The following is a 144179-nucleotide window of genomic DNA, read 5'->3' on the forward strand; positions in this document are numbered from 1 at the left end:
ATAAGTTTCATTCACATATGGATTCCATGTAATATCATGATGTTGAGTTTACACAGAAAAAAAATATAGGCAGATCAATAAATATTCAGTCAAACCTTGATTCCATGTGATATTGTAGAGCTTAGTCTTGTACTGGGCATACGAAGAACGTTCGGTGTACATTCCTGCACAGATCTGTTCTATTCAACAGTTATTTTAAAAACATACCAGTCAACTTCATGTGCCTTTTTTTCTTTTTATTATATTGGTTTTACTTTATTGGTTCTACATTCGTATCAAAAGAAATTGGTTGTCGATAAAAATGTATGACAAGCATCCATGAGCTTTTCTTTTGTCGTCATATCCACAAAATACTAACAAATGGTTGAGACAAAGTCCACCACAATTTAAACACTTTTAAGTATCTCACAAAACCTGTCCAAAAAAATAGTACATGGTTACACTCCCATGGATAATGCTGGGTTGTGTCCTTGTTCGTCTTTACAACAATTACATTAAAAGTTATTTGAAAGCACGTCCATTTTCATCAGACATAGAATTTCAGTGTCACAAGAACACGAATTTTCATCTGGAACCATTTTAATTTTATCTCTTGGGTCTTTCTCGTATTCAAAAATTGTTCTTTCATCCGAGCTTATTTTCAAAGTAGTGTTCCAGATTTTGACAGGCATCTGGTTGTGCTGTTTTTCCGATTGTTATATCATAAAAGAAATGTGTTCCCTTCGCAGCTTGTACCGTGATACTATAAACTTTATTATTATTCGCTCCAATTTGACTGTTTGTTTTAATGCAACGTCATTTTCTCTTGAGAAGCTTTCGATGGAGTTTACACAACCAAAGAGACATATTAAACAACAAAGAAGCAAGTTAGCCTTCAATAACTGTTCCTGTCGGACAGTGCAGTGAGGGGACATCAGCCATACCCGGAAGCTGAGTGCCTGTGTCTGTTTGGGAAGAGCAGTTACTGTCCTTGGTTGTCGTTTGGTATCACACCGCTGAACGACTACCAACCACGCATACCACACAGGCCCATGCATCATCCACACTTTGTCGATATTATATACTGACTGTTGATCTTCCGAACATCACCGATAATGACACACACTAAAATCTATACATGTTCACGTATTCGACTTCCAAATGTTAATGAGAAAGATGTATTACAGAATATAATTCATACTATAGACATCTATCAATATGAAATAAATATTCAATCTGTTATTAATAACAATATTATTATCAACACCATCATCATCATTTTTATCATTATCATATAAAGCTAATATCATCATCATCATCATCAAAATATCATTTAAAAACCTGCACACACAAAATAATACACACACCACAAAACAACAAAAACGCATCAAAATCAACACATTGCCTTCATCAAGTTTCTTTCATCATCATCCCACACATACAAAGCAAACATTCAATTAGATATTAGTCTTACTCTCCAGTGATGTCATAAAACTCCTGGAAAGCCTACAAATCTAGCAAGTTCTTCAGGATCGCGGTCGTCGGGCGGGTTACTCACCGAAAACCTCCTTCACTAGTTTCTTCTTCATCATCATCATCTTCTTCTTCTTCTGCGTTCGTGGGCTGTAACCCCCACGTTACACGAGTGGGCTTTTACGAGTATGACCGTTTTTACCCAGCCATATAGGCAGCCATACTCCGCTTTCAGGGGTGTGTGCATGCTGGGTGTGTTTTTGTTTCCATAACCCACCGAACGCTGACATGAATTACAGGATCTTTAACGTGCGCATTTGATCTTCTGCTTGCGTATACAAACGAAGGGGGTGCAGGCACTAGCAGGTCTGCACATATGTTGACCTGGGAGATCGGAAAAATCTCCACCCTTTACCTACCAGGCGCCGTCACCGAGATTCGAACCCGGGACCTTGACTAGTTTCAGTTTCACGAGCACCAACTCCACCAAGTCGTGGTGATACCCCCGAACAGTTCGAGTCTCGCCTTGCCCTCAATGATGCACACCAGCACGGCCACCGCCACAAGAGAAGGAGGAAACAGCCATCCGCCCACCGAAAGCTATGGCCCAGAACATCCGGTCCACGCCCCACTAGAACTAACTGCCGGTCTTGTTCTGCAACCTGCTGATAGTCTTGGCTTGGTGGGCAAAATTCATCCTGTAGTATACCAGTTCATGGTAGTCCTGGTGGGCAAAAGTCATCCTGTAGTATACCAGTTCATGGTAGTCCTGGTGGGCAAAAGTCATCCTGTAGTATACCAGTTCATGGTAGTCCTGGTGGGCAAAAGTCATCCTGTAGTACCAGTTCATGGTAGTCCTGGTGGGCAAAAGTCATCCTGTAGCACCAGTTCACGGTAGTTGTAGCACCAGTTCATGGTAGTTGTAGTACCAGTTCATGGTAGTTGAAGTACCAGTTCATGGCAGTCTTGGTTGCCAAAAGTCATCCTGTAGCACCAGTTCACGGTAGTTGTAGCACCAGTTCATGGTAGTTGTAGTACCAGTTCATGGTAGTCTTGGTTGCCAAAAGTCATCCTGTAGCACCAGTTCACGGTAGTTGTAGCACCAGTTCATGGTAGTTGTAGTACCAGTTCATGGTAGCTGTAGTACCAGTTCATGGGTGTTTGGATGGCCCCGGCCCTCGTACTTCGTGAAAACTGTGTCCTTTCAATATCTTGGTCCGGATGGGGTTGAGGGTGTCTTCAGACGGGAGGGAGGGTTCTCCAAGGAGGATGTTATCAACGAAACAAGCCAGGGACTCCACATCTCCAGTGTCCATGTCGGTCACCTGGCTGGCCATAGCCAGAGTGTCGTTAGTGTCTTCTTGCCTGCTGCACCTCTTGGGACAGATCCTCGGGGTAAGGACAGATCACCCACGACAGACCCTCGTCGTTGTGACAGTCCTCAAACGTCGTCATCCCCTCCGCCCCGTTCCTCTCTCGCCTCTCCCCCACAGGTTGCTGTCAACTGCTGACAATCTGATTCCTCGCCATTGTGTTTGGAGGGAAAGAAAAATCCACAAACTGCTTCTACTTTTAATTAAAACCGACGCCAAAGTCCAGCGAACCAAGTTTGTGTCAGTATTTTGGCGTCCTTACGCGCTTCGCTCGTTTTCCACGTGTGTGGACTGCTGACAAGGCTGGTGGTACATATGTAAGTGTCTGCAAACCAATCATCATTCGACTTCTCAATTTCACTCATGCAATGCACTGCAGCGCACTAGTTCGAATCGCATCGTCGCCAGTATTTTTTCACCTTCCACAAGACCTTGAGTGGTGGCCGGTCTGGACGCCAGTCATTCGGGTGAACCCACGGCAAGAACCCACGGCAACAAAGGGGTTGTCCCTGGCAAAATTCTGTAGAAAAATCCAGCTCGATAGGAAAACAAATAAAATTGCTGGGTTTTTTTTGTTGTTGTTGTTGTTTTGTTGTTGTTTTTTTAAGTGGGTGGCGCTCTCAGCGTAGCGACGCTCTCCATGGGGAGAGCTGTTGTGACGAAAAAGAGTAATACAATACAACATTCACCTGATAGCAGTCTTGAACAAAAAGCTCATTTGTTTTTGCACATTTCGTCTATCATTGCTGCTGTGTGCACATGTCGAACGATTGGTAAAAGGACAGGCCCGGAGCTTCTTTTTTGAGGGCATGTCTGGGTTTGTTCCACTGTTCCTTACGCTGGCTGAACTGGTAGCATAAGCAACATTGACTTGAAGTTGTGTACCTTGTACATGGCGAGTTACCACTTAAATCATTTATTGTTTATTCTCTAAGCCTAGGTTGTTGTTTTTTTTAATTTCTGGTCACATACACTAGTCAACCATGTGTTTGTTCTGCATTGTCTGTATATTCTGCGTAGCATATTAAGGATTAAAAGGCTGTGCCAGTCTTAAATAAAAAGCTATTTATTTCGTCTTTGCACATTTCTTCATTCATTGCTGCTGCGTGCATATGCCAAATGATTGGTACAAGGACAGGCCCGAAGGTTGCATTTTTCGAGGAAGTGTCTGGGTTTGCTCCAATGTGCCTTTTTATGTACCTGTGTGTGCTTGCTAAATTGGCAGCAAAAGCAGCATCGAGTCGGAAGTTGTTCATGGAGAGTTACCGCTCTTTATCGTTTGTATGGCCATAGTTATTGATTGTGAGAACACTGCCAAACATTTTTCATTATTTTGTATGACACGAAATATGTAACTCTTACATGAACCCACACAGGTTTTTCTTAACTAATTACTATTGCCTAGAAACACAACTTTTTTTGTGAACACTTACAACTCCCTCGGGGTGGGGCTTTTGTTTCCGAACCTCATCACCTCACGCTCTTGTCAGCTTGTGACGATTTATATGGGTGCTAGTAACAGTCTGATGACATACAATGGCCTTTGTTGATGCGTACGTGTGAGGCCACGGGGAGGGGGGGGGGGGGCACCAGGTGGAGAAAGGGGGACGGGAGCTGCTGAGTGTGTTCTGTGGATTGAAGCATGATGGTGGGAGTGGTCAAATATTTTTTTAAGAATTTTATTTTTTGTTGAGATCAGTCGTTTTTGTGTACAACTGGGTTTGCGAGCTCGAACACACACACATATTACATCCTATCTAGGCGATCAACAAGCTGGAAGCTTCCACTGTGCTCAAAATTACATGTTGGCAACCACAGATGCTAGAGATAAAATAGTTGTTTTGTTGGCGTACTCATCAACTGTACACCTAACCTTTTTTTCTTTCTTTTTTGTCTTCTTCTTGCTTTGTGTGTGTTGTGTGTGTGCCTATCAAGTTCTGCTTCCTCTCAGTTATCTTTATGTATGTGTGCGTGCACACATGCGCATTCACAACGCAACTCCTGGGTCAACATACATGTATGTGCAGACCAGCCAGAACCTGAATCCCCATTGGGCTTTGTGAATATGCATGCAAAAGATAAACCATGGATGTTAACACTTAGTGTTCAATGGGTTTTCGAAACAAGAACATACTCAGCAACCACACCGCCAAAAATGAGTACAGCTGCCTGCATTGCAGGTAAAATGGTCTTTCACATAAATGCTAACTTGTAAAATGATGGATCAGTCCGTACATTTTGACACCACCTTGAAATTCATAGTGATCTGTATTTCAACTGTTCCTGTGTTTCAATTCATATTCACTATATTCTGTTACAGAAGTCCATGTTGTCTTCATGAATCTTAAAGTGGATATTTACATGAATTACCAACTGCCTCCAATAATTCAACATTTTAACTTGAAGCTGGAGTCCCTAATGTTGAAATGGCCATCTATTTGCTTTTGTTGCAATGCCAGACCAGTCAATCAAGACTTTTATAATCTGAGACTTGTTTTTATTACCAAATGAGAAATTTTCACACATAATACAAAATACATTACACACACACACACACACACACACACACACACACACAATCAGAAGCACCCAAACAATTGGGTTTTTTTTTCATTTCAGGTGTTTCATTTGTGTCATATAGTCAACAAACACAAAAGGCAATTGTCTCTTTTCCATATAATTATATATATATATCTCTCTCTCCTCAAGCAAGTCAGAGTTAAGCCATTATTTCAAATTTTCCTTCAATACTGTGGAAACAAGCGAGGGATGCAAAACCAATTTCTTCCTTAACCATGGATATAATCCTCATATATGGTTTGTGATTCTATTAGAGCACAATAAGATTGAATTGAACTGAACTGTTGCTTATGGTCCAGCTGACCGCACAAGGCCATATCAGGTCTGTCAAACCAAGCAATGCTCAACCACATCAACACTGAACTGTAACATACACACACAAAACATATATCAAGATAAACCTACAAAACTGAGTTCATGACACAATATCCTAACCTATCCTAACCATTCAGCTCCTTAGGGGAAATAAGATCAGGCCATGCTGGGGACGTCAGCCATTCCACGTAATTTATCATCCCCAGATTACAAAAAAATCGTAAAAAAGGAAATAACATTACTTAAATAAAACAAAACGAAAAATACACAAAAAAGGCCAGACAGACAAATAACACTGCAGAATGGACAGCTAGTGCCCATCCCAGTGTTTACATCTCACTACTTAATTGCCAGAGCAAAACAGCACAGACACTACATCACAGACTGCGAAAAGAGAAAAAAGTGTCAAGGCTTGCTCAAAAAAAGAAAGGGGAATGGACTGGGAAGGCAGAAAAAGGAGACAACAGTGAAGGAAGAAAACCAGCAGAAATAGAATGACAGTAAAGAGGGGAAATTTCTAGCACAGAATTTCCTGAGGGCAAGGATGCTAAGCACAATAAATTTATAACAGGGATTGACGTAAGGAATCTGGAATCATGGTGCTTTCGCTTGTTGCAAGCTTCTCATTTCCCACCTCCAGTGTGACAGATCAAAAGCTAGTGACAATGTGAAGCACCAGGCCACCTACTTTGTTTCACACACACACACCCCTCCCCCAACCCAGCCCAAAAAAACTTTTTTTTAAACAATGGTTTAAGCAATGGCAGAGAATTTAGTTACAGGCCAAAAGAGATCTAAGTTAAAGACAAGTTAAGCAGGATAATATGTACTTCTGATTCTAAAGGATCAAGAACAAACAAAAAGTTTCTTCTCTTTTTTTCTTTTCTTTTTTTTTTCTTCTTTTTTGAAGCATCTTTCCACAGCAATTCCAGAATCTGAAAATGAAGGGAAGTGGAATGACATAACATCCTGAAGGGAAGCTAAAAACATTTTCACATCATCTTACTTCCAACTTCCTGGGTAGCCACAGAACTTTCAAACATCTCTGTCATCAATTCATTGATTTTCAACTTCAGGCATTTGTGTCATGAAGGATTACTTGAAGAATACCCCCCACACACACCCCCACCCCCCCAAAAAAAACCCATCAAATCAAAGACCAAAGACTACAGTTTCAAAGACATAAAGAGTCTCTTATTTTAGTCTGCTGCTCAATCTTTCACCAAGGTGGAAGAGATTTTATGTCACCACTTTGGAGAGGGGGAAGGGATGGGATGTTCAATGCAGGAAGTGGGAAATCTGAACACATCACCAAAATAAAAAACACAACAAAAACCACCTCTGTTCATGAAGTCTGTAATCATAAAACATTTATTAATCCCAATTCAAATTTATGCATACAAAGTATATCAGGCAACACCATGGACCAATGATGAATGACAAAAAATGGTATGACTGATACAATTTTCCAACACAAATGTACATCAGTTTAAAAAAAAAAAAAAAAAAAAAAAAAAAAAGTTCAAAGCAATATAAACTAACTGAGCCCAAGCATTGCTCTGGCATGAAAATTTGTCTTGATAAACTGGCTTTCATGTTCCTACACAAGTGTATAAGCCACAAAGAAAGGGAGGTAACTTCTGCAATATTTCTGGATGGGCCCACATGCAATTTGTAGGAAAACAGTATAATTTGTTTTTTCCGCATAAATATGACAAGGAAGCCTGCAAAGACTGCGAACTCCTCATGGCTGAATGGGTTAACCCAATGTTTATGATTCTACTGCGACATGGTGGAGGTCTCCAACCTGGGGGAGACATTCACTCAGTCTAGCTCCACAACTAAGCCTTTATTGTCATCAGTAGTAGGTTTAGTAGGTGTCCTATGTACATTAAATCAGAACAGCACTACTAAACACAACCAGTCAAAGTGAAAAGATGTTAAATCAAAGAAAGAACCACCAAAGTGACTCCACAGCAGTGTATGTGCTCTGGTGTGTGGCCTCCAAGTGACATAATTCCTTGTGGACTGCCGTTGCAGCAACTGCGACAAATGAACCCAGTGTGGTTGTGTATGGAGGACTCAAAATGACTAACATAAAACAGTGCAGCAGATGATGGGAAAGCAAAAAAAACCCCGCCTATTAGCTAAATAATATCATATTTTAATATATTTCAACAAAACTAACAACAAAAAAACTCATCAGTTCAACAACCTAAATCCTTCAGGTCAATGCAACATTTTGTACGGTGCGTGTATATGTGCGACTGGTCACCACAAGAGGAAATTCAGCACATCAAGTGTGTAAACCGAAACAAATATTTTGAATCATAAATAATAAGCCTATCCACGGCAATAACCATATAAGTAAATGTAACGTTCATGTTCAGTTTATCCACAGCAACAATCTGTATATCAAGATTAAAGTTCTGTTACTTATCATTCAACTAAATCACTTGATTGCAGACCATTCCTTTCCATCATCTGATTTCACTATTGCTACTGGTTTCATCTGAAAAGATCAACTTCAAATTTCCAAATTCAAAGATTGGTTAAAACATCTTAACAGAATGTGGAAGTGCTCTGTAAGATCCAAACACTGTTATCCACATTTAACAAAATAATTTTCTGATTCCAAATCATTCCCTTCCACCATCTTATGTTGCCATCATTACTTTGCCTACTGAAAAGAGCAACTTCAAGTTTCCAAAATCAAACACCAATCAAAACATCAAAACAGACCACATTTGGCAGTGGCCCTATGCTTTCTGCATCCCCTCTTCCAAGAAAAACACAACCAACTCTGGCCAACTGGAAAACCGAAAAGAGACAAAACTGATGTCTTTAGTAATATTTTACATAATGCTTTCTGAGCATCAATATAATCACACATTGAAAATCACACTGCCAAAGCAATGAAAAGTCCAAAACCAAATCACGTATTTACACTTCTCAACATGTCCAACACACTCAGACCACTGATAAAACAGTTTCTTCCTCCACAACGTAAGTCCGTCACTTCCCATAGCCACGCCTTCACTTTTTCTTCTTTCTCTGCTGATCCTCATCGTAGGTTGGGGTGGCTGGGCTGTAGCTAGGAGTGGATGGGCTGTAGGTTGGACTGGTTGGGGAGTAGCGAGGACTGGTAGGAGTGTAGGTTGGACTGGTGGGGCTGTAGTTCGGACTGCTGGGCGAGTAGCTTGGACTGGCTGGGGAATACTTTGACGGCGACGATGGCGAGTAGGAGGGGGATGCCGGGGAATACTGGGGTGAGCTGGGGCTGTACTGGGGTGAGCTGGGGCTGTACTGTGGAGAGCTGGGGCTGTACTCTGGAGAAGCCGGGCTGTACCGCGGTGAAGCCGGGCTGTACGTGGGCGAGGTTGGAGAGTATTTGGGGCTGCTTGGGGAGTAGCTGGGGCTGGCTGGGGAGTACTTGGGGGAGGACGGGCTGTACTGGGGAGAGCTGGGAGAATAGGATGGGCTGGTCGGGCTGTAGTTGGGGCTGGAAGGAGAATATTTGGGACTGCTCGGGGAATAGCTGGGGCTGCTGGGAGAATAGCTGGGGCTGGCAGGGGAGTAACTAGGAGAGCTGGGGCTGTAGGACGGCGAGGCTGGGCTGTAACTGGGGCTTGTGGGGCTGTAGCTGGGGCTGGTGGGAGAGTAGGAGGGGGAAGAGGGAGAGTAGTTTGGCGAGCTTGGCGAGTAGCTCGGACTGGTCGGGGAGTAGCTTGGGCTGGTTGGGGAGTAGCTGGGACTGGTCGGAGAGTAGCTTGGGCTGGTCGGGGAGTAGCTTGGGCTGGTCGGGGAGTAGCTCGGGCTGGTGGGTGAGTAGCTCGGGCTGGTGGGTGAGTAAGAAGGTGATGTGGGACTGTAACTCGGACTGGTAGGCGAGTAAGAAGGAGATGTTGGGGAATAGCTTGGGCTGGTAGGGGAGTAGCTTGGACTCGTTGGCGAGTAGCTGGGGCTGGTGGGTGAATAGCTGGGGCTGGTGGGGGAGTAGCTGGGGCTTGTTGGCGAGTAGCTTGGTGAGGTGGGAGAGTAGCTGGGGGATGTGGGGGAGTACTTGGGGGAAGTGGGGGAATAGCCAGGACTGGATGGTGAGTAGGACGGGGAAGTGGGAGAGTAGCCAGGGCTCTGAGGCGTCACAGCTGGCGAGCTCGGCATGTAGGATGGCGATGCTGGCGAGTAGCTTGGTGACATTGCTCCGTGTGGGGACGGAATGTATGGAGATGATGGAGAGCTGGGAGAGCCAGGCTGGGGGGACCAGGCAGGGGAGTAGCCAGGGGAGTAGCCACTTTCACTAGCAGCGGATGGAGAGAACCCAGCAGCTCCTGGAGTCATTCCACTGCCCACACCTGGCGACCATGCGGCGGCATAGCCAGGGGTGGCTCCCGTGGTCCACGGCGTCATCTGAGGAGACAAGGCACTTGTCGGACTGCTACCTGTCCCAAAGAACATTCCTGTGCCTGCACCTGCCATGATGCCCGGGCCAGTTGGAATCTCCATACCATACTTGCATTTTTCTGCGTCAAGCAGAAGATCGAAACAACCTGTGCCGATCTTTGCAAGCTGTCCCAGCATGATATTTTCCGACACACCTTTCATTGGGTCAATTTCAGCATGTGAAGATGCCTCCATGAGAATGTCTACAGTCTCTTCAAAGGAACATCTTGCCAGGGCACCTGTTTCCTGTCTGTTGATGCCGTGACGTGTGATGGCCATGAGATGGCCCTTGGCTGTCATCACATCACAAAGCAGAGCCAGATGACGGTAGTTGACATAGGAGCCATCAAAGGAGATCACATGAACCATCTCGCGCTCAATAGCTTTACGTACTGCTTCAATACCCAAGGTGGCAAACACCTCCACAATGTCATTAGTGTAGGTCCTGACAGGATCCACATCCCTCTCACTCAGAACTTTCATCAAACTGGATCCATCTGTCTCCAGGATCCATTCAGCAATGGCCTTGAACTCTCCCTCGTCAGTAATGTGAATTCTCTTCTTGTCATCTGTGGTTGGCAGATGCATGTAGACCTTTGCGATGGCTTCAATTCCCTGCAGAGTCATGTCAGACAAGAGATTTGACTCAATGCAACGCAGGAAAACATCATCTTCCATCTTGTCCACAATCTCTTCGTCGTCTTGCATCTTGTTTTCATCAGAGTTCATGATACGTATGCGCAGAACAAGCTTCTCTGCATTGTCGTCATTGAAGATGCAGTTGAGGTCATCACCAAATCCAGCTGTGATTTTTTCCGAGATCTGCTCCATAGTTAGCTTTTTATCAGTCATGCGTTTACGGTCAAGCTCAATGCGGAGCAGCCATGGTGAAATGCGTGAAGCATCAAAATCTGGCATCTCATAGTAGATCGAAACCCACTCTTGGTCTTCAATGATCACAGTGTTCATTGGATCTGGGTCATAGTAGATGGCTGTGTTGGCTGTTACTTTCCGCAGTGTGGTGTGTTCAAGTCGACACAACACATCCTTGGCCTTCTCTGCATCTCTGGCTGCTTGCCCTGTGAGATAGACTGTCAGGGAAGGTGTCTTCGGCTTTTTGGAGATGTTGATGATCTCTTTCAACCTGGGAACACCCAGTGTAACGTTCTTGGCAGACACACCAGCATAATGGAAAGTGTTCAGTGTCATCTGAGTGGCAGGTTCTCCCAGAGACTGAGCGGCAAGAGCTCCCACCATTTCTCCTGGATGCGCCTGAGCTTGCTGGAAGCGAGTTTCAATTTCACCCAGGAGCCAGTTGAAAGCATCCTCAGACAAACGATGCTCTTCAGCCACTCGCTTTGCACACAACGTGGAACGAATTAGACACTTCATGAGCAAAGTAGCATTTTCGTTGGCTTGCTTACTGATCATGTCCTCTCCCTCCACAATAGTCAGGCGATGACACAGGTCACGAACACCAGTCACAACATTGATTGGATCAAGGTCTGTTGGTTTGCGTTTGTCAATGCGGAAAATCTTCTGAGCGTTCCAGATCATGCGCTGCAAATTGCAGGGAAGCACAATGCGAGCATCACCTGTGGAAAACACTTGTCTGGCACTGTCGCGATCTGCACAAAGCTGCACCCACTCAGCCTCCAGTTCTTCAATAAGCTGGTGTTCTCCTCTCAAGTTTTTGATGACTTCTTCTTTGAGACAACGCTTCATCATCCTCTCATCAGTGGGGTCAAACCTGAACTGTCGCTCAAAAGCTCGTGTAGAGGGCTTCAGTGTGGGAAGCCCCTGGAACTCCACATGGCAGGCATCAAGCCCATCTTCACCATAACGAAGCTGGACAAGCTGTTCAACCTGGTTACGGACTGTCCCATCATACTTCACCATCACGCTCTCCATAGCTTTGATGAGACGACGCTGGATGTATCCAGTTTCAGCTGTCTTGACAGCAGTATCAATGAGACCCTCACGACCTCCCATGGCATGAAAGTAGAACTCTGAAGGGGTCAGACCAGCAAGGTAAGAGTTCTCCACAAACCCTCTGGATTCAGGACCATAGTCATCCTTGATGAAGTGAGGCAGGGTCCGATAGCGGAAGCCAAATGGGATACGTTTACCTTCCACGTTCTGTTGACCCACACAGGCAATAACCTGTGAAATGTTGATTTTCGACCCCTTGGAGCCTGCCACCACCATAGCCTTGAAGTTGTTGAATTCTGACAATGATTTCTGAGCCTTGCTTCCAGTTTTGTCACGAGCATCGTTCAAGATGCGATTCACCTGGTTCTCAAACGTCTGACGCAAAGTGTTACCAGGGGTTGGCTCAAGTTCATCGTTGTGAGCTTTCTCTATGACCTCAATCACGTCAGCTTTGGCTTTTCGGATGGTTTCCTGGATCTCATGGTACGTCTGCTGGTCGGCAATAGTGTCCCCAATGCCAATACTGTGACCCTCAATCAGAAGCCAGTTGTTGACCACCGTCTGAATGTTGCCATACAGCTCTCCAGCTACCTCAAAGCCCATCTCCATGAAGACAATGTGCACAAGGGAGCCTGCTGAAGTTCCCAGCGTCTTCTTGCACAAGATGCCACTGATCAGCTCTCCATCCTCAATCAGCACCTTGGTGTCCCCGGGAGAAATCCATTTGTAGGGACCAGCATCCTCACGATCTGGATGAGTGCTGTGAGTACGAATCACATTGACTCGACCAGGAATGACAAGGGAGAAGAGCTGCTTGCCCGTCCACATGGGTTCTGGTTTCAGAATGGCTGGCTGAGGCATGCGTCCATCCCACGTGGGCAGAAACATCAGCAGGTGCATCATCTGAGCCTGTAAACGACCAAAACCATGATTCTTTTCAATATAGGGAGAAGTGCGGGGAGATAGCAGACAACCAAGTGTATTGTGGTGTTTACACTGACTCACAGTAATTAATGAGAGAAAAAGAAAATAAATAAAAGCAGGAAGTCCACCAACAACATGCAAAAAAAAGACCAACAAATTATTCTCACAAAATTTACCACACACACACACAATAAATAAGAGGCAAAAGCACCCGGTAAAAACTCAAAGAGCCGTGACATCGATGATCGAGCGCCCACCAGCACCCACAGCAGCAACTGTTGGGGCCGCCATGTTTACCACAGGAACTCACATTTAGTGAGAATGTGATTTCAGTTTTGATTTCTGTCATTTCTACTTCCAGCTGGAAAAAAAGTGCCTGTCAAAAAACTTGTTCAGAAAATATAATAAACGTTTAAAGTGAAGCAGCATTCTAAAAATGACCAGCCTCAATTTTTGGCGTCCTATTGTACAAGGGAGTGCTGGAGAAAAATGAGATCTTGAGGGATACACTGCACAAGACTTTGAATGAGCAGCCAAATAAGGCTGAGAGTGATCTGGATATTGACTTGGACGAAGCTGTTTGTTGAAAAAAGGTATGTCGCCCGGAAATTGGGAAGATGATTTCTAGCAGCAACCTGATCAAGCATGGTCAGTTGTTTTCAACATCAGAATTGCTTTTTTGTGAAGAACTAGGATTTAAACCCAACAGCCAGTTGAGTGTGAATCTATCCACTAACACTAAAAACCATAAGTTGATTTTTTTCTTTTTTTTCCCCATTTTTCCTATTCCTTTTTTTTTTTTTCAATGGAATTTTTTTTACAGTTTAATTCTTGCATTTCTCCCCCTCCCCCTGTTTTCTTTTTTCTTTTTAATTTTGGCAAAAGACTATAAAGTACATGTAATTTGCCTAATACTGTAAGATGTAAATATTTGGTCCAGGCAATGGTGCATCATACAGAACACTGCCATTCATATTTTATCTTCTTTTTTTGTAAAAATCAGTTTCAGAAAAGCATGCGAACAAAAACAAGCAAGCAATGCAAAGGTTGAAAATCACACCATAACTTTTTTTTTTTTTTTAATGGTCAAAAGAAGCTACTTCAAACTTGTCCTATCAGTAGGTAGCGGCAGCCCCCATGGCCGATGCCGGGTAACCTATGAACACCTAAAAAATTGACTAATTCTGAAGTGCATTTTCTCAAATTTGATTTCATTTTGTGAAAAACTATCCAACTGAAATAATTATTTATCATCCATATTTTTAATTTTTATTGTGTTTGCTTTATGCAATGCGTGAATGAGTTCGCGGATGGAAGAAAAAGAAGTGTACTGTAACGCGAAATAGCGATCCTTGTTCAATGACGGCCGGCGTCTTTCTGAGCGCGACACAGTTAGTTTCAACCACATAGTGGTAAAAATCGCATCCGTTGTTTTCCATTGTTCGAAAAACTGGGAGCCGTGAAAGGTGAAAGTTCAAGGAGAACTTTCGTGTTTTTTTCCAAACCTTGGGCGAAGTAGGGTAGTTAGATCTGAGCGCAAACTTACGGGAATTTTTCGGCTATCTTTCAACGCCTCGCGCAGTTCGAAAAAGAAATCTGACCCTACGTGATACTGTATGACCGGTAAAGAGCATTTTCTGCTGATTTCAATGGTATCCGAAACTAAGATTTTTAATCCATGCACAATTTGCTCAAGCGATTCAAAAACAGGTACCCCTCTTCGTCAGTTGCGTCGGCCCAATCAACATTCGACACAGGAGAGCGGCACTTCATCTAACACAAAAATGGCATTGTTTCTCCAGAAAATATTAAGTTTCATCGGTAAGTTTTATATTATTTTTGAAAACGAATGTCTTTAGCACTTTCATGCACAATATTGAGCTGAAATTCTTTGAATCAGGATTTTGATCGATGTCAGTAACTGAGCAGCTTGGATCGATTTCATCAGTGTTTTCGTAACGTGACACCGTGTTTCAATCGGAACATGATTTATTTTTTTCTGAGTAAAACACACAAAAACTATTGATACAGAATGAAAAATGGACATGTTAAAACGGAGCCCATGGATTCCAATTACTAATATTTGATTGATTTTTGCTTTAGTAAGCAAAATATTACCTGGGTCTAAAACCGGAAGTGCTCGGGACAGCATTAGCGTCGTCTGCTACAGACTCGGTGAGTGTTAAAAAAGTGAGTAAAAAATTGTAATGTGGTTTCTTTTTCCATAAAATGAGCATTTCATTCAACATCACACTAAAGTCTGATATTCTAGTTGCATTCTGCTTCCATAGCTGTGAAACTTTATATTAATGTATAGACAGATAGATACTATGCTCTCACATTCCCAAAAGAACAAGAACACCAATTAATACTAACCCCCCCTCGCCCCCCACCCCCACCCCCACAGCCCCCTCTCTCCTCTGCAAACTTCACTTTAATAATTTGCTGAGAGTTGTATAATCATTCCCCTCACTTGTCTCTGAGTGTCTCCCACCAATGGTAAGGAGAGGGGAGGGGGTTGTCAATGGTTGTGGCAAACTTGGCACTGAGCCAAATCACTGACCACATGCTCCAGCTTAGAATCCCTGACTGCTGACAGTGATATAACCCACCACCTCACCTCCTCCCTCCAGTCATCCCCCCTTCCCCATTTCTTTCCTGTCAGAGTAGGTGTGTGTGTGTGTGTGTGTGTGTGTGTGTGTGTGTGAGTGAGAGAGAGAGAGAGCAAGTTTGCATTTGCACATGTATACTTGTGAGTATGTGTATGTATGTCTGAGTATGAAAAAAGTGTAATGTGAAGAGATATATGATTCATTTGAACAATGCAGTCAACATCCTGTTTCTTAAAAAAATTAAAACCAATTTAAAAAAACAACTAAAATTAGTAAAAAGAAAATCAGTACAATAATACCCATAGCCTAATCTGCACATCAGGTTCAGTCAAACTATATAAGACTATCTGGGATCCAGCAATTAAGAGTATAGTGTGTGTGTGTGTGTGTGTGTGTGTGTGTGTGTGTGTGTGTGTGTGTGTGTGTGTGTGTGTGCATGTGTGTGTGTGTTCATGTAACCCATGATATGCTGTGCATCTCGACTGCATGAAACAGGAAACAAAGGGATAATTCATGAAATGATAAAATGCAAAATACCATGCACATATTGTGAATGAAATATTCACTTTGATATATATATATATATATATATATATATATATATATATATATATATATATAAGACATGCATTCTCACATACACACATAAATAAAGGTGAGTACACAAAATATATATCAAAGAATAAGATACTAAGTATGATGTGCATATTAACAATAAAATATTCAATATTTAGTAATCATATATATATCTAAGACATTTAGTAATACATTCATCTCAATCATGAAATGTAGTACCCTGAAGTGGAAATATTTGAGTAAATAAGCGCATGCAACAAAGACACATAAGTTGAATAGTTCATGTAGATGGCAAAGCAGCAACTGGAAAGGACAGACCCCCAAAACTTCAGCCTCAGTTGTCAAAGCGTAATTTGTTGCTGCAATATGAGTGATTGTGTGAAAGGTAAATGCAGCCAAATAGTTCAGTGCAGTGAATTTTGTGTTGCTGTTGAATGAATACTTACCTGTTAGAATGCCATTTTATAATTCTGTTATCACAGTGTTTTCCTCCCACTCAAAACACATCGAAATTGACAAAATCCTAAACATATATTAAACTGAGAGCTCTGTTTTTGGTTGTATGTTTTAAACTGAATAAAACTTTTGTTCTTTCTTATACCTTTAGCGACATGCACAATAGAAAACTGACTGACAGACTAATAACAATTTTGACCGACGTAAGACACCCACTACATGATGACATTAATAGCAGAAGGTCAGACATAAGTGGTAGGTTTAGAGCTCCACGCGCAAGAACATCTCAATACATTAATTCATTTATTCCTACAGCCATTCGCGCACACAATCAAAACATCCAATACACTAAGTGAACCCTCCCACCCCCCAAGCCCCCTCGCCACAGCAACACCTGAACTTCACCAGCAGACGAGTGTATGGGAGCAGACATTATGCGTGCATGTGGGACTGAGCGGGTGAGCACGGGCAAGCAAGCATTTTTGTGTGTGTGTGATCGGAAGTGATTTTTAAATATTTTCTTATTTTACTTGGATTTCATGTATCTTAATGTTAATGTTCTAATCTTATTGGCGTGACATATGTTATGTGCATGCATACGTTGTTTGTGTGTGTGTGTGTGTGTGTGTGTGTGTGTGTGCATTTTACTTATATATACGATTTATTCCCTTGATGTTTTTATTTATGTATTGTTGTACAATACCTTATGGTCTTAACGTGTGTGTGTGTGTGTGTGTGCATGTGTGTGTGCGTGTGTGCGCGCATGTCATTTTTAGTAATCTTATACCCTTTTTTTGTTGGATGTTTTCATTTGTTAATATTGTTGTGCAATACCCTATTGTCTTAACATGAGTATGTGTGTGTGGGGGTTGGGGGGGTTAGTATATCGTCAGCTATTGGGAATTCTTATTTGACTAGTTTTAATCTCTTCTTATGTTGCGCATGATTTTATGCCAGTGTTTACAATGAGCCTGTGATTGCACAACTTAATTTCCATGTGGATTAATAAAGTGTTTTTGATTTTTGATTTGATTGATTGATTTGATTTGAGCTGATCTGTGTATCTAACATGTTGCAGAAAGGGCTGCTCATGGCAAGGGCATGCAAAAACTATTCAATGATCCAAAAAGGCCAGTATGAACAACTCAGGTAGCGAGCAGCATGTTATTGCTGATGCCAGGAAACCTGTGACTGCCAAAAAAAAGATTTTTTGGAGTGCATTTTCTCTCTTGTGAATCGAATGCCATTTTGTGAAGAAATAAAGATGCATCATCCACCTTTTATTTCTTATCTATTGTGGTTCTTCTACAATGAAATGCATGACTGGGTTCATGGATGAAAGAAAAAGCTAGAGAGCTGAAAGAAAACAGATTCATATATCTGTCATTTTTGCTAGCAAGTAATATTTGCTCCCTCCTGGGAACCTTTGTTGTGGAATGCCCCATCAACTTACCCATTCTGTATAATGCTCTCAAGTTGCATTTGTTTAAAAATTTGCAGTAATTTTGCAGAAGCTGATCAGCCAAGACCACTGGTAACTTATTGTGGCTGTAACTTCAATATTTTTTCAAAAACAAAAATTTTGAAGAAGTCTCATCCACAACGTGCACCCTTATTTATGAGAAAATCAGGTATCATTCCTTTTCTGCCAACTATAGATGGAAGTTTTAAGGTTGATTTTTTAATTTATTTTGAAAGCTGACATTTCACTTAATACACACACAAAATTTCATGGTCCTACTTGTGACAGTTACTGAAATATTCATCTTTGCAGCATGCTACCCCTTTTTTTCTGCTGGTCAAATTGAAGATTTTTCAAAGTTTGAGACTGATACTTAAAATTCAGTTAATTATTCTGCCTGAAAAAAAATCAGTGCACTTTTTGTGATGTATTCTGCAAGATATTTTATTATGAAATGCAACTGTCAATTCTTTTCAGTGCTGTAGACCTTCAAAGTTGCTATTCTGTGCAGATTGACATGTCTTGATTTTCTATTTCCCCCTACTTTGACAGGCATATTTTCCCATTTCTTTGCTGCTGAAGTGTTATTTTTTTCTGGTGCAATATGCCATTATCATATGGTTTTTAGAAGTATATGAGTTTTTATTACAGTACCCTCATGGACAGTACAGTGTGACTGTGAAAATGTGAAAATATTAAGTACTAACAACATGTACGCATCATCACATCTTTAAAATGGAGTATCTCCAGAACCAATCAAGATATTCACTTACTCTTTTTTTTTTTTTTTTTTTTTCTTGTATTGACATGTTGTTTGCCAAAAATCACATTTCAGTCATTGTAATGAATATTTAAATTTTCACTGCCGCCACCTACATATCAGTATTAACAGAACATAATATTTCCATTTGACAGTTTCCTTTTCTCTAATTATATTTTAGATATATAACAATACTAAAATTATCAAGTTAACTCCCCTATGATCAAAAGTAAGTGTGAACAGGTGCATGCACAAGAAGGTTAAATTAAAAGTGTGTGTGTGTACTCGTGTGTGTGACGGGTGGGGACGTTGTGTAAGTACGCACATATACCACTCAAAGTGTATGTGTATGTGTGTGTGTGTGTGTGTGTGTGTGTGTGTTCAGCATTACAACTAGTTTAGTATGAAAAACATACATTGGCACATCAGGCCATGGCCCTGGGAACATCAGTATGCTCCAAAGGAACAGAAGTGATTCATTTTTTGTGTTGTTTTCAATTCAAAGCGCCGGAGCTTGATTTCATCAAAACAGACTCAGCTGGAATGGATTCTCAGCTGGATCTCAGCAACCCATAATGTTTGGCACAACAGTTGGTTCCATTAACACAGAACACACAGAACAGATAAGAAAATGGGCTTTTCATTATTGGGACAGATGAAGAGTGTGGCATGGGATTGGGGATTTTTTTTTTCCGATTTTGAATACATCGGCAATCAATAATGAAGCAACAGCTGTTGGCGACATGCCTAAGGTTCATCCTTCTCTCGCAATAATAACAAAATAAGACAACCAGAATGCACCAGAAACTAAGAGAGAGAGGGAGATAGAGACAAGGAGACAGAATGAGGGGAAGTGAGAGAAAGTGAGTCTTGAAAAGTTCTAAAAAAAATAATTTAAAAAAATTCAATGCATAAACATAAAATGATAAATTAATAAAGAAAACAGAAAAATGAAACTCACCCTGCTCAGAAAGACATCTCGCTTGGTCATTTTGCGGACAGCAGTCAACGTGTCCTGCACAATACCCATGACAGGCCGGTTGGCTTGGGGAGTGATGATCATCCTGGGCACAGCTGCCAGGTTCATGATCTCTGCACGAGTTTCCAGTGACTGGGGAAGATGGAGGTTCATTTCATCACCATCAAAGTCAGCATTGTATGGAGTGGTCACACTGAGGTTCAGTCGAAAAGTAGACCATGGCAGTACCTTGACTCTGTGACACATCATACTCATTTTGTGGAGTGTGGGTTGACGGTTGAAGATAACCACATCATTGTCCTGCATGTGGCGCTCCACCTTGTACCCAATCTGCAGGTGAAGATCACTAGCTTTGGGGTGAAAGCGAAGGTCAATGCGTTCCCCATTGTCACGGATGATGTACTTGGCCCCCGGGTACTGGTTTGCTCCTCGACGCACACGTTCCTGCATCATGTCAATGTTGAAAGGCGTCACAAGTTCAGGGAAAGTGAGGTTGTGGGCAATGGACCGAGGAACTCCCACTTGGTCGACCCGCAGATTGGGATCTGGGGTGATAACAGTACGGCCAGAGAAATCAACACGTTTCCCCATCAAGTTGCCACGCACTCGGCCTTCCTTACCCTTCAGTCTCTGCTTCACAGATTTCAGCGGTCGACCTGACTTCTGCACAGCTCTTGGAAGGCCTGGCATTTCATTATCTACCAGGGTTGAGCAATGGTACTGAAGCATCTTTGTGTCTTCAAAGATGATGTGAGCAGCAGCACCATTCTGCTCATTACGTCGCAGTTGATTGTTGGCCTTGACAATGTCTGCCAGTTTATGTGTCAAGTCATCCTGATTTCTAGCTGACCCGAACATAACAACAGCAGGTCGAACTGGCAGAGGAGGCACTGGGAATACTGTAATGATCATCCAATCAGGTCGAGCATACCTGGGATCCATGCCAAGCATCATGCTCTCCTCATCAGAGATGCGTTTAAAGATCTCAAGGACTCTCTCCGCTGAAACAATCATCTTTCGTTCCTGTGACTCTTCATTGATATTTTTCCATTCTGCGATCATCTCAAGTCCATTTCGCCTCAGCTTTGGTTGGTAACGACCACATCCACCGTGACCTTTGGGAGCATTTTCATCAGTGGGCTCTCCTGTAGTGTCGTCCTTCTTCTTGTCCATTTCGTCCCCTCCGTCGCAAGCCTTGCGACCCTTGCATAAGTCGTACACATGGGCTAACCTTTTCTGGGGATAGCCTTTGGATTTTGCAAGAATATCTTTCATTTTGGGCGATTCTGGATCCACAAGGATTTTGGAACAGAAGAAGCAGACACATCGTAGAATCTTGATAGTCTTGACAAGAAAAGCGACATGGAAGACTGGCTTGGCCAGTTCAATGTGTCCAAAGTGACCAGGGCACTCTGTCATATTCCCAGCACACGTCTGACATCTTGATGCACGATCAATCACACCCTGGCGTGGGTCCATTAGACCACCAAGTTTTGGTCGCCCTCCTTCTGTGGTCTCTGGGTACTTGATGCCACCTTCTGTCACTGACATCCGTCGCTGGAACCGAAAAGATTTGGTAAGGATTTGATAAGGCTTAATTGTCAAACTTACCATTAATATCAGTATAGTTGCCATTCAATCTCAAAATTATTTGATGTATTACCAGGTCTAATAGTTACACAGATTCAAGCTACATATTTTAAGTACACACAGATACTGAGTGATACTGCTTACAAAACAATCATCTCAGGCAGATCAAACAAAAACCTCCACTGGCTACAGATTATCTCCCACAAACTAGTACAGCAGTAGTAGGTTGGACCAGTAATTTTCAAAAGGTAATCCAACAGGAACTAAACTTTACAGGCACACAGATATTGATGAGATATCAAACCAAGCAAAATTTCAAGGCTGTAGCTTTAATAATTTATGAGATATAGCTTCTTGAAATTTTCCGGAAAAGGCGTATGTTTTCAAATCGCAAGATTTGCTATGTTTCAAAGCGCATAAAATTGAAAATACTTTTAGAACAGAGAAAAAATACTTTTTTTTAAATAATACTTGCTTTTAGCTTAATTTTTATTCATGATCTTATTAAGATATATGCATTAAAAAATGATCCATTTTGCAATTTTCAGTGGAAAAATGGGTAAAAAATGAAAATTACTGATATGATACTTCATCTGTAAAGGGTTCAAGAGGCAATATATGGTTTATCTGTTTTCTTTCCCTTTTTTTCGGGGAGGGGGGGGGGGGGGCGCCAGTCTAGAGATGGGGGCAGAGTTAGACATTTATATACACAAACTGTGACAAAGTCATTCATGCTGTCTGTTTTAACATGATGAACAAATCTTTTGTAGTCATTTATGTTGCATGATTGGTTGCATTTGTCTTGCTTTTACATTCTGTTGCATGTGTGTAATATGACTTAAGTACACAATTACTGTATTCCTGAACAAAATATTACACGACTGAAGCTGAAATGAACCATGTCTACTGTTCCAAGCCACGAATCTTATAAAGCCCATCAATGGCCGAGTTCACAACTTTGAAAACAAAACAAAAAAAACAAAAAAACCCAGCAGTGGGACCAGTCCATATTTGCAGAAGCCACAGCTGGTGTGACCTAATTTAATCAATGTTTGTGATCATGTTGTACAGCCTATCGTGCATTATTTCCCAATAAAACCATATTCAGTAGATAAACAAAACTTTAATCTGCCGGAGTCTGCACTTGTGGGTCAAGGTAAATTATGTGTAGTGAAACTGAATATTAACGAGAAATTGAAGTTATAGACAGATTATATAAGCTATTTTTTTTATTCATGTGGTTTCATAGTGAAACAGACATCGTGATATTGTAAACGAGTGAAAAATATCGACGGCAGCATTCAACAGAAACGTGGTCATGGTGGTCGCCATTTTGAATTGACAAGCCAGTGGTTTGTTCTTCCCACACGTTAGTGACTATGACAAGCAGCACTTTCTGGTTTAAAACTTGTTCTCCGCTGTATACCCTTTGCTCTTTTCATGTTTGAGGTGTACAGCAGTCAACACACACACACACACACACACACACACACACAAAAAAAAAACAGGTGCAGAAGGTTTGTCTATTCACTGAAATAGATTTTTTTTTTAGAAATATGCATCACAGGCTATGCAACATGATCACAAATACTGATGAAATTCGGTTACGTCAGCCGATATCTTCTACCTGCATATAACTTTACAAGGGCGGGACCTACCAAACTTTTTCAACATTTCAACACAAAGTGATAAACGAACTGAATAAATCAGAAGATGTTATTTCATTCATTTATTCTTAATCCATTCTTCGAAATAGCTTAATCTCCTCTATAAAGGAAATTAAACAGTAACTCACAATTTCCTCTGGACCAAGGATCCCGAACTGTATCCTTTTCACATCGCGAAGTGGCGCGTTCGAGTCACCTGTGTACGCCATTTTGGTTTGTCAAGCGTCAAGCACCCCTTTTCGCCTTTCAAAATCTGTGGAGGAAAAGAAGAAAAAAACACAATCACACAATGAATCAAAACTACCACAACTTCATAAAATATCTGCCTTGATTGTTTCAGTTTTTAAATGTTGGTGGTGCAGGCTGGTATATCTAGTTTGATGCCGAATGTTGCATAAACTGATAGAAATTGAGATCGTGTACATTTCTCAAGGCGAACGATATGCCACCGAAACATTTCTTTAAAATAACGAGTTAAAGACCTTATCATCTCATCGAGCAGACAATATCTGAACGCGGAGGACGTCAACAGTTTTCCCACTTACCTTTCTCTTGGTTAGTCCTTTTGTTTTTAGCCAACGAATACGTTATATTTGGAGGCACGAGCTTCTCCGTGTCTCCATCAACAGTGATGGCGCAGTGCCTTTGTTACACCGCAATGCATTGTGGTATAGTACTGGTGTAGGTCACGTGATGCTTCTCTCTGCCTCGTCACTGGTTTGTGTCGTGAGAGTTACGCAAACGCGGTATAAGGGGTCGCCAGAGGAAAGCGTTTAGCGCGGTACAGTACTTGTGGCTGACTGCTGCCGCGCTGATGTTGTCCTATACCTCCGTTAGTAGGTCACTGCGGCTGATGACAGATATCGTACAGAAAATAAGATAATTCTTTGGGGTAAAAAGGAAACAAAAATTTCATTATACTAAATTGGTAGAAAACGCAAATTTGATTTTATGAATGTTTTACATTTTCTTACCAGTCCTGACATTTCATAAAGAATGAAATCGGTATTATACCGACTGCAAAGGTGAATTTACGAAGGCAGCACGGGATCATTTAGTTCGTAAGAACAATCATGTTGACATTTTACGCAATGGACAACTTGGAAATACTTCATGCTCTGCTTATTAACGTGTAGTATATGAATATATCAATACCTGTTAGCCAGGTTTGTTTCAATGAACATTGTCGGAGCACTGTCCAGACAATTAATTCAGAAAGCATGGAAGGCAGATGATGGCAAAATCGACCAACATCATGTCTTGATGTAAAAAGAACGGTATGAAATATATGTTTTTCTTTGGAAATGAAGCGGTATTTGCAAATGTGACTCACGAACCCTGGCGCAGTAGACACGTCAGTTTAGCATGGGAACTTGAAGAAAATGTATCTGTCTGGAGTATGAAGGTGGCAAAATGAAGTGCATCAGATAGTCATGAAGAGCAAAGACTGCCTGGAAAATGAAAATGGGTCAGTCTCCAGAACTTTGTTGGAAATGGGGGTCTCTCTGTCTGATTCAGTATAAACATGTATTTACAATGATTATTCAAATGTTTCACATGTTATTAGGACTGCAATTCATTAGAGAAATGTCTGCAACAATTTTGTGAGAATACGGTTTCTTCTTGTGTCTTAAATGTGTTGAAAATTTATTAAAAACGTCCAAAATTTCGGCGCTATTTTGTGACATGGCAATGTGTCTGAACAAGAAGTGGTCAGAAACAAATAAGTACAAACCTGATTAAAATCCAGTACATACAGACCTGATCTATCATGATTCATTTGTTGCGATAATAAAACATTGATCATCAGTAAAAATGGTACATTAAGTTTGAAATATTATGCAAAAAACCCGCGTGACAGATGTAAACAACCCGTTCCTCTTGACGTATTTTTTATTCATTCAAAGGCAAGCACATTCATGAATACACTACACGTTCTTTACTTGCAACAGGTGGTCAACACATCTATCTTCCGCAGCACATACACTCATTTTCTGAAGAAAAAAATGTCTATTCAACTATTTAAATGCAATCGACGTCATATATTAATTTTCAGTTCTGCTTTTCTGTGTTACTTCTGTGCATGTAAACGACCTATTAAAAATATACATGTAAACAAAATTAGAACTGTTTCCACATAAATCATACGGATTCATTGTGGGAAAGCGTAAATCGGTTTGACAAACACCCGTCAATCGTGTGTGTTTGAACATATATTCAGAGAATGTGATGTTTCCGACAGCGTGTGAGATGTACATATATTACACGGAAATCTCAGATATGTTCATTCGCACCCCGTTGTTGCTATATTTTTAAAAAAAATAAAAAAAAACTGTGTATGTTGATTTTGTCGTTGTTATGGTTTGTTTGTATATTTATCTCTGATCCGATTAAGTTTAGACACAATCACGGTTTCTGACACATGGCGAGATGCGGTAATGTACGGATACTGGCGTAAGATTTCCTACCAAGTCAACGCATGTAGTTCAGTAAGACTGTTTTCAGTTGAAGACTTGTTGCATCAAAAGTTCCAAACAACAAAGTTCAAAGTAGAAAATCACCCCCTTAAATTACCTTGATTTGGGCTTTTGCTGTCTGGTGAAGTTTTATCACGAAATGATGTAGTTTATCAGTTCACAAGACAGACGAAGTGTGGAACGAAAAAAATTGTTGAATCCGAAAAATGTCAGTCCCTACACGCTTATTGTTTTGCAAAATTTGATTAGAACAGCCACATTTTACATCACACAAGTTCTGAAAAACCAAAGTATACACTGACTGTGAATGAATTTCTTAAAATTAATTAAGTTTGAAGCATTTCACGTTTGGCTGTGCTTGAGATGAAGTCAGGTGTCACATTCGGACACGGAACACATGTTCTTTGGTTCTGCCTTACACAGATAATAAAATTCCTTATTTTTAGTTGTTGTTTGTTGTTGTTGCTGTTGCTTGGTTTTGTTTTTTCTCAAAGTCTTACTTTTTCTACATTTTGTTTTCCTGCAATCCTACATATTTGTTCACTGTGAGGATAACGCTAATGAGTTTTCTGTTGATTGACCGAATAGAAATATACAAAGAATCTGGTGTTTTGATCACAATCTTCAGATAAAGAGGAAAACTCTTGTCAAGTGATATAAATAATACAATTCCCATTTCATAATAAGATGAACGGTAGTACTTTAAACAGTTAAACACTGGGGAGAATTGATGTGAAAATGGAGTGCCTGCAGTGTTTCTGAAAAATAAAATCATCCAGGGTGGGGGAATTAGTTTAGGTATTTTGGGTTCCATGTTACATATACCATAAGGTTTTAGGTAATCATTAATAAAATACATAATTTTGCACAGGCTTTGTTTGAATGCACTGCACTGGCTAAGGATCGCATGATAGATTCATTACTATCATTATTATAAATCCAGTAGTTCAAACATCTGCGTCGGGAAAGTTAGTTTAGGTAACTTGGATTCAATGTCACACGTGTTACAACAAAGTTTTACATAATCATTAATAAAACTTATGATCCATTGTTATCATTATGATTATTATTTATATCCCACGCTAAATCGACGTTTACTGCGCCAGGGTTCGTGGGTCACATTTGCAAATACCGCTTCATTTCCAAAGAAAAATATGTATTTCATACCGTTCTTTTCACATCAAGACATGATGTTCAATTTTGCCATCATCTGCCCTCTATACTTCTCCAATTTATTGTCTGGACAGAGCGCCGATAATGTTCACTGAAACCGAACAGGGTTAACACATATTTAGATATTTATATTCTACACGTTAATAAGCGGAGCATGGAGTATATCCGGTCCAAGTTGTGCATTGCGTAAAATATCAACAAAATTGTACTTACGAACTAAATGATCCCGAGCTGCCTTCGTAAATTCACCTTTGCAGTCGGAAAAAATACTAATTTCATTCTTTGTGATATGTCATGAACTGGTAGGAAACTGGAAAACATTCATAAAAGCGGATTTGTGTCTTCTACCACTTAAGTATAAGATACATGAAACTGAAAATGTTTCTTTCCTTTTGACCCCAAAGAGCTCTGTTCCTAGCTTACTGTTCAGAATCAGTTGTCTGGCGCAGTGACCTGCTCATAGATCAGAATCAGCGCGGAAGCAGTCAGTCACATGTACTGTACCGCGCTGAACGCTTTCCTCTGGCGACCCCTTATACCGCGCTTGCGTAACCTTCGCCTGTCCTTGCCTTGCGACTCTTTGTAAGGCGCTCTCACACAAGCAGAAGTAATAAAAATATTCGATTCTGGACATTAAAAATCAAAATCTACTTATGTTCCCGCACCCCTATAGTGATCAACTTTATATCAGTGTGATCACTATGATTTATTCTATTTTATCGTAAAAAGAACGGTTTTGTTGCAGACATTTTGACCTAACGCAAATTTTAATCTAAATTTCCTGGCCTATATCATATCATATCAATATCAAGGCGAGCAGGCCTGACAAGGCCTTTTGCCTGCTTGAAGTGGGGAAGAAAAAGAGAGTCCCCACATATGTCTAGTGCATTTTTCAACATTGAGTGCACAATACATGAAAAATCAATAAATATGTAAATGAGTTTTGTATTTAAAATTTTTTAAATGAATATCAAGATAATTTTTAAATGTATTCACTGTTCCTGCGGAAACAACGTCTTGTGACACATTATTCCAAACATTTGTTACTCTGTTAGGAAAGAAATGTGCAAATCTGGAAGTTTTTACTGAAACTTTTAATAGTTTGTAGGAATGGCCTCTTGTGGCACTGTTCTCATTCAATGTAAACAAAGAGTTTATAGTTCTGCTGTCATATAATCCATGTGTCATTTTATACATCTCTATTAAATCACCACGCAGTCTTCTATATTCTAAACTAGGTAACTTAAGTGCTTGCTACCTACTTTCATAGTCCATATCAACAAAGCCAATGATTCTTTTAGTAAATCTTCGTTGAACATTTTCAATACTGTCTATATGTTTCACTAAACCCGTATTCCAAACAACATTCCCATATTCTAAGACTGGCCTGACTAATGACTTAAATAATGGCACCATTATGTCTTTACTTTTACACTGTATATTTCCAACTAACATTCCAGTCAGTCTGTTGGGTTTTTTTAATGGTTTCATTAACATGATAATGAACATGAACATCAAAAGAGAGACCAGAGTCAACAATGACTCCAAGATCTCTCTCCGATGAAGTCTCCTGCAAGTCCGTACCATCCATATAATACTTATAATGTGGATTATTTCTGCCTACGTGTAAAACTTTACATTTATTGCTATTAAATTTAATTTGCCATCTATCAGTCCAGTGTACTAAATTATCAATACTAACTTGTAATTTCAATCTACCAACATCAGAATCTACTTCCTCATAGATCTTTGTATCATCTGCAAAGATTTTCACAAAACAGTCTAGTATGTCAGGCATGTCATTTATATAACATACAAAGAGTGTGGGCCCCAAGACACTGCCTTGAGGAACACCACTACTCACCTTAACAGGACACGATGACTCAGTCCCTACTGATACAGGCTGTGTTCTCTCATATAAGAAGTCTTTTATCCATTCCAACAATTTACCACAAATACCGTACCCTTGCAATTTAACAATTAACCTATTATGTGGAACTTTATCGAACGCCTTCTGTAAGTCCAGATAAATTGCATCCATTGGTTTATTGTTTTCAAGTGACTGCATCCAGTCATGTACAGTGTCCGTGTTGAAGCTCTTTGGAGCTTGTTCACAGGTCTTCTCACTAATACAACTGAAAATGCATACGTGGTGCAAGATGTCGACAGTGACTAATAATAGCAATCTGGGTCTAATTTTGCAGGGAGCTCCTTCCAGTGTGTGTCGAGCCTGTTCTTGAAAGCACTGACTGATGGGGCTGTGACCACACTGTCTGGCAGGCTGTTCCAGGCGCTTACGCGCAGAACGAAGAAACTGCTTCTGATGTCTGTGTTCAGAACAGTGTCCATTGTCATGGCCTTTCTATTTCAGTGTACTCTTGTAAAATTGAGGGTATACCATCGAGCTCAATAGTCCTATTAAACTCAGTGGCGAAAACACACACATTCTCACTCTAAAAAAAGAATAGTCAATAAGACCAAACCACCAATTTCTTTCTGTGTGTGTGTGTGTGTGTGTGTGTGTGTGTGTGTGTGTGTGTGTGTGTATCTGTCTATGTGTGTGTGTGTGTGTGTGTGTGTGTGTGTGCCGATGTGTGTGTGTATGTGTGTGTGTTGGCAACAACATTTTCCTGTCTCAGTGGATCTGACACAGCCACAGAGCGCAGAATCACAAAGAAACCAATCCAATTTCAACACACACACACACACACACACAGGCACAGGCACACTGACACGCATAAAATTATGTGTGTGTTCTGACGTCACGTGTGTATGTGTGTGTGTCAGTGTGATCTCTCATATTCTCACCGGCAACACACACACACTGACACACACACGGCACACTACACACACACACACACACACACACACACACACACACACACACACACACTCAGCAATAAAGACCGAGATTTCACACCAACACCTGTCAACATACTATACAGCCTCTTCAGCAAGATCTGAGAGAAGGAGAAGGTACCAGCCCACTGAGCAGAAAGAAGGGATCATCATCAAGCTGCCGAAGAAAGGAGACCTCAGGGACTGCAGCAACTACCGAGGAATCATCGGCTCCTGTCAACGCCAGGCAAGGTTTTCAACAGGGTTTTACTGGAAAGGATGAAAGAGGTCATCGACCCTAGCTCCGAGACCAGCAGGCAGGTTTCCGGCGGAACAAATCCTGTGCCGACCTGATCGCCAACCTGCGCATCATCGTGGAGCAGTCGCTGGAGTGGAACTCTCCCCTCTACGTCAACTTCATAGATTGTGAGAAGGCCTTCGACAATGTGGACAGAGAGTTGCTGTGGAAGCTGCTGAGGCACTACGGAGTCCCACTAAGAGAAGATCATCTCCCTCATCCGATGCACCTACCAGGACATGAGCTGCAGGATTGCCCACGCAGGCCAGCTGTCCAAAAGTTTTGAGGTGAAGACCAGAGTTCGTCAGGGGTGCCTGCTGTCACCGTTCCTCTTCCTGAGTCCTCCTGGTCATCGACTGGATCATGAAGACCACTACAACAGGCAGGAACAACGGTATACAGTGGACACTGGACACAGCTGGACGACCTCGACTTCGCTGACGACCTGGCGCTCCTGTCACACAACCACAGCCAGATGCAGGACAAGACCACTCGCCTGGAGACCATCAGTGTCAGCCAGGACAGGGCTCAAGATCGACAACAAGGAGACCGAGTTGATGAAGATCAACACCACTGCCAACACACCAGTCACAGTTAGTGGAGAGCCCATCAGGGAGTTGGAGTCTTTCGTCTACTTGGGAAGCGTTGTTGACCGTGACCGACAGGGAGGCACGGACCGAGACGTCACAGCTAGAATCGGCAAGGCAAGAACAGCTTTCATCATCCGGAATCCACCGAGGTCTCTTGGGATGTGACGCCCTCTATCACGACGGCCATCTTCCTGCACTGGAGAAAGTTTGATAACCAGGTGTGGAGGGGACCTCTAATTCCATACTCGTGCAGCTTGTGAACTGAAGGAGACGTTTGTGGGGGACAGTGTCGAATGCTTTAGAAAAGTCTAAAATGACGACATCCACTTGGTGTTTCTCAGTGCCGGGTCGAAAGAGTTCAGGAGGTCATGTGTGGTCAGAAGGAGTTGGGTCTCGCAGGAGAATCCGCTGCGGAAGCCGTGGTTGAGAGTGGTCAGGTCAGGGTGTTGTGTTTCCGATGGGTGAGGATGTCATGGCGGCAGATGATGTGTTCAAGAAGTTTGCAGGTGACAGATGTGAGAGAAATAGGTCTGTAGTTTTCTGCTGCATGCTTATCCCCCTTTTTGTATACACAGGCGACATTTGCACTCAGCCAGTCGGACGGGAGGTCTCCTGTGTTGAGGGAAAGCTGGAACATTGTTGAAATAGCAGGGGCAAGATTGCTGGCACATTCTTTCAGGATGAGGTTGGGAATTTGGTCTGGTCCGGAAGCTTTGTGGGGTTGTAGCTGTCCGAGTGAGTAGTTTGCAGACGCCTTCTGTACTGATGGTGATCGGGAGTATCATAAGTGTCTTCATTACATCTTTATTCTGATCGGAGGGATGGGAGTGTCAGAGTTTTTTGTGAAGACAGATTTGAACTGATTTAGTAGGATGCGGGCCTTGCTCTTGTTGTCACTGAAAAGCTGGCCTTTTTCTTTCAGCGGGGCGACACCGATGCTGTCCTGCCTCCTCGCCTTGATATACTGCCAGGGTTTGTTGTTGTGTTTCTGTAGGCCTACTTCGTCCTGCCTCCTCGCCTTGATATACTGCCAGAACTGGGTTTTTTGTTGTGTTTCTGTAGGCCTACTTCGTCCTGCCTCCTCGCCTTGATATAATGCCAGAACTGGGTTTTTTGTTGTGTTTCTGTAGGCCTACTTCGAGGGTGGAGTTGACATAGTTTCTTTCAGCCTTCCGCATTTGGCGTCGGCACTCTTTCTGGTGGAATTTGTTGGCTGACCGTTTTCCTGGCGCCTGTCAGTAGGCGGCTTTTTTTTTTTTTTCATGCGTTTGAGTGTGGTGTTCAGTCAAGGGAGGTGGTGGCGCTTGGTCTTCATCTTGTGTGGGATGTGTACTGTGTCAGAAGCAGAGAGTAGGGATTTTTTGAACGTGGACCAGAGATGTGTACTTGGCTTTCACATAGGCCCAGAAGTGATCTAATCCTCGTTCATTGTTTAAAAAAATATAATGATATATTATTTATTTAAAAAAAAAAAAAAAAAAAAAAGATAATAAATTGATCGTGGCTGCGTGCAACAAAATCAAGACACGTGGGCAAGTTTCTAAGAGTGAAGTCCCTTGCTACTCACCGGCGCTCAGATTGAAACAACTGTGTGGAGTGAGTTATCAAGGAATATTTTTATTTAATCTGAAAACCGACTCATTAAGATTTCTTATTGTATGGGATGCTCTTGTGCAATTATTTATAAACTATTTCGAGGTAATGTTAAACGCATTCTCATAAAAAAAACTAACAGAATTTGCCATTCAAGTAGATAGAACTAACCGAACTGCCAAAGGAGAAGCCCAGAACTTGTTACCAGCGTGGGAATAAAAACAGCAGCGAAGCTTATCGACAGTCCCATCTTTGTTGCTCAGGATAACTTAAACTTGGGTATAATTCGATCAAGGTTGCTTATAGTATTCACCATAGCTTATGAAAATAGTACTCTAACTTTTGAGGAATCGTCCATTCGATTTTTTTTTTTAAATCCATTCATAGTTGATGGCTTTAGCAGAGTAAAAGTCAGTTTCTCATCATATGTTTGTAAATAACTTTTTTCAAAGTATGTTATTGAAACAATATTTTCATGGATTAATATCTTCCATTCATCATTTTTTTGTGGAACTGTACTGAAATGAAGAAAAGGTGCGTCAGGTTTAAATGTTTGACACAACCATTATGGCATTTATTTGAAATATGTTCATCACTTAATCAGTTAATGTCTCATTGAGAACACAACATACTCTTTCTTTAACTCTCTCTCTCTCTCTCTATATATATATATATATATATATATATATATATGTGTGTGTGTGTGTGTGTGTGTAGCCTATCGGTCATGTGTCGAAGTTCTTTCACAAGCTTTGTCCCATTTTGTAGTTTGTTGCACCTTTCTCAACTGCTACACATTGCCACTTTGGAGGTATGGGCACCGTTTAGTATTTATGTGATCTTACCAAGGCTATATAGGGCATTACAAATGTGTCCTTTTTAAGGTAAGTCAATATCCTTTTGGTTGAGGCACTCATTTGGTTGGGTTTTTTTTTTTTTTTAATGCAGTTCTGGATGTGTGAGTCAAATTCAAAGGAACATTTCTATCAAAAGTTACTCTGATTATTTTCATGTTCATGCTTTTTGTTTTTGTTTTTTTAGCTGCTGTGTTTTTGTCACAGTTACATGCAAAGTATATATTTTCTTTGGATTTTTTTCTGTCAACATCAAGCATGTACCATTTTTCATTTTTTAAAAATCAGCATTGAAATTTTTACATATTTCTTAACAGATATATTATGAACCAGTTCATCCTAATGCACATTACATGGCAAGCCATATGAGTTTAGTTTTAGTTCAGTTTCTCAAGGAGGTGTCACTGCATTTGGACAAATCCACACACACACACACACACACACACACACACACACATATATATATATATATATATATATATATATATATATGCTACATAACATCTAAGCAAATGCCTGGCCAGCAGTGCCTGAAATTATATGGATATATTATCAATTGTTCTGACAACCAGTGATTTTCTGGGGGATTCTGGATGAGCAGAATGGTGATTACATGATTACATTTAATTTTTTTTAAAGGATACAGATGATGGAGCAGCAAAAAACAAAAAAAACAAAAAGTCTGCATGTAGTCTCATTGTAGGACACACACACACACAAATTTTTTTTTAAATCAAGTAATCAGAAAACCCATCGGTAAATTGCCTGTTTCTCTTTTTGTTTTCAGAAACGACAGGAAAATGTCACACTTTCAGTTTGACAAAGTGGTGAAAGATGTCACACAGATGGATGGACCTCTACAGAACGCCCCCCAGGCAAGATGGCAGAGAAAAGCACAGGAAACTTTACTGCGTGTTCGTGCATCAGACCATGGTAAATTATAAGAATTCTGTTTACAGTGTATGGTCAGATTGTTGTGGAAGAGTGGGAATTTTCAGGATGAAAAAAGAAAAAGCGAAAACAGTTTTCATTGGCTGGTATGAATAGCTATCTAAATAAAAAATATTTAAGAACAGAATATTTTTTTATCAAGTGTTCCCTTCTCCCTCACAAAATAAAGTATTAGTCGGTGTCTCTACATGCATTTCACCATTTCACATTTCCTTTTATTTATCAACATTGTCTTTTTTTGTTGTCTGTAGGTGTTTCTTCCCCTATGAAACCTGTGAACTTCACATCAAGGACTCCTGGGAAGAACTGCAAAACTCCCACCAGGGGCAAAAGTCCAGCCAGAAACCCTGTGACACCGGGTAGCCTGATGAGTGGTGTCAAAGAGATCAAGTCACCCAGAACAACTCCGGGAAAACACCTGACAGAAAGGACCAATCGAATGACACCTGGAAAGCCCGTGGGTGGAAAGACACCAAACAAGAAGTTGACCTTGACCCCTGGAAGGCAGCAAGATCGGCAAGTTGGTTTTGCTTAAAACGAGCATCTGTCTTGATCCCATAATTGTCATATATAAATGTTTACGATCCTGTGATATGTATGGCTTTGATAGAATTTTGGGCATTGCAGTACATTGCAGCACAGATGGAGAGAAATGGAGGAGAAAATGGAAATAGAATGCATTTTTCAGTTTCAGGTTGTTGTTTTTTTAATCATTAACTGGGTTCGAATCTCAGTAACGGTGCCTGGTGGGTGAAGTGTGGAGATTTTTCCTATCTCCCAGGTCAACATATCTGCAGACCTGCTTGTGCCTGAACCCCCTTCATGTGTATACGCAAGCAGAAGATCAAATACACACGTTAAAGATCCTGTAATCCATGTCAATGTTTGGTTGGTTATGGAAACAAGAACATACCCAGCATGCACACCCTCGAAAAACTGAGTATGGCTGCCTATATGGCAGGTTAAAAATGGTCATACACGTAAAAGCCCACATGTGTACATATGAATGAATGTGGGAGTTGCAACCTGTGAACAAAGAAGAAGAAAAACCACTGTTCAAGTGTAAATTTATTGAATTTGATTGAAGTTTTTAAACTACAAAAAGTAATCATTTCTTGACAATATTTCAGATTTATTCCCAACCGGATGACAACGAACCAGGACATGAGTCACTTTGCACTGATGCACCATCGTAATGATGAAGAAGAGGAAGAAGGGGACGACACGGGGCTGGGTTCAAACACCCAGTACCAACAGCAGCTGACGGAGGCCATGATGCCAAAACAGGCAACAAATGGTGCCAAGATTCTCAGCTTTAAAAATGTGTGCTCAGTCCAGTGTGAGTAGGAGTTGCACTAAATAGTGCAGGGTTTTTGTTTTGAAAAGCCTGTGTGTGTATGTGTGTGTGTACTTCACTGCTTATGTGTATGTGTGTGTGTGCTTCAGTTTGCATTCAAATATTCAAGATCTGTTCTTGGTTTTTCACTTTCTGATAATTCTCAGTGATAGGCAATCCTGCATTATAGATCACTTGATCTTTTGCTGTTTGGTACTTGGAGTATTGAGGATTATTGTCCACAAGTTTTCAAAACGTTTTCTTGAAAATGAAGATGTACCAACACAGATAGTAAGGATTGTTTCCAAGTGACTGGCGCTATAGCCAATTGGTTAAAGCACTAGACTTTCAGTCTGAGGGTCCTGGGTTCAAATCTCAGTAACAGCGCCTGGTTGGTAAAGGGTGGAGATTTTTCCGATCTCCCAGGTCAACAAATGTGCAGACCTGCTTGTGCCTGAACCCCCTTTGTGTGTATATGCAAGCAGAAGATCAAATATGCATGCTATTGGTAGCAGTCTAGAGGTGAAATTTGCTGCTGTCGTATTTATTGTTTTGTGTGTGTGTGTGTGTTTATGTGTGTGCAGCTCAGCCTAGCAACCTAAATGTGCTGTACAGCACAGGGAAGGTGCTGTCGACCAAGTCTGCCTCAGCCCGATACATACCACCCCGCCCTGAAAACGTCTTGGATGCCCCCGTTGTGTTGGATGATTACTGTTCGTGAATTTGTCTTTTGACTGTGTTTTTGTTTCTTGTGTCCATACTAGCTCCTTTCCATTTATGAATAATGTCAGTATGGTGTTGTTTGTTATGTATTCTCCATGTTATTGTCTATGTAAGGACTGAGAATATGTTTATGAATCAGATGATTGATTATCAAAGCATTTCCTACTGCAGCACAAAATTGTGGACTCGCCAAGCTGTTCACTTATCTTGCAGCATGAGGATTCAGTGACTTGTGGTTTACTACTGGTTTCACTTGTTACACCCATAATCCCAAAATCAGTTGAACATTTGAAAACAAGAAACAACATGATCATAATCTAATGATAGTAATCATTATCAAATGACCGTTTTGTCATCCTTGACACAATCGATTCACAGCATGATCTGGTGATTTTCTTGACCTCGACTCAAAATGATTGTAACCGTCATGTATTGGGTGTTTCAAGTCCTCAGCATACACTGATAATAATCTTGATCCAGTGATTGTTTTTGCTTGTGCAACAGGAAATGATTGTGATGAGATCTAACGGTCATCACATCCTCAATACAAAAGGACAAAAGGATTGTCATGTGATCTGATGATTGTCTTCACATCTCTGACTGACAAATCTCCATGCTGGAACTGTTTGGTTGCACAGATTTGCACACTCTGGACTGGTCCAGCAACAATATCATAGCAGCAGCCCTGGGAAGTGATGTCTACCTGTGGAATGCAACCACTGCCACCATCACCCTTTTGATGACTGCTGCAGAAGGGGACTACATTTCCTGTGTGTCTTGGATCACTGATGGCTCTGTGCTGGCTGTGGGGCTGTCAGATGGTGCTGTGCAGGTGTGTGTGTGTGTGTGTGTGTGTTGATTGGTCATTAATTTAACGTTTGTTCACCAAAGTGAGTTTAGGGAGAAAAACGTGTGTTTATGTGCATGTGTGTGTATGTTTTCTTCAGTTTATTGCTTTCTTCTGTAAGAAGAATGTATGTTTGAAATGACTATGTTTAAGCCTTTTTTGTTTTTGCCTATCTGTAGTTTGTGTGCCTGGTTTTATGAATGACAGAATGTGCATGGTGATGGGAGATATGGGTGTGTGTTAGCAGGCATGATTTGTTTACCATTTGTTTTATACACTTAAAGTTATTAGCGAAGCTGCAGGTCTAAATATGCTTTTTTTTCTGAAGGATAGATTGTACAAATAAGGATACACCAGGAATATCTCCTAGCTGTGTGCACACAGTTACAGTTACTTGATATTAGTGTCCAGCGTTCTCCTGTCACATTTAAATCATATAATTTTCACATCGGCAGATTATGCCAACTTAGTGGTTTGGCTATAGAAATAAAATCAAGGCTGTCCAGAATCCTTTTTATGTCTCGTGCGAGACAGTAATGGTACCTGTGCACATGCGCAGTGTATCACGTCACAGCATAGCTATACCACAGCAAGCACATCCTACACAACCCATATCCATCACATGCAACCCATACCCATCACGTACAACCTATACCCATCACATGCAACCCATATACTGGTACACACATATTCATCTCGAGCCCATGCACATGCACACGCACGCGCACACACACACGCACACACACACACACACACACTCGCTCTCACTTGCTCACTCACTCACTCACACACTCTGGTGCATGTATAAAGCAATCATTTGTTGTCAGATAAGGGAACATAAATTTTTTGTTTGAATCTTTGCTGTCAACAGCTTTGGGATGTGAACCTGACAAAGCTTTAAATCTTTTGCTGTCGACAGCTTTGGGATGTGAACCTGACAAAGCTTTAAATCTTTTGCTGTCGACAGCTTTGAGATGTGAACCTGACAAAGCTTTAAATCTTTTGCTGTCGACAGCTTTGGGATGTGAACCTGACAAAGCTTTAAATCTTCACTGTTGACAGCTTTGGGATGTGAACCTGACAAAGCTTTAAATCATCACTGTCGACAGCTTTGGGATGTGAACCTGACAAAGCTTTAAATCTTCACTGTTGACAGCTTTGGGATGTGAACCTGACAAAGCTTTAAATCTTTTGCTGTCGACAGCTTTGGGATGTGAACCTGACAAAGCTTTAAATCTTTTGCTGTCGACAGCTTTGGGATGTGAACCTGACAAAGCTTTAAATCTTTGCTGTCGACAGCTTTGGGATGTGAACCTGACAAAGCTTTAAATCTTTTGCTGTCGACAGCTTTGGAATGTGAACCTGACAAAGCTTTAAATCTTTTGCTGTCGACAGCTTTGGAATGTGAACCTGACAAAGCTTTAAATCTTCACTGTCGACAGCTTTGGGATGTGAACCTGACAAAGCTTTAAATCTTTTGCTGTCGACAGCTTTGGAATGTGAACCTGACAAAGCTTTAAATCTTTTGCTGCCAACAGCTTTGGGATGTGAACCTGACAAAGCTTTAAATCTTCACTGTCGACAGCTTTGGGATGTGAACCTGACAAAGCTTTAAATCTTTTGCTGTCGACAGCTTTGGAATGTGAACCTGACAAAGCTTTAAATCTTCACTGTCGACAGCTTTGGGATGTGAACCTGACAAAGCTTTAAATCTTTTGCTGTCGACAGCTTTGGGATGTGAACCTGACAAAGCTTTAAATCTTTTGCTGCCAACAGCTTTGAGATGTGAACCTGACAAAGCTTTAAATCTTTTGCTGCCAACAGCTTTGAGATGTGAACCTGACAAAGCTTTAAATCTTTTGCTGTCGACAGCTTTGGGATGTGAACCTGACAAAGCTTTAAATCTTTTGCTGTCGACAGCTTTGGAATGTGAACCTGACAAAGCTTTAAATCTTTTGCTGCCAACAGCTTTGGGATGTGAACCTGACAAAGCTTTAAATCTTCACTGTTGACAGCTTTGGGATGTGAACCTGACAAAGCTTTAAATCTTCACTGTTGACAGCTTTGGGATGTGAACCTGACAAAGCTTTAAATCTTCACTGTCGACAGCTTTGGGATGTGAACCTGACAAAGCTTTAAATCTTCACTGTCGACAGCTTTGGGATGTGAACCTGACAAAGCTTTAAATCTTCACTGTCGACAGCTTTGGGATGTGAACCTGACAAAGCTTTAAATCTTCACTGTCGACAGCTTTGGGATGTGAACCTGACAAAGCTTTAAATCTTCACTGTCGACAGCTTTGGGATGTGAACCTGACAAAGCTTTAAATCTTCACTGTTGACAGCTTTGGGATGTGAACCTGACAAAGCTGGTGCGTACCATGACTGGCCACTCAGCGAGGGTCGGGTGCCTGGATTGGAATTCCCACATCCTCTCCAGGTTAGTTTTGCCCATGTATTTTTACAGTCATTGCCCAGTTTCACCTCACATTGAAATGAGATAATCTCTGACCACAGTCGTGAAGTGTAATACTGGTCAAAATAAATTCTTTTAAAAAAGCGCGCGCGCGCACACACACACACACACACACACACACACATACAACAACAACAACAAACAAAAAACAAAACAAAAAAACAATAAAAGACTATTTAACCCCCCCCCCCCCCCCCCCCCCCCCCACAAAAAAAAGATCTGTGTGACATGGGTTTGTTTTGTTTTTTTTCTCCAATTTTTATTGTTGTATGCTGCCCCAGCAACAGCATAGTTTTATTGGTATTATTCCCACCCTTCCATGCACAGTCACACCCAGGCTCACATGCTGCCAGGATTCCACAGGGAACCACTGATTTTTTGGTCGCCGCTGAGTCTGGTGTTTATATAAAAGTAGTGTCTGTTCAGATTCAACATTTGCATGACACCATCTACTAAGCCCCCGACTGAAAACAGTTTAGTGGTCAATTTTGTTGCTGTCAGAGTGGCATCCACTCACACTCATTGTATTGTATTGTATTACTTTTTGTCACACCAGATTTTCTTTCCCCAGTGAGAATGAATCGCCACAGTGCAGCAATACTGATTTTTTTGCTGTTGTTCAGGGGGGTTTTTTTGTTTGTTTTTTTTATTTCATTTTTTTGTCTGGAACTCAAAGTGTATTTGTTTTACCATCACTCATTCATGCTCTCACATTGTCTCACACACACACACACATTGTTAATGCACACACACACACGCACGCACACACACACACACACGCACGCACACGCACGCACACACACACACACACACACACACACACACACACACACACACACACACACACACACACACACACACACACACACACCCCTACCTCCCTCCGTCCATACCTAGGCTTTTTTATCATCTGACCATTCAACATTCCACCCTACCCCTCCTCTCCCCACACAAAAAGCGGGTCGCGCTCGGGCGCCATCCACCACCATGACGTGCGGGTGGCGTCGCACCATGTGGGGACCCTGGACCACCACACGCAGGAGGTGTGCGGCCTGAGGTGGTCGCCAGACGGCGCCTTCCTGGCCAGCGGCGCCAACGACAACACAGTGCACATCTGGGACACCTCCCTGGGCCTGGAGGTCGCCCCCCTTCACACCTTCACCGAGCACCAGGCGGCTGTCAAGGTTCCGTCTTTTTTTGTGTCATTTTTGTATTTCTGTGTGTGTGTGTGTCTTGTCCAGCGATGCCAACTGTTTACGATTTTGCCTGTGTTTTGGTACGCTCGATGTGTGGTTTGGTGTGATGTTGTGCCAATGTCAGAATTGTTCTGAGGAGTTCATTTTCCACGACATGGCATGGTCACATGCTTTCCTGTCGTAACATTACCCAGATGCTCTAGATTTATCGATTGTGAGACCAGGGCGATCACTACTGACTTTGGTCTCGGGTGATGATGCTCAGCTAATCACATGTGTGTTCAGATTGTAACTGCATTTAGTGGACCAATCATGTTAATCGTTTGCCTGAACAAGAGAGAACCTGGCTGAATCAAGTTGCGTCTCGATCAAACAGCATCTGTGCACGTTTGCTGATGTGGCTCGGAGTCTGAGTGTTCCTACCAAATTCAAAATTTTCCTACCAAATTTCCTGATTGTTCATACAAACTTGACAAGGGTTGGCATCTCTGCTTGTCTGTGTCTATCACTCTATGATCTGTCTGTCTGTATGTCTGTCTTTCTCTGTCTACAGGTCGGTCTGTCTGTATCTGTAGTCAGTGTCTGTCTGTCTGTCTGTATGTGTGTCTTTATGTGTCTACAGGTCTGTTTGTTGTCTCTGTCTAGTATATTATCTGTCTCTGCCTATCTATCTGTTTGTATGTCTGTTTTCTGTCTGTGTGCCTCTCTTTTTATCTCTGTCTATCTGTCTGTCTCTATTTTCAAGCACCAGGCTGCGTTTACAGTATGTTGTTGTTGTTATTCTTGTCTATTGTTGTTGTTGTTTTTATAGTTGTCTTTCTACATTTACGTTATGTATTTCCCCATGCTTTAGAAAGGAAGTGATGTCTCTTGCAGAAGTTTGTGTGACTCATACATGCAGGGCCAGTAGGTGCACAGTGGAAGTTAGGTTTTTGTTATGCATTTTGCATTAAAAAGAGTCACACACAGGAATGATTTTGCTGATTTCAGGGGGAAGATCACTTTTGGTTTCAGGGAAAATTCTTGATTGGTGAAGAGTGAAAAGAAGTTTTTGAAATTACGAGGATATTGTTTCAACTAGAATGTTTATGTTAACAATGATAATTGATATTTTTGGAGAGAGAACAATTAGCGCTGTGATTGTTTTGTTGCAGGCGGTATCTTGGTGCCCGTGGCAGACCCGACTGCTGGCCACAGGAGGCGGAACTAGCGACCGCCACATCCGCTTCTGGAACACCAATTCTGGCACTTGTATCAAAGCTGTGGATACAAAATCACAGGTGGGTTGTTAACAGACTTGTTGTTAGTTTGTCAGGAGGGACATGCTTTACAGTCTGTTTGAGTACATCTGCTACTTTTGCTGTTACTACTGACAGGGGCTGTTGAATTGATCTTTAGTCTGATTTGTATTATGATGACGGGAAGGGGTTGTTTAGAGAAAGATGATAACAGACCTTGCTAAAGGTTTAACCTTTTTTCTTTCTTTCTCTTTTTTTGTTTTTGTTTTGTTATTTGTTGTTGTTTTGTTTTGTTTTTATGAGCAGATGGTGGATTTTTTTGCTTGCAGTTTTCAGTTGAAAAGAAAATTATAAGCCCTTCCCTGGGCTACTTGGTACTATAAAATAATTTCTCCAAGAATTACTATCAATTTATGGGTTTGAACTTGGTTGTTTTCTTTTTGAATGACAGTGAATGTGTTTTTGTAAAGAACGGAAAATTGATTATTTTTATTGGCACGCCCACATCCCCTTCCCCCTCCCCCTAAAACACTGTGACATAGACTCATGTTTGTGTATAAACACAGATGTTAACCCCCCAAAAAAACAACAGCAACAACAATAAGAAACAGTAAAGGAAAGGCTGGTCTAGGAAAAGCTATTTCAGAAATAGTTGCTTGAAACCCCTCCCCACCCGCCCCCCTGCTTCTCCACCCCTTACCCTCCTCACTTCCTACATTTGTTGGGGCAGGAAAAGAAAAAAAAACACCCAAAAAAAAAAAAAAAGAAGAAGAAAATGACACAACTTTGTGCTGTGTACAGGTGTGCTCAGTGCTGTGGTCAAAGGAGCACCGTGAACTGGTGTCTGGCCATGGCTACTCCATGAACCAGCTGAGTCTGTGGAAATATCCCACCATGAACAAAATCACTGACCTCGTCGGTGAGTCGGTTTAATTGTTTATGTTGGTCACTTTTTGTGTGTGTTTTTCTTTTTGTATCTTTTTGCTCATGTTTACGTTATTTGGTGCATTGATTTGACTCGTGCATGTTTTTGTTTCCAGCGTGTGTCTGTGAGAGAGAAAATGTGTGTGAGAGAGAGAGAGAGAGAGATTTTGTTTCATGAAAACACTGTTTCACAGGCATTACATAGAAGACATACTTTAAACTCTCAAACGTCAGTGTATGGGTATGGCATGTTATTTTCTTCCATAAGTTGAGGAAAACATGCCATGCGGTCCCAAGGCTGATCACAACAAAACAAAATGTTTCTTGTGGGTGGGGATTTTCTGTATAAATAGTACCCCCAAGTTCTGGAATATATGTGCTGGAAATTTGATCTTGTGTATGATTTTCTTGTTTCTGGCTGTTTGCTTCTGCCCTTCTTTTCTGGCTTGCTGGTTGATTGAGCACAATGTTTTTTTCCAGAAAGCCTTGGATATTTTTCTGTCTCTTTTTTGTGTGTGTATCTTGTCTTATTGTATTTGGTTCAGGTTTTATATATATACATACTCTGGTGAAAAGTTGACAGAATGGTCCGTGTCAGAGGCATGTTCAAGGTTTATGTGCATGAATGCTTGTGCCTGATTTTCTTTTCCAGGTGTTTTTGATATCAGTATTGACCGCGTTTTCAGCCTGGATATGGCTGACTGTGTGTGGTTGGCTGGGCTGTTGGCAGCAGTGATAGACACCTTGACCTTTTTCTTGCTTCCGTTTTCAGGTCACTCGGGACGGATTCTCAACCTGTGCATGTCCCCAGATGGTCAGATTGTGGCCAGCATTGCTGCAGATGAGACCATCCGCCTGTGGAAATGCTTTGCACAGGACAAGAAGAAGAAACCCAGTAAACCAGCCACCACGACTGGGTCCACTTCCGGCCTCAGCATGTGCATACGATAGCCGTTACTGTGTGACACTGGCTTCGCATGATTTTCCATGTCCACATTTGTATGACATTGTTGCTTGCTTGCTTGAATGATTCTCCTGGTTGTATAGCTGGGATGAGAGTGGAGTGGGGTGCGCATGTTCAGTGTTTTGATCTGGGTGTTTGTTTCATTTTAGTGCCGAGTTGATCTGGATATTTCATCATTCCTTCTTTGATCAGGTTAATCTCATTATCTGACACTGCAGAGAATGGTCTTGTTAATTGTGTGGGTTTTTTATTCTACTTGTTTAATCAAAGGTTTAGAATAAGAATTCTGATCATTATGCTTTTTTAAAATAGTGGTTTAATCTGAAAAGGTTATATAATTTATAGCTTTCATTCAATTGCTGTTGTTACAAATTTGAGTCAGATTAGCTGATATTGCTGATGTATGTCGGTTTCAGAATATGAGGTTGTTTGATAATAGCAACAATACCCCTTTTCTTACAAGCTTCTTTCATAGTAAGCTTAGTTATGCAGTTGGTTCAGTATAGTATAGACTAAAACAAGTTATGATGGTGGTTGATACAAGTTATCATGTTTTTTTTATGAATAGAATTGTTTGTAATTTCCACCATCTTAGTCAAATTCTACAAGGGATTTTTTTTCTTTTTTTAATTTGTGTAGTTTTATTCTCAGTTGGTGGTCTTCTGATCACTTCACTGTGTAACTGTCTCGTTGACTTACATTTTATATGCAAGTTTTAGCATGAATCAGACTTGAGTGTCTCATCAGTTTAGTTGAATATAGACAGGAATTTCTTGCCAAACGTGCAAATTACATATTCCTGGGGAGGTTTCTTGCTGTTGAAATGCACTGCTCACACATCCCTTTTCCCATTCAAAGGGCACCAGCAGTTATACAAACATTGGTTCTGCACATGGCTAAGACATTAGTGACGATGCTTGCAAGGGAGAAAGGATTGCACCACTATCTCCTATGCTGGTGCCTGTTTGAGACTTGGCTGGAATCAGCTGGCCTGAAATCATCACTTTATTAATCAAGTGCTGTTTGCTTAACTTTTAAAAGTTTCTATAACCCTTTTTGTAAGAACTGTTGAAATGATTTGTTTCTTTTTTTTTTCCTTTTCTTTTTCTGCAAAGGTACACTCAGTATGGAATTATCTTGACTGTAATCGTTTTTGCATGTTATACATTTATGTGCTTTTTGTACCATGCTTTTTAACTTGGTCAGAGACTTAGGGATGTATATTGTGATATGTATGTGGATTTGGAAGACTGTCAAGCCAATACAAAACCCCCACCCACCCACCCCCAAAAAAAAAACAAATCAACAGATTTTTCATTATGGAACTGAAAAATTATACCTTTGTACATAGGATTGTACCATACAGAGCTGTTCATTTTAAAAGCTGCAGGTTCTAAACGTGGGGCGTGTTTCATTGATGTTGTGAATGTGTAATTTATTGGTTGAATGCAGTGTTCTTGTTCTCCCAAGTGCTATTTGGGATGCGTCTTTAGCATATGTCACACCCTAAAGCTGTACTTATCGGCTTTTTCTTCTCAATGGCCGTCTTTTTCTAGACATTCCCCAACTTTCTGGTCATTGTTGTCATGCCAGATGACATTTGATTGAATCAGTACAAAAGTGTATGAAGTGTGGTACAAATGTCTTTGAATGACAAAAAAAAGAAAAGGACATTGTTATTGAGTTTTCTTGCAAGTGACTTGAAGTGACTCAATTGAGTTAATTGAACTTGTTTGATAACTTGTTAAGAAATAATTATGATTCCCTGTTTTGACTTTTTCATTCATGACAAATGTATAGACAAAACTGCAGTTTTCACCATGACCAGTTTCTTCTTCTTCTTCTTTGTTTTTAATACCTCAATGATTACGTATATGTATGTTTCCTTCATGTGTATGTTCTTACCATGTTGTGTTTTGTTAAAAATTGTATTGGTGGGAACTATGCAGTACAGACATTTCCTCTACTTGACAGTTGCTCAATGTATTCATCTTTAGGTAAATCATGTATTTTTGATGATCATGTATTGTTAGGATACTTCTGTGAATGAAATTCTCTGGCTGCCTGTGCAAAACATGTGTTCATCAGGTTTTTGACAGGTGAATTTTGAGTGAAACTTTTTGTTGTTGTTTTTGTGATAAACATTTTTTTGTCTCAATACTTCTTCTAATCCGATGTATTTCTCAGGGTATTCATGTTACTGAATTCACTTCACAGTTAAATGAATTCGCAGGAGTGTGTGCCCGAGGATATGTGTCTGTATGCATGCATGCTTCAGTGTGTGCAGGTGCTAATGTATTCTTATGTAAGCAAGAATGTGTGCAAGACTTCATATGTTTTTTTTTGCAGCTTTATAAACATGCAAAAATCGGCATGGAATTAAAGCTGCTGAGCTGGCATCAAAGCTGTCATTTTCAGTTGGCATTGACTGGTCTATGTATCCAGGTGTTCTATTGAATGTACTGCACTCACAGGAAATTGAGATACCTTTTCTTGATCCTGTCAGAAGCTATATGTACATGTATGCTTGCTATCAGTGCATTCTGGTGTTTTTCAGTTAGGTTTCTAAATGTCTGTTTCATATCCTCTCTGCATTAACAGAGTTGCAGATGAGTGTCGTCATGTTAGCAGGGCTGTTTCCCCAGGCCACAGGGTGATTTAAAGATATGATGATGATCTTTTTTCTTTCCTTGCTGAAATCAGAAACTGTCTCAGTTGTCATGATAGACCAGACCAGCTGTATGACTGGGTTGCAAAGAGGAGGTTAGGTTACATTTTCTAAATTAAAAGCATCAAATGTTGAAATAGTTTTTGGCTAAATGTGCCATTTCTTTTTTTTCTTTTTTTTTTTGAGGGGGTGGGGTGGAGGTCGGGGGATGAGGGGGGTTGATCAGTCGTTTTAAGTGTTCAGTGCTTTTCTAAATTCACCAAAAGCATGATACATCAAACAGGGATAAGCAAAGTGTACAGGATAATAAGTTCAAACATGGATGTGGTCATGAAAAATGTGTTTGGGCATTTTGCCTCCTTCATTGAAATGATTTCAGATCAGTCAGGTTTAGTCAGATTGTAGCATCCATCTTTGGGATTTCAGCTATTTCCAGGTATAAATTCTTTGTGTTATTTTACATGATATAAAGTTGGGTAATGTGTGTGCACACATTTGTGTTTATTTTGAACTGTTTGTGTGTAGAAGACCAGAGAGGTGACTGTTAGATCTTTTGTGTGAGAATAAATGAATGTGAATAAAATACCAAATATTTCTTTTGTGTCTTGAAAGAAGTGATCACTTTCTTTCTGGGTGAAATGTTTTTGTTTGTCTCCCACTCTTGTCTGTCTGCACTGTACTATGTTTCAACTTCTAATTTGCCTTGCATATAGCCCTCTGTAATTTTGTTTGTTCTTTTCATCTCTGTGTCTGTTTCTTCCCCGAACTCCACCCCTCATCCCCAGACCCCCAATGTTTTCTGTCTCTTTAACTCCCAACAATATATATTTGTGAAAATTAATGAAGTCACTGAATCATTTTTATGTCATGACAAACTGATGTTTGCATCACAAAACTGATTCAAGGTAGATGAGACAGTGTGGTCAAGAGGGAAGCATCACAGACTGATGTCTTAGAAGACAAGTATTTGAACAAAAGTAGATACATGTATCTGACTTTTCAGAAATCGCCTGCTTTGGGCTGACTCCAAACCACAGAGACAGTGTGGTCAAGAGGGAAGCATCACAGACTGATGTCTTAGAAGACAAGTATTTGAACAAAAGTAGATACATGTATCTGACTTTTCAGAAATCACCTGCTTTGGGCTGACTCCAAACCACAGTTGCATGTGCTGTGGGCTAAAACACAAAGGCTAGGACAACACAGCTGAGTGTTGTCTACTTCACAGATAGGTTTTGGATTCTCCATCTGAAAACATAGTTAGGGAAAAAGCATTACATTAAAGAACATATCTTTAGGAGTGTTGCTAATTTTAGGAGTGTTGCTAATTTTTTCTGACCAACACTGCAGGTCATTGTGATTCTCAGGCCTAGTTGGTATTAAAGAACATATCTTTAGGAGTGTTGCTAATTTTTTCTGACCAACACTGCAGGTCATTGCGATTCTCAGGCCTAGTTGGTATCAAGTCATACCATTAAATTCAGAACTGAGTATTGTCTTGTCACCAAATCCCAAACTTGAAACCTGAATGGCATGGAAGTATTATAAGAAAATACACCTATGATTGGTATGAACAAGGATTTTGCAAAGAAAACAACAACAGCAGCAGCAGCAAGAACAGAAAACCTGGATGGAGTCGTACTGAACCCGCTTGAAGATCTCAGGAACAAGATATTAGGGATCCGGTGGCCAAATGGTCAGAGAATTGGATTCTTGCCCAAGTTTCCTGAGTTCAATCCCCAGTTCTGAACACCTGTTGGGTGAAGGGTGATTTTTTTCCAATCTCCCAGGTCAGCATGTGTAGACCTGGTAATGCCTGAACCTCCTTTGTGTTTATTTGCGTGCAGAAGATCAGACATGTATTTTATTTAAGACCCTGTAATCCATGTCAAGCAGGAAAAGACCCATCATTCACCATCCATGACAGTCATCAGTCATCAGCAAGTTGATGGGTTTTAATGTCTTTTTGTTTTTTTTCACATGTGTGTGCATACCTTTTTTTTCTCCTCCCCCCCCCCCCCCCCCCCCCCCAGCCACCCCCTTTTTTTTTTCAATCGGCTAGGAAGCATAGTTCAATTCTCCAGATAACATTGCCTGTGTGATAGCTTAATCATGGACACACTTTTGTACGTTTTAATGTTCAGCGATTGTGATGAAGATGATGTTGGTTGTGTCATGGAAAGAAGAACATAAGTAGTCATGCTAATGTCACCTCAGCAAGGATGATCAAAAACAATGCCTTTGAATTTGTAGTTGTGGTTTCCTTTATAAACAGCCACTCCGTCCACAAAGCTAACTAAGGGGATATTTAAGTAACCAAAACTGTCTCACTATGGGCTCTCCATTGCCTTCATCTTCCCCACAGGAACTTTAAATAATGACCCTACACATTCCTCCCATATGGAGAATTTCAGGAACACCTACTCTGTCACCCCATTCTGTCAATGCCATTAAGTATTTTGATATTGTGATATAACTTCACAGATCCTACCTCCCTCTATATATGGCTTCCATCCCAGAACAGCCTTCCCTTCCCAGTTCACCCATGCCAACCGAAGTCAGGTGCCTATTCAAATTTGGATGGAGTGAGGAAAACCAGAGGAAAATACCTTACCCAGGGACACAACACCTGCTGAAATGGGACCTCCATTGTGTACAGGTGCTAATGTATTCTTAGGTAAGCAAGAATGTGTGCAAGGCTTTCTTTTTTATTTTATTTTTTTTAGCTTTATATTCATGCAAAAAGCAGCATGAAATTAAAGCTGCTCAGTTGGCATCAAAGCCGTCATTTTTAGTTGGCATTGACTATGTATCCAGGTGTTCAATTGAATGCACTGCACTCACAGGGAATTGAGATACCTTTTCTTGATCCTGTCAGAAGGTGTATGTGCATGTATGATATCAGTGCATCCTGGTGTTTTTCAGTTAGGTTTCTAAATGTCTGTTTCATATCATCTCTGGATTAACAGAGTTGCAGATGAGTGTCGTCATGTTAGCAGGGCTGTTTCCCCAGGCCACAGGGTGATTTAAAGATATGATGATGATCTTTTTTCTTTCCTTGCTGAAATTAGAAACTGTCTCAGTTGTCATGATAGACCAGACCAGCTGTATGAGTAGGTTGCAAAGAGGTTAGGTTACATTTTCTAAATTAAAAGCATCAAATGTTGAAATAGTTTTTGGCTAAATGTGCCATTTTCTTTTCTCTTTTTTTTTTTTTGAGGGGGGGGGGGGGGTGAGGTGGACGGCAGGGGGTGAGGGGGGTTGATCAGTTATTTTAAGTGTTCAGTGCTTTTCTAAATTCAACAAAAGCATGATACATCAAACAGGGATAAGCAAAGTGTACAGGATAATAAGTTCAAACATGGATGTGGTCATGAAAAATGTGTTTGGGCATTTTGCCTCCTTCATTAAAATGATTTTTTTAGTCAGATTGTAGCATCCATCTTTGGGATTTCAGCTATTTCCAGGTATAAATTCTTTGTGTTATTTTACATGATATAGAGTTGGGTAATGTGTGTGCACACATTTGTGTTTATTTTGAACTGTTTGTGTGTAGAAGACCAGAGAGGTGACTGTTAGATCTTTTGTGTGAGAATAAATGAATGTGAATAAAATACCAAATATTTCTTTTGTGTCTTGAAAGAAGTGATCACTTTCTTTCTGGGTGAAATGTTTTTGTTTGTCTCCCATTCTTGTCTCTCTGCACTGTACTATGTTTCAACTTCTAATCTGCCTTGCACATAGCCCTCTGTAATTTAGTTTGTTCTTTCCACCGCCCCCCACCCCACCCCACCCCACCCCCCTTATCCTCATGCTTTCTGTTTCTGTATCTCCCAACAATATATATTTGTGAAATGAAGTCACTGAATCATTTTTATGTCATGACTGACTGACATTTGCATCACAAAGTTGACCTGAGGTAGGTGTAACAGTGTGGTGTACTTTCGCTGATCCTACCTCCCTCTTTTTATGTTTTCCATCCCAGAACAGCCTTCCCTTCCCTGCTCACCCATGCCAGCCGAAGTCAGGTGCCTATTCAAATTTGGATGGAGTGAGGAAAACCAGAGAAAAAAAAACCTTATCCAAGGGCACGACACCTGCTGGAATGGGACCTCCATTTCTGGCACCTACTTTGATGTAGGGACTGTTGAAACAGAAAGTTGTTCTTGTGGTCCAGGTGAACAATAGAAAGTATGAACCAGAAAAGTGTGCATAACTGGACCAGAATTCAGTATAGTAAAAACTTTATTCTTTCTGTTATATACTTCTTGTCAAAGATACTCAATTGTTTACATGGATTGGTGTTCACTAGAAATTCAGAGAAAGGTGGCAAACACACATGCACACACAATTTGTTTTTTTAAAAGTTATGTCTGAGTGTGTATGTGTGCCTGCCGCTGAAATCTGATTGAATGAGACAAGAAACGAATGACAAGCGTCAAATGGCAGCCGTTGCCCTGATAGGCAACCTGATATCCAAATGACTCCGTGTTTGTAAAGCGCTTCGAGGTTGGTGTCCGTTCTTTCATTCAAGCGCCCGCGCCAAATAACGCTTCATTGAGAGTTCTCTCCCAATGAAAGCAGACGTCGCTGTGAATGCGTCATCAACATGGCAGACCGTAAGTTGGGTGGGAAGGCGAAGGTAAGTGTCAGCGTGGTTTTGCATTGCACTTTGCAGACACATTTTTTTAAACTGTCGTACATTCTTGTATTTTTCGAAATGCATATTGATAATTTTTATAGAATGCTAGACTGTCAGCTTATCAGCAAACACGAAGTGGAATTTCAAAGTAATGCATTGACAAAACATATTTTCAAGTTTTATTATTTTTAGAAGAGGTTTCACTCACTGTGCAATTATATGCGCAACATTCTACACCAATTGCAGAACTTTGTCAGATCGATAATGTTCTTGAGTTCAGTTCAAAATCAGATAGGGGAAGAATGAAAATACTAACGACACCACATGTACTTTAGCCGAGTGTTTTTGTGTGACCAGAGCATATGATTATGACCAACATCAAAGGGTCTTGATTGTGTACCGGTACAGGGTAGGTTGGGTCGAACGATCCAGTCGAAGCGACCAGCTCTTCTTCTTCTTTCCTTCGGTGCCCACGATCTTGAGGATGATCATCCGGCACATAAAGGGGGGGTGTTGTGGACACAGTCCATTTGTAATTTGTTCTGATCACTTCACTATTCTCACTGTTCGTAAACATAGCAGAAACATGCGGCATGTCTCTGAACGGCCTCCAACTTGTCTGTGCTCTTCAGTGTGTATGGATCCAATACTGATGATGCATATTCAAGAAGGGATCTCACGAATGCCTTGTACGACTTCTCCTTGATGGAAATGGAGCTGATCTTTAAATTGCGCCTGAGGAAACCCTGCGTTATCTTTGTTTACTGTCCCTTGATGTGGGTGTCCCATGTCATTTCACGATGTAGTGTGACGCCCAAGTATTTGGCTGTGTGGACGGTGTCCAGGTTGTGGTTGTGCAGGACGTAGGAGTGGTCCAGTGGGCTCCTGCTCCTGGTGACTGGCATAGACATGCACTTTGCAGGGTGGAACAGCATGTCCCAGCTCTTCTCCCAATCCGATAGGCACTGGAGGTCTTGCTGTAGCTGGTTGTGTTGTTCGCTGTTGGTTACAACCCTGTACACTGATGTGTCGTACGCAAATAATCTTACCAGTGCTGTCAGCTTGTCCGGAAGGTCGTTGATATCGGCCAGGAATAAACAAGGTCCCAACACGGAACCCTGAGGTACTCCTGACCTAACGCTGACATAGGAGGAGTGGTGACCATCAACTACGACTGCTTGGCGTCGATCCTTGAGGAAGCTGTTGATCCATGTGAGAGTGGAGCCATGTATGCCATAGCGTTGGAGTTTGTGGATCAGCAGACTGTGGTTAACACGGTCGAAGGCCTTTGCGAAGTCAGACTGTGGTTAACACGGTCGAAGGCCTTTGCGAAGCCCATAATTAGGATGTATGTCTGCTTCCCACTCTCCAAATTGTTGGTTAGCTCCTCTACAAACTCCAGGAGTTGGCTCTCACATGATCGCCCCTGTTGGAAACCATGTTATCTGTCGTTGAGAATGGATGGCGTGAGCCTCGAAATGCTGCATCACAGCACTAACGACTATGTGCTCCATGAGCTTACATGCGATGCACATCAGGGAGACTGGCCTGTAGTTAGCAGGGTTATATTGTTCTCCTTTCTTGAAGATTGGTGTAACGTATGCACTCCTCCAGTCAGTTGGAATGACGCCTGAGGATAATGATGGCTTAACGTGTGTACTGTAAGGATAGCATGTCATATGATAGGCAATCGCAGTTCTTTTGTTTTTGAAGGCTTTCTAAGAGTAAGACCGGTTGCACCAGGAAAAGTTTGCTCATTCTTTTCAACGTTTTGTTGACATTTGAAATAGCAGGGGTGCCTGAGGGTAAAAGCGAACAGGCAAGTCTAATTATGAACGATGACTTAGGGCACATGTAGACAATATAAAACAGAAGCAGGTCTTTAACTCATTACACATAGCATATTATTGGAACATTGCTCCAGATGTTGTATATTGTTGGTTTTGATCACACATGCACACAAACACACAAAGTAACATTTAAACACACACACCCCACACCACATGCAAACGCAACTTTTTGAGAATGCTTAGTAACTATGCAGCATTGTTCACAAATAGACTCACGTCAAAATATCCCATGGTTTAATTGCAAATGACACTTTTTTGCAGATTCCTGTCAAAACTGACATTTTGATCTGATACCAATATGCTTTCTTAAATTCTCCCAGCACTGGTAATGCGTATTCAACATATCCAATCAAATCAACTATTTTAAACTGTGTCAAAGTTCAAGTCCTACAACTTGCTTCCCGTGATTTTAGGATTTTGAGAGCACGTTTGTAACCTTGGTCAGCAGTGGTGCATGAAGAGAAGAAAGCGCGGAAATGGCCAGAAATAGCTGATGTTTGACTGGTTCTTGGAAATGGTTATTCATTAAGGTATTTGAAGAAGATTGAAACCAGACGTTAGATTTTGAATGCAACCATTAAGAACGCTTCGAAGTGGGGCGGTATACGAATCATTCGCAGTTATATGCTGTTCACAATTACACATACCTACCCTACATGGTAGGTTGATCCTATGACTACTGTCGCTCTTTTTTTTTTTTTAGCTGGAAAATATACAATGCATATTCGAGGACAGATTCTGTCTACTGTAGCTTCTACATTTTGTGGGAATTTATGCATGATGTTACACACACACACACACACACACACACACACACACACACACACGCATGCTATCAGATTGTTAGTTGGTCCTCAGAATTGCTCATGTCACAGTCATTAGTGTCCGTGTCACAACCATTGGTCAAAAACGCTCTGTCAGTGCATACTGCACAGGGAGCAGATTTCTTACTCGCTGCAGAGCAGATGATTACCGTTATTGCCATTCTCTTCACCAGAATTATTTTCTAATTCATTGCATAATTTTTCTCACAACTGCCATTGTCATGTGTAATTTCCTCAAGCACTGCCTGTGCTGACAAATGCTGAAAGGTGCACAATTCTCTGATTAGAAATTCTCAATTCTTTTGTGGAAAAGATTTTCACAAGGGTTGTAGGGCAAAGTGATGGTGGAAAGGATTTTGTGCACTGTTATAGAATATGGATTTCAGCATTGATTCAATTTTATTTATCAGTGTTGGAGATTGCAACATACCAGATCAGAATCAGAATTATCAAATCTAGCATATTACAGCTACAACAAGAATCAAAAGCAGCAAAACAACTTCAAATTGATGTTGGTCATGTAATGGATGTTTAGTTACTGCTGAAAGAAGACAGACGAGGTTGAGACAAATAATGTATGTGTAATTACATTTGTATGGATTAAATTGATGAGCCTTTCAGTTGAGCCCTCGTATGCCTCTTCCTTTTTTGTGGTTTTTGACTCACTTGTGTAAACAAAGTGAGTCTGTGTTTTAACCTGGTGTTCGCTTGTCTGTGTGTGTGTGCGTGCGTGTGTATGTATGTTGTGTATGTATGTCTGTGTGTCCGTGGTAAACTTTAACATTGCCATTTTCTCTGGAAATACTTTGTCTACCAATACCAAATTTGACTAACATAGTATGAAAAAAATGTTTACAGTCATACCAATAATAGGTTTTAAGTCTCCCGAATTAAGCCGTATTTCCATATCATTAATGGTTTTATTTGGTTAAGGTTCATTCCGAAATCTGAAAATTTTAAAAACCACTTATCACTGACTTGCTGGAACTTGCAAGGTAGGTTCTGTTTGGTGAGAAGACATGACCTCGTTTTTCATGTTCGCAATTAAAAGCAAAGAAATACACATTCTGGACATAACATATACAGTGACACTAACTACATTATTGACGTGTTTACTGCATATGAATATTGTAAAGTGGACACTGGATTAACTAGAATGAACAGAAAAAAGAAATTAAATGGACGGTGTCTGGCATAGTTTCTCATGAGTGGAAAGACAATGCTTGTCAAACACAGATCTCTGCAGATCTATAAAAATGGACATATATTGCAGTGTTTTTGAGGCAGTGGGAACATCTCCTTTACCTTGAACTTGAAAGAAAATTTTAAATGCCTGAGATATACCAAAGTAACATGATTTAAACCTCATTATGACTTCAGTTGCTGCTGTATATTTATTCCGCTAAAAGAACATGCTTAAATAATCATTTTTGAATGTCAACCTTGAACCCATGTTAGTGCAGTGGGTAAAACCATGCATTTTCGACCTAAACATCCATGGTTCGAATCTGCATTGAAGACTTTTTTTTCTCTTTTTTTGTTGTTGCAAAGCTGTATATAATTATAATAATGAATAGAGAACACATTTCAACAAACTGATTTTGAATGTTCATAAGTTTTTTTATTTTTATTTTTTTCTTTAAATGTGTATCACACGTGAGTCTTGAAGACCTTGCCTTTCTTGGGTTTTTTGTTTGTTTTTTCGTCTGGTTTTAACCATGTCAGTGTAAGTTTTACAGTGAACTTCTGTTTCTGCTTGTCTTCCCTTGTGAATAATTTATATTAATAATGCATATGTTTTCAGGAGCCTACCATTAAAAGTTTTGAACTTGGAGCTCCAAGAAAAGGAATGACAAAACGAGAACAAGAGGAACTGAAGAAGAAGGTTTGTTTTCACACGTAAATGGTGTGCATGTGTAAACAGAATACAGTGTGGAGGCGCTTGTACACTTGTACACATGCAACACACACATGTGTGCACACATTAGTCTTGAAGGCTGTATATCTCTTTTGTGGGTTTTTTTTTTTGTTTTTTTTTTTGTTTTTTTTTTTGTCATTGATCATTGAATAAGAAAAATTGAATATGATAAAAAAAAAATTTTTTAAACCTTCAGAAAAAGACTATGTGGAGTTGAGTGTGCTTTAGTCTCTGAACTGTTTAAGAAAGTACATAATCTTTCATGATTTTTAATTCTTGCTTTTATTTCTAAACTGTCTTTTGAAACAAAACATGTATTTGTCTGTATATATCTGGTGAAAAGAATGTTGCAATACTATGTATGATTAATGTATTGTATATAATGTGAATGTACTATATCATATGTTTCAATGTTGTTGTTTTAAGAGAGATGAGGAAGCTACAGCAGCTGTGTACGAGGAATTCCTGGCGTCGTTTGAAGATGCGCAGAAAGGAGGGTTGGCCAAAACATGGGTCAAAGGAGGAGTGGTAAACCCGGGGGACAAGTCACGTGAGTTGCCAGCCATCATTATTTTGTTCAGTCAATTTTTAGTCCATCATGGGAAGAGGAAGTGTGGAAATCTTAATCAGGATAGTGAGAACGTTTCAGCTGTCTGGAAAATAGATTGGTAATTTACTTGGTAATTTACTTGTTCTTTTGGAACTTAACACTTGTTCATGTCATCTTTCAATATGTCCTGCAGACTGGTTATTTATACTTCTCGGTTGTGAATTTTTATACTTCTTTTGCTATGTAACTGCTATGTTAATATTTGAGTGTGCTATCAAGCATTTTGAAAGCTAGAAAGCTGTGAATTTTATGTTGAAATTTGAAAAGGTATTGACAAGAAAAAAAACTTTCATTTTGGTAGCGTCTGGCAAAAACATTTTTAGAATTTCCATGTTTGTTTTTCAAAATAAAATTTCTTGAACTTGACAGTGAAAATGTTTTGCATTTTGTTTTTGTTTTATTTCTGTGTCATACTGTGTGCAGAAGAATCAGTGGCTGGCAAAGATGAAAAAAGCCGTCTTTATCGTCCGACAACAAAACTGGGAGATCCAGGCATGAGACGAGAAACCAAAGAGGAAAAGAAAGAACGCAGGGAGAGGGAGCGGGAGTCGCGATTTGAACCTCCTTCATTCGTACGTATTGATAATATTTTTGTTTGTTTGATTGTACCTGTGTGTGCAGATAGGATTATAATTTTCTAAATATATTGGGTCAACAAAACCATTTGATTTAGATTTAGGTAATGAATGTTCTACTTAGCAAAGTACTTCTGCATGCTGTCTTCTCACTGTTGGTCTTTCTGTCTCTCACTGTTTCAGAAACCAAAAGGGACTTAATTTGTGTCAGTATTGTGGAGGTGTGTGTGTCTGGACCTTTAGATTTCATAGGTAAAAGACTCAAAAGGTAGTAGTTGGATTAATGTCTGTTTATGTTGCTGTATATATCACATTAGCACTTGGGGATACAACATGTTGATTATACCCTTTTGAATGTAGCCAGTTACAGTATTTCAGGTTGTCAAAAGAATATGGTACAGTGCACAAAATGATTCTATGTGAAAGTCGTAAATGATTAAGAATAAAAGATTGATGAAGGATGGATGGGAGCAAGCATCCAAATGCGTGTTGTGAGGTTATAATCTGTTCGCAGGTGATGTTAATAATATATTTTTGTAAAGTTGAGAACAAAAAACAACTTTGAAATGATACTAACTTTTAATTTGTGTTTTGCTTTTCTTTTCTTCCCCCGCTCTTTTCTTCTTTATTTTTTTTCCTACCTACTCCTTGGTCCTTCATCGTGTATAGCCTACCACAGGGTCCTCATCAAAGAAGAAGAAGGACGAGAAAAAGAAAAGTAATCTGGAGTTGTTTAAAGAGGAACTGAAGTTGTAAGTGTTCTTTAAGAGTGTGTGTACGTGCGCGCATGTGTGTGTGTGTGCATGCGCACATGTGTGAAGAAGTGCGATCATATGTGTGCCTACAAGTGTGGGTGTGTTTTATGTGAGCATCATTAGTCGCTAATTGATTTGTATTGTCAGATTGTGTTAAAGTGGAAGTATGTGTGAGTGTTGAGTAATGTGCATAGAAGTATGGGTACATATTTTGTGTGCCTGTGATCAGCCAGTTTTGAATTGTACATTTTTAATAATGTGGGCATATCTGAAGTTGTACTCTCAGCTTGATGGCTTATTCAGTCAGTCTTTTGATACGAAATTATCAACAAAGATTTTAAAAAAAGAAGAAAAAAAGGAATTTTATCAGTTTGAAAGACAATATTTGTGATCTTGAGTTGGTGCATAATACTTGTTGCTTAGGTATGACCTTAGATTCTAAATCAGGCATGATGAAAACATTTTAAGTTTAGTATTTTCTGGGTGCCTTAGTGTTCAGTGTGGAATAAGTTTGTGGAGTTTTATGGAGACAGATGTTTGTGGTCATGTCATTATGGCAATATATACTGGTATATATGTGTGATCATGTTTAGATGGCATTCTATCAGAAAATTTGATGAAGGTTTTACATGTAGCTATAAGAACAAAACTTAACACACACACACACACACACATTTCATATTACATATAATTGTTTTTATCTTAGTTTCAAGTGTGTCATATTATATAATTATTGTAAACTTTTCTGCAGCTGAATTGATACATGTACAATAATTATGATAGCATTTTAGTTCATATTTGTGTAATAATCAGTTGTAACAACATGTCAGTGTAACTGGAGATTTTGTTACATATTTTTTAAGAGAAGAGTTACATCAGAAATGATAACAACACATTGTGAACGGGCTTTCAGAATTCAAGAGGAACGTCAAGAACGCCACAAGTTAAAGAAAGCTATTCGTGATTCTGATCCCTCTGTACCTGTGAACATTCCTGTGCCAGAACCACGCCCGGCTCGACAAGGATTTGACTTTCTGGACATGAGCATTCCTTTCTCAAAAGGATCAGGTACAGATTGATAGCAATGAATTGATAATGCATTTTCTGTTGCACTAATTGATATAGTTAGTCGAACTTGAATCGGAGCATAGTTTTTAACTCTTGTTTTGGGAAAAATAAAAAGTGAAAAATAACTTGCAAAAATTGAATGGTTAGGGTGATTTTTTTTTTTTTTTTTTTTTTTTTTTTTTTTTAAATGATGGCAGTAAAATTAGTATGGTGGATGTCTGAGGAAATCCTGATTTTACACACAGTGACATAGTGGTATGCGCATGTTCATATTGTCCACAAATTCTGCTGTCTTGTAAGCAGTTATTCCTGTACTTTGAGTGTGGTTTCATAGTTTTGGGGATGTTATTTTGATGAGGGAGAGCACAGGACTGGGGATATAGTCTTTGAAATTGAATATGCTGTCAGGTGTCAGTAGCCAGTAACTTGATTTAGTGATGATGATTAAAAATGTGATATGTTGGTGTCTGTCAAGTTACATTTTTTATTGGTGTGTTTGTTTGCAAGATCGGTCAGTTGGTAAGGACAGTTTTCACTGGTAATGATAGGTAAGTCATTAAGGAAAATTTGCTTGGAAAGTGGTTTCAGTGAAGATTATTTTTCAGTCCCAGCAGACCCAGGAGATGAGAGCACCACTAACATCTATGTTGGAAACATCAACCCCAAGGTTTGTGCTTTGCATTGGCTTGTCCATAGGATCTTGAATAAGGAATCGGACATCACTAGTCTCTTGAACAAGTGAACAGTTTGAATGCCAAGCACCAATTGATGAAGATAGTGCTGATGGGTGCAATTGCTATGTGGTCAAAACGGTAGACTTTGTGTCTGGGGGTCCTGGGTTTTGAAATCAGATTGTGGCAACTGGTGTATTTAGGGGGCATATTTCTGATCTCACAGGCCACCAGTTGTGCAGATCTGCTGATGACTTAATCCCCTACATGTGTACAGTACCTTAATCCCCTACATATATATACACACATGCAGAAAATTGTTCATTAAAAATCCAGTAAACCAGGTCAGCATTCAGTCAGTCACTGAGTGATTGAAACATGAACATGTACAGTATGCACATCCCCAAAAATGGAGTGGTTGCCAACATTGCAGAATGAAATGGTCACATACGTAAAAGTCCACTGGCACATACCAATAACAATAGGAGTTGCAATCAGTGAATGCAGACTGCTGAGTTATTTTGATTTCTGTTTGATTACAGTGGTTTGTCAACAGTGGGTTAGATTTGAATGCTTGAATATAAACAGAGATGTTCCTGTTTGGGTGGAGATGACATGGTCGGTTCCTTACAATTAGAAATATAGCTGCTGCCTGATAGCAGTAGTAAGATATATAATTTGGATATGAGGAGAAAGTGAGGTTTTCAAATTGATGTGTTAGTGCACACTTTGAAGGCAGCGTTGGCCCAGTGGTTTTGCCCTGTTTGTGATGTGCTGATGCTTGATGCTGGATACTACAGTCCTCTTTACCGTTTGACAGATGACAGAGACACAGCTGTGTGAAGTGTTTGGGAAGTACGGTCCCCTTGCTAGTGTCAAAATCATGTGGCCACGTACGGAAGAGGAAAGGTCCAGAGGCAGAAATTGCGGCTTTGTTGCGTTTATGAATCGCAAAGATGGAGAACGGGCACTGAACGCACTAAGAGGTAGGTGTCAGAGAGGAGGGAGGTTGTCATTGATGATGATGAAGATGATGATGATGATGATGATGAAAGATGTTGCAGGTTGTTGCCACCTCTTTGTTTCAGAATTTCTCCTTTTTTTTTCTTTTTTTTTTTTTTTTTCTTTTTAAAAAAAAAAGAAGATTTATTATGTCATTGGTTCCTGTTTCAGAATTTGGCAGAGTTTTGTTGTAAAAAAAACAACAACAGATTATTATGTCCTTGATTCTTTTTTCAGCATTTCATTGAATGATTGTGTTACAATGATGTTCTTGCTTCCTGTTGCAGAATTGTCACTGAAAGATTTCTCAAGTCAATATGTGGTTGATTATTGTTTCAGGATGGTTTGGGAGAGCAGGTCACACATTTGCGGAATTTGTAGAATGATTATGATAATGATGTTTCCTGTGTGTGCAGTTTGTTACTTTGTTGAATGGTTTGGACAGATAGGTATACTTTATCTTTATTACTTTGGAAGGATTTCTTTGCCTTTTAAAAGAAAAGAAAAAATCTTTTCATGAGTTGTTTGTGGTGAGGAAAATGGTGTACTGACTGCGCTTCAGGTGGCATTGAGTAATCAGCAGTGATTTGTGTATCCCTTGGAAAAAAAAAAAAGAAAGAAAAAAAAGAAAGAATCAAAAGAAATCCTTTCAAGCTAAAAGCACCTGGCGTGAATCCGTTAACTGAAAGCGGGGCTGTTTGAATGGTTTGCTGCATCAGGCAAAGACATACAGGGATTTGAAATGAAGCTTGGCTGGGGCAAGGCTGTGCCCATCCCCCCTCACCCTGTCTACATCCCTCCGGCTCTGGCGGAACTGACCCAGCCGCCGCCACCCTCTGGCCTCCCTTTCAACGCACAGCCGCAGAGAAAGAAACGAGATCGGGACAGAGACAAGGCAGACAAAACGTATGGGAGTGTTCCTCCCCCTGGGCAGGCAGACAGAGACAAAGATCGGGAGGAGAAACAGACAGACAAGAAAGAGGAGGAGCCTGAGGACATGGAGAAGGTAATATTTCCAGGTGTCTTGTGTGTGTGTGTGTGTGTGTGTGTGTCTTAAATTGTATTGAGAGTTGGTCAAGGTTTTTCAGGGAAGATCACAGTTTATTGCATCTCGGTCGTCTTCTGTTACAGAGAATTGAGGTTTCTGCTGAATTCAGAGCTTGCAGATAAGGAGAGGAGAGTGAGCTTTTAAAGAAATTATAAATTTTCTTTGGACACTCTAGTGTCTATGTGATCTTTGCTGAGTAGCTTTGAGCAGTAAAGTAATAACTGGGGAAAAAATGATATGGAAAAAAAAAAGCAGCAAAAGTTTAAACTTTTTCAATAGCAAATGGTTTCTGATGCATATTATTTTTCCATTTTGTGTGTGCTTGTGTGTTAGCCTTTGGTCTTTATTCATGGATTTGACAGGCAGTGGTAGATCTTGCACTGCTTTCTTTGATTTACATTCAGCTCCTAAAATATATATTCTGAGCAGTCCTTTCTGTCATATCTTTCATTGATGTTGGAGATGAGAATATTACCTGTGATATGCGACATTGATTAGAATGTTTGATTTGGTGATAAGCATGAGCAACAGCATCTGGTAACATGCTGTTTGGATGAATCCAAAGGTAATGATTTGGACTGGCTTGATATGTATGGGATGTTTGATGTACAGTATTATTTATTTTGAAAATAGTCTGATTTTTGTGAGCTGCTGTATCTGTTGATTTACAATGATTGTCCTAATCCAGTTGGTAGTCTCTTGATACAAAGATGTTTACCCCCAAGATCTGGAGAAAGTAAGGGGCTGGGTTTAGAGGATTAGGATTATCATTCATGAGGGGCAGTGTGGGTGGGTGGAGAGGGTTGCTGATGGTCTTAGATATAGATTTATATATATATATATATATTTTTTTTTTTTATGGTGTAATTAATTGGTAAAGGGTAATAATTCTTAGCTTCACATGGTAAAGAATTGATATAGTTATTTTTTTTTATGTTTGCCATTTCCTGAGCCTGACTCATGTTCTGTTCAAATCTGCCATTTCTGCAGACGTTAGCCAAAGCTGTTGTCAAAGTGACAATCCCTACTGAAAGGTATACCTACTCTTCTTGGATTCTGATTCATTCCCCTTTAATTGACCACTTTTGTGCCATGGTTTTCAAATATTGTATTTGAACAGGCTATTTCAACAGAGACAAGAGCTTGATACTCTTTTTCTCACTCATTGATCTTGGCCATTTCGGACCAGTTTGTTGAAATAAAAGATAAAGAAAAATTCTGCTAGTGTTTTCAGAATAAAGAAACTGAAATCTAACAGGATGAAACGAGTTACACCCCTATTTTAAATATTCAAGTTTTTGTTTGACGAAATACTTGGAAATCAGGTTTGAGAGTTTACTGTTGGAAACCTTGATAATGAGTAAAAGATGAGTAACAGTTCTCTCCCTCAAAAAGGAATCGGGGGTGTGGCTGTCAAAAATGTTTTTGACCTGACCCACAAAAGTGCAGTATTATATCATATTAAAAAAAAAAAAAAAAAAAAGGAATTAAAAAAAGAAAAAGAAAACAAGAAGTGTGAAGAAAGAGAAACAAAACCTTTCTTGTTTTGTTTTGACATGCTTTTGAAATAAAAAGTACACTAGCTCGAAATTCAAAATTTATGAAGTTCACAGAACAGCGGAAATCAAAGAACCGCGGAAATCGAAAGAGAAGTAAAGAAATTTTTCTTTCTTTTTTTTTAAATCCCCTTCAGAAGCAAGCTCTTGTCCTACTTGGTATCCAAAAGAGAAGAAAAGAAAAAAGAAAAGAAAAGTTTGTGAAGGCTAGGTAAAAAGAAAGAGAGGGATAGTCCAGTGCAACAGCTGGGAGCCACTGGGACTACGAGGAACAAGGACCTCTTCTGAACGATGGTTGACCACGCCGTTCTCTCTCTTGCTGTCTCTCTTTCCACACGTTTTCTCTGCCTGTCTATTTCAGCATCGTTTAGTAGTTTTAATTACATTGTGAGTGTTTGGATGTGTATATTTGCATTCCAAAGTGTCAGAAATGTATGTTTGTGTACGACAGCAGTGGTTGAACACATTTTGCTTTCTCTTTCTGTCTTTTTCCTCTGTATTATTTGTGTTTATGTGCGTGTTTGTGTGAGTTAAAGGGTTCTGTATGATTTATTCTTAACTGATTTGCTGCTGAATGACGTGTGTACAATGTTTTCTGCACTGGGTGTGTTCTAAGGACGCTCTCAAATCAACAGTTAACACTGCTCAGATATTAGCAGTATGGCTTACTGTTTTGTTCATTTATTTATCGAAACAAACAAAAAAATTTGATTTTATCATTTTATGTACACAGCATATACTTGCAATACTCATGCAAAGTGCTTTCTGGTACACACGCGCACGTGCATATAATTTGCGTATTGATATGCATGCTCATACTCTTGTAGGAAAATGGAAGAAGCTTGGATTTATGATAACAGTTGGAATTAAAACTTTAAAAAATATTTACAGCTTTGCTGTCTCTGTGCTTGTTTAAAAATATTCATTTCCTGCTTTCAGTAATGTTTCAGTAGTATGATTGATTAAGAGGGCATTTCAAGGGGCAGGATGGGGCAAGAGATGAGAAGGTTGATTGGTGTAGGGAAAGAACATTTGTTACGGTTTATTTTAATGACACACATTTTGTTGGTGTGATGCTGTAAATACTTTTATTGAAATTGCATTTGGGAACAAGATTTTTGGTATAGATAAGATAATGACACAGATGTTCAGTCAGTTTCTCCAGTTGACCTTGATGATATCTGGATTTGAAGCCTTTGAAAGAAAAATAATTTCTCTTGCAATGTTCTGGAGAATTAGATATGTCTGTGGGAAAGATGTGGGAAACATGACTAGAATTGTTATTTTATTGAAAATTCCTTTCTTTGTATCTTGAAAAGTGTAGCTTTGCAACACTCCTGTTCTTGTGGATTGCATTTAGGTGTTCTGTATGTTAAATTGTTGGTAGTCTGCCAGTACCACTGCTGTTTTTGTTTGTGTGTTTGTATAGTGTGTGTATGCGTGTGTGTTTCATTATCCATTTATTAAAATGGTTATTGGGTGTGTGCATACCACTGGTGGGTTTAAATCCGCTTTACCATCCATATCTTCAGCAGTCTTTTGTGTTGTCCCTAATACTGTGTGCTGGAGTGTTCACTTTTCCTTGTGTTATGCACTGCTATCAAAAAACTCTGAGGATGTTATATCTTACATTGAGATGGTTTAAGAAACAAGCCATATTTTGTATTGTTTGTTTGTAACAAAATAAGATGCTTCTTAAATAGAAAAAGCTTTATGTTCTTTGCATATTCATTGTTGGATGATGTCAGTATGGAGATTTGTGCCATGATGTATATCATTTTGTTCCTGTTGCTTGTTTACGCAGTTTTAAAAAAGGGCAAACTGTGCTAAATGTAAGCACACAAAATAGATGTTATGCTCAGCAAAATAATGTTTGACTTCCATTCTTGTATGTAAAAGAAAAAATATGCAAAATGAAACAGTATATGACTCACATTCCTTTTAAACTGTGGATCAGTATGTCATTTAACAATATCTGACTGAAGACTTTAGACTTGTTATTCTGTTTCCTCTTGGGTGTAGGAACTAAATGAAATCTATATTGTAAATGTTTAGAAATGTGTGCGTGGGTTATCTGTAAACAGTCCAAAAATCTGTGCATCAATTGGGAAATGATACGCTATTCAGACTAAAGCAGCGTTTATCCAGGTGGATAATGGATTAGGGTTTGATATTTTGTTCATAAACTGCTGTGAATCTTTATCTTCTTGGCTAACTCCCAGATTTGAAATTGTGCCAGTTAACATGTAGAAAGGTTGGATGTATCTGTCTCAACTCATTGTGCCCCACAGCTGCATGCCTGTTATAACTCCCCTGGACCAGCACTGTGAGAGACCACTACAGTAAACAGTAGTGTCGTTTACTAAAACAGTGAAAATCAGTGGAGAATTGTTGATTTAATCTGTCAATCAAAGCTTCGTTTTCATGCTTCTGGAATCTGTAAATGGCTCAATTTAGAACGCCAACTGGGCCAAGCAAGCCAGGTCAATAGGGGAAGTAATCATGGTACGAGTTAACTTGTACCTGGAGTGGAACGAGTTAAACAAAGAAGAGGGACTAAATTAAAGGACTTCATAGACAACAGTTATTAATCAACAATTGATGATTTGAAAAGTGAAAAAGTAGGGCTCATTGTTGGGATGGGGTGGTTGCATATCTGTCCCTTCTCAGATGTAAGAACTACTCTGATTCAGATGGCTGAATGAAATGAGCTTGTAAGACCCCCTGCCCCTGTTCCTTCCCCCCTGTGCCGCACACAACAGTGGATGCTCCATGCAATATTAAAGGCCAACATATCTGCAGACCTGCTCTTGTCTTAATCTCCATTGTGTGCTTGCAGAAGATCACATATGCATGTCTAACTTCCCACAATTCATTATGGGGTTTGGGTGGTTTGTAGAAACAATTATACCCAGCATGCACCTCACCCCAAAATGGAGTATAGCTGCCTCATTGTTAGAGTAGAGACAATCAAATACTTGAATGGCTGCTGCTCTTAGCAAAAATGAGTGCAGGTTTTCAGCCCATGGTGGGTAGGAAACAGTACTACCAGATATATGATTAAAAAGAGTTTCAGCTTTTTAATTATCAGCCTGAGCGTACAGCTGCACTAGTCTGATGAAGGAATCTAGATATTTTACTGTTTAATCTAAAAGGATACAGTATGGTTGGTACCATATTTGAGTTCAAGACAAGGGCCTTAGGATGAAGGCAAGAAGCTCAAAAAGTTTAAAGAAAGAAAATAATTAGTTAAAAAATGAAATAAAACAACACAAGGCTGTTTTGTGCTTTGTGTCACAGATTTTTTTGTTGTCAACTTTAGAATGCCTGTGTCAGACCATCATGCAGAATACATATTAACTGTTCATCAAAACATAGCAGTGAACATATAGTAAGCAGTGTAGCAGTGCATTGCGCTTAAAGACTGAAATGAAATGAAATGAAATTATGGTGCTTAGAGCCTCGCCGACCACTAAGGCCATCTCAAGGCTATCGCTTAAAGACTGCACACCTGTGTGAAATTTAATACAACTGAACTACTAGTGTCCCGTCTTTTTCTTCTGTTTTTCTGTTTTCCTTTTCCTCTTTTTTTTTCTGTCTTGTTTTGGTTCGTAATCATTTTTTTCCTTGATCTTCTGATGCTTGTGGTTTGAGATAAATCACTGTGAGTGGGGTGATAATGTTTGCTTCAAGCTGTCTTTTCACTTTGCGATTGTCTGTATTTTTCTGGTGTTGTCCGTTTGTGTTGGCATTCCTTCTGGGTGTCTAGTGTTTTGGTATTCTTATTGTTTTTGTGGGGGGGGGGGGGTTGTGTTTTTTTCCCCTTGTATGAGATATTGTTGGTCATTCCTGGCCCCCTTCACTCCTCATTTTACTAAAGAAATTGCTGCATAAGATGGAGAACAATTTAGTTTTTAGATTTTTTCAAGCCGAGCATCCAATCTATATTTTAGATTGAAAAAGTACCAAACTCGGGATACGGAGAGCTCATGTTGTGGTATGTATTTTAAATGAATTGCAGGGGGCAAAAAACATCATTAAAGTTATTGTTATTGATTTTCATAGACTTAAATCATACCACTGACTTTCATTCCTGAAAGGACAGAAGAAAAATTGTTCTTGATTGTAATGATCTATGCTTGAAAGTTACCCACTAGTGCAGATTTTAATAGACTTTGAAAAAAATGATACCAAAGACTTTAAAAGTTAAACTCTTGAAAGGACAGAAGAAAAATATCATTGTTCTTGATTATGCTGGATGAAAATGATACTAATGACTTAAATTATTGAAAGGACAAAAGAAAATTGATATAACAGAAGACTGAAATCATGCCAACTACTTAAAAGTTCCTTACTGAGCATGCCACATTTCTTTTTGGTGTTAATTATATATTTCATTTTGTTCTCCTTTTTTTTCTCTTTTTTTTTTCTTCTTAATTTACAAACATCTCTCTTTCTGTGATTTATTTACCCACATGTATATACGCTTTTGATAGTAGATAGTGTGCTTGCAGCTTGCTCTTTGTTCCCCTTTATCCGGTGTATGTGTTTGTTTCTGCTGGTCTGTTCTGTACGCTTGCACAAAAGGGGTGGTACTCACTTTTCCTCCTTCACCTGATCACCCTGTCGTCTTGCATGCACATATAAAAAGCATTCATTTGAGGGCATACGTTTTCCTGTTGAAGTGTTTATTGTGTGTGTGTGTGTGTGTGTGTGTGAAGGCATCACATGATAGCCCCGGGGAGATCCTCCAAGGGCAGGGTACTATGGGTTTGTTTTCTTTCAGAGCGCAGTTGCACATGATCCATCGGATGATAGAGTTTGTCGTCCGCGAGGGTCCCATGTTTGAAGCCATGATTATGAATAGGGAATTGCACAATCCTCAGTTCAGGTATGCATGGACGTGGCTTTGCTGTCAGATTTGTTTTACTTCTGTCTTTCTCTTCTTTTCTTCCCCACTTAATGCATTTTCTCTGTTGTTTTTTTGTTATTGGTTGTTTTTACTTTAGATGTTAATGACAAAGAAATTATTAGCTTTTTTTTTTCACAAGTCAGTAAGAATCAGAATTTGAAATGAACATGCACACAACCAGAAGTGAAGTTAAATATCCATATACTTTTTAACTAGCATATATAATCCAGTAATTTGCAAGCACAATGATCGTATGTGTGTGTACTCACATGCTCATGGATTCTGTCTTCCTCTTTCAGGCACACACAGACACACACAGAGACACACACATACACACACACACACACACAAAGATACATTCACCTTTCTAGTATCACTGTAGTGTTAGTGAAAAAACATGAAGTTAGAAACACACATTATTTGCACTCACACTCACGCGTATGTTCATCAATAGTTGATAAATGTAAAAAAAAAAAACAAGAGAGGCAAGGCCTTCAAGACTCACTTGTGATAAATTAAGTCTCCTAGCATTAATTACAGAGTAATTTCCCTTTTTTACTATCTGCACCAAAATGTTTGCAAAATAAATAAAAATTCCATGCTTAGCAAAAGAAGTTCCTGTTTGAACAAAAAATGATAATAATGACTCCTCTTGTTGTGTCAGAATAAGAGGTCAAAGTGCCAAGTTTAGAGAATACAAAAAATATAAATATAACAGTAAATGCAGTTTGCATATAATTAGGCTTCTTTTTTATTTTTTTGTGCCCATCCCAGAGGTGCAATATTGTTTTAAACAAGATGACTGGAAAGAACTGAATTTTTCCTATTTTTATGCCAAATTTGGTGTCAGCTGACAAAGTTTTTGCAGAGAAAATGGCAATGTTAAAGTTTACCACGGACACACACACACACACAAACACACACACACACACACACACACACACAGACAAACGAACACCTGGTTAAAACATAGACTCACTTTGTTTACACAAGTGAGTAAAAAAAAAACCCAGTGAAGACTAATAATGGAAAATACTTTTTTGAAAGGCAGCACATAAGACACAAGGAGGCACTTGTTCATGCTTTGATATATCACATTTTTGCACAATTTTCCACATTAAAGCAGTTTTCTTTTCCCTCTTCCATCGTTTCTAATGTAATAAAGATAAAACAAACTTTTCATTTCTTCAGCTGCCTTCATATTTGACGTTCACAGAGGTGGAAGTCATCCAGAATTCAGAAAAGAAAAAGGGCACTTGCGCCAGACCTTTCGTAAAAAGAATTATGATTGGGTAATTACTTTCTGGGTTCTTTGAGGTAGCCATTTTCTGTCACAAATAGTCTTTCTAAACTGCTTGTTCCAGGCTGCTGTCTTACATTGTGTTGGCCACAGTCAGTTTGGAGATTGAATTAAACAGGAGTTTGGAACAGCACATACTTGATTATGTATACGTTCCTTCATTGATTGATAATGAAAAGAAGACAGGAATTGACTACAAATTTTGTTATAAAAAAAGGGGGGGGGGGGAATCCATTGCAGAGCTATACATATAATTATGTAGCTGGTATTGTTTGCTTGCACTCATGGCAGATAAATACAGATCATGTATATCTTTGGGAAATACTGCACTCGGGTGCTTGAAGTAGATTATCAGTATCTGTTGTTTAACCTGTATTAGTTTTTTTTTTTTGTTTTGTTTTGTTTTGTTTTAAATATTACAGAAAAGAGCATTCCTTCATCTGCTTTTTGATACAATTTTGCTGCATACCTATAGCTTCCAAAACATAAGTTATTTTGAAACAAAAAAGAACTGTCTTTAGAAAGTTCAGACAATAGATTTGTATCTGATTGAACATGAGATGGCGTATTAGATCTGGCCTTCAGTTTTACTTCATGACATTAAAAGTTATTATGCCCATCATGTCTGTCAGGTTTGAGCATAACAATGTACATGTGCTTTTTTTTTCCTTTTTTTCCTTCTGTCTTGTTTGTTGATAAACTTAAAACTGAAGGACAGTAGCTTCTCTTTCAGCTATTTGGGATAAAATTTGCCGGACTACAGCATTTATTAGAGGTGTGAATCCATCCTTCCGACCAACAGCATTTTATACCTGATAACAATGCACATGTGCGCACACACACACACACACAAAATATATAAAGAAATTCTTTTCTCTGTCAATTGTTGATTTTAAACCTTTTTTGTGGGGAAAAAGTGTCTGATGGATGTATTCACACTTGAATATGGTAAGTAGTGGACACTAGTGCATTGTTTTGTGAAGCAGTGCACATGTCCAGTTTCTGTTTTGTTTTGTTATATTTTGAAAACGGTCTGCAAAGTGGAGGGAGTTCATTTGATGTTCAGTATTGTGTCTGGTCAGTATTTGGTTCACTTTGTTTTTCCTGATAAAAGTCTGTGAATCCAATTAAATTTGGTTCATGTAGAGTAATTTCTGCGTTGGTTTCTTAGTGTTTTCTGTATTCTATTGTTCTACTGATTTCTAACATATGTAGCTGAGATAACCAAATATGTATAATGGAATTGAAGAGGTAAGCATTAATACTGTTGCTTGTATATCTAATGCGAGATGTGGTTGTTTTTTTAGATGAAAATTCGAATGTGTATGGTGTGTGTGTATGTGTGTGTGTTTCCATACACATGCAACTGCATAACAACTGAAGACAGAACTAGGCTGTGAAAGGAAACTGATTATCAGTAATAGAGATGAAATGTTTTAGAACATGATTACATTCTTCCATGACTAGAGTAAGAATGGGAGGTGTGTGTGTGTGTGTGGAGCAGGAAGTGGGGAGGGGTTGTTTTGATGTAAGATGGGGGTTGCTCAGTGCAAAGCATCACACTATGACAGGTTTCCATTGACACTGGTCACTGTTTGCAACAGGTTTTTGTTTGATAACCAGTCGGCAAACCACCTTTACTACCGTTGGAAGCTCTTCAGCATACTTCAGGTAAGACTCTCTGTCAGGAAGAGATTGTTCGTGAAAAAAATGTAATGGGTAGATGCAGCATATTCATCAGGTCTTTCAGATAGGTTTGGGTAATGTTGAATCAGCTTGTTGAGAAAAATAAACAAGGCAGGTAACTTTGGTTCCAGCAACTGCATTTCAGAAATAAAAAGGTGTAAAGTGGAGAAGATTATTGGGCGGCCTTCCACTCCTCCCCCTTCATTCCCCACAACTCTGATTAAAATATTAAATGTCCTGTGCTTCTTTCACCCTCAGCCTCCTCTCTACCCTCCTTCCCTCCTGTCCCCCCCCCTTCATTCCCCACAACTCTGATTAAAATGTTAAATGTCCTATGCTTCTTTCACCCTCAGCCTCCCCTCTACCCTCCTCCCCTCCTGTTCCCCCCCCCCACTTCATTCCCCACAACTCTGATTAAAATGTTAAATGTCCTGTGCTTCTTTCACCCTCAGCCTCCTCTCTACCCTCCTTCCCTCCTGTCCCCCCCCCCCCCCCCCCCACTTCATTCCCCACAACTCTTAACATGTTAAATGTCCTGTGCTTCTTTCACCCTCAGCCTCCCCTCTACCCTCCTGCCCTCCTGCCCTCCCTCTTCATTCCCCACAACTCTTATTAACATGTTAAATGTCCTGTGCTTCTTTCACCCTCAGCCTCCCCTCTACCCTCCTGCCCTCCTGCCCCCCCCCCCCCTTCATTCCCCACAACTCTGATTAAAATGTTAAATGTCCTGTGCTTCTTTCACCCTCAGCCTCCCCTCTACCCTCCTCCCCTCCTGCCCTCCTTTCAAAGTTAGGACTGTAATCCTGTGAACTGACCAGTTGTACTGGAATGCTGCAGGGTGACTCGCCGTACAAATGGCGGACAGAAGAGTTCCGTATGTTCAAGGGGGGGTCGATGTGGAGGCCCCCTCCCATAAACCCCTACACCCAGGGTATGCCGGAAGAACTGGTGGACAAGGAGGTGGAGTTTGACCATAACCTGCCCCTCTTCGGGGGCAAGAAGGGGTCGCTGACTGACAGGTAGGTGCAGTTTGTAGTCTTGCGTCCTTTTGCATGGTGTGCCAGTGCATTAAAAGACTGGTTGTTTTTTTAAACATCAAAATTTGAACATAGTCTGTTAGGTCTTCCTGCCCTTGTGGTTCACCATGTTATATTCTGTTCAGTTACCAACTTTTTTTCTTTTTGTTTGTTTTCAAAGAAAGTTGTAGATTTCATTACCTTTGTGACTCATATTTATATATTGTGTTTGATTGTAAACTTAGTTGTGGGCCTTTTTGTTTAGTTTTTAGTAGCATTCTTTCATAATTCTTTTGTTTTTTGGTTTTCCCGTCTTTGTTGCTCAGCTTTTTATCTATGATTGTGTGAATTTTTTTTTGAAAGGACACTAATCTCCTGCCATTTATTGAATAGCTCGAATGGATGAGACTTGCTCTTAGATTGTGGTCTTTGAAAGATTGAAAGATAAAAGTTTGGTGCTGAGAACGGTATAAATGTATCTGTGATGTGTGTTTGTGTGTGCGTACATCATGTGTCTGTGTTTACCTCAACCTTTGTGGTAATATATGCACACTGTTTTTTCAATGATTTAAATCGCCAATCATCTTTATGATCACTAGTCAGCGGGATCGTCTGGAAGATATGTTGCGCAGCCTGACCCCCGAGAGGACAAAGGTCGGGGAGGTCATGATCTGGTGTCTGGACCATGCAGAGGCAGCAGAGGAGATAGTGGAGTGCATCAGTGAAGCTCTCTCCATACTGCAGACACCTCTGCCCAAGAAGGTATGTGGCGAAACGCTTGTTCACATCAACTTGTAGACAGTAGACATTGTAGCAGTGAGGAAGGAGAAGAAGGTCGGTGACCCCAACGTAGCCAGGCCCACTCAGATTTGTGAAGACTGCCTTGAATTTAGAAGTTCATTCCCAAAAATCACCATTTCAACGACAACAAAATTATAGATACTGAAGATAAAAGTGGCATCTTGATAAAAAGTTGTTGAAGTGATTATATTGAAACAATGTTGGCAGAAAATCTGAATCTGCGAGTGATGAAGTAAAGATGCCTCATGACATAGTGGATATTGATATTTATTAAAAAAAAAAGAAAAATCTGTAAGAGTGTGAGCCATTGAAGAGGATTGAGCTACAACTCCTACAAGGAGTTTGGACAATTTATGCATAGGGACATGTGCAGAAGAACGAAACAGTTGATTCGAAACCAGAACACTGCTACTACTATGTTTACAAAGCAAGATATATGCCTTCTTGTAAAGTTTCGATACATGTTTTTGCTTATTTGTGAGCAGCTATTTGTTGAGCTTATTGTCTTTGATACTGATTTTGACTTGAAAGATTTCAACTGATATTAACACTTTATTAAAAAATATTTCCATCTACATGTTGTTGAAAAAAAAAAAAAAAGATTCTGACATTGACTGTGATCATTAAAAATCACTCGAGGATGTAATCAATTATTCACTATTCTGATTATTAACTGTTGATGGTATTAAAAGTTCATGAGCATCCTGACGTGTTTGCAGATTGCCAGATTGTATTTGGTGTCTGACATTCTCTACAACAGCAGTGCCAAAGTTCCAAACGCTTCTTTCTTCAGAAAATGGTAAGTCCATCTGTCAGTCATTGACAACCAGGCAACTTTGCCTTTACAAGAAAGTTAGCATTTAGTGGTGCCTCTTCTGATTTCAAACACCAAGGACACTGCCTTTAAAGCCCTATACTGATAACTTTGATCGTTATATCATGGAGCTAAACAATGAGCAGTGTGTTTTTTAAAGAGACCACTATCATGTTCCTCCAGCGACATCCCCCATGAACCTGAAACACAGAGGAACTTGACACACAGATTGAGCACAGGCGTGGAGTCAAAGAGAATCCCAGACTGTAGTGGCTTTTATAGCAGGTCATAAAAGACCACAGAAATAAATATTTTTTCATTAATTCGTTCTGCATCTTTTGTTTGTAACCTGGGTAGGGTTGAAGGGGGAGTACTGAGCCTCACTTGCTGGCTGTTGTGTCAGCATGTCTGTGTCCTGTTCCTGAAATTGCTTTTACTGAGAATGATTGAACAGGTACAGTTAATGTATTAGCTTATTCTCACTTATTTTGTGGATTCTTTTTTACAAACCTTTATTCATATTTGCTTAGAACTTGAAATGTGTGTGTGGGCAGCATGCTTGAAGCACCAGCTGATTTTTGTTTTTTTCTGCAATCGTTTGGGTCTGTATTGAGGCACTGTTTGAGCACTGGTTAATTTAGCATTTGTGTCAAAGGTATGCACTCCTCTGGATCAAGACTGTTTGTTTCCCTCTCTAGCTTTCAGATGAAGCTGAAAGACATCTTCAAAGACGTCAACGAGACATACAATGGGATAGAAGGGCGACTGAAAGCGGAACAGTTCAAGGTAAGCAAGGGGCCTTGCTGTGATTGATTTGAAGCCGACCAAGAAATGGTTTGGTAATTTGTGTGTATGTGTGTTGGAACAAATGTGGCGTTTCAACTAGAGTTGTTTGTGGTGAGACAAAAATGAGTAATAGCATGACAAGCTTTTATCTCCTTATTTGAAACAGGAAATCATTACATGCTTTAAATGTACAAACTACAGATGCTGTAGAAGAAAAGGATGAGCCACAAAAAACAATAGTAGACAAAAAAAAAAAAAAAAGGAAATAGGCTGGCAAGACAGCCAAACCCATTGTGTCAAATAGGCTGGTAAGACAGCAAAACCCTTTTGTGTCAAATAGCCTGGCAAGACAGCACACCCATTGTGAGAAATGGGCAGGTAACAGCCAAACCCATTGTGAGAAATGGGTAGGTAAATGGGCAGGTAACAGCCAAACCCATTGTGAGAAATGGGTAGGTAACAACCAAACCCATTGTGAGAAATGGGCAGGTAACAGCCAAACTCATTGTGAGAAATGGGCAGGTAACAGCCAAACCCATTGTGAGAAATGGGCAGGTAACAGCCAAACCCATTGTGAGAAATGGGCAAGTGAGACAGCCAAACCCATTGTGCTTTTTAGCCTGCAGCCTGGCCATAACATGAAGAAAGACAGATGTGTTCAAAACTCACAAGGTGGGAATGCCTGTTGTTGGCTGAGGAGGAACATGGCCTGCACTGGCCACAAATATTGGCTGGATGCTGCAGCTTGCTATAATTTGACACAGAAGGTTTATTTAGCCAAACCGAGAGCATTTGAAGAACTGTTGATGTATCCCTCTCCTCTCAATCTTTCTCGGTCTTCCCCCTTTATCCCCCTCCCCCCCTCCCTCCATCCTCCCCCCTCCCCCCCGTCCCTCCCTCTCTCCTGCAGTTCATTGTACACAGGATAACTTGTGTGTGCAGCAAAGAGTGATGGCGTGTTTTCGAGCTTGGGAGGATTGGGCGATCTACCCACTTGACTTCCTGATCAATTTGCAGAACATATTCCTGGGTCTGGTCCCGTCCAAACAGGCAGCCAAGGAGGTTAGCGTTTGACCCGTGTTTGTGTTCTGCATGTTGCACATTGTTCAAATAAGTTTACCTTTCCTCACTTCTAGTTTTGGGGGTATTTTCCTCCATAGGTTTTTTTTGTTTTGTTTTGTTTTTTTTTGGTTTGTGGATGTCACCTTTGATAGTAAACGGAAGTATATTGCAATTTAAATGAAAAGATGGTGTAACATTTAAAAAGAAAAAATTATTATTACATGTTTGGAACATCTTAATGTGTAATGAATGGAGATCAAGTTTGCTTTACGCAGACATTAACATTATGGAGCAAACAATACAATAACAGTTCATGATTGTGTCAACTAAATGTTGTTGAAACACATGTGCCTGAATATGCCTCATTGTGTACACAGTACAGTGTGTGTGTGTGCGTGAATGTGTGTGTATGCTTGCATGGATGTGTTCTAGCCATATGATTATTCATAAAACTGCACTCATGGATATTGTGCACTTACTGTAACAGACCTCATACAATCACTTGCAGAATGAATAACGAACTGACCACCCTGATTCGAATTTGGCTGCGTTCTGGGATATTATGCGCAGAATGTCATACACCTGATAAGATCGGTTGCTGAACAAATAAACGAACCGACCGCTCAGATTCTTACTTGATCATTCCTTCACATTGAACAGGCGGAGAGTCCAGAGGAAGAGCAGGCAAAGTCACCAGAGGCAGCCTTTTTGGATGGTACCCCAATAGAGGATCTGGATGGGGCCCCTCTGGAAGCACCACCACCACCACCACCACCACCACCACCAGTGGAGGTCAAGCCACCCCCAGCAGAAGATCTGGATGGCGAGGATTTGGGTGAAGACCTTGATGGCATGCCGTGTAAGTTTGGTGGGTTGGAAAGGGAGTTTCAGTCTTTAGTTTCAAGGTGTCTAAGGGTTCAGACTGATCCATGTACGCTACATCACAGCATCCCTATTTTGATCAAATGAAAATGAAAAAAAAAAATTCTTAGGGAATGGTTGATCTATCTACCTCAGAATTCTTTGCGGCAGCTACAATAAATGGACTTCTGCTATGAAACGACAGATGGTTTCAGATTTCACAGATGGTCAGCAGTTTGTGCTGTTGTCTTTGTGTTTGCAGCACATTGCTGCTTACAGATAAACATCATGCTGATGGGCTGAGTGGTTAGTGCTCTGGAGTTGCATCTTAAGGGTCTTTGAGGTCTGTGGTTTGCATCTTGGCTGCACCTGATGGGTTATAGTGGTGGAGATGTTCTCATTCTTCCTGGTCAAACATACATGCTGACACACCAGTGCCTTGATCCTGTTGCTGGAAAAAGTACAGTGCAGATATTTCAGAATAACCTGTGAACCTTTCAGAGATGGAAAAACAGAACCCGCCATTTAATGATATACTGCTGTGAAACTGAGAAGAATTTCATTGCTGTATGTTCACAGGTGTTTTCTTGTTTCTCCTTCCTGCTGATGACATCCCCATTTCTTGTCTTTAGGTTTCAAACATTGTTTTATGGATGTTTTCATGGTCTTTTGATGATGGTTGGTTTGATTATACTTTAGTGGGGTTTTTTGTTGTTGTTTTTTGCCCCATGTCGTCTATTGTTGAGTTTTGTATTAGGTTTTAAAATGTACAAATTATAATTTTTCCTCGTCATATAGGGGGTAATTTCAGGTCTTTTGCCTAATTGATCAGTAACAGTTTGTTCGTGGGTTTTATCATTAGATTTTTCTATGACATCTTTTTATAAAAAATCTATGAGAAAAATAATTTAGAATGATAATGAGCAAATAAACCTTAATAACTTAGAAAAAAAAAAAATATATATATATATATATATGTATGTATGTTTAATAAAGGTAGAGAAGGTATGGGAAGCAGAAAAATATATATATTTGGTTGTTGTTTTTTAAATTGCAAAGGGATATGAAGCAAAAAAAAAAGGAGTGGCCAAGTGAGTTTTCTAGCAATGGGTGGTGGGTGTTTTGGAAATGTAGGAAGTGCTACATGTGAGCTTTGTGTGGTGGGGTGTGGCAGTGAACCAAGAAGCCAAGCCAGAAGAGCCAAAGCCTGTCCCTGTCCCCTTACCCACCTTCACTCGCTCCAAGTGGGAGACCGTGGACGAGGCAGAACTGGAAGCCCAAGGTAAGTGGAGCCCCACCATTGCTGTGTAGACTGTGGATTTCTCATGGTGGAGACATGCTTGTTTATAAAGGAAAACATTTGTGCTGATTCTGTGCCTGCTGTACCCCCCACCCCCACCCACCCGCACCCCCACCCTCCTCTGCACAAAGATACGCCATCACCTCCTGTTCCAGTGATGACTGATTGTGCACTGTTTGTTGTAGTGATGATTGTGCACTGTTTGTTGCAGTAATGATTGTGCACTGTTTGTTGCAGTGATGATTGTGCACTGTTTGTTGTAGTGACGACTGATTGTGCACTGTTTGTTGTAGTGATGATTGTGCACTGTTTGTTGCAGTGATGATTGTGCACTGTTTGTTGCAGTGATGACTGATTGTGCACTGTTTGTTGTAGTGATGATTGTGCACTGTTTGTTGTAGTGATGATTGTGCACTGTTTGTTGTGATGATTGTGCACTGTTTGTTGTAGTGATGATTGTGCACTGATTGTTACAGTGACAACTGATAGTGCACTGTTTGTTGCAGTGGTGACTGATTGTACACTGATTGTTACAGTGACAACTGATAGTGCACTGTTTGTTGCAGTGGTGACTGATTGTACACTGATTGTTACAGTGACAACTGATAGTGCACGGTTTGTTGCAGCTATGACTACCTCCAAGTGGGACACATTGGAACAGGAGAGTGATGGAGAAAAGGACAATGGAGTTCAGGGTGTTGATGAGGACATCGACGGAGCGTAAGTAGATGATGTTTGTAGCAGAACCATTCAGTAGAACTGGACAGTCCAGTCCATGGAGTGGATACCTTCGCTGGCACTGAAGTGTGGCCTAATTTGCTCATTTTCCCTTGAAAAATAACCAGTTCAAATTCATTGATCTGGATCCAGATAAGGCTTGCCACCAAATTCTGCCTTAATTACCGCCACCAAAATCTGCCTTGTTTATCCCTGTTCCATGGCCCAAACTGTACTTTTGCTGTCACTGTTGATGAGAGAAATGCTATCGCTGCTTCTGGATTTTTAGCCCTTTGACTGCTGGCCGCATTCCAATGAACACTTTGTGCTGGTGGTGCTGGCTTCTTATATCATGGTTTGGTACATGGACTGGCTCTTCTGGACCGTGAGCATGTCCATAACCCTTCCTTTTAACCTCTTGACTGCAGTGGGACGTCCATTGTGACATCACTGATGACATCATCAAAAGAAGGAAAATATACTTGGGAAGGCTGAAAATTCACATTTGATCTTGAGTGGTATATATTTAGACCATTTTTCCAATTTCTGGCTGATTGTTGTGGATAATGATTTACGACTTGAATGACCACTTTTTACTGTTTTTTTCCCAACAGGTTTCTGCAAGTTGTCATAGAAATTCTAGGTAATATGTATTGTATTTAATGAATCTTTTATCACAACAGATTTCTGTGTGTGAAATTCTGTCTGCTCTCCCCTGGGAGATCGTGTTGCTACACGGAGAGTGCCAGTTTTTTTCCCCTGCATGCTAGTCTATTTGTTTTCCTGTCAAAGTGGATTTTTCTATAAAATTTAGCCAGGGACAACCCTATTGTTGCAATGGGTTCTTTTACCTGCACTAAGTTAACACTGTTCGTGGGACCTTGGTTTATTATCTCATCTGAATAACAAGCATCCAGACCACCACTGAAGCCCAGAAGGTCTTGTGGAAGGGGGGAGAAAGTACTGGTGAGTGTGGGATTCGAACCTGTGCAGTCAGTCTCTCGCTTCTTACGTGGACACATTACCACTAGGCCACCACTTCACAGTGGTGTGAGTGCTGACAGCCACATCATTGATATGATATTCCGTGTGGCCTGCAGACCTATGGAAGAAGCGGCACCTGCAGCCCCGGCAGCCAGTGAGTCCAGCGAGAGTGAGGATGGAGGCACATCCCAACGACAAGAAATGACGGAGGAGAGACGTGCCAAACTCAGAGAAATAGAGGTGAGATCACCACTGTGTGGGACTGACTGTTCACCCCTGCAAGACTGCTTCCCTTCGGAGTTGGTTTGATCAGTATTTTGGTTTGGTACAAGTAACAAAACATCACAGTTCTGGGTGAACAGAGCAGCAAGAAACTCTTACACAGAGTCTGTCTGACTTGCTTTAACTCCTTCATTGGTGGACATTGGTGAAATGTTGAATTGTGATTTCAAAGGGTGTTTTTTGTAGTGCGTGTAGTGTAATTGATGCTGCTGAACAAACGTAATACAATACCACTCCACCTGATTCACACCCACTTCTGGTTCGTCAGAGCTTCTGATTTTTATAAATTTTGAATTTCACGAAGGTTTTAATCCCTAACAGGCTTTTCACATTAATCTTTACAAACGAATGATGAAGGTTAAAATTCCAAACAGGTTTTTCACATTAATTATCTTTACAAAGGAAAAAGATTCATTTGTAAGAGGAGAGAAAGTATTTTATCTTACTCTTTAGCTTGGGAGTGGAGCATGGAATTCAGCTGTTTACCTTTCAGTTGTCTCACCCTGCAGCACATGTTCACAAATAGCAGCATGTTTTTTTTGTTTGTTTGTTAATAATTGTAATCATCATGTTACTTTAATTATTTTCAAACATTGATATTATAGTCTAACAACACAAGACATGCTTTGAACATAAAGCAGTTTGGTTCCTGCAGTGCTTGTTGAAGTGATTTTCATAGACTGGAAAATACCATCAGAATGAGAATGACTTTATTTCATCTCAGAAAAACAAAATAAGGATGGAAATATAAGTGATATAATAATATTGTATATTATCTTTTTCCTCACTAATTGAATCTGTGTGTGACAGTTGAAACAGTAAAAGAAATTTCCAGCTAGCAGTATAGATAAAAGCTGTCAGCTCAAAAGCCGTAAACTAATGTTTTACAGATGAAGGTGGTCAAATACCAAGACGACATTGAGACAGGGCGACGATCCCGGAAAAGTCAGATGTCCATTGCGGAGCAGGTGGCCCATTACCGTAAAAAGCTTCTCAACAAGGTAGGCATGATGGGACTGGAGTGACTGACAGCTTCTCAACAAGGTAGGCATGATGGGAATGGAGTGACTGATAGCTTCTCAACAAGGTAGGCATGATGGGACTGGAGTGACTGAAAGCTTCTCAACAAGGTAGGCATGATGGGACTGGAGTGACTGATAGGTTATCAACAAGGTAGGCAGGATGGGACTGGAGTGACTGAAAGCTTCTCAACAAGGTAGGCATGATGGGACTGGAGTGACTGATAGCTTCTCAACAAGGTAGGCAGGATGGGACTGGAGTGACTGATAGCTTCTCAACAAGGTAGGCATGATGGGACTGGAGTGACTGATAGCTTCTCAACAAGGTAGGCATGATGGGACTGGAGTGACTGAAAGGTTCTCAACAAGGTAGGCAGGATGGGACTGGAGTGACTGAAAGGTTCTCAACAAGGTAGGCATGATGGGACTGGAGTGACTGATAGGTTATCAACAAGGTAGGCAGGATGGGACTGGAGTGACTGATAGGTTATCAACAAGGTAGGCATGATAGGACTGGAGTGACTGAAAGCTTCTTTGTGTGGCTGGGGTCAAGAGTTCAAGGTCACAGCATGGCACAAGGAAAAGATGGTGAAGTGTTATTGAGCTTGGTTTTACTTCCCATTTTCATCAGTTATTAAAACTGCGTTCTGTGATTGGTCTCTGTCAAAACAAGCACTTTCAAATGTTGGTGTTGAAGATCACTCAGTCAAACAGTGTGCAATTAAAACTGTCCTGTTGCATCATGATATTCTTTAGAGTATTTTTTATTTTCTGTTCCATAGTTCCTGTTTCATTATGTAGGTACTACACATTAGCCTTGAAGGCTTTGCCTTTCTTGTTTTATGTTGCTTTTTTCTTGATCTTTATTGCACTGTAACTGTTGATATTCCCAGTTACAAGGATTGTGGACCTTTACTCAAGGTCTCTCTTGAAATAAGGGTGTTGCTGTGGGTGTGCCATTGAAACATATGTCGCGATGGTTGTAATGAAGTATTGACAGTGTTATGTGTGTGTGTGTGTGACTGTTGATGTTTGTTTTTTTGGCCACATCAACAGGAGAAGAACAACGAAGGTGTTGACTCACCTGGCAGCAGTGTGAGGGAAAGTCGCAAACACCAGAGGTCAAGGTCGCCAGCTACACCACGCAACAGATCCGTGTCTCCAAAACGAGCGAAGAAAAACAAGAGGTGAGTTATGTCGTGTATTTTGAAAAAGCTGCATTATGTTATGTGTGACTGGATAGAGTAAATGTGTTATTCTGTTGGAGCAAGTGTATATTGTATGGTGTCAAAATGTCTTTTGTCACAACAGATTGCTCAGTGTAACACTCAGGCTGTTCTCTCTGGAGAGAGGCTGTCACCTCAGTACAGCACCACAGGTTTTTTTCTGGGTTTTTTTTCTGCAGGGTTTTTTTTTTTATGATCAACAGATTTTTCTTTAGAATTTTTTCAGGGACAACCCTTTTGTAGCCATGGGTTCTTTTACCAGCACAAAGTGCATGCTGCACACAGGAATTCAGTTTATCATCCCATCCAAATGACTAGCACCCAGACCACCACTCAAGGACCTAGCTGGGTGTGTTACCACTAGGCCACTGCTCCATTGTTAGTGTGGATACTTGTGCCCTGGGTGTTGTGGAAGCTGTGTGATCACCCCATGGAAGAGGAGCTCCATTGTTAGTGTGGATACTTGTGCCTTGGGTGTTGTAGAAGCTGTGTGACCACCCCATGGAAGAGGAGCTCCATTGTTAGTGTGAATACTTGTGCCCTGGGTGTTGTAGAAGCTGTGTGACCACCCCATGGAAGAGGAGCTCCATTGTTAGTGTGGATACTTGTGTCTTGGGTGTTGTGGAAGCTGTGTGATCACCCCATGGAAGAGGAGCTCCATTGTTAGTGTGGATACTTGTGTCTTGGGTGTTGTGGAAGCTGTGTGATCACCCCATGGAAGAGAAGCTCCATTGTTAGTGTGGATACTTGTGCCCTGGGTGTTGTGGAAGCTGTGTGATCACCCCATGGAAGAGGAGCTCCATTGTTAGTGTGGATACTTGTGCCCTGGGTGTTGTAGAAGCTGTGTGACCACCCCATGGAAGGCTCCATTGTTAGTGTGGATACTTGTGCCCTGGGTGTTGTGGAAGCTGTGTGATCACCCCATGGAAGAGGAGCTCCATTGTTAGTGTGGATACTTGTGCCCTGGGTGTTGTGGAAGCTGTGTGATCACCCCATGGAAGAGGAGCTCCATTGTTAGTGTGGATACTTGTGCCCTGGGTGTTGTGGAAGCTGTGTGATCACCCCATGGAAGAGGAGCTCTGAGGCCTCAGATGTCAGCAGTAGTTGTGAACCACCATGTCCCAAAGTACATGGTCAAAACACAACACTTGCAGTCATGTCCGTTTCCCAAACTCTGTGGGAGAGAAATCACAATTCAGCTGAAGCTGCCAATGAAGGTGGTTTTGTTGTTTTGGGGTTTTTTTTTCCATATGTCAACAAAATAAAGATTCTTACTCCCACACCAGACTGCCTTGACAAGTATGTTACTCCCTGCTCCCCCACCACCCATCCCCTGAAAATTGTAGCTGAATGGATGTGCAAAGAGTAGCAAGAGTTTCTTCCACCATCACACAAGTCAGAAACATTTAGCCCATTCCATTGGCCGTTCTTTGTTGTAAGTTATCTCAGCCTGCCATTAGTTTTTGGAGGTTCTCTCAGTGAACTGTTGTCACATGAAAATGGTGTAAAGGCATGAATGTAAAACAGAACAGCATGTATACTGTTGTGTGTTCACATTATGATGTAAGAAAGTACAAAAAAGAGAAAGCAGAGTTAAAGATGAAGATGTGATCTCCGTGTTTCAGCCCCAAGCGATCCAAGAGATCACGGTCACGTTCACCACGAGGAAGATCGCCACACAGCCGCAAACGCCACAGAAAGCACAGGGATTGAAAGACTGTGTTTGCTTTCCTTATGGTCCAGATGTCGTGAATGAAGGACTGAATGCTATGATGATTGATTGAAATTTTTTCTTCATCATTATCATCATCATCATCCATCCACTCATCCTTTTTTTTTTTTTTCAGCCTGCTTCTCAGTTCTTTGTCAGTTTTTAATAACAGGAATGTTGGCCTTGTCCCACAATGTTTTAGTAATTTAGTGAGAGGTGGGTCAGAATGTTTTTGTTCCTGTTGTGTTTACCCATTTCATCCATTGTATCCCTTTGTGAAAATTTGGGTTACTGCTTAATTCATGGAACATAATGAACTGATGATTTTTTTTTTTTTTTTAATACCAGTTTTAGAGCTTGTGTTGTGAATTCGTACAATTCCAATAACAGCATTTAGCCATAATTCCAAGAACAGCATTTAGCCTGATTCCAAGAACAGCATTTAACCGTAATTCCAGGTTCAGCATTAAGTCAGCCCATCATGGGTTATTTAACATTCTCAACAAAATTGAACAAGGTTAACCTGGAAGACAGGATTTTATTGATGATTATTACCTGGGTTATTATGGATAGTTGAAATAGCAGGTTGAGAGAGAGAGAGCTATTCAGGCACTACATCCCTCTTCAGGAGTGGACCTTCTAAGGAAATGCTGTGACATTATCAGTCCCTGTGCTTTGCGAGCGCTCTACGACTGAGCTACATCCCAATTTTAGCTGTATACAACAGCAATGAGAAGAATTAAACCGTTTTGATCAGAATTAAATCTCTGAAATTGACTGTGGAACTGAGCATTCTGCCACTGAGCAATATCCCAGTTTTAGCTGTAAATAACAGTGAGGATAAGAATGGCATCTCTGATATTGACTTCAGTAGAAGCAAGCATTCTGCCACTGAGCTGTAACCCAGTTTGAGCTATGAACAACAGCGCTGATTAGAATTACATCACTGAAATTGACTGAAGTAGCAGTCAGCATTGTAATTTATGTGAAATTTGGGCTGCTTTCCTTGGGGAGAGCATGTTGCCATGATCCAGTGCCTCCTTTTTTTTTCTTCTTCTTTCATCTCTCTGCATGCATGTGTGTGTTTGAATTTTATGTACATGGAATTCTTTCCGAGTTTTGCTGAGGACAAATCTTTACTTTTTAGGGCAGTTATGTAATGAGTGCTAGGGGTGTGCTGCAGACAACACTGATGTATCATCTCATTCGAATGTTGCCAGAAAAATGACCCCAAACAAACCTACAAAAAAATAGCCATACTAGCGTGATAAATCAGAAGGTTACTACATCTTTCCAGAAGGTTCTGTGCATGGAAAAAGTGTGAGTTACCAGTGTGCTCAGGGACAGTAGGCTTGAAGGTGCACACTGTTGTTTGTAGTGATCATGTCAGTGTGGAGTTAGCAGTAAGGAAATATCAGCTTTGCAAAGGCTACCTAGCACAAGATTTGCCCCACAGTCATTTGAAGCACTCTGCATAGACAGTAGTGTGTATTAAAAAACCAAGACTGGTTCATGTTATGCTCGTTTTGTGTCATTTCTTTTTTATTGTGTTGATCTCTTTGGGTGTATTCCAGAAACGAATAATATATCTGATGGAAAAGGGAATTTTGTTTACCTTTATTTTCCAGCCTAAAAGACCACTTGTCAGGGTGGTCATTATGAGTTAGACCATTCCTGTCTTTAATCTGTTAACAAAAAGAAATATTGTTTGAATCCAGAGTGAAATAGTTTTTTTTCGGGGTGGTGGTGGTTTTTATCATTTTTTTGTTTATTTTTTTATTTAAATATTCATTTACTTCTTTTTTTTTTTCTTCTTTTGTTTTTCTCAAGGCCTGGCTAAGTGCGTTGGGTTATGCTGCTGGAGTCAGTTGCATTGCTCAGACGGAAGAGCTTAGTATGGTCGTACCCGCTACTGTGTGTAGTATGGAACTGACCAATGGCGTAGTTTGGTCAATGTAGGCATTTAGTCATGTGTAACTGTCAAAAAATTAGAATCAAGCAATGCAACTGGCTCCTAATCTGGCATCTGCTTGGCAGATGTGGTGTAGTGTACATGGACTTGTCCGAACGCAGTGACACTTCCTTAAGCTACTGATACTGTTTACTGCTTTTTGTTTTGGAGCAGTATTCACAGCTGGGCATACGAGGACATTTTGTTGAATTCTAGTTGTGTGAAAAGATGTTTCCTGTGGTGGGGTTGTGAATTCTGTTATTCTGAAAGAACAGAAGCCTTATGGCGATGGGGAAGAAAATAATATATATGTATGTTGCAAGAAAAGAAAAGTTGCTGTTTTCGTTTACCGTTCTCTCCCCACATCGTTGCAGGATTGCAGTCCTGTTGTTATTTTACTGCTTGCTTCACTGCTGAGTCTCACAACTTTGGGAGGAAGGTGGGGGAGGGGTGGGGATAGTGAAGGAAGAAGAAAGTTCATGGCAGATGATTCCATTGAAACTAGAGTGAAGAGTTGGAAACAACACTGTTGGCTTGCCATTGCATGAACACCTGGTTTATTTCCATTTGTTGTTAGTGATTCACATCTGGCTTGGGTCTGTTTAGTTCTGTGTAAGAATATCACAGAGGAGGGTAGTAGGGAGGTGAGGGGAGAAAGTGGTTCACACACTAGCGCACTTTTAACGGTGTGCAATTAAAAATGTCCTTTTGCTAATTGATCTGTTTTGTAGCGTCCTTGTCTGTTGAATAATTGCTGTGTTTGCTAAAGTGGGTATCACATTTCTTGCTTCTTTGTGGTATTGGTCACCATATTTCACAGTGGCCCCAATTCCAGCTTAACCCAAATTTTCATGGAGAAAGTTCATTTTTGTTAAAAGAATTATTTTCATGGATCGTTCTCTTGTATGGTGAATTTTGTGTGATTTGACTTGGATATGCATGGCGTTTGATAGGATTGTGTTAGGATGTGTTGGGTCAGAAATGTCCATTTGTGCTGTTGTCTACTGACCAGGCCAGTCATGCATCAGGAAATGTTATTGAAGGGTGTGTGTGTTTCTGTGTGTGTGTGTGAGAGAGAGGGGGGGTGATCATGTATGAATGAGGAGAATGTGCAAGACATATATCATGATGTTGAGAAAAATAAAAATTGAAATTATGTGTTGTATGTTTGAAGTTTTTTTCAACACAGATGTATGTTGCTGTCTGGATACCTGATGAAAATAAACACACTTTACCATTTTCACTCCTTTATTAAAAACACAATATAGAAATAATAGAAACACAAAAATTAATCATTGTACAGCTGTGTCAGATTACCAAATTACCTCTGGTACATAAATCACTTACGTGTATTTCAACTGAAAAAATACTGAAAAAAATCCTGATACAATACTATGTAACTTTTGTCCAGCAACATTTAAAAAAACAAATGTCTTTTTCTTTTCCCCCAGTCTTTACTGACTTAAGACAAGAGATGGATGTGAACAGGTTGCTTGTGGATTTATAGTCCATCAATATTTAGAAATGCTGGTGTAACAGGATTTCAAGGTAATTGGTACCCATAAACAGCATTAATATCCACAGCCGTCAGTCTAACTGGATTTCAAGGGAATCTGGTAACTCAGAAATGTCAGCCAAATATCATTCCTAGGTAATCTGTCAATATTCATTAATACTAGTCAAGGTGGGTGGATAGGTAATGCATCATTGTTCATGTGCCATTCAAACTGCATCTATTGATATTCATAAAATAACAGTTGTTTCACAACCAAGCAATGCCAGACACATTCTTGTTTTTTCTTGTTTGTGAAGTACCCCAACAGTAACACAGTTTATTTTTCTGTACTTAATCTGTTTCTTTCCCCTGCCATTTTTTCCCACATCACTGAACACAAGGAGGAAGACGAGTTTCTGTTTCTCCAATTTAGTTCTCTCTTTTTTTTTCCTTAAAAAAAAAAAAAATCAGAATACAGTAAATTTTGAAAACACGAACACATTTCATAGTTTTTCTCCATATGACCCCCAACCACATGCAAAATCCAAAGAACATTTCATCGTCCAAAACAGTTTAAAAGTGCACAAATAGCCAATCAGGAACAACGTAAAAGTAATACTGCATCACTTAAAAAAACATATTTAAAAAATCACCAAACACACACTCACAATCGCTTACATTGATCAATAAATAACATGTCCAGACTCTCGGCCACTCATGCAGATCAATTTAAGACAAAAATATCGACAAATAGTTTCCAGTGAACGCTGCCAGAACGATCATCAGCAGTGACATCCTCACAGTCATCCCACTGTTTCTCTCCTCTTCACTCTCTGAAACGGAAGACACATAGTGATTATAAAAGCATTCATATAGCACCATTGCATATTGCCCGTCCTCACACAGACATCACAGCACTTTACAAGAGCATGCGTGCACAGACACACACCAAAAACACTATCTAAATGTGCACAGTTGTCACAAAAACCCACCAGCTAGTTGATTGTATGTACTTCTATAGTCAGTTACAAACACAGGAAGCACTATTCAGAATACTTCACAGAAATGTTATAGTACCCAAAGAAACTTGGCAGATTGGATACAGTTCCCACAGAAACTCTAGATATTAAAGGAAAGTTACAATTCCCACAGAAACTTGACAGAAATGTTCAGTTCCCACAGAAACTTTCCAGAAATGTTACAGTTCCCACAGAAACTCTAGATATTAAAGGAAAGTTACAATTCCCACAGAAACTTGACAGAAATGGTACAGTTCCCACAGAAACTTTACAGAAATGTTACAGTTCCCACAGAAACTTTACAGAAATGTTACAGTTCCCACAGAAACTCTAGATATTAAAGGAAAGTTACAATTCCCACAGAAACTTGACAGAAATGTTACAGTTCCCACAGAAACTTTCCAGAAATAATACAATTCCTAAAGAAACATAAGAATTGTTAAATTTCCCCCACAAACTTTACAGTAATGTTAAAATTCCCACACAAACTTTACAGAAATGTTACAGAAATTCCAGGGCTGTCTGAAAATCTCAAGACAACAACAAAAAACCAGTGCTTTTACACTTGGTAGGACAACTCCAAACCATTGGTAGAGACAGAAAAATATCTACACACATTCTCTATGAGACACGGGACACACACAGCTGATGAACACTTCCCAACTGTTTTCAAGATCGAAAGCATTTGGTGAATTGATAATGGAGTTTTTGTCTCTGATGCACCTTTTGGATGAAGTGAAAATTGACATTTCTGAAGAATGTTTGATATAACTGATAAACTTAAGCTGGTGCTTTCTTTTACAGGAAAAGTGAACATTATCAAGTGTACAGACATCTGACAATGTATCGGGTGAAATGATACGATTATTTAAGTGAAGGCATGATTAACGCTTTTAAAATTCAATATATTCACAATGGAATTGATTTTTATGAAAATGTCATAACAGCGCCTTAATAATCTGAATGTTTTAATAACCTGTGCAGTTAAAATTCAGAGTCAAGAAGCCAAGTGTTAACTGTTAATACTGAATTTCAGGAAGCTTGTACAATGGACCCAGTGCTTTCTGGGTTTTTAATTAGACATCCACAAGACTGAAAAAAGTATTGACAACTGATGTCAGTAGGGGCTTAGCAAAGGGTGTCCAGCAAATATTCAGTCAGGCAACACAGGACACCACCAAGCTGGCTCCACAGCAGAGCAGGGTCTCCTCTAGTGTGTGGTCTCATGCTGACCTAACATTAACAATTCCATCTGCACTAGTACTTTAGCAGACAAGCCTATGTGTGGCTATGTAATGGTGTTTCAGAATGAGCAGCGTGAAGGTATTATTATGGATTCTTTATAGTGCTTAGGTAAGAGACCAGTCTGTAAGTGTTGAACAATCACAGAGACATTTGCACAACAGGCTGCATACCTGTCTATAGCTGACTTTTATTGATACTTAAAGCTAGCCTAACTTCGGTCGGAGACCAAGCTCTAAATGCTTTAAAAACTGAGTCATTTGCACATAAAGGTTGCCTTCCTGAGTAAAGCTGACAGCTGCCTTGAGGGCACTCACCATTCATTTCCCGTGTCATTTAGTCGGGTTTCAGTCATATGCGGATACACATTGATGTCTACCTATGTAGAGCCAACTGACAGGTGCCTTTCAGCGCTCATAATTCATTACCTGTGTCATTCAAACAGGATTCTGTCACACACACACACACACACACACACACACACACACATATTGGGCAAACACACATGGATATTGGGCAACTGCCAAGTATGTGCTGCGGAAGCAAAAAAAAAAAAAAAAAAAAAAGAGAATAATAAAACCAACCTGTTTTACTATCGTCATTGGATGCTTTGGAACATGTTGAACATGACTTGTGGCAGTTTTCCTTGGTGTACCAGTTGGTGGCACAGTAACCGCTCTTAGCCCAGGAGGCACAGTACTGGTTGTTGTCAATGCATCGAACTGCACGCACACACAAAACCATCAGTATCAGTTTCCTTCTCAACATGTGATTATTGCAAACAATAAGACAATTTTCCCACATAGTCAAAACAATTGGTACGTTTCCTTCTCAGTGTGTGCTTACTGTAAACAAAAGACACATTTTCATGCCTGAACACAACCAGGTCAGCAGCGGTGCCCCAACGGTCTGAACCCAGACTACGGGAGAGGGAGGGGGGGAACACAACCATTGTTATTGGGTTTCTCTCCACAAGTGATTATTGTAAACAAAAGACAATTTTCAGTTCAGTGGTATGTTGAATCAGCTGAACATTGAAATGCTTATCCAACTAATCAACATTAAAATGCTATAATGAAAATGGTTGACTGCAGATGATAGTGAAGGATCTTTATAAAAAAAATTTAAAAAAGAAAAGAATGTACTGTTCTCAGACATTCACAAACATAGGTCACAATGCAAAACAAAACAAGGGCTGTGTTTAAATTTAACATTCTTACACACCCTAGCCATGCACACACACACACACACACACACACACACACACACACACACACACACACATCCCATTCCCTGCACAGCTTCAGCTACAAGGTGTCAAAGCATGCAGATTGATCCATATTAGCTACACAGATTGATCCATATTAGCTACACCACATCTGCTTGAAGAAAACAACAACAGATGTCTGACCTACACATAAATCTACACAGTATGAACTTGATGTCTGACCTACACATAAATCTACATAGTATGGACACGATGTCTGACCTACACATAAATCTACATAGTATGGACACGATGTCTGACCTACACATAAATCTACACAGTATGGACACGATGTCTGACCTACACATAAATCTACATAGTATGGACACGATGTCTGACCTACACATAAATCTACACAGTATGGACTCGATGTCTGACCTACACATAAATCTACATAGTATGGACACGATGTCTGACCTACACATAATCTACACAGATGGACTCGATTGTCTGACCTACACATAAATCTACATAGAATGGACACGATGTCTGACCTACACATAAATCTACACAGTATGGACTCGATGTCTGACCTAACATAAATCTACATAGTATGGACACGATGTCTGACCTACACATAAATCTACACAGTATGGACTCGATGTCTGACCTATCACATAAAATTACATAGTATGGACACGACAGTTCTGACCTAACACATAAATCTACCATGTATGAACTCGATGTCTGACCTACACAATAATCTACATAGTATGGAACCGATGTCTGACCTACACATAAATCTACACAGTAAGAACTTGATGTCTGACCTACACATAAATCTACACAGTATGAACTGATGTCTGACCTACTCATAAATCTACACAGTATGGACTCGATGTCTGACCTACACATAAATCTACACAGTATGAACTTGATGTCTGACCTACACATAAATCTACATAGTATGGACACGATGTCTGACCTACACATAAATCTACACAGTATGAACTCGATGTCTGACCTACACATAAATCTACACAGTATGGACACGATGTCTGACCTACACATAAATCTACACACTATGAACTCGATGTCTGACCTACACATAAATCTACACAGTATGGACTCACCACCACCGCCGCCGCCGCCGTTGTTGTCCTCGCAGTCTTTGCAAGACTTCTTGCAGTTTTGCTTCATCCAGATCGGATTGGCTTCGCACTCCCCGCTGTCAGCCCAGCCCTGGCATTTCTGATCCCCCCACACGTTGGTGCATTCTTTGGAATCTGGAAAAGGGTGCACATAGTCTTCTATCAGTGTCCTGCACTGTCATTGTGTGGCAGAAATATCCTTCAACAGAGAAGAAAGGACATGAAAATGAAGGAGAGACAACAACATAAAACAAGGGAAGTTCACAGCATCAAGACATTTGCCAAGTGACAAACAACATCAAAAAGAGACAACAACATAAAACAAGGGAAGTTCACAGCATCAAGACATTTGCCAAGTGACAAACAACATCAAAAAGAGACAACAACATAAAACAAGGGAAGTTCACAGCATCAAGACATTTGCCAAGTGACAAACAACATCAAAAAGAGACAACAACATAAAACAAGGGAAGTTCACAGCATCAAGACATTTGCCAAGTGACAAACAACATCAAAAAGAGACAACAACATAAAACAAGGGAAGTTCACAGCATAAAAACATTTGCCAAGTGACAAACAACATCAAAAAGAGACAACAACATAAAACAAGGGAAGTTCACAGCATCAAGACATTTGCCAAGTGACAAACAACATCAAAAAGAGACAACAACATAAAACAAGGGAAGTTCACAGCATCAAGACATTTGACAAGTGACAAACAACATCAAAAAGAGACAACAACATAAAACAAGGGAAGTTCACAGCATCAAGACATTTGCCAAGTGACAAACAACATCAAAAAGAGACAACAACATAAAACAAGGGAAGTTCACAGCATCAAGACATTTGCCAAGTGACAAACAACATCAAAAAGAGACAACAACATAAAACAAGGGAAGTTCACAGCATGAAGACATTTGCCAAGTGACAAACAACATCAAAAAGAGACAACAACATAAAAAAGGGAAGTTCACAGCATCAAGACATTTGCCAAGTGACAAACAACATCAAAAAGAGACAACAACATAAAACAAGGGAAGTTCACAGCATCAAGACATCTGACAAGTGACAAACAACATCAAAAAGAGACAACAACATAAAACAAGGGAAGTTCACAGCATCAAGACATCTGACAAGTGACAAACAACATCAAAAAGAGACAACAACATAAAACAAGGGAAGTTCACAGCATCAAGACATTTGACAAGTGACAAACAACATCAAAAAGAGACAACAACATAAAACAAGGGAAGTTCACAGCATCAAGACATTTGCCAAGTGACAAACAACATCAAAAAGAGACAACAACATAAAACAAGGGAAGTTCACAGCATCAAGACATTTGACAAGTGACAAACAACATGAAATCTTCCTATAACAGTCTTAAAGCAATCATTAAAAAAACAACACCACAAAAACTGAAAATGAAAAAACTTAACATGCTCCTCTTTAATCAGAGCACCTTTTTTTCATTCAAAATCATGAAATAACACTACAAGAGAGTCAGCAATATCTTCAGAAATAAAAACTGGCCTATTTTAAAATCAGCAGTGTCAAGGCTAACAAAAACAATTCTATTTTCAGTACTTTGTGATCAACAATGTCAAAGGCTTGTGAAAATGGGCGTGTTTTCTCACAGTGATACAACAGATCCATGCATCCAAGTATTTACTTTCTGAAATCAATATGACAAGTATCCAAGTGTTTTACTCATCATAATGATAATGAAATATGCATCCAAGTAATCCCTTTCAGACAAATAATGGTAACCTTCCCCACAATTCACCTGCCAAGGGGAAGAGCACTATGTGCAAGACTTCACCAATGGTTTTACCAACCTGGCTTTCCACCATCTCCAGTGTTGTCACAGGCGTTGCAGGATTTCTTGCAGTTTTCTTCCATCCACACTCGATTTGCGTTACATTCCCCAGCTTGGGCCCATCCGTCACAGTCTTCATCCTTCCAGACGTTACTGCAGCTTCCTACAATGACAGCATCAGGAAACAGGATTGATTGATGATAAAGATTATAAATGATGACGATGATGATGTGATAGTAATAGTACTGATCAGTATCAGTAGCTCAAAGAGGCGTCACTGCCTTTGGACAAATCCATATACGCTACACAACATCAGCTAAGCAGATGCCTGACCAGCAGCGTAACCCAACACGCTTAGTCAGGCCATTAAAAAAAAAGAAGGAAAAATGAGATAATAATAACAATAATGATAATAATATATGGCATTTTAAAATCACAATTCTTTCAAAGAAAACTCACTCCGCATGCACACCACACACACACACATGCACACAAACACTCAACAAATATTTTGTCCAGTCAAATCAACAGTGGCAGGGACTGGGGAAAACAAACTATAAAAATTTCTACACGAAAACTTGCTTGAAAAAACTGTAATCAGATTTTGTTTAACTGATGACTTGAAGGTGGTGTATTTTTCTGATTCCGATGTACGTGTGACTGACTATATGCACCTGTTAGTGTTACTACATATATAAGCACACACACAAAAAAAGACTATTAATATGTGTGCAAGACTTTGACAATGCAACACCCACAAAGAAAAAAACTACATAGAAAAAAAAGAAATAACAAAAGACAATAAAGGCATATCCAGTAGTGACAGCACTGAATGAAATTCACTGAAATAGCACCATGTTTTGAGACACACAGTTTCAACCCCAGAACTTTTCCTCTGTGTTCTTTGCAGCCTTCATACATTTATTTTCATCTGTGTATGCCCATGTGCAATCGTGCATATACTCATATGATTGTGTGTGTGTGTGCGTGTGTGTGTGTGTGTGTGTGTGTGTTTCCAAATCAAACTGTTCCACTGACCAGGCTTGGTGGTGGTGGTGGTGGACCCGTCATCGTCGGGTCGCACACAGTTGCAGTTCTTGTCCAAATAGCCCGGATCCTTGCAGTTAGGGTTCTTGGCACAGTGCGCTGTTGGTGACGACAAAAATAATATTCAGCGTTCATGACGTATGTACATCGCGTCATAGTTTACGAACTAGACTATAAGGCAATACTCTGGGTGGTTTCCTGATATGTTTTTCTCCTCGACTTGACCTACCCGTCTTATAAGGTGCGCTCACAGGTTAGAAACTGTCGAAATGCTGCCGTAAATTCGTAGTATGACGTTCGTGGGGGTGAAAACGAAGGACATTTCTGTCAACTTCTGCTACAAACTGCACCTACGATGTTTGTTGGAGCAGGTGGTGTCTGGTAAAGAACATTCTCGCGCACAGAAATGGCAAGTCCCCTCGTCAACAAGCCCGCGATGAATTTCCGATTGACCTCCAGTTGATTGTGGAAAGTTCTTTGGATCACAACATGTTGAATTTTCCCTTAAAAATGAATGGAAGAAACAACAAAACACACACACACACTCCATAATTTTTAAACCAGCTAACAGGATGGTCAGAGTGTTTTTTTTGTGTTTGTTTTCTTCTTCTTTTTTGTTTGTTGTTGTTTAATTGTAAAATTATCTAAAACTGCCGTCTCTCCCAGTATATATATGTTTCTTGTTCAATAATACTTCTCCCTCTTAGTCTTATTTAGGCAGTTTTTATTCTTGCTAATTACTGTAACCTAAGTGAAGCACTGTGCATGTTATATTACGTTACATGGCATTTCACTGCATCACATAGCAGCCAAGACATAGGCGCATGCGTTTTGATCACATGTTAAAAAAATAGCCATGGTGAGGAATCATATTGAACCGACTGTCCTAAAACCCTCTTGGCCGAGAGAGTGGGGGTGTAACTTGGGCAAGACACTCTCCACGATAATCAAATTCTAGCCCAGATAGTCGGGACAGCAGTTGCCTCATCTGTTGTTCTGATGATGGTCATAGTCGGACACGACTGACTGTTATACACTGCTGCAGAGCTACCAGGACACTGGAACACACTGACACAGGAAAGGTTTGCCACCAACTGCATGTTAACCCTGATGGCGAATTTTCACTTGTCAGGCCCACATTACACGTCACCGGAAGTACATATCATTGCTACCAAACCCATGGAGTTAAACATTTATAACCTACACGTCACGGGAAGTACATATCATTGCTACCAAACCCATGGAGTTAAACATTTATAACCTACACGTCACCGGAAGTACATATCATTGCTACCAAACCCATGGAGTTAAACATTTATAACCTACACGTCACGGGAAGTACATATCATTGCTACCAAACCCATGGAGTTAAACATTTATAACCTACACGTCACCGGAAGTACATATCATTGCTACCAAACCCATGGAGTTAAACATTTATAACCTAGACGTCACCGGAAGTACATATCATTGCTACCAAACCCATGGAGTTAAACATTTATAACCTACACGTCACGGGAAGTACATATCATTGCTACCAAACCCATGGAGTTAAACATTTATAACCTACACGTCACGGGAAGTACATATCATTGCTACCAAACCCATGGAGTTAAACATTTATAACCTACACGTCACCGGAAGTACATATCATTGCTACCAAACCCATGGAGTTAAACATTTATAACCTAGACGTCACCGGAAGTACATATCATTGCTACCAAACCCATGGAGTTAAACATTTATAACCTAGACGTCACCGGAAGTACATATCATTGCTACCAAACCCATGGAGTTAAACATTTATAACCTACATATCACCGGAAGTACATATCATTGCTACCAAACCCATGGAGTTAAACATTTATAACCTACACGTCACCGGAAGTACATATCATTGCTACCAAACCCATGGAGTTAAACATTTATAACCTACATATCACCGGAAGTACATATCATTGCTACCAAACCCATGGAGTTAAACATTTATAACCTACACGTCACCGGAAGTACATATCATTGCTACCAAACCCATGGAGTTAAACATTTATAACCTACACGTCACGGGAAGTACATATCATTGCTACCAAACCCATGGAGTTAAACATTTATAACCTACATATCACCGGAAGTACATATCATTGCTACCAAACCCATGGAGTTAAACATTTATAACCTACACGTCACCGGAAGTACATATCATTGCTACCAAACCCATGGAGTTAAACATTTATAACCTAGACGTCACGGGAAGTACATATCATTGCTACCAAACCCATGGAGTTAAACATTTATAACCCTACACGTCACCGGAAGTACATATCATTGCTACCAAACCCATGGAGTTAAACATTTATAACCTACATATCACCGGAAGTACATATCATTGCTACCAAACCCATGGAGTTAAACATTTATAACCTACACGTCACCGGAAGTACATATCATTGCTACCAAACCCATGAGTTAAACATTTATAACCTACACGTCACCGGAAGTACATATCATTGCTACCAAACCCATGGAGTTAAACATTTATAACCTACATATCACCGGAAGTACATATCATTGCTACCAAACCCATGGAGTTAAACATTTATAACCTACACGTCACCGGAAGTACATATCATTGCTACCAAACCCATGGAATTAAACATTTATAACCTACATATCACCGGAAGTACATATCATTGCTACCAAACCCATGGAGTTAAACATTTATAACCTAGACGTCACGGGAAGTACATATCATTGCTACCAAACCCATGGAGTTAAACATTTATAACCTACACGTCACGGGAAGTACATATCATTGCTACCAAACCCATGGAGTTAAACATTTATAACCTACATATCACCGGAAGTACATATCATTGCTACCAAACCCATGGAGTTAAACATTTATAACCTACACGTCACCGGAAGTACATATCATTGCTACCAAACCCATGGAATTAAACATTTATAACCTAGACGTCACGGGAAGTACATATCATTGCTACCAAACCCATGGAGTTAAACATTTATAACCTACACGTCACCGGAAGTACATATCATTGCTACCAAACCCATGGAATTAAACATTTATAACCTACATATCACCGGAAGTACATATCATTGCTACCAAACCCATGGAGTTAAACATTTATAACCTAGACGTCACCGGAAGTACATATCATTGCTACCAAACCCATGGAGTTAAACATTTATAACCTACACGTCACCGGAAGTACATATCATTGCTACCAAACCCATGGAGTTAAACATTTATAACCTACATATCACCGGAAGTACATATCATTGCTACCAAACCCATGGAGTTAAACATTTATAACCTACACGTCACCGGAAGTACATATCATTGCTACCAAACCCATGGAGTTAAACATTTATAACCTACATATCACCGGAAGTACATATCATTGCTACCAAACCCATGGAGTTAAACATTTATAACCTACACGTCACCGGAAGTACATATCATTGCTACCAAACCCATGGAGTTAAACATTTATAACCTACACGTCACCGGAAGTACATATCATTGCTACCAAACCCATGGAGTTAAACATTTATAACCTACACGTCACCGGAAGTACATATCATTGCTACCAAACCCATGGAGTTAAACATTTATAACCTACACGTCACCGGAAGTACATATCATTGCTACCAAACCCATGGAGTTAAACATTTATAACCTACACGTCACGGGAAGTACATATCATTGCTACCAAACCCATGGAGTTAAACATTTATAACCTACACGTCACCGGAAGTACATATCATTGCTACCAAACCCATGGAGTTAAACATTTATAACCTACATATCACCGGAAGTACATATCATTGCTACCAAACCCATGGAGTTAAACATTTATAACCTAGACGTCACGGAAGTACATATCATTGCTACCAAACCCATGGAGTTAAACATTTATAACCTACACGTCACCGGAAGTACATATCATTGCTACCAAACCCATGGAGTTAAACATTTATAACCTACATATCACCGGAAGTACATATCATTGCTACCAAACCCATGGAGTTAAACATTTATAACCTAGACGTCACGGGAAGTACATATCATTGCTACCAAACCCATGGAGTTAAACATTTATAACCTACACGTCACGGGAAGTACATATCATTGCTACCAAACCCATGGAGTTAAACATTTATAACCTACACGTCACCGGAAGTACATATCATTGCTACCAAACCCATGGAGTTAAACATTTATAACCTACACGTCACGGGAAGTACATATCATTGCTACCAAACCCATGGAGTTAAACATTTATAACCCACACGTCACCGGAAGTACATATCATTGCTACCAAACCCATGGAGTTAAACATTTATAACCTACACGTCACCGGAAGTACATATCATTGCTACCAAACCCATGGAGTTAAACATTTATAACCTACATATCACCGGAAGTACATATCATTGCTACCAAACCCATGGAGTTAAACATTTATAACCTACACGTCACCGGAAGTACATATCATTGCTACCAAACCCATGGAGTTAAACATTTATAACCTACACGTCACCGAAGTACATATCATAGCTACCCAACCCCACCGGAAGTACATATCATTGCTTACCAAACCATGGAGTTAAACATTTATAACCTACACGTCCACAGGCGAGTACATAATCATTGCTACCAAACCCATGGAGTTAAACATTTATAACCTAACACGTCACCGGAAGTTACATAATCATTGCTGACCAAAAAACATGGAGTTAACATTTATAACCTACACGTCACCGGAAGTACATATCATTGCTACCAAACCCATGGAGTTAAACATTTATCATGTCATGTCCCGAACCCCACCCCCACATCTTATACTGTAGACACTAGTATCACTCATTACCCTGGTGGTAGTATATTATTTCCTTTCTCCCTACCCCAACACCTACATTTTATACTGTAGATCCTTTTCTTCTAACATGGACAAACATTTATGTTTAGAAGAAAGAAAAAGAAAAAAAAATCAACGATACAATGAAAGATCAGACAACCAAAACTTCTCTTTGCAGCTCTTACCATTGCAGCCGTACATGAGGTTGACCACTTTGATGTCGGAGAACGACAGTCCCTTCAGGTAGACACGCCCGATCTCCTTCTCCTTCCTCCTGTCTTTGGCACGGATGGTCTGAGACGAACCGTCCTTGGAGAATGCCTGCCAAGAAGAACAGCTCAGTCTGGTCAGAGCTTGACAAACAGTTAATACACAGGCCGAGGAAAGCCGCGTCTTCAAAGCAATACTCGTATGTCAAATTGATGATACAACCGGGTGTTCCGTCTTCCCGGTATTGACAGTCCTTACACTACGGCCAGTGGGATACTGCTATATAGGCCAGCAGACACAAAATAAATGACAGAAAATTTGGGTAACTGCCGGAGATTCAGCTACAAGCTCGACTGACTGTGAATGAATCAATGGAGCCGCAGAAAAAAAGGCGATCATTTTATTCTAGCTAGTGTTTTATCAGCATTCAGGAAGTATGATCGTTCACACGTTCACAGAACTTTCAAAGTCTGACAATATCATGAGTTCTTTTATCTATATCCCTCTCTGTGTCTGTCTACCCATCAGTAGCTATCTCACGGTATCTATATATCTATTCATCTATCTATTCATCTATCTATCTATCTATCTCATCTCTGTGAGTGTGTGTCCGAGAGTCTGTGTCTGCGTCTATATCTCTGTGTATCTGTATCTCTGTGTATCTGTGTATGAGGTAAATATGAACATGCGTGTGAGTGAGTAAGTGTGCGTGCCGGCGCATGCGCGCGCGTGCATGTGCGCATGCACTGATCATGTCAGTGTATTTCCCAGAGCCCATGCCCACTATACTATATACTCACAGTGATGCCATAGTGCATGACGGACGAGTACTCGAAGGGGACGCCATACTGGTTGACGTCTTTGGTGGAGTACTTGTTGAACCAGATCCGCATGCTGGGCGCCACGTTGTCATAGATGATGTAGATGTACTGGTCCCGGTCTGGCAGCTGGTGCTCGTGAACCAGCCCTATGGCGTGGCCAACCTCGTGAAGGTAAAGGCCGCTCTGGAAGGAGAAGGTTCTATAATTATGCATCTTCTCTCTCTCTCTCTCTCTCTCTCTCTCTCTCTCTCTCTGTCTGCTTCAGGAAACCGCTCTGGAATAAAGAAGAAGAAATTATATATTGTGCATCATTTTCTTTGTGTGTGTATTTGTGTGTGTATACTCTGCTTCAGGATGGTCAAAACCACTGTGGGAAAAAACAACCAACCAAACAAAAAACAAAAACCACTGAAAACAAAACCGCATCGTATCCCTATGTTTCATAAACATAAAGACCTACCTGGAAGAACTAAGGTATCTTTTCCCTCTGCTTCATTATTGCTATCATTGTCATCATCATTATTATTATTATCAATATTTTTGTTATTTTGTTGTCTGCTTCATGATATCATTATAATTATTATCTTTAACATTATATTGTTGCTCTTGTCGCTGCTGTTGTTGCTGTTGTTGTTATCACTTGTATGGAAACTACCTTCACTTTACAAACACAGTGTCATTTTAGCACAACCTGGGCCACTGAAACCCGACAACAGCTGACTGTAGGCGTTATCATGTCATTCGCCGGTTTCTGTGTCGTTCAGTCAGGCTTCCGTTGAGTCACGTGCTCCACCACACACGTGTATATTAGAAGGTAAAGCTTCTCCGTACCCCTTTCATGTGTGTAAATGCTATTAAAAAAATATATATATATAATTATCCCCCCCCCCCAAAAAAAAGCGTATGTGTGTGTGTGTGTGTGTCTGTGTGTATGTAAAGACTGCTTTAAAAATAAAAATAAAAACCGATATATATATTTAAATAGAGAGGAAGAGAGAGATATGCACTTTCTCTGTGATCCTTACAATTTTGTTGTTGTTCTGGTTCCTGACGAAAGTCATTTTATGATTATTTGAGCGTCCTTGTTTGTATATGTCTTTTAAGAAAAATAAATAGGAATTGTTCGTCGGCCCTTTGTGTATCATTGTTTGTTGGTTGTGTGGATCACTGTTTTTGTTGTTGTTGTTGTTGTTTTACCTCTGGAGAATTTCCTTTCTTTCTTTTTCCCCCCCCCCCCCCCTACCTTCAACTAACCGTCAACAGATCCGCTTTACCATGCACGTGTTATATTTCCTGTGTCTATAATATTGTCACTACTTACGTATCTGCATCCCGGTGACTGAAGATTGATGGGCTGCATCCCCCCCGCCATACCCAGCAGGGAGTTACAACTGAAAGAAACAACACAACAACATATGATAAAATTATCAATCCATCGGTGAATTTATCAGCCAGCTAATCAATCAACTAACCAACCAATCAATCAGTCAGTCAGTTAGTCAGTCAACCAACCAATCAACTGTTGGAGAGGGCTTGAAAAGGAACATCCAGTCTGATGCTATGTTAACAACGTGAGAAGTGTGGGAAACTGTTTCAGAATGGGGCACCCAATGTAGAGGGAACTACACGCACATTTCAGTACATACACCAAACGCACACACACACACACACACACACACACACACACCAATAACAATACAACGCCCTTACCCCTCCCCCCCCCCCACACCCACCCCTCCACACACACACGCCTCACAACCCCTCCCCCACAACCCACAACCCCAGCGTCTATGGAAATATAACTAGTTCTTTGTGTTATAGTGTCAGGTTATGGTTGGGTTGTGGCATCCCCAAGCCACAACACACTACCCCTTGTTTACCAACTCCCCCCCCCCCATCCCCACTACTCCCCCACTTGAGACTGTTCATCACAGGAAGTCCCTTTCCTCTCCACCACCGCCCCCCCCCCCCCACCCCCATCTCCCTCTCTCCCAGCCCTCTCCTCACATGCTAAGCCCACATGCCTGCTCTGTTGTTAAGCCCCTTGCAGGCACCTCACAGTCCAACATAGCCAGAACAATCAGCCTCTCAGACATCACTTCAACTCCCTCCTCCCCCCACTCTCCTCATCCCTCCCCCCACCCTTTCCCTGCTGAAGTGTGTGTAGGGATTAGGACAGTGTGTGTGTTCCATCCTGGCTATTGGTCATCCTCTTCTGACCAACCAGAGGTGTCCGTTTGGAACATTTTATACATATAGTGTATTTACAACCAATCAGGTGATGTGTCTCTAAATCATAGACACAGACGGAGTGTTGGGCCCATTGGTCCATTGGGTTGTACCAGTTAGGAAAGCATGAATATAAACAGCAAGCTCACATGGCTAGAGCAAACAACTCCAACCCAACAAATTTGACCTTAAGGGTGTAGACGCCAATAGCTCGTTAAACTCCAACAAGGTGAGATGGCTACAGCCTTTTCCCTGCTGTTAGCAAACTAGGGAGCCAGACTGAGAGACTGAGGTTCCACTGAGAAAGACATCTGTTGACCAGGAGTGATGTGTGCTGCTGAATGCTAGCTGCTGCTAACTGCAAAGTTAGGATGCGCTGCTAAGTTAGGATGCGCTGCTAAGTTAGGATGTGCTGCTAAGTTAGGATGTGCTGCTAAGTGCTGTGTTAAGTTAGGGAAATAAACACCTCAATTCATCTTACTAAAAGACCCTGCTGTGGTACGAGGAGAGAGTGGATTGTGCACCTATCCTCTGCCTGTTATCCTACCTACCCCTTCCTTCTCCTTTTACCCCCACTCCCACACCCCTTTTTACATTTGTTTCTATGCAAAGCGTTTTAGTAAAGGAGAGTTGCTTATTCGTGGTAATGTTCACGTTCATATATCATCTGCTCTGTAAGCCAGATACTCTCTGTCTGTCTGTCTGTGTAATTAATTAACTGCTACAGTTCTGGTGATATGAACATTTTGGTTTTGTTATCGCCCCTTGTTCATGTGGGGCTGTGACATTTATGATCAAAACCATTGAACCTCCCTCTCTCTCTCTCTCTCTCTCTCTCTCTCTAGCAGAAATGGTCGATGGTCATCTCTCTCTCTCTCTCTCTCTAGCAGAAATGGTCGATGGTCATCTCTCTCTCTCTCTCTCTCTCTCTCTCTCTCTCTCTCTCTCTCTAGCAGACATGGTCGATGGTCATCTCTCTCTCTCTCTCTCTCTCTCTCTCTCTCTCTCTCTAGCAGACATGGTCGATGGTCATCTCTCTCTCTCTCTCTCTCTCTCTCTCCCCCCCCCCCCCTCTCTCTCTCTCTCTACAGACATGGTCGATGGTCACACACAAATAAACGTAAATCACGTGCGAAAAATAAAATACAATAAAATAAAAATGATACTGACCCATTTCCGTTCTGGAACCGAATGCGGTTGGAATCCCTGCTGGTTGCAGGTCTGAACTTGAGACACGTCGTCTCCTGCCACCTCCTCATGGCGGCCTTTATGTAATAGATCTCGTTCACGTCTGTTCAGTGAAGGGCAGTAAAAGAAGGTTCACCCAGTGGTTGCTTCGTTTGTGTTCAGTGTGTGTGTGTGTGTGTGTGTGTGTGTGTGTGTGTTTACAGTTACTCAAACTGGCTGGTTTACTCTGAACATATCAAAGTTATGATTAAAATTTTTTTTTAAGCAACAACATATCACAGTAATTATAACAAACAGAGACACAACCTTAGCACTACACTTAACATATCAAAGTTATAATTTAAAGATTTATCACAATAATTGTAACAAATAGGGACAATCTTGGCAGTAACACTGAACAACAACTGACTGAAACTGGAAGCGATAGACTCATCGTGAATAGTTTTGTCAGTCTGACAACAACAACAACAACAACAACAAAGCAACAACAACAACAACCAAAACAGCAGCAACAACAACAGCAACAAAGCAACAACGACAAAAACCAAACCAGCAACAGCAAGAACAACAACAGCAACAACAACCAAACCAGCAATGACAACAACAGCAACAACGACAACAACAACAGCAACAACGACAACAACCAAACCAGCAACAACAACAGCAACAACGACAACAACCAAACCAGCAACAACAACAGCAACAACGACAACAACCAAACCAGCAACAACAACAACGTCTACACGTCAACAACATCAACAAAGCAACAACAACAACAACAGCCACAGTCCAGAAGAAGAAGAAGAAGAAGAAAGTGTGTCATGACTACTGACTGAAATGCGAAGTGATGAACTCGTAGGGAATAGTGTTGTCAGTCCACCTGTACACCAGGGGACGGGTGGCCTTCCTCTTGTGTCGACCATGGTCTCTGCAACAGAAAGACATAGTGAAAGAACTGAAGATGGAAAACACACACACGCACACACACACACACACACACACACACACACTTCGAGAAGGAGGAAGAAACATTCAGAGAAAATATACGTACATATGTTTGCTTGCACACATTGCACACACACTCATGCACATGACTGCACACACACATGTACACATGCAATACCACATCAAAGACTTCAGAAATCTGAGTTGGAAACACACACACACACACACACACACACACACACACACACACACACACACATGTACACATCCAATATCACATCAAAAACTTTAGAAATCGGAGTTGGAAAAACACACACACACACACCCACATACACTCTCTCTCTCTCTCTCACACACACACACACACACACACACACACACACACACACACACACACACACACACATGTACACATGCAATATCACATCAAAGGCTTTAGAAATTGGAGTTGGAAACACACACACACACACACACACACTCTCTCTCTCTCTCTCTCTCACACACACACACACACACACACACACAAAGACAAGCAAACACACACACACACACACACACACACACACACACACACACAACCACAAACACACACACAGTAGACGAGATGCTGTCTGTCGACGAAATGTGACACGACATGTGGCATGACAAGTGTCTATCACCTCGTGCCGTAAACGTGACGGTGAAACATCCGGAACACTTGCACACAATGCAATGCTATAGTGAGTAACGTAGTTTTCAAGTGGCGGCATCGTTATTTCTGCTCCGCAAGATCCGTTCGTGAGAGCTCAGTCTATAATTAATAAATGACCTGTTCCGTTGCCATTCTCCCCAACACACACACACACACACTCTCTCTCTCTCTCTCTCTCCTCTTTACTGGCTGTCAGTTGTGAAAATAACTGAATGAAAATCTGTAGGTTTAGGAAATTCCACTTTCTTGCATGCATGGCTTGTTTCATGTTTTCGTTTTTCCTTAATAGACATTCTACATTGTTCTTTTTGTTTCTTGGGGCCGGAGGCCTATGGAATAAAATTTTGTTCTTGTTCTTGTTCTTGTTCTCTCTCTCACTTGATGAAGAATGGTTCTGTTTACAGTATTCGTAAACTATGCATATATATATTTAATGCCCTGAAGATACGACAGGAATTCTGTGACAACAATGATGAAAGTTAGAATTAATTTACTATGCACGAGAAGCACTTTTGTTCTACAGGTTAAGTTAGTACGTATTTTACATTTTGTTGTGGCTGAGTGATCACCATATTGTGTACTTTTGTACTTTTGACCTCTTTCTAGGGGCCGGAGGCCTGGAGATTAAAGTTTTGTTCTTGTTCTTGTTCTCTCTCTCTCTCTCTCTCTCTCTCTCTCTCTCTCTCACACACACACACACACACATACACATCCACACACACCAATAACAATGACAACAGCCCCTTCCCTCCCCTTGCACACAAATACCTCCCGCCCCCTCCACACACACACACACACACACACACACACACACACCACAATCCTCCCACCCTTTTTGGTGTACAAATATCACACAACAACAACAACAATAACACCCTCACACATGCCAACAAATGCTGATTACATACAGGCACCCCCCCCCCCCCCCCCCCCCCCTCCCATATGAATATACCCACCCACCCCTACACACACACTAGATACAGATGTATGGAACGTCAAGACACACACTCGCGCGCGCGTACGAACACACACACACACACACACACACACACACACACACACACACACACACACTCACACGCACACACACACACACACACACACACAGAAATCTATATGCTAAGACATTCTGATAGCTGCAGTTAAAAGAAAGAAGAAGAAAAAAGAGACAGTGAGAGTGCAGACAGACAGACCAAATAACACTGAATTATGGGGCTGGAAGACTGGATGAAGAAGGAAAGAAGGAACGACAAAAAACAAAGAAAAGAGTGGAGAACGAAAGAAGGAGAGAACAACAAGGCAGGCAGACGAACAGAAGAAGAAAACCAACAGAAAGAAATGTAGAAAAAAAACCATAATAAAGAAAGAAGGGAAAAGAACACACACAAAAAAAAAGAAGAAAAAAAGGAAAGAAAAGAAAAGAAAACACAAACATACAAAATTCAGTTTCAGTTTCTAAAGGAGGCGTCACTGCGTTCAGACAACTCCACATACGCTACACCACATCCGCTGGGCAGATGCCTGACCAGCAGCATAACCCAACACGCTTTGTCAGGCCTCTGTGAGCGCGTGCAGAATTTTGCCACAGGGAAACACTTTTTTTTCTCCCCCCCCCCCTCCCCCATTGTTGCATTCAAAATACAAAGCATCGTCATTGTTGAACAACAACATCAACAACAACAACAACATCAACATCAACATCAACAACAACATCAACATCAACATCAACAACAACAAAACGAGCAACAGTCCATGTCAAGGCAAAAAACGTAGCCCGGCCTATGTAAGGTACCCCCCCCCCCCCCCGAAAACGGAGTATGGCTGCCTACATGGCGGGATAAAAACAAAAAACAAAAACGGTCATACACGTAAAAGTCCCACTCCTGTACATTCGAGTGAACGTGGGAGTTGCAGCCCACGAAGGAAGAAAAAGTAAGGTAACCTACACGTCACGTAACCTACACAGATTTCATGTTGTACTTACGTCAGGTACATCGATTTATACTGCATGGGTTTGAGCACCATGTCAAGCTCCGTGGTGATGTCGCCCCTCATGTCCAGGAAGTTGTCGCTCATGTAGGCTGAAAGTCACAGCACCAGTGGCCACAGTGAGGGACGTGCATTTCCACACCTATCCCCTCCCCCTCACCCACCCCCTGACCCCTCCAATTCCTTTCCCTTTCACCCGTTTATCCCTCAAGAAACCCTAAGAAACTGTTGCTGGGCTTCTACTCCCCCTCAAAAGCAATCATCACATTCATATTTGTTGCGAAGAATTTGCCTATATATATATGTGTGAATGTGTACTTGTTTTTTCTTCTTCTTTTTTTTTTAAATCTCAGAATTCACCAGATCAATACATTTTTGTACACTAACATCCTCTGTCACACACACACACACACACACACACACACACACACACACACACACACACACACATTCAGCACAATTCAGCTGTAAAGACAAACAAACAAACGTCAGTGGAAGCATCACCACCATTGCACTCACTGTTCAGACTTCCGTGCATCTCTGTGATGACCTGGTCAATGGTTTTGTTGGGGGTCTTCTCAGGCTGGGGCCTGAAGTTGGGATCGTCCAGAATGTCTTTGTACGGATCTCCGGTCAGCATCGGGGATCCTTGAACGCACCCCCATGCCTGTCAAAATGCGGGGGGGAAAATTCTCTGTGTAGACTTCTTTTTTTTTTGGGGGGGGGGGAGGGGGTGCGGGGGGGAGGGGTTGGTCTGTCCCGTCTTCCCCTTGGTTGTTCACCCAACCTGTCTTAGAATCCCCCCCCCCCCTTCCCCGCCGGCGCCAGACAAACTGTACGAACAGACTTGACATGAATTAAATCCAGCCTGACAGTCAACTTTCTGTTTTTCGCTGTCTGCATTATTTCTCCACCTTTGTTTTCTTTTCTTCGTCGTCGTCACTTCTTTGTTCACAACAGACATGACGAGAGCCAGTCGGGGTTTCCCCATTTATCTGATGAGAAATCATACACACGGTTTTTTGTTGTTGTTTTTTCCCCTCCTATTTCTTCATTTGAGTATATTTTTGTTTCTTTTATATCTTGTGTAAGCACTGCACGCCCCCCCTGCACCCTCTCCCCCCCGCCCCGCCCCCCCCCCCCCCCCCAAAAAAAAAATTTAAAAAAATCAACAACAACATACAACAACCCCCCCCCACCCCCCACCCCAAAAAAAAAGAAAAAAAAAAAGAAGAAGAAAAAACAAAAACAAAAACAAAACAAAAACAAACAACCCAACAAACAAAAAAAAAATAAATGAAAAAACAACTTCCAACTCACCACCACAACAACAGCAAGAACTTTCAACATCTTCTCTCTATCTGCCCTCTGTTCCTTCCACCGAGAATCTCCAACTCAAAACAGCAGCAGCTAATTAATAAGTGTGTCAGCCTTGCTCAGACACACACACACACACACACTGAAGAAAACTTTTTAAAAAACCCTCTCTTGTCACGCTTTAGTTAGCCGTTAGCTGCAGAACGGCTTGTGAATGATCTCTGCAGAAGATGCTGCGTTTTATTTATAGTGGCCAGCAGCGTCCGTGAATGAACGCAGATTCTTTGACCTTTACGCCCGCGTCACATCCTCTTGCCGGGTCCAGCTCTGGAGATGACTGACCTGACGTCACGGGACAGTGGAGACTGTTGTTGTATGGGTGACTGGGTTCGCTTGGAACAAGGATCCATGTCCATATTTGGGAAGCCCCGGAGGTTATGGCATCGTGACTGGACAGGCGCGTGCTCTTTGCACAGGCGCGCGTGAGGCTTGTTGAGGTGTGGTGTGGTGTGTGTGGTGTCGTGTCTGTGTGTGTGTGTGTGTGTGTGTGTGAGTGTGAGTGTGAGTGTGTGAGCGTGTCTGTGTTTGCGTGCGTGCGTGCGTGCATGCGTGTGTGTGTGAGTGTGTGTGTATGTGTGTGTGAATGCGTGCGTGCGTGCGTGCGTGCGTGCGTGAGTGTGTGTGTGTGTGTGCGTGTGTGTGTGTGAAATTATGTGTGTGTTTATGAGCGTGTTTGTCTTTGCGTGTGAGCGTGCGTGCATGTGTGTGTGTGTGTGTTTGTGTGTTTGTGTGTGAAATTATGTGTGTGTATGAGCGTGTTTGTGTTTGCGTGCGTGCGTGCGTGCATGCACGTGTGTGTGAGTGTGTGTGAGAGAGTATGTGTTTGTGTGCGTGCGTGCGTGCATGCGCGCGCGCGCGCGCGAGTGTGTGTGTATGTGTGAAATTATGTGTGTGTGTATGAGTGTGTGTGTGTGTGTGTGTGTGTACGTGCGCGCGCGCGCCTTTGTGTATATATACACGCGCATACGCGCAACCAGCGTGACGCGCATGTGAGGCGCCTGTACGGATGCAGCTGAAGGATGGAAGGGAGATGAAGGAGGGCGGAAGATGGAGCGTTGCTCAGTTTTGAAGCAGAGCATGTGGACAGGCACAATGGGGCTCGTGTCGAACTGACGAAACCTGCCGGCGGCCATCATGATTATCGGAAGCGTGTGATGCCGGAAGAACGAATCAGTGGGTGAATCCGCCCTGTGGGTCACTTGCACCGTCAACGGATCAAGCCTTTCGCGCGTGCAACACACACACGCACACACACACACACACGGCGCACACACACACACACACACACACACACACACACGAGCGCGCGCACACACACACACACACATACATGTTTAGCCTGTTTCGAGTCCAGTCGCGCGTGCGCACGCACACACACACGCACGCACACACACACACACACACGCACACACACACACACGGCACACACGCGGCATACACACACACACACACACACACGCACACTCACTCACACGGCACCGCACACACACACACACACGGCACACACACACACACACACACACACACACACACGGCACACACACACACACACACGCACACACACACACACACGGCACACACACACACACACACACACACACACACACACGGCACACATACGGCACACATACTCACACACACACACACACACACACACACACACACACACACACACACACACACACACACACACATGTTTAGCCTGTTTCGAGTCCAGTCAGGGTTCGTTCAGTACATAAAATAAAACTGCAAAGAAACAAGAAATAACAGCCTACCCCTCAAAGAGACAAGACATGACAAGACAAGACATGACAAGACATGACAAGACAAGACAAGACAAGACAAGACAAGACATGACAAGACATGACAAGACAAGACATGACAAGACATGACAAGACAAGACAAGACAAGACAAGACAAGACAAAATTCGTTATTTCGAGGATGTTAGATAACCACTGGTGTGCTTTTTTTTTATTTTATTTTTTTTACATGCAGTCCCAGCCCTGAATACTACACACTACACACTACACAATACTAAATGAAAATAAAGCATGGTGTTAGTAGAAATACATAACAGAGGGAAAAAAGATTAAACAATTGATTAAAAAATATTAAACACACACACACACACACACACACACACACACACACACATACGGCACACATACACACACACACACGCACATGCAGAGAGAGAGAAAAAAAAATGGTGGACTGAACAAATGAATTAACAATTACAACTGATCTGAATAAATAAACAAATAACTAAGGCCTAAATGAATAAGGTGCATTGACGAACTCGCCCCCACAATATGAAGAAACGGTGAACCAGACAAATGAATAGACAGTTTCAACCTGAATGAATATTCAGACAAATAAGACCAACATAAATCAGGTACATTCGCGTGTTCGCCCCCACAACATGGATAAATGGAGAGCTAAACAAATAAGCATTTTGGAATAGATAAACAAATAACTAAGGCCTAAATAAATAAGGTTCATTCGCGTACTTGCCCCCACAATGTAGAGCAATGGTGGACAAAACAAAAACAAACAATTACAACCTGAGTGAATAAACAAATGACTAAGGCCTAAATAAATAAGACGCATTCGCGTACTTGCCCCCACAATGGTGGACAAAAACAAATAAATAAACGGTTATAACCTGAATGAATAACAATTGATAACTGAGGCCCCAAGTACATAAGGTGAATTCGCGTACTCACCGCTGAAATATAGAGAAATGATAGGATAAACAAATGAATAAACAATTAGAATCTGAATAAACAGACGAATGGATCAGGCTGAAATAAAAGGTTTTTTTTAATAAGATCCATTCGCGTACTCGCTCGATATGTTCTGCCGCTAGCCGTTGTAGCGGCCTGGCATTGTGTCGAACATCATGCCTCCCAGTGTCAAATGCCTTCTTGAAGTTTGCAAAGACATGATAACAACTGCCTCCGGTGCTATACGGGTGTTTGTTTGTTTGTTTTGGTTGTTTTGTTTGTTTGGTTTTTTTGTCTCAAAGGGTAAGCAGGTTAAATATCTGTTCGATGGAACTTCTGCCTTTGCGGATTTTCGGACCACTCCCCAGCAGCAACAGTGATATTTGCTTGAAGTTGTTATATGTCTGTTTGATATAAAGCTATACTATACGTCTAGAAATCCAAATATGATTTATAGTTCTTGCACAAAATCTGATCGGGAATTTCTATTCACCTGACACACATCAGTTGGACTTTAGAACTTTGGATCTTACAGTGAAAATCTCCATCTTCTGTCCATCCCCATCTGTCTATCTATTACGAGTTGTCTTTACAATGTTCTCTTCCCCCCCCCACCCCCCTCCCCATCCTATCCTCACCCACCCCTTCTGGTGGAGAAGCATGCAAACTTCTGTCGGCAAACTTGTGTATCTGTGTTTGTGTTATCTGTGTGTGTGTGTGTGTGTGTGTGTGTGTGTGTGTGTGTGTGTGTGTACTTGTTTGTCTCTGCGTCTGCCAGTGTGTTTGTCTGTCTCTTTGTTTGGCCCATCTCTCTCAGCTCCCTACTACCCACCCCCTCTCCCTCGTTCTCTCTCTCTCTCCCTCGTTCTCTCTCTCTCTCTCTCTCCCTCGTTCTCTCTCTCTCTCTCCCTCGTTCTCTCTCTCTCTGTCGTAAGATGTTTCCATGATGATAACACCAGACTATTCAAAGCAAACTGGAAATCGATAGGACGTGTGTGTGTGTGTGTGTGTGTGTGTGTGTGTGTGTGTGTGTTTTCAGGTTAGATAGCATGTATCACAAGACGTCACCACACTTCCGTTCTCTGACTGAGGTAATCAGTTATTCTGACTCCAGATGTTTGCTTAGCGTTAAACCAGAAAGTTCATTAGTCCATGGAATAAGCGTGAAATTAGGAACGTTCGTAACGCTTATACAGGTGAAACAGAACGTTCGTAACGCTTATACAGGTGAAACAGAACGTTCGTAACGCTTATACAGGTGAAACAGAACGTTCGTAACGCTTATACAGGTGAAACAGAACGTTCGTAACGCTTATACAGGTGAAACAGAACGTTCGTAACGCTTATACAGGTGAAACAGAACGTTCCTAACGCTTATACAGGTGAAACAGAACGTTCGTAACGCTTATACAGGTGAAACAGCCAAGTGGTTAAAGTGTTTACAGGTGAAAGAGCCAAGTGGTTAAAGTGTTTACAGGTGAAACAGCCAAGTGGTTAAAGTGTTTACAGGTGAAAGAGCCAAGTGGTTAAAGTGTTGAAACATTCAGTCTGATAGTCCCGAGTTCAGTTCCAGTCTTTGTCACTGCGCCAGGTGGGTGAAAGGGTGGAGGTTTTTCCAGCCTCCCAGGTCAATAGATATGCTGACCTGCTCGCACCTGGCCCCTTCGTGTATATATATATATATATGTATACGCACGCAGAAGATCAAATATGCACGTTAAAAGATCCCTCACTCCATGCCAGCGTTTGGTGGGTTCTGGAAACAAGAACATACCAAAGCATGCACACACCCGAAAACGGAGTATGGCTGCCTGTATGGCGGGGTACAAACGGTCATATACGTACTAAAAGCCGACTCGTACAGACGGATGAAAGTTAGTTCTCTCTGCTAAGTTCACTCATGGAACCCAGCCTTGTTCTTAAGAAAACCCACAGACACATACACACACACACACAAACACACACACACACACACATCTCACAACTTAGGTGACAGGGACGGTGTGCACTGTCTCTGTTTCCTGCCACAGTCACAGTAACCGTCCTGTGAATCACCGTTCCCGCTCACACCTCAAATGGTGACTTCAGCACATGTCGCGGATTTGTCGCTTTGTCGCTGACAGAGCAAAAGGGATCGAGCGACTTAGTCATCTGTCGGAAAATCCGTCATCAAAACAGACCGACCGACTTCCCGGACGTCTTTGTTGTCATCAAAACAGACCGACCGACTTCCCGGACGTCTTTGTTGTCATCAAAACAGACCGACCGACTTCCCGGACGTCTTTGTTGTCATCAAAACAGACCGACCGACTTCCCGGACGTCTTTGTTGTCATCATGTAAGTTTGCGCATCTACTGACTCTTTCGGACCCCCCCCCCCCTTCCCCCTCCTGTTCTGGTTTGTATCGTTTTAATCAAAATAGGCAGGCACAATGAATTAACGTTTGTCGATGCGAAGGCAATGACTTATCACGGAGCTGAAGTTAAGTGCGGGTGCGGGTGCGCGTGGTACACACACACACACACACACACACACACAACACAAGTCTTATATCACAGATTGACATATGTTTAGTTGGGCCAACAGCAAAGTGAGAGCTGTACAATGGTTTCTTCAATGCAATGGGAAATTTGTTTTACAGCTCAGTCTTTTGTGAAGGACTCTGACTTCAAACTAGGAGGCAAAATTGCACTGGCTCTTACTGCTTCAGCCTTGGGGGGGGGGGGGGGGGGGGGGGGGGGGGGGGGGGGGGGGGGGGGGGGGGGGGGGCTAGTTGGCCTTTTGGGAACAACCCCAACCCAACACCGACTGTCCAACCCCCCCTCACCCCCGCCCTCCCCCACCGGCCCAGAGAGTGGGGATGTTACTTGGGCAAGACACTCCGTCTCCACTACAATCAAAATTCTAGCCCAAATAGTCGGGACAGCAGTTGCCTCCTCTGCTGTTCTGCTGGTCATTGTGGGACACGACTATTATATATATATATATAAAAAATTTTTAAGCGCTCTCCCCAGGCTGGGACGGCAGCCTGAATTTCACGGCGCAGAGAAATGTGTTGTGACACAAGGAATAACCATAATACAAATATAACTAACTTAGTGCGTGGCTCGCTTCCCCCCCTATCCGGTGTACGTAGTTTGAGCTGCTGAGTCAGTCAGTCTCTCGTGTCAGCCTTCCGTTTACGTTCTTCACGACGCCTTGTGCTACACACACATGATACCCTCTTCGGCCAATTCGGGCACAAATCTTGGTTTGTAATAAAGAAAAATTAATAAGAAACGGTCATGCTATAATTACATTCCGAAGCACATGCACAGACACATACATATAGACGGGCGCACTCACACACACACGCACGGCATACATACACACAGACACACTACACACACTTCACACTAAACACACACACCACACTGCACGAAAAAGATCATGTAGATTTAAAGGATAGCCCATTTTGACCTGCTTCTGTGAACAGAACCGTTTTTAGATCTGTCTTTGCGTAGTTCCCTTTAACATGTTACCTGCTATTGCAGAAGGTTTGCTGTATAGTCCAACTGGACATTTATAAAAGCTGTTACAGTTGTTTGATGTTAGCGTTTCCTTCTATATTGTGCCTATGTCTCCCCTTTTAATGTCTTATTTTTTCCAATGCTCTGTATCTTTCCCCACCACACACACACACACATACATCATTCATCACCCTTTGCCCAATACCGTTCCCACCACCACGCTCCGCCCTCCACCCCCCCCCCCCCTCACCCCCCTTTTTTTTTCGTCTGATATCACTTAAAGTGGAAGACGTTAAACTGAAAACTACTACTACTACTACTACTACTACTACACACACACACACACACACACACAAACGGCACACATACACACTGTCACAAACAAACACACATTGGTTTGAAAGGGTAAGAAACTCCCCCCCCCCTCCGCCCCTCACCCCTCCCGCTCAATGTATACTGTATTCTTAGTTGTTTCTGCAATGCTGTGGTGCAGCATGTTACAGGGAGCTACGCAAAGACAGATCTAAAAACGGTTCTGTTCACAGAAGCAGGTCTAAATGGGCTATCCTTTAAATCTACATGATCTTTTTCATGCAGTGTGGTGTGTGTGTGTGTGTGTGTGTGAATGATATGTAATTGCAATGCACGTAAATGATGGAAAAAGATGTGCTGATGACTTTCAACTCTACTCCTTGTACTATACCTTCATTAATTATAATAAATTGTAACAGGTCTTTTTTTCTTTTTTTGACCGGGAAATGAAATTGTGTTATTTACAAGTAAAAAGTAAGAATTATGATATCGAATCAGAAAAGAAAAAAAAGATTCAAGTGACTATTTGCGCTGAGAGGTTTCTCGATTGCTTAAAAAAGAATGGTGGGTGGTGGTGGGGAAGCAGTTGAAGTCTCGCTGGTTTACTCTAAACATATCAAAGTTATGATTTTTTTTTTTAAAGCAAAAAAAGCAACAACATACCACAGTGATTATAACAGAGACACAACCTTAACACTACACTGAACATATCAAAGTTATGTTTTAAAGAATTATCACAGTAATTATAACGAATATGGACAATCTTGGCAGTAACAGCAACAACTGACTGAAACTGGAAGTGATAGACTCATAGTAAATAGTTTTGCCAGTCTAACAACAGCAATAACTGACTGAAACTGGAAGCGATAGACTCACAGTGAACAGTTTTGTCAGTCTGACAACAGCAACTGACATTCGAAGTGATAGGCTCATTGTGAATAGTTCTGTCAATCTAATAACAACAACAAAACAATAAAGAAAGAAGGGAAAACAACACACACACACACACACACACACAAAAGAAAAGAAAACACACAAACATACAAAATACAGTTTTCAGTTTCAGTTTCTAAAGGACACGTCACTGCATTCAGACAAATCTATATACGCTACACCGCATCTACTAGGCAGATGCCTGATCAGCAGCATAACCCAATGCACTTCTTCAGGCCTGCTTCAGGCAAGCTTCAGACACCAACACTCATGTCACCATGGGTTCTTTTTCAGTGCGCCAAGTGCGCCTGCACACGGGATCTCGGTTTATCGTCTCATCCGAATGATTTGACATTCAGTTTGATTTTCTTTCCCCAGCCAAACTTTGGAGAAAGAACGAGACCTGGTTTGGAACTGAGACCCTCACAGCAAATAAGCGCCTTAATCTTTCCGTCTCCTTTCACCCAAAAGGCAACAACAAAAAGAACAGACATATGTTTGACGTCATTTTATGTGACACATGTTTGACGTCATTTTATGTCACTGATTATGTAGACTGACAAGAAGGTCAGTGGAGTTACCTGAGTACGTCAGCGCTCAAACTGGGAATCTTATCCCCGGAAACCAGCTTTTACCATGGAATAAGCTGCTGCCGTTTCTTTCGTCGTCTCGAGAAATACAAGCAGAAGAGATGTTTGTCAGGTTCTGTAGAATCTTACATAGAAATGAGAACCAGTAATTTACAGTCATGAGATTGGAGGCAGCCTTGGCTGTAGATCTGTTGGTGGTTGCTGTTTTCTTCATGAACGCAGAAGCTCAAAACGCCACAAAAGCTGGTCTGGAAGAGTCTTGTTCCACCACTGACGACTGTGTGTCGGGGGCAGAGTGTTTGTCAAACACGTGCAAATGCAAAGACCACGAGATCTGCAGTCAAAAAGACCGGGCCCAGATCTGCAATCAGGGCTCCTGCGATAGGTTTGGATGCATCACCCAAAGCAACTGCTCGCTTTGGGCAGGGACGGAATGTCGCCAGACAGAACCCAACCAGGACAAATTCTGCATGCTGCCAGAAGACACTGGCGGAGGAGGTGGAGCCTCTGGCGATGATGAGAAGACTCAGCAGCAGAAAAACTACGAAGATATTCTGAAGTTGGGTGGCGTCATTGTGGCGGGCGGCATCTTCTTCAACGTCCTCTGTATTGCGCTCGTCATGTCGGGCAAGTGCAGTGGAGACCCTGGCTCCAAGCCCCTCATGGGTCGAGGTGTGCCGGAACTGAAGCGCCGCATCCCCCCTTTCCTGGGCGGCACCAAACAGCCGTCAGCACCCGGGAAGGGACCGAGTACAGGTGCACCAGGCACGCAGCCCGAATCTTACAGCATGGGCAACACCGCCGGCAAGCCTCCCTCTGACAGCGGCGCCTCTGAAGCTTCCATGTCCCAGGTCTCTGAGTCCGTAGTGTCTGGCACGTCGGGGGTGTCGGAAATGTCTGGCGCATCAGGTGCATCAGGTATGTCTGGAACGTCCGGTGCGGAGGAATCCGTGGTGGACGGCCCATTAAGACGCTAAAAAAACAAACAACAACAACAACCGGAGAACGCTGCCTTTCGTCGTGGGTACACAGAAGACGTGGCATGCACGGCAGCCAGTAATGAAGAATATACATTGGATTTTTTTTTTTTTTTTTTTTGCGCATGCATAGGCAATCAAGAAATATATATGTACATCTATCTATCTATCTATAATATGTATAACAGCCTCTGTGTGTGTGTGTGTGTGTGTGTGTGTGTGTGTAAGAAGTCGTGGGTACGCAGAACACGTGGCATGCGCGGTAGCCAGTAATGAAAAATATACATTTGATCTTTTTATTTGCGCACGCATAGGCAGTCAAGAAATATATCTGTACATCTATCTATCTATCTATGTGTGTGTGTGTGCGTGTGTGTGTGTGTGTGATAATTGTGAGGCCCACTTAGGAAGGCAAAGGCTGTAAGACGATGACACTTGTGTTGGAACTGTTACAAAGGCACTCAAAACAAAAAAGTCAGATTCATCTTCTTGTACAGCTGCTGAACAGAAAGAATGTTGTTATTGGCTTCAACCCTGAGGGGATGTCGGGAGCTCTTTTTCAGAACTGATATTTTTTTCCCCCAACTTGTGGAGGTTCTGCGCTAGAGATGGTCCTCTTTTCTGTCGCTGTCTCGGGTTTGTGGATGTTCCTCTTTCTCTCTGCAGCCTTTTCCTTTTGTTGCAGCCTTGCTGGTCTATTCACCTACATCCCTTTTTTTTCTCTCCAGAAAGCCTTGAATATAGTTTGCCTTTTTCTGGACTGGATAGTTGGATACTGTGTGTTCTTCTTCTGCTTCTTTCTCGCCCAGGACGTGTAACGTGCTTGTTGGCAATTTGGGGTTTTCTGTGCCTGTTCATTGTATATAATTTAGTGTATTATGTTTCATAATGTTTATGATCTTTAAAAAAAAGTGTAATGAAAAAAATTGACGGAATGGTAAATGAACGTTAAGACAAGGTCCAAGGTTTGTGTGCATGAATGTGACTGTACCTATGCCTAATTTTATATTTAAAAAAAACCCCCTCCATTCTTTAATATTAATTTTTAAAAAATAAAATAATGATAGAAAGTTCTACAGGACCGATATTTTCAGTTTTTTAGCCCTGATACGTAGGATGCTGTGTGGTCGCTTGGGCTGAAAGCAACATCACAATAAAGGATAGATTTTGTTTTAAATCAAAGAGGAGGACCAACCTGTATTTGTTGCAAACTGGGTTTGTAATTCTGGATTGGAATTTCACACAGACAGGTGCCTTTTATAATGTGAGTTAACAACAGCTGTTTTTTTTTTCTTCTTCTTCTCATAGTTGCATACATGAATACATCAGCAACATTGCACATGAAAGTAAAACCACATTACGAAAGTTAAAATGGCAATATGAAGTGACTGATGACTGGTCTTTCACAGCTAGCTATACCAGACAAGGCACCAAATACATATATTCAACAGCAGGGTGGATTCAAACAGAAAATTAAGAAGAACAAATACCTCTTACATAAAAGCTACTCTGCATCCCTTAGAGTGAACTGCCACACTTTACATGTCACTCGCCCTTTGTTAGGCCGGGGAGGGAGAGGGTTGCTACTATTCTTCTTGTATTATCAAAAGCATTGATCAACACATTTTCCATTTGGATCGCATTCGAAACAAAGGAGAAAAGTGCGTACAATAAAAAAAACAAAAAACAACAACAAAAAACAACGTATAATAACATGTACGTTCCAGCTGGAGTGAGAGAGAGATCAATCTGTCGAATCAAATGTCGAACTGATATGTGTCTTGGAATCTCTGGAAAAAAAACTATGCCCCATCAGCAAAATCGAGATGATAATCATATAAACAGGAACATTGCGAAATAAAAGTGAGAGAGAAAGATGCTTGTTTAATTTATAATTTTTCAGTAATTTTCCCAGTTTGTGAAATGGGAAATTATTCGAACAGAGGTTTGTAAGGAAGCCATTATTGATCGAAAAGCTTCTTATCAGTTTATTTTATTTTCAGTGGTCCAGTGAAGGTATTGAAGCGAGGTTTACTGGTAATGCATTTGCACAAATAAACATGGAATTCAGTGAGCAAAAGAATACAATCGAAAATCATAACACCACCTTTTACGCTAAATAAAATTAGATCTTTATGAAAACATTCTGTGAGTACAAGTTTCACAAGTCCCCATTAATCTTCCCAAAGAACTCCAGAAAGTGCCAGTGATGTGACAGTTCCATAGTGTCTTTTGTTTATCCTTCTTCACCACAAAGTCAACATAAGGGAGAAACAATAACTTTACTGAGAAAGAGATATCTGCCTGTTGGCAGAATTCTTAACAGAAATCTATACTGGAACCATCTCAACTGTGTGTCAGTTTTGATGATGATGATGATGATGATGATAATATTTATATAGCGCTGAATCTTGTGCAGAGACAAAACAAAGCGTTTTCGCACCAGTCATTCACACGCATGCATAACTCTAAAAACTGGAGAAACTGAAGACAAGGAAGAGGGAGGGGAAGAGGTGGGTTTTAAGGCCAGACTTGAAAGAGCTGAGTGCGGAGACCTGACGAAGCGAAAGAGGAAGTTCATTTCAATTGCAAGGTCCAGAGACAGAGAAATCTGGGCGGCCAACAGTGGAGTGTTGGAATCTGGGAATGCGTAAAATTATTGACTGAAGGCATTGAAAAACATTCTTCAAAAAGAAAATTTCGTATTTGTGTACCGTTTGTTACTACCTGTAGCTAGATCTTCCAGGTCAATATATGCGCGGACCTGCTTATGCCTGAACCCCCTTCGTGCGTATACGAACGCAGAAGATCAAATACACACATTATAGATCATGTAATCCATGTCAGCGTTCGGCAGGTTATGCAAACCAGAACATATCCAGCATGCACACCCCCGAGAACGGAGCATGGCTGCCTACATGGCGGGGTGAATAAACAAAATGGTCATACACGTAAAATGCTACATGTCTGTCTGAGTGTGTTATGTGTGTGCCCGAAATCTGATTGGATGGCACAGGAAACAACGAGCGCCCTATGGCAGCCGTCAGTTGGTTCTACCCAGGTAGGCAGCCTGGTGTGCAAATAACTCCGTGTTTGCAAAGCGCTTAGAGCTTGGTTCTCCGACCGAGAATAGTTGAATTTGAATTTCTTTTTTCTTTCTTTTTATCACAACAAATCTCTCTGTGTGAAATTCGGGCTGCTTTGTTTTTCCTGTCGAAGTGAATTTTTCTACAGAATTTTGCCAGGAACAACCCTTCTGTTGCCGTGGGTTCTTTTACGTGCGTTAAGTGCATGCTGCACACGGGACCTCGGTTTATCGTCTCATCCGAATGACTAGCGTCCAGACCACCACTCAAGGTCTAGTGGAGGGGGAGAAAATATCGGCGGCTGAGCCGTGATTCGAACCAGCGCGCTCAGATTCTCTCGCTTCCTAGGCGGACGCGTTACCTCTAGGCCATCACTCCATAGGCGCTGTGTAAGTATTCATTCCTCATAGAACGTCTGAGTAAACAATAAACACGTAGGAAAACAATCACTCTTTTTGTTTATATGGTGTGTGTTGAAGACGTGGATGTAGAACGTCTCTCTGCCCCCAGGGGGCACGTGAAATAAACTTGTTGCCTTGCCAAACTAGTCCCAAGGATCACCCTTTGCTTTGATCTGATGCATTCTTCTTCTTCTGCATTCGTGTGCTGCAACTCCCACGTTCACTCGTATGCACGAGTGGGTTTTTACGTGTGTGACCGTTTCGTGCCCCCGCAATGTAGGCACTCATACTCCGTTTTCGGGGGCATCTGATGTATTGGCTAAATGAAAAAAAAACACAACAACAACAAACACACACACACACACACACACACACATATATATATATATATATATTGATGTCTATGACGGGCGCGGTCGAATGGTTGCTCTAACTCTGCTGGATTCTCGCCCGAGTTCGATTCCCGGTTTTGGCGAACCTGGTAGGTATAGGGTGGAGATTTTTTCCTATCTCCAAGATCACCGTATGTGAAGACCTGCTTGTGGCTTTTCCCCTTTGTGTATATACGCATGCAGAAGATCAGTCAAATACGCACGTTAAAGATCCTGTAATCCATGTCAGCGTTCGTTGGGTTATGAAAACAAGAACGTACGTAGCATGCACACCTCCGAAAACGGATTATGGCTGCCTACGTGGCGGGATAAGAGTGAGTATGTGTGTGCGCGTGACTGAAATTGAACTGACTGACACAGGAAACCAAAGGCAGCTATTGGTCGGGTCAACCTGTTGTGCAAATGGCCCCATGTTTGTAAAGCACTTGTAGCTTGGACCAAGAATAGGCACTATCTGATTAACCACATCATACATTTCATGATTAGGTCTACCACATTCTCAACATTTGCTGCAAATTTGACTCCAAGTGCAGAACAAATCCCAGAATCACAGCAAAAATCTTATCTCTCACATATCTCAATGGAAAATTCTTCTACTTGCCAATCCAATCTTTTTTTCTTTTTTTCTTCTTTTTTGTTGTTGTTGTTTATCTTTAAACTTGACAACAATACAAAGTTGTCCAGCAACTTGACAGCTTCTCGAAATGACACTTCACCTCCGTCTAAATGAACAGTGGTATCAAACAACAATAAAGAGAAGTATACATCTCCATATATACGGTACACATCTTCAAGTCAATGCTACCGATTCATCTTGCACACAATTAAATAAAAGGTACGCCTACACTGAAACAAACTCGGACACCCCACCTTTTTTTTCTTTCTTAAAGTAGGTCTTATTTAGAAAAAAAAATCTCTTTATATATATACACCTTTGGAGATTATTTACCATTTGCACGTGTTTGTGTCTTGATTTTGGCGACTCATTTTTCATTGCTCTTTCCACCTCTTATTCAGGTCTAAGGTCACATTACTGACCAATAATTTTCGGGTGATATGCAAAGCCTAAGACTGAGACACAGCTTGTGGAAGCCAGTACTACAAGAGGAAATCAACCAAGTTCAACATAAAGACCATTTCATCAGATCAAAGTCTCAAATCTAACAGATGAAACGGGGAGAGGGGGGATATGTGTGTGCTTAAAGGGAAAATAATGTATGTGCAGTTGTCAACCATCTGTTAAACGACCCACCATTGACAAATGGTGCCGAGGTGACCAGAACGATTCTCCGTCATGAACTGCAACCAGGTGTTCATCGTTTTCTTACCATTTTATCCGTGTGCACATATGTCCATTCAACGCAGAAACTAGAAACCATCCAAATAAATTTCTCCCACCACAAAAAATTATGTAGAATTCAAATGTGCGAACTTAATGCATCCAGCCATTTATGGCACTTAGTGCACAAAGAAAAATTAATGTTGTGGTTACGTCCTAATGGACAATTATCTGTCACTGTGCCAAGTAAGATTTATGATGAATTGATAAATAGATGTGTTTCTTGAAACAGATACTGCAAAAAGAAAAGAACTCTTTGGCATGTTACCATCAGAAGAACACGAGGTGATAAACTTGATGGCAAAATATGTATCAGAAACTTTGAAGATCAGGCAAAAAAACCCAACAAAAAACAAAAACAAAAATACCCACACACTACTAACAGTTACAAACTGCGTGGTTAGATAGATCTGGCATTTTCCTCCGTAACTAATGATGGAATCCTTTTCACTGATGGATGAATGAACAGAGTTATTAGAATGTGTTGGGTGGTCTGCTGGTTTCCACCTTTTTCATCACTGAAATAGCTTTCTTTTTTTCTCCTCTCCTTTGTTTTTAAAGAAGATATTTGCTTTAACCATGTTAATTTATTTATTTTTATGTTTTGTTATGCAACGAAAATACGTTGATGCATTCACCCATGTCATAAGGATCTCATGACCAATGGCATTCAAGTGTTTAGATGTCAAAGTATCAAGTCCATCTCCACCTCTCGACGTTCTTTAAAAAAATATTATTATTATTATCTTAATTGATTTTTTTAAAGGCAGAAACATATTCATCATTCATTTGTTACCGATAAATGTCGCAGGGATAGCTTCGTACGAATTAGACTGAGAGTAAACAGACTGAAAATTGTAAATAATGCTACTTCAGCCACATTCTTTCAATAACTTGATTAACTGTGTCCATAGTGCGGAAATGATCCAGAAATTTAATGCATTCTCTAGTGCACTGACTATGAGACAAACATAAAATTGCAATGTAATCACCGTATTTAAAGACATCCCAATGATAACAAAGTCGTGGTTAATAGTGTTGCCAAATTCATCTCAGAAGGAATGAATGTTAGAAATAAAAATAAATGACTACCGATTTCAAATGATCCGATATACGACATTAACAAATACGTAAGAGAGAGAGAGAAGGGGGGGGGGGGAGTGTGTGTGTGTGTGTGTGTGTGTGTGTGAACATTAATACACATTTATGATTTAGGTTGACTTTGTTGAGAATAATGTCAGTGTAACTGTGATTCCCTCTTGCCTAAAGAGCTTTAATGTTGAATGGACACTACAATCTCTCTCTCTCTCTCTCTCAGAGACATACCTACCCACCTACAGACAGACACACTTCTGTCTCATCTCCGCGTCTGTCTGCGTCTGTCTCTGTCTCCAAACACACCCACGTGCGCGCGCAAGCCACCTTTGATCGTGGGTCGCTATAATTATTTATTTATTATGGTGTTTGAAATCGGACGTTGACGAAACAGCTTCTAAACACACACACACACACACACACACACACACACACACACAACAAGAACAACAACAACAAAAAAACGTTGGGATGTATTTTCCATGTCAAGAAAGGGTTGGTGTAAAATAGAACTGACGCCGTTTAACTGAGTTTACCCTCAGATATCAACTGTCAAAACACACAATCAACTATCAATATGTCAAAAAGACTCCAGTGTCCCCCCACCCCACCCCCTTGTAACATCACCCTCAGCAAACGAACAATCTTTTTTTTTCTTTCTTTTTCTTCTCCCCAACACGAAGCTCACAGCATGTCAAGATCATATGTATCGAATGAAGATTAAAAATATCACTGAAGCGTTTGTGTACCATTGCAGGCTAGATATGATTGACGGGTCTTGTCACGCAAACCTGTATTGATATATAATTCTCTGTATCTGAATGTGTGTGTTGCATGCATGCGTATGTGATGACATAAAGAGAGACGAAGGAGGTGAGGGTGGGGGTGGGGGGGTGGGGTGTTGAGGGGCATATGTCACTCTATGATGGCCATGACTACCTAATAATGACAGACTGAGAATGTCACTCTATGATGGCCATGACTACCTAATAATGACAGACAGAATGTCACTCTATGATGGCCATGACTACCTAATAATGACAGACAGAATGTCACTCTATGATGGCCATGACTACCTAATAATGACAGACTGAGAATGTCACTCTATGATGGCCATGACTACCTAATAATGACAGACAGAATGTCACTCTATGATGGCCATGACTACCTAATAATGACAGACAGAATGTCACTCTATGATGGCCATGACTACCTAATAATGACAGACTGAGAATGTCACTCTATGATGGCCATGACTACCTAATAATGACAGACTGAGAATGTCACTCTATGATGGCCATGACTACCTAATAATGACAGACTGAGAATGTCACTCTATGATGGCCATGACTACCTAATAATGATAGACAGAATGTCACTCTATGATGGCCATGACTACCTAATAATGACAGACTGAGAATGTCACTCTATGATGGCCATGACTACCTAATAATGACAGACAGAATGTCACTCTATGATGGCCATGACTACCTAATAATGACAGACTGAGAATGTCACTCTATGATGGCCATGACTACCTAATAATGACAGACAGAATGTCACTCTATGATGGCCATGACTACCTAATAATGACAGACAGAATGTCACTCTATGATGGCCATGACTACCTAATAATGACAGACAGAATGTCACTCTATGATGGCCATGACTACCTAATAATGACAGACAGAATGTCACTCTATGATGGCCATGACTACCTAATAATGACAGACAGAATGTCACTCTATGATGGCCATGACTACCTAATAATGACAGACAGAATGTCACTCTATGATGGCCATGACTACCTAATAATGACAGACATAATGTCACTCTATGATGGCCATGACTACCTAATAATGACAGACAGAATGTCACTCTATGATGGCCATGACTACCTAATAATGACAGACTGAGAATGTCACTCTATGATGGCCATGACTACCTAATAATGACAGACAGAATGTCACTCTATGATGGCCATGACTACCTAATAATGACAGACAGAATGTCACTCTATGATGGCCATGACTACCTAATAATGACAGACGAGAATGTCACTCTATGATGGCCATGACTACCTAATAATGACAGACAGAATGTCACTCTATGATGGCCATGACTACCTAATAATGACAGACAGAATGTCACTCTATGATGGCCATGACTACCTAATAATGACAGACAGAATGTCACTCTATGATGGCCATGACTACCTAATAATGGACAGACAGAATGTCACTCTATGATGGCCATGACTACCTAATAATGACAGACAGAATGTCACTCTATGATGGCCATGACTACCTAATAATGACAGACAGAATGTCACTCTATGATGCCATGACTACCTAATAATGACAGACAGAATGTCACTCTATGATGGCCATGACTACCTAATAATGACAGACAGAATGTCACTCTATGATGGCCATGACTACCTAATAATGACAGACAGAATGTCACTCTATGATGGCCATGACTACCTAATAATGACAGACAGAATGTCACTCTGTGATGACCATGACTACCTAATAATGACAGACAGAATGTCACTCTATGATGGCCATGACTACCTAATAATGACAGACAGAATGTCACTCTATGATGGGCCATGACTACCTAATAATATAATGAGACAATGACATGATGGTCACACTGACTTGATGGCCATGACTACCTAATAATGACAGACGAAATGTCACTCTATGATGGCATGATACCTAATAATGACAGACAGAATGTCACTCTATGATGGCCATGCTACTATAATGACAGACGAATGTCACTCTTGAATGATCAATATCGAAACCTGACCATGCTACCTAAAATGCACAGTCACTCTATGATGGCCATGACTACCTATATGACAGACAGAATGTCACTCTATGAATGGCCATGACCTACTACATAATGACAGACATCATCTATCCATATCTAAAATGCGAATTCCAGATGGTTCGGAACGTTGCCACAGAAAACCAGACAAACACCACACAAGTCATCAGTGGAGTGTTGGTCTAGTGGTAACGAGTCCGCACTAGGAAGCGAGAGAATCTGAGCGCACTGCTTCGAATCCCACAGTCGCCTGTATTAATTTTTCTCACCCTCCACTACACCTCGGGTGGTGGTCTGGACGCTAGTCATTTGGATGAAAGACGATAAACCGAGGTCCTGTGTGCAGCATGCACTTAGCGCACGCAAAAGAACCCACGGTAACAGAAGTGCTGTCCTTGGCTAGATTCTGTAGAAAAATCCATTTCGATAGTAAAACAAATAAACTTGCAGGCAGAAAAAAAGGGTGGCGCACTCAGTGTAGCGACGCGCTCTCCCTGGGGAGAGCAGCCCGAATTTCACACAGAGTAAACTGTTGTGACACAAAGAGTAATACAATACAATACAATCACATAGGGTCTTACATGCAAAGTATGTTTGGAGAACATGGCATCCCTGAGAAAATCATTACTGACAATGGCACACCGTGTTTTTCAACACAATTTGAAAACTTTGCCAACGAATGGGGATTAAAACATACCACCAGCTCCCCTCGTTATCCAAGATCCAATGGCAAAGCGGAACTCCGTGTGCAAACTGTCAAAAACATTTTTCACCTACGCTAAAGCCAGCCATACAAACTACGACATGGTACTGCTAGCTTTCAGAACACCACCAACTGACGATCATCTCCCATCATCTGTAGAAATCCTGTATTCCCACAGATTCGAAACCTGCAACCATTCCAAATTCCAGTCTTAGAATGAATCGAGACCATCTGCAAGAATATGAACCAACGGCAGCATACCCAGAAGAAATATGACGACAGAACCACCCATGACCTTCCACCACTCTTCAAAGGGCAACAAGCCCTGATGCAACAGGGAAAAGGAAGACCCCTGGACACTGTCAGAGAAGAGAAGAACCCTATGGAGTTAGAGATGGACAGTCAAGAAAAGAAATAGGCGATATTAGATAAGATATGCCCCCTTAGACCCGAACATAGATATGGACGTACATACAAAATATCAACAACGACACGGGCTTAATGACCAGTCAAACAAACATTTATTCATTCACCCATGACATCAAATTTTAATATTTACTCTACTCCGACGCACCTTGCACTCTCTCAATCATACATCTGCTCTAACACACCAAATCCTTTGACCCTTATGTGGGTCGCTAAATTCATTCATATTCTTCCGTCAAGTTCCTCCTCGAACCGTCCAGGGAAATACAAATAATAAAACTCTTCTTTCACCAGGATAACGTCCACAATAAAATCGTGATGTCAAGTTCCTCCTCGAACTATCCAGGGAAATACAAATAATAAAACTTTTCTTTTACCAGGATAGCGTTCACAATAAAATCATGATGTCAAGTTCCTCCTCGAACTATCCAGGGAAATACAAATAATAAAACTCTTCTTTCACCAGGATAACGTCCACAATAAAATCGTGATGTCAAGTTCCTCCTCGAACTATCCTGGGAAATACAAATAATAAAACTTTTCTTTTACCAGGATAGCGTCCACAATAAAATCGTGATGTCAAGTTCCTTCTCGATGTAATAAAATAAAGCCTGTCCGAAGCCTACCCCACAGCTAACGCACAGTCTGGCCGTTCACTTCACAGGCGTAGATCCCAGAAGGGGAGGAGCAGGGGTGCAGGGGAAATGGTAAGTGGAAATGGGGTATAAGATGGGGCACAGAAAATGAACCCTGGAGTCTCCAGAATGCACAGCCCACGGCCCGGCCCAGAGTAGCCCGCACCTCAACACACGTAACTGACAGGACAGACGAATTTTTGCCCACTCGGAATCCTAAATCCTTCCTCAAGGATTTTCACTTAGATCATTGGGCTAATAAATACACCTAACTCGTCACTCCCCCGTTTCGGGAGTCTAAAGCCAGGGCATACATAGAATACAACGATATTGATCCCTACCAGAACGAATCTAGCACAACTGAACGTTCCAACAATCACAGACTGTTTTCTTCTTCTTCCTTTATACAACCAGCATCATTATATTGATGATTCTGTTGTAGTTTGGGGAGGTTGCTGAGGATTGTGCTGTTGTGAGGATTGGAAAAAAAAACAAAAAAAAACAAACTCTGACTTCTGGCACTAAAGCTCTTTACATTTATATGTAAAGTGACTTCTAACCGGGACTCTTCCCAAACAATAGGTCTCTAAGATCTATTTAGTGATACAATACTATACATATAAAGGTAGCTCACCTATCCAATATAACATGTTGAAGTGGCGGGCGGGTCTACACTATTTCTAGGGCTTTTAATATTTGTGTTAAAACCATTAAACTCTGCAACAACGTAAAGATTATGTTCCAACAATAGTACACATTTAGTTTGATGGCTGTGACAGACACCAGCAACTGTTCTGGACGCTACAGATGAACCTACTGATCCTACATGGCGCACGGTCTCCAAATGGTACCATAATACCGAAAAAGAGCCAGACGGCGTCTACAGCGCCTCAATACAAGCCAGAAAAAGACGCGTGTTGGACTGATCTAACTGACAAGACTGAATCTGATAGCAGGATGAGCCACATCAGTCAGCCAATCAGCCTTCACACCAGCGGAGTTGACACTCTTTTCCCATCGGCAAAATCCAGAGACATCACAACCCAAGCACAACTCTGGCCAACAGTGATGATCCGCAGACCATAAAGACTTGCAAGAGTCTCTCCAATCCAAAGACAGGACAAAAGCTTTGATTTTGAATATCAGTGTTCACGATCAAGTCTTTGCGTTATGTTCCACACTGGACAAGGAGCACTGACAGCAAAACAAATCAATGATTTCTTGTTCATAACATTTACGTAACATACTAGTTTTCACTATCAGATTAAAGACATATCCTTGTCGACATGATAATCTTACTTCATTATGAAAAGTGGAGTGTAATATTTTCGTACGTTAGCTAGATCTACCGCATGCGGCGTGGGTACTTCCATGGTAATATCATAACGAAGCCCTATAAACTTCCCCGACGACCTTGTCATATATTCATATCAATATTAAGGCGTGTAGCCCTGATGAGGACTTTTGCCTTGAAGTGGGGAAGAGAAAGAGAATCCCCACATACAATATTACACCCAAAATCATAATATTACAGGCACAAAAAATAAAATAAAATAAAATAAAATTGCAGAGAATCAAAACATGTTTTCACGATATATTTTGCTGTGATCTGCCGAATTCTTTTTCACAAACGAACCACTTTCCGCCTACAAACCAATACACTATTCAACCCGAAACTCCTTGATGATGACAAAATTGTTTGACGTCATTTTGAAGCCGATAAAAACGCAACTTGACGCCACGTAAGTTTCCTGAAAGCGTCGGCGTTCAAAGTGAGATCTTCGTGCGCTGAAACCAGAATCGGCAACTTCTTTTCGTCGTCGTCACAGTAAAATAACAGATATGTGACATATTTCAGAGAACCTTTGAGCTTCAGAGTCCACAAATATGGATTGAAAATACACAATCATGAGATTGGAGGCAGCCCTGGCTGTAGTTCTGGTAGTGGTTTCAGTTTTGTTCGTGTACGCAGACGCTAACAACGATACAAAAGCTGATCAAAACACAAAAGCTGGTCTGGAAGAGTCTTGTTCCACCACTGACGACTGTGTGTCGGGGGCAGAGTGTTTGTCAAACACGTGCAAATGCAAAGACCACGAGTTCTGCAGTCAAAGAAACCCGGCCCAGATCTGCAATCACGGCTTCTGCGAAAATGTTCCATGCAGCCCCCAAGGCAACTGCACAATTTGGGAAGGGACGGAATGTCGCCTGGCTGGATCCAGCCAGGACAAGTACTGCATGCTGCCAAAAGTAGATGCCGGCGGAGACACAACCGATGAAAAGACTACGCAGCAGAAGGACTTTGAAGACATGCTGAAGCTGGGTGGCATAATCGCTGGAGGCGGCATCTTCTTCGCCGTCGTCTGCATTTCGCTCGTCATGTCGGGCAAGTGCAGCGGAGACCCTGGTTGCAAACCCGTCCAGGGCCGAGGTGTGCCGTTACTGAAGCGCCGCATCCCCCCTGCCCTCGGCGGCACGAAACAACCGTCAGCCGGAAAAGGAAAGCCGCCAGCCGGCGCGGGAAAGGCAAAACCGTCAACCACCAGCATAGGGTCAAAAAAAGGGTCAGTCGGCAAAGGAGGCATACAGATGGACCCAACCAGCATGAGCAGTGTGGGCCCGAGTAAGTCCGACGCCGCCGCCTCTGGAGTGTCCGTGTCTGAGGTCTCCGGGACACAGTCTGGGATCTCCATTTCACAGTCTGGGGCCACCGCGTCGACCATGTCAATGACGGCAGACGGGTCCTCCTATGTCGACGGTCCCCCAAAATAAGACAATAACAACAACAAAACAACAAAAAACAGGCGCACAATCAAACACATAATCATCAGTGCACTTTTTGTGCGCCCGCACGTACATGCACACACACACACACACACACACACACACACACATTCTCTCTCTCTCTCTCTCACTCACACTTATACACGCATTCGAATGCAATTGCAGACAAATAAACTACCAAATCACACACACTGATACACGTACAAACAAGCGCTCTTTCTTGATCTCTTGATTTCTTGAAGTAATTAGTGAATTAGATGTACTTCTAAATACCCCCAGTTCATCGAAATGTATTTCGTTCATCAACCAGTGCATTAGTTGACACAAACAAGGTTTTGATAATCTTATCTCTGTCGAAAATTTATATATGTATAATACTCTTAGTATAAGCCGTACGAAGACAAACTGAATTTTAGGCCATAGTAAATGACGGCGATGATGATCATCATCATTATTATCGTCATTGCTTTTGTCGTCTTCATTATGACGGACGGTCGTTGTCGTGAGCCGAAATTTTGTATGCGTGTAAACTTTAAACACACACACACACCGTGACACACACATATATATATAATATATATACATAATTGTATATATATATAATATCACGTGACCAAAACACTCGTGTGTACTCGATAGAATTTTACAATTTGCATTTCAGTATATTGAAAACTTATTCGTATATCTAACATTCTCTGAAATATAATTTCCACGTGAGTCTTTGTCTTCAGATACATTGCTGGACATCTGAAACTTGCATCTCTCTCTCTCTCTCTCTCTCTCTCTCTCTCTCTCTCGTGTGAGTGGTGCCTTAGCGTGGAGTGTAAGCTGCGTTCACGTGTGCACGCATATCTTGAATTGCAAGGGGGTCTCGGGGTCACTCGGACTGAAAACAACCAGTCAAGCGCTTCTCTACGGGAGAGATTTCATTCCTGAATTCATGTATAGTGCTGCCAGATATGCCTCTTGTCGTCGGGAAAATGCCAAGTTCTTCACAAACACACACACCATAAAAAACATGCAATCACGCACGCACGCGCGTACACACACACACACACACACACACACGAGGTTACTTCCTGAACAGAGATCTGTATCTTTCCACCAGTCCAGGTTGGCAAGACGGTGACAAATGAATTATGGAGGTACAAAAGATACAACTTGACACACCCAGATACAGTATGAACTGTGGTTTCCCTCTCTGTCAACCTCTGCGGATTTTAACACTGAACCCACCTCACTGATGAAACTGTTACAGTATCTCTCTCTCTCTCTTCTCATATATGCATGACTTGTACATGTCTTTATTTGTGTGTGTGTGTGTGTGTGTGTGTTATCAAGATAAAAGCAAACCTTAATAATTCTCATTCCACTACCGTCGTGAAATAGAAATCGTATAATAATAGTATATAATAACAAATGAACCAGTCACAAAAGTATAACCAAAGTATAACCAAAGCCTTGTTTATTGAGCACGTGTGAAGTAATGCCGATTTCTCTATTTAAAAGAACACACACACACACACACACACACACACACACACACACACACCAACAAACAAAACAAACAAACAAACAACCCACAAACAACACAATGTCAACCTGTGAAATGCAGGCCTAGAATTCAACGATCGAAGAGACTACACTCAAATGTGACGAGAGCACATTGTACAAAACGTAGATGTACACATAAACGAAATCCTAATAACGCAATACGGTTATCTCAAGTCATCATCCACACACGTTAGATTGTGTGTGGACACGGCATTCGCAAATCGTGTCCAGAAAACGGGGCACTCTTCGTAGATGCATTCGGAAGAAAACACCGGAAAAGCATGCGCGATCGTGTTTGCCATTGACCAGCGACACATACGTCTTCGCTCGGTCGCTCGGTTTCATTGTTGTTTGTTTAATTGCGTTGTGTTGCGCTCTGCGCTTATTTGCTGGACAAATGAATAAAATGGTGAACATATCGGGGAGAAGAAACACCAAATATGAAACACTTAAGCATAAGCTCATCTTACAGCCATGCAAACAAACAAGAAAACCTGGATGCATACAGCTTCAAGAATATGCGCGATAGCAAGATGCCTATGTAAAAAAAAAAAAAAAAAAAAGCGCTGATTTAACTGAACTTTAATCGACGTACCTTGAAACATTATCAAACAAAAGAGAGAGAGAGAGAGAGAGAGAAATCCAAAACAAATGATCACTTTGTTTTAAAAGTGAAAATGCAAAGTTTCATATTCGGACCACTTAATTCATTCTAAACATGTCCGCGCCAAATGTGAAACACGCGGTTTTATATTTGGATTATGTGCTACTGATGTAGCAAATGTCAGCAATGCGAAACATCACCAATAATATTCCTTTAAAACTGAGCTGATAAACGAACTGAATAACGTGACAAGAAACTACACAAAACACTTCACTTGAAAACACTCACGCACGCACACTCGCACGCAAGCACGTGCGTGCGCGCGTGCGCGCACACACACAGAACATAACCCAAATTGTCATCGTACGATATTCGTTTGTATTCTCAAAGCAGAATAATGAAAGAGCCCGCCATGTGACGTAAAACACAGCAATTTGACGCAGTACGTAAGCTCAGTATTCACGTCTTCTTCACTTGCTCCTTTTATGAATTTTTATGAATTTATCTATTATCTTTTTATTTTATTTATTTTATTTTATTTCTTTTTTGTTTGTTTTTTCTCGAGGCCTGACTAAGCGCATTGGGTTACGTTGCTGGTCAGGCATCTGCTTGGCAGATGTGGTGTAGCGTATATGGATTTGACGAACTGATACTCGTTTTATGAAACGCCGTTCCCAATATGAAACTGTTTCATAATGTGGCTGTTACGTGTTTCATGTTAGGAATGATGTAGGAACCCACTACCATGCCTGTTTTTCTAAAACGAAATAAATTATCCATCATTGCTGCCTACTACTAGCGGTGTTTCATAAAAGGCACGGTTTCTTCTTCTGTGTTCGTGGGCTGCAACTCCCACGTTCACACGAGTGTACACGAGTGGGCTTTTCCGTGTATAACTGTTTTTACCCCGCCATGTAGGCAGCCATACTCCACTTTCGGGGGTCTACTGTTTTTTATCTGGTGCCTCTCTCTCTCTCTATATATATATATATATTCAAAGTGATGAACGAGCGACTGGCAGGTCAAGAAGGCAACTAAATCAGAATCAAACATCACCATCATCATAACTGTCAACAATAACAACAGCTTGCTGGTCAAGGCTACCACTGCGTGACAAAGGGAGCATTTATATTATTGACACCTCTACATCAGGGTCAGCTCAGGATTTTGACCGTCCTGTCAAGGACGACGTCAGATGTCCAAGTGACCTTCCGGGGCGGATTGCCGGTCCTCCTCGAAGCGGACAGTCATCACAGGATGTTTATTCAGCGGCTCCCATGTCCTCTATCTTACTTCTGGTTTTGAATGATTACCTTGTGTTGTGTATGTGGCATGGCAGAGACATCCCGCACTGGGATGGGTGTTACTCACCGACTTTTTCAGCAGTGTGGAGGAAGTCGGGCCATGAATATTATATATATTATATGGGGTTCAGCCGGTGTTGGTTCGCCTGGTGCTTAGTTTTAATTTTCTTGTCATTTTGGGGGGCGGAAGGGGATAGGGAAGGGGGCAGAGGGGGGTCAAGCCTGGTTTACTTGTGTAAACAAAGTGAGTCTATGTTTTAACCCGGTGTTCGGTTGTCTGTGTGTGTGTGTGTGTGTGTGTGTCCGTGGTAAACTTTAACATTGACATTTTCTCTGCAACTACTTTGTCAGTTGATACCAAATTTGGCATAAAAATATGAACAATTCAGTTCTTTCCAGTCATCTTGTTTAAAATAATATTGCGCTTCTGGGATGGGCACAAAAACATAAAGAATGAAGCCTAATTATATGCAAACTGCATTTACTGTTATATTTATATTTTTTGTATTCTCTAAACTTGGCACTTTGATCTGATATTCTGACCCAACAGCTAGAACAGTCATTATTATCATTTTTGGTTCAAACAGGAACTTCTTTTGCTAAGCATGGAAGTTTTATTTATTTTGCAAACGTTTTGGTGCAGATAGTAAAAAAGGGAAATTACTCTGTAATGCTAGTGGAGTTAATTTGCTTTAAACTGATCTTTCTCATCTTAAACATTACATTTTGGAACAAGAGAGGCATGGCCTTCAAGACTCACTTGTGATGCACTTTTTTTAAAAATGCAAGCTTTTTATGTATTGAGTATAATTTCAAAATGTAATGTTTAAGATGAGAAAGATCAGTTTAAAGCAAACTAAGTTCCCCAGCAGAGTAATTTCCCTTGTTTTACTGCCTACACCAAAATGTTTGCAATAAATAAAACTTCCATGCTTATCAAAAGAAGTTCCTGTTTGAACAAAAAATGATAATAATGACAGATCTTTTGTTGGGTCAAATATCAGATCAAAGTGCCAAGTTTAGAGAATACAAAAAATATAAATATAACAGTAAATGCATTATACTCAATACATAAAAAGCTTGGATTTTTTAAAAAGTGTATCACAAGGGTTTTGAAGTCTTGAAGGCCTTGCCTTTCTTGTTTTACTTTTCATTTTCTCACTGGCATTCGTTGAAGGTCGTAAAGTTTCTTTTCTCAACTCACATAATGACGCAAAGACTCACTAACGTCAGGTAGAGTCAGACTGGATGACGTATATGTATGTTCTACAGACCTTAGCACACGATCGAAGATCTGAGCTGTCCACAGAATCGGAAGTGTTCTTGCAATACATCCGCACTGAACAATGGCAATGGAATAGTCTGGCAGTTGTGCTGTACTGCATCGTTCTAATGGTCCGGTAAGACCTGAACCAAGGCTAAGATCTGCATCGCTCCAATGGTCCGGTAAGACCTGAACCAAGGATAAGATCTACATCGTTCTAATGGTCCGGTAAGACCTGAACCAAGGCTAAGATCTACTTCGCTCCAATGGTCCGGTAAGACATGGACCAAGGCTAAGATCTGCATCGCTCCAATGATCCGGTAAGACCTGAACCAAGGCTAAGATCTACATCGCTCTAATGGTCCGGTAAGACATGGACCAAGGCTCAGATCTACATTGCTCTCATGATCCGGTATGAATTTTTTTTATTGAATTTTTTTTGCAAGCTTGGAAGAACCTTCAAACAATGAAAGAAGAGCTTGTGGTAGCTGTTGTGGTAGCAGCACTCTGCGTGTATGAATGCCAGAATGGCGTGCGAGCAGCGGTGGGAGATGGTTGTAAGAAAGATGGTGACTGCATGCCGGGAACTCAGTGTACAGAACAACAGTGCCGCTGCCGAGGCGGTTACAACTACTTTTCGGACTTTTCCAAATGCGTCAACGTCAGTCAGCAGCTAATCACGACCATCAGGTGCACGGTCAAGGCGAACTGCAGCACTGTAGTGGAGGGCAGCAGTCACTGTCTCGTCCTCACCAAGAAGTCTTCCTTCTGTGTCTGTGACCCCGGTTCCCGGCTTCACCATTCCAACACTTCCTGTGTGTTTCCCTGCTTGAACAATACCTTCTGTGCTCAGCACAGCCCCTTCACCGTCTGCGTGGAGAACGAAGGGGCACAAAAAGAGGGCTATAACATGTCCTGCAAGCTGGTTCAATGCCAGTCGGATAACAACTGCACTGGCATCCCTGGAACAAAATGCCTTGCAGCAGGGTCCAGGCCAGACCTCAAGTCGTGTCAACATCAGAATCAAACACATCAGGACGATGATAAAGGATCTGGGCCGGATGAGCAGAACGACGAAAAGACCCAGCTGGAAAAGAACTTCACCATGTACATGGAAATTGCATTTTGCATTGTGGGGGTAGCAGCCCTCATGACCGTGACGTGTGTGGTGCTTGTCCTGTCGGGGACGTGCAGCGGGGATCCTCTCAGAAAGACCGCCGTCCATGGACGCGGAGTGCCCATGTTTCGAAAGCACTTTGGTGGTGGCGGCAACGCTGGTATCATAGTCGCACGCCCTCCTCCACAGCCTATGTTGAGGACTCTGTCCACATCCACAGCTCCCAGCATCAGGACTCTGTCCACAGCTCCCCGCATCAGGACTCTGTCCACAGCTCCCAGCATCAGTATAGCCCGGCCCACCGCCAGCGTTGTCGGGTCTTCTGTGAGCTCTTTTTGTCCCTCAATGTCAGTTGCATCGGGCCTTTCGGTTGATCCTTCCACCATATCTATGTCGGCAGTGGAGAGTTCGGTGGCTTCTTTCGCACCAGTCAGACCATCTTATGTCTACACCTAACCTTTCTCCCACCTACTTGCACCTCCCCATCCCACACTTCCTGTGCTCTCCACTGAAGTCCCATACACTACAGCTGCAGTTTGTAATAGTTCAGAATGCTGCTTGCTCTCCATCCTCCACCCTTTTATGGATTTCTTCCAATCTGCCACCCAGACTTATATGCCCCCTACAGAATGACCACTTCAAATTTAATCCTCTACATAAAAAAAAAAAATTCAAATGATGATGATAATAATAATAAAGATTATGAGAACAAAAAGTCTAGATTTCACTAATGCAAACTGTTCAAGACTGATCTCATTTCAACGAGTTAAAAGTTGCTGCACAGAACAGTGGTTAATGGAATATGAATAATGAATGATGAAAACAGGACAACTTACAAAATGAAGGGAAGAACAACTGTCGTTTTCAGAAAGCCTTGCTATTGCTTTTTAACACTTTCTTTTTCTCTGTGTGTATCAAGAGGACTATCAAAATGTATAACGAGAAATTTAAAGTATCAAACAAACCTTGGAGCATTTCCAATAAATGAAAAGGGGGGTGGGGGGGTGTGAGTGGGGAGTGGATGCTGTCCACATTAATTACAGTGTGCATGTTTGTGGCTGTGTGTGTATGCTTGCATGTATGCATGCATGAATGCATGCATGCGTGTGTGTGTGTGTGTGTGTGTGATATTGTCTGGCTAGGTTTTACTGCACACAACAGTCTACCATGAATCTGCTGGTGCCGGAGACCTTGGCACAAATGACAGGAAATTGCCACAAGCATGAAAGGCAAGTGGATAAGGGGAAATTGAAACTGATGTCACAATAATAGCAGGGCATCAAAGATATTTCAAAATACCACATACAACTGCTCATCCATGCATACATGTCAATGTCATGGCATTCAGAAAGACTGTTTATGCAATTACGCTTTAATTGCTAACAATTATGCAACACAGAAAGACTTTATGGAATAACTTTCAAATTACCAACAATTTTTGCAAAATTTTACATTTATCAACAATAGCAGGAAAGAACAAAAAATCCCAATGGTGAAACAAATTAATTCAATTCTAACATCACAAATCATATTCGAAAATATAATATGTAATTTCTGTTACAAAATGATAATGCAAGCAATTTTGTGTTGTTATTTACTCACTGTTTTTGTGCAGCTACTTGTGTTAAGAAGTCTGTAACTGCTGAAATTGTGTCTCACAAAAGTCAAAGATTATGATTTTGTATTCAACTAAAATTAATCTGTCTAAATAATGTATGCATAACAACAAAAAAAACCAAACCCCCACAAAATAAAGCATTTTTTAAAACATCAATTAATAACTGTTTGTAACCAAAAGTCTTAATTTCAAATGATATGTTTACTTTAAAACCTTCCCGAGTTGAAATAATCCTAAATACCAGTGACTGATTCATGAGTAGGAATTATTCCATCTCATCTTTTGTGAAATGAAACAGGAAGAGGAAGAGAAGAAAGAAAGAAGGAACAATGGTTGATTGGGATGTAAGAGAATGAAGACAATTTTACAGTACACAATGCAAATGTTTTAACACAGTCCAAAATAGAAATACAAGTTTTACAACTAACCTTTTTTTTCTTCTTTAAAAAAACCAAACAACCAGAAACAAAGTAAAAAAACCAAAAAAACCCAGCAATAATAATATCATGGAAAATAATACAACAAAAATTCAGCTCAACTCTTTCACCGTGACTTTAGTCAACATGAAGGGGCCAAGTTAAAAGGACATATATTTCACATTGTAAAAAAAGCTTAACAGCTACACACAACTTCCCTCTTGACTGACTTTGAAGTGAACAAGTCCAAAATATTGTTTCAACACAAACCGAATTATGTGACTGAGTGTGTTGAGTCTGAATCATTTGGTGGTGGGGAGTGTTTTTCACACACAAACATGGCAGCAAAAGTCAAGGACAAGGGAAAATATCAACTTTTGAAATATCAAAAAAACACACAAAAAAAAACCCAACCCAACTGCTTCAATATCTATTAAGCAATAATCTTTAACCTTCCCTATTTTTGCAACTAATTCAAAAGGTTGAAGGCTCAGAACAGTTACTGTCCTTGCAACCTGTTGGTTTTTTCTTCTTCTAGTTCCTGCAGAACTCTGTACAGCAAATTATACCACACACTGATTATTACAATGCTCGATGGGCGCACACAACCAACCACACAGATACAATGCTGGGTGGACACACACAAGCAACCACACAGATACAATGCTGGGTGGACACACACAACCAACCACATAGATACAATGCTGGGTGGACACACACAACCAACCACACAGATACAATGCTGGGTGGACACACACAACCAACCACAACAGATACAATGCTGGGTGGACACACACAACCAACCACATAGATACAATGCTGGGTGGACACACACAACAGATACAATGCTGGGTGGACACACACAACCAACCACATAGATACAATGCTGGGTGGACACACACAACCAACCACATAGATACAATGCAGGGTGGACACACACAACCAACCACATAGATACAATGCTGGGTGGACACACACAACCAACCAAGTGTTATTACATACTCACTTTGTCTAAACCCCTAAAAAATTGTTAATCAATAAATAAAAAGAGCAACTCAACAAGAACAGATCTGATCACTCAAAACTGCATTGCTGGAATGTACCAAACAAACGTTTATTCAACTGCACAATCATTATTTATACAAATTTCTAAAAGAAAATGAACACTAACAAACATCAGTTGAAACACAAAGCCACCTATGAAACTACACTGTTGAGGGAGAGTAGTGATCATAATATGCAAGACAGTAAACCGTCTCCAGCAGAATCGGACTCACTCCAAACAATGTTCAAGCTTTTAATTTCTAGGTTCTTCACACGTGAGCTTCAGTCTGTAATTGTGCAAGACTTAGACAAAAGATGCTGGAAACATTCAGATTCTTTTTCCTGCTTACATGAATTTCTTTCTTTATTAAAAAAAAGCAAAAAAACAAAACAAAACAAAAAACAAAGCAAAAAACAAACAAACCAACAAACAAAAAAGCAGGAAACCTTAAACAACCTATTTTTCAGTTAGGTTTTCAATTTCCTCCTGGCTGAATGTTAAAACTTCTAGATGGAACTGGTTCTGGTTGTGTATATTGCGAAGCCACTCTTGACAATACCTGAAAGGGGCAGGGAAGGAGGGGGGCTGTACCATTGTCTGAAGTGCTGGCACCGATCTGAAGCTTTGCTGGCCTCAGCTGGCCTGTCATCCCTGGGTGGTCGGTCAGGGTGCTGGTCATTCAGATGAGACAATAAATCCAGGTCCCGTGTGCAGCATGCATTTAATGCACGTAAAAGAACCCACAACACTAAAGGGTTGTTCTTGGTAAGAATCTGTCAATAAAATCTGCTTTGTAAAAGAAATACACTTGCAGACAGAAGAAAATACAATTTATAAAAAGGGTGGTGCTGCACTACAGCAACACACCCTCCCTGGGAATAGCATCATAAAGTTCATGCTTCAGCAGTCTGTTGGGACAAGTACAACGACACATCATAATACTATCTCTTAAACATGAGGAATGTATATTTAAAAAAAAAATTTTTTAAATATATATAACATGCTTAAAATTTCTGTCAGCTATGCCAGATTTTACAGTGTGTCTTTTTTCTTGTTGTCTTTTTTCTTTTTTTGGATACTGTGGGTGACAGCCTGGGTGCCTCTTTCATTTAAGAGAAGGAGAAGAGAACGAACAGTCTGTCAATGCAGTTGATAGTCAAGTGAGTGTATGAAAAGGGGGAAAAGTACATGCACACCCAAACAGTTGATAGTCAAGGAAGTGTATGAAAAGGGGGAAAAGTACATGCACACCCAAACAGTTGATAGTCAAGTGAGTGTATGAAAAGGGGGAAAAGTACATGCACACCCAAACAGTTCATAGTCTAGTGAGTGTATGAAAAGGGGGAAAAGTACATGCACACCCAAACAGTTGATAGTCAAGTAAGTGTATGAAAAGGGGGAAAAGTACATGAATACCCAAACAGTTGATAGTCAAGTAAGTGTATGAAAAGGGGGAAAAGTACATGCACACCCAAACAGTTGATAGTCAAGTAAGTGTATGAAAAGGGGAAAAGTACATGCACACCCAAACAGTTGATAGTCAAGTAAGTGTATGAAAAGGGGGAAAAGTACATGCACACCCAAACAGTTGATAGTCAAGTAAGTGTATGAAAAGGGGGAAAAGTACATGCACACCCAAACAGTTGACAGTCAAGGAAGTGTATGAAAAGGGGGAAAAGTACATGCACACCCAAACAGTTGATAGTCAAGGAAGTGTATGAAAAGGGGGAAAAGTACATGAATACCCAAACAGTTGATAGTCAAGTAAGTGTATGAAAAGGGGGAAAAGTACATGCACACCCAAACAGTTGATAGTCAAGTGAGTGTATGAAAAGGGGAAAAGTACATGCACACCCAAACAGTTGACAGTCAAGGAAGTGTATGAAAAGGGGGAAAAGTACATGCACACCCAAACAGTTGATAGTCAAGTAAGTACATGCACACCCAAACAGTTGATAGTCAAGGAAGTGTATGAAAAGGGGGAAAAGTACATGCACACCCAAACAGTTGATAGTCAAGTGAGTGTATGAAAAGGGGGAAAGTACATGCACACCCAAACAGTTGATAGTCAAGGAAGTGTATGAAAAGGGGGAAAAGTACATGCACACCCAAACAGTTGATAGTCTAGTGAGTGTATGAAAAGGGGGAAAGTACATGCACACCCAAACAGTTGATAGTCAAGGAAGTGTATGAAAAGGGGGCATAGTACATGCACACCCAAACAGTTGATAGTCAAGGAAGTGTATGAAATGGGGGAAAAGTACATGCACACCCAAACAGTTGATAGTCAAGTAAGTGTATGAAAAGGGGGAAAAGTACATGCACACCCAAACAGTTGATAGTCAAGTAAGTACATGCACACCCAAACAGTTGATAGTCAAGGAAGTGTATGAAAAGGGGGAAAAGTACATGCACACCCAAACAGTTGATAGTCAAGGAAGTGTATGAAAAGGGGGAAAAGTACATGCACACCCAAACAGTTGATAGTCAAGTAAGTGTATGAAAAGGGGGCAAAGTACATGCACACCCAAACAGTTGATAGTCAAGGAAGTGTATGAAATGGGAGGAAAGTACATGCACACCCAAACAGTTGATAGTCAAGGAAGTGTATGAAATGGGAGGAAAGTACATGCACACCCAAACAGTTGATAGTCAAGGAAGTGTATGAAAAGGGGGCAAAGTACATGCACACCCAAACAGTTGATAGTCAAGGAAGTGTATGAAAAGGGGGCAAAGTACATGCACACCCAAACAGTTGATAGTCAAGGAAGTGTATGAAAAGGGGGAAAAGTACATGCACACCCAAACAGTTGATAGTCAAGGAAGTGTATGAAAAGGGGGAAAAGTACATGCACACCCAAACCAGAAAACAACAGTACATGAATGAACATACACATGCTTACATGGCTGCAGAGAATAATCTACACTATGATCAACAATGACAAGTAAACAGATGTTTGCAGGACAAAAAAGAAAAAACAGTGGCACTGTACTCTGCACTCACTCCACCCATGTACAGAGGACAGCAACAGTTTTTACAATTCCATTTCAAAACAAACAAACAAAACAAAACAAAAAAAAACCTAACAACCACACACACCACCACCTAATACTACAAACATGCAAGCAAACACATACATATTAATAAACAACAACACACACTACCCCACTGCTTAAACACACTTTCCACCGTTAGCCACGTGAAATTTGGCCAAGCAGAGCAAACCGATAGGCCTAGTTTGCATCAGTTTGACATGGTACAGTATATGACACCAAATACATATTTAAAAACAATAAAAACAAAACAAAAAACAAAAACCAGCAACACACACTACCCCACCACTTACACACACACACTCCTTCAGACATACAGACATGGTCATCACACACAAACACACTCTCAGGCGAAAAAAAAAAGAGAATAAACACATAAACATCAAATGCTGACAATGACTGATGGGTCTGCAATTTATTTACAATTTTCATTTCCATCCACAGGGAAAAAGAGCAATCATGATGAGAACTAAGTATTAATAAATACAAACAGAATCATATATTGCATGCTTGCAACCCTGTATCTCAGCCAGTGTAACATTAATCAAACATTCTTGATGATAACAACGACGATGACATTTCTGATGCCAGTAACACACACACACACACAAAGATTCAAGGACACAAAGAGCAACAGTGAAAACCTTGCGCTGGATCTGTCAACACAATCAGTACATTTAAACCTTGTGCTGGATCTGTCAACACAATCAGTACATTTAAACCTTGTGCTGGATCTGTCAACACAATCAGTACATTTAAACCTTGTGCTGGATCTGTCAACACAATCAGTACATTTAAACCTTGAGCTGGATCTGTCAACACAATCAGTACATTTAAACCTTGTGCTGGATCTGTCAACACAATCAGTACATTTAAACCTTGAGCTGGATCTGTCAACACAATCAGTACATTTAAACCTTGAGCTGGATC

General features: G+C 40.9%; 5 protein-coding genes across 7 annotated transcripts in view; 2 read left to right on the top strand and 3 right to left on the bottom strand.

Annotated features, from left to right (window-relative positions):
• Window positions 1-5399: 5399 nt before the first annotated feature.
• LOC143289267 (DNA-directed RNA polymerase II subunit RPB1-like) lies at window positions 5400-23797 on the bottom strand. The gene is made up of 4 exons (XM_076598265.1): window positions 23667-23797; window positions 23250-23374; window positions 19847-21421; window positions 5400-13004 (listed from the first exon to the last, which is right to left on the bottom strand). Exons 2-4 carry the CDS (start codon window positions 23328-23330, stop codon window positions 8757-8759), a joined length of 5904 nt encoding a protein of 1967 aa, XP_076454380.1. The 5' UTR covers window positions 23331-23374; window positions 23667-23797; the 3' UTR covers window positions 5400-8756.
• Window positions 23798-35036: 11239 nt separating this feature from the next.
• LOC143288938 (cell division cycle protein 20 homolog) lies at window positions 35037-45144 on the top strand. Its single transcript, XM_076597620.1, has 8 exons — window positions 35037-35234; window positions 35816-35944; window positions 36593-36786; window positions 39146-39240; window positions 40235-40460; window positions 41627-41752; window positions 42512-42629; window positions 43407-45144. The coding sequence occupies exons 1-8, from the start codon at window positions 35042-35044 to the stop codon at window positions 43583-43585; spliced, it is 1260 nt and encodes a 419-aa protein (XP_076453735.1). The 5' UTR covers window positions 35037-35041; the 3' UTR covers window positions 43586-45144.
• A 5722-nt stretch (window positions 45145-50866) lies between these two features.
• Window positions 50867-86371, top strand: LOC143289268 (U2 snRNP-associated SURP motif-containing protein-like). Its single transcript, XM_076598266.1, has 24 exons — window positions 50867-50908; window positions 55387-55467; window positions 55927-56050; window positions 56534-56682; window positions 57355-57437; window positions 58354-58508; window positions 59114-59175; window positions 60000-60165; window positions 60901-61187; window positions 62220-62263; window positions 67572-67676; window positions 70602-70668; window positions 71521-71702; window positions 72299-72461; window positions 73220-73299; window positions 74013-74100; window positions 75043-75162; window positions 75823-76021; window positions 77198-77305; window positions 77950-78043; window positions 79141-79264; window positions 80197-80307; window positions 81382-81512; window positions 83177-86371. The coding sequence occupies exons 1-24, from the start codon at window positions 50876-50878 to the stop codon at window positions 83262-83264; spliced, it is 2844 nt and encodes a 947-aa protein (XP_076454381.1). The 5' UTR covers window positions 50867-50875; the 3' UTR covers window positions 83265-86371.
• A 72-nt stretch (window positions 86372-86443) lies between these two features.
• LOC143289269 (zinc metalloproteinase nas-15-like) lies at window positions 86444-108695 on the bottom strand. The gene is made up of 13 exons (XM_076598267.1): window positions 108470-108695; window positions 107669-107816; window positions 107145-107241; window positions 104358-104452; window positions 103507-103627; window positions 101429-101498; window positions 100087-100290; window positions 99262-99397; window positions 94185-94292; window positions 93166-93309; window positions 91310-91462; window positions 89554-89691; window positions 86444-87541 (listed from the first exon to the last, which is right to left on the bottom strand). The coding sequence occupies exons 1-13, from the start codon at window positions 108497-108499 to the stop codon at window positions 87438-87440; spliced, it is 1548 nt and encodes a 515-aa protein (XP_076454382.1). The 5' UTR covers window positions 108500-108695; the 3' UTR covers window positions 86444-87437.
• Window positions 108696-142822: 34127 nt separating this feature from the next.
• The window catches only part of LOC143289270 (uncharacterized), an 18762-nt gene continuing 17405 nt past the window's right edge, over window positions 142823-144179 (bottom strand). For all 3 annotated transcript variants that reach the window (XM_076598269.1, XM_076598268.1, XM_076598270.1), the window contains exon 9: window positions 142823-144179. This exon is cut by the window's right edge and continues 4055 nt beyond it. The gene's annotated coding sequence lies outside the window, so the exon portion shown is untranslated.

The sequence above is a fragment of the Babylonia areolata genome, chromosome 13 (assembly GCF_041734735.1).
Source record: "Babylonia areolata isolate BAREFJ2019XMU chromosome 13, ASM4173473v1, whole genome shotgun sequence".
NCBI classification, from domain to species: domain Eukaryota; kingdom Metazoa; phylum Mollusca; class Gastropoda; order Neogastropoda; family Buccinidae; genus Babylonia; species Babylonia areolata.

Excerpts from the sequence above, each read along its gene's own strand:
- LOC143289267 (XM_076598265.1), bottom strand. The coding sequence starts at position 23,330 with ATGGCGTACACAGGTGACTCGAACGCGCCACTTCGCGATGTGAAAAGG. Across the intron at positions 21,422-23,249 it reads TCCTTGGTCCAGAGGAAATT|CGACGGATGTCAGTGACAGA; the intron begins GTGAGTTACTGT and ends TTTCGGTTCCAG. Across the intron at positions 13,005-19,846 it reads GAGATGTCTTTCTGAGCAGG|GCTCAGATGATGCACCTGCT; the intron begins GTGAGTTTCATT and ends GGTCGTTTACAG.
- LOC143289268 (XM_076598266.1), top strand. The coding sequence starts at position 50,876 with ATGGCAGACCGTAAGTTGGGTGGGAAGGCGAAG. Across the intron at positions 62,264-67,571 it reads GTGACAATCCCTACTGAAAG|AGCGCAGTTGCACATGATCC; the intron begins GTATACCTACTC and ends GTTTTCTTTCAG. Across the intron at positions 76,022-77,197 it reads AGACCTTGATGGCATGCCGT|TGAACCAAGAAGCCAAGCCA; the intron begins GTAAGTTTGGTG and ends GGGGTGTGGCAG.
- LOC143289269 (XM_076598267.1), bottom strand. The coding sequence starts at position 108,499 with ATGTTGAAAGTTCTTGCTGTTGTTGTGGTG. Across the intron at positions 94,293-99,261 it reads CCTCATGTACGGCTGCAATG|CGCACTGTGCCAAGAACCCT; the intron begins GTAAGAGCTGCA and ends CGTCACCAACAG. Across the intron at positions 91,463-93,165 it reads TGGAGATGGTGGAAAGCCAG|ATTCCAAAGAATGCACCAAC; the intron begins GTTGGTAAAACC and ends ACCCTTTTCCAG.
- LOC143288938 (XM_076597620.1), top strand. The coding sequence starts at position 35,042 with ATGACAACGAACCAGGACATGAGTCACTTTGCACTGATGCACCATCGT. Across the intron at positions 35,945-36,592 it reads CGTTGTGTTGGATGATTACT|ATTTGCACACTCTGGACTGG; the intron begins GTTCGTGAATTT and ends TTGGTTGCACAG. Across the intron at positions 40,461-41,626 it reads AGCACCAGGCGGCTGTCAAG|GCGGTATCTTGGTGCCCGTG; the intron begins GTTCCGTCTTTT and ends GTTTTGTTGCAG.